General features: G+C 41.5%; 1 protein-coding gene across 4 annotated transcripts; it reads left to right on the top strand.

Annotated features, from left to right (window-relative positions):
• Nucleotides 1-49449: 49449 nt before the first annotated feature.
• On the top strand, nt 49450-135730 carry PTBP2 (polypyrimidine tract binding protein 2). 4 transcript variants are annotated; one of them, XM_060232219.1, is made up of 14 exons: nt 49450-49663; nt 53811-53841; nt 77528-77603; nt 98157-98329; nt 102659-102802; nt 106588-106752; nt 111489-111599; nt 118807-119002; nt 130055-130194; nt 131660-131693; nt 132102-132194; nt 133520-133736; nt 133844-133921; nt 134079-135730. In XM_060232219.1, the coding sequence occupies exons 1-14, from the start codon at nt 49656-49658 to the stop codon at nt 134206-134208; spliced, it is 1596 nt and encodes a 531-aa protein (XP_060088202.1). In that variant the 5' UTR covers nt 49450-49655; the 3' UTR covers nt 134209-135730. The 4 variants fall into 4 exon arrangements, with proteins under 4 accessions (XP_060088202.1, XP_060088201.1, XP_060088200.1 ...); XM_060232218.1 differs by having other exon boundaries at nt 134076-135730; XM_060232217.1 differs by having other exon boundaries at nt 130040-130194.
• Nucleotides 135731-144179: the final 8449 nt, after the last annotated feature.

Raw genomic sequence — 144179 nt, 5'->3', positions numbered from 1 at the left:
CCAGCAGTTCAGCTACCTGGGGTGCATCATCTCCTCAGATGCCAAGATTGACAAGGAGATTGACAACAGGCTGGCAAAGGCAAACCATGCATTTGGCCGACTGCACAAAAGAGTGTGGAGCAACAAGCATCTGAAAAAAGGCACAAAGATCAATGTTTACAAAGCGGTTGTGATGACAACCCTCATCTATGGCTCCGAATCGTGGGTTTTATACCGTCATCACCTGTGACTCCTTGAGTGCTTTCATCAGCGTTGCCTTCGCACCATCCTCAACATCCACTGGAGTGACTTTGTGACCAGCACTGAAGTCCTCAAGAGGGCGGAGGTTACAAGCATCGAGGCACTGCTGTTGAAGACGCAGCTGCACTGGGCAGGGCATATTTCTAGGCTGGAAAACCACCGCCTTCCCAAGATTGCTCTGTATGGCGAACTTTCCACCGGCCATCGAAATAGAGGGGCACCAAAGAAGAGGTACAAGGACTCCTTAAAGAAATCCCTTGGCACCTGTCGCATCAACCATCACCAGTGGTCTGACCTAGCCTCAGATCGCAAAGCATGGAGGCACACCATCCACCAGGCTGTCTCTTCCTTTGGGAATGCACGCATAGCTGGTCTTGAGGACAAAAGGAGATTGAGGAAGAATTGCACTGCTACAGCACCAACCCCAAATCAGACTTCTCCCTGCAGCCACTGTGGCCGGATCTGCTTGTCCCGCACCAGCTTGTCTCGCCACCAGCGAGCCTGCAGCAGACGTGGACTACTGCACCCTTCTTAAATCTTCGTTCGCGAAGTCAAGCCAAGAGACATCCATTAGGAACATGGATTTATACCAAAAGCTCCAAACTACAGAAAAGTGGGTGGGTGGGTAGGGGCAGAGGAGATGCCAAAAGATAGTCAAAGAGTGGATTGATCACTTTCCTTCTTGGCATTTTGTCTAAAACCAAAATGATCTGAATATGACCCTAATAAAATTTATGTCCCCAGCCCTGTTTGGGATTGCTGTGCCAGGGCACTGTGGATAGGAATACTAAATGGAGGAAGGGAGAAGGAAGTGCACTATTCTGATCACCTTGGAGAAAGAATGGGATAAGAATCAGATAGACTAATACCTGCTGCAACTGATTATGCTCATAATAGCTGGGCTAACAGCCTAAGATGTAATGCCAAATGAATGTATGGTTCAGTTTCTGCCATTGATGCATTCACCATTACAGCAGGTGGTCTGATACTTCAGTTGTGGCCTTAGAGTATTGTTATTGTTATCCTGTGGATAATATCAGATGTGTTATCAGTTCTGAGGGCCTTGATCTTGGTGGCAAATTGCTGCTGCACTTCAGTGCAAAGTATTGGAGGATTTTATTACATGCTGAGAAAGGTCAAAGCAAGCCCACATCTGTCTCCCAACCTGAACATTCTGAACTCTTTGCTACTCATTAGGAAAAAGAAAAGAAAAGCTCTGGTTTGATGGACTGCTCGAGGCAGATGAAAGTTATTGTTCCTCATTTGTGCAGAAAGTGGAAGCCTCTCAAAGGAAGTGCAAGATGTGGGGTTGTGAATGTCCTTCCTAAAGCAAGAAAGACAGCAGTGACAATCTTCTCTCTCAGAAATCCCCAAACTGTAAGTCTCATGAGGAGTAAAGCCATTAACAATTTACAGCTCAAGAAGTCACTGTCTGTGTCTCTGAATGATTCACTGCTCTGGCTTTTCCGATCAGCCTCTGTTGTGGGTTGGCAGTTCTCAGGGCTTTTTTGGTAGAAAAAGACCAGCAGAAACTCATTTGCATATTAGGCCACATCCCCTGACATCACCATTGTTTCACACAGGGCTTTTTGTAGAAAAAGCCCAGCAGAAACTCATTTGCATATTAGGCCACACCCTCAGGTGCCAAGCCAGCTGGAACTGCTGTGCGTTTCTGCTAAAAAAAAAAAAAGTTGCGGCAGTTCTGTTCATTTTAGCCTTGGGTGTAGGTGACTCATGCAATTACTTCCACTACAGAGACATCAGAATTATTCACACACATCATAATCAAACTAGATGGGATGGAGGTCAAGGATCTCCAAGCATCTTTAAAGGCCAGTTTTCCTTCATGCAGAGCACCAGTTTTGTTTTTTTTTAAGAAAAAGCCTAGCAGGAACTCATTTGCATAATAGGCCACACTGTCTGGCCTATGAGCACATGGTTGCCACATGGTGGGTGAGGCCAGTCGGAGCCTTGGCCAGTCCTGGCAGAGCTCTGCTCCAGTGGGCTCCGGCAGAAAAAAATCCCTGCAGAGCACCAATTTGGATTGTGGCTATGTGAGAGAAAACAGTGTGGTAATGAGTATATACAGTTAATAATGAGTCCATCTTCTGGTAGGGTCGGGGAGGACAAACCAGGAGTAAATGTTATAGAATGGCCCCTACAGGTAGTTTCGTAGGGTATGGTTGCCAATTCCTTGTTTGTAAATTCCTGGAGATCCGAGGCTGGAATCTTTGGAGGGCAGGGTCTGAGGAGTGAATGGCCCTTAAGGGGATATAATGCCACAGAGTCCACCCTTCAGTGGAAATGAACTCTGTAGTTTGGAGATCAGATGTAATTCTGGGAGGTCTCCAGGCTCCATCTGAAGGCTAGGAATCCTACTCCAGGCGCAAGATGTAAAATATGTAAATAAACAAATTGGGTAACCTGGTGGAACTTACTTAAGCTTCCATTATGACAAACCAAAGATTCAGTCCTTTCACCCCTACATGATTTCATGTATCAAAACTGCTCTTTCTGCATTCTTTTTAGCCGTGAAAGAGAAAAATGGTTGTACATTCGTATTTGCACATTTCCCCCCCCCATACTATGTCAAATAAGATGAGGGAAGAGGGCAGTTGTGAGCAGCTAAATGGTACAAGGTTGGAAGGGTTAACCTTCTTTTTCTACATGACCCAATCCAAATTAGGGGCCAAGTTGCCTGAAATTTTTAGAGAAGCAGTGAAGAGCTGATCACAGATCTAGAGTCTCATTTGTTATATACCTCAGAGGAGCCTGCATGTTGCATCTCTGCATGGATGACTGTTGTGCTGGCTTCCTATCCAATCTGGAGGCATGGCCAGATCAGTGTCAAAACACAGGGGGGAGGCTTCTCTTAGGAGGACTATTATAATTATATGTCTAATAGTGAAGAATTATCTCATTGTACTAATTTAAAAAAAAATCAAGTAGGCAGAATGCAGAGCTAGTGTGCCTGCTTCTTTAAAGCCAGGATAATCTCCAGAAGTCAAAGAATGTTTTAAACAGTTGAACATTACTTGAATGTGGAGGGAGGGGGGTTAGGAGGAAGGGGAATGACCTTAGCTGTGTCCCTAATGTTTGATAGAAGAGATTAGGATTGGTGATGCATACAGTGTGGGGGATGGACCTTCTTTTTTTTCTCTTTATAGTTTTATTGAATTTTAAAAATATAAACAAGTTAATATCAATATTTATATTCATATATGATTAATTAAACTTATGGAATCAGGTTGTAAACAAGCATAAATACCTACATGCATACAATAAAATATCGAGTAAGGATTTTAAGTTATAAAGATGTATCTAGATATGTAGACCACTTTCTATCCAAGGAGAGAGGTCAAGATGAAAACAAAAGATTAAGACAGCTATTTCTATATCAAAACACAGTTAATCTAATTGAATCCATATTATCATTAAACTATTAATTATACATTGCTATGAATTCTTAACTGCCTAAATATTTTCTATGCAAACTATTACAGATTATTTCAAAATTTACTATCTGGTAATTATAATTAGGTATGATCCACGACTAGCACAGTAAAAGAAAAGGAAGGTAGAAAAAGAGAGAAATAAAAGTGTTAGTAAATAGAAAAGAAACAAAAAAAACACAACTGAAAAATATTAAAAACTTTTTAAGTAGAGAAGATCAAGATATTCTGGTTTGTGTGGTTGAATGTCATTTGCTGTAATGAACTCAATAAAAGGAAACCATTTCTCTGTGAATTTCAAGTTATCATTGTCTGAGTTTGAATGTTGGATATGATCTGTAATTTTTTCTAGTATGAGAATGTCCCAAACCTTGGATAACCAGCTGGAGATTGATGGAACTTGAGGTGATTTCCATTTTGAAGCAATTAGGGTTTTTGCTGCTATCAGCATGTTAGTTATCAGTGCTCGCCTAAATTGTGGTACTGTTGGATCTTGCCAGATGTCCAGGAAGATCAGTTGAGGAAGTAATCGAATTTCATATCCCGTTATAATTTTGATTTGTTGTAAAATCTCATGCCAGAATGAAGTAATACGAGGACATTTCCGTTAGCAGTGGGCAAAATCACCAACTTCACCACAGTTTTCCCAGCCTAATGGAGAGTTGTTAGATGATATTAAGGATAGTCTTTTCAGTGTAAGGTACCACTGTGTTATAATTTTGTAAGATATTAATTTTTAACTGATCAGCACATGAATATTTTTTCTTTATTCATAAAAAATTGCATAACATATCTCAAGTATAATCAAATACTTTATCAGTCTTTAACTAAAACATTTCTCCTACAAACATGTTAAAACAAATCTACCAGACTGATCTCTCTAAATAGGCAGACTGTCAATATTTACCTATTCACCAGGAAAAAAAGAAAGAGAAAGAGAACCAAACATAAAAAGACCCACATTCCAAAATCCTTCTTCCCCAGAATTAAAAACTTTTAAGTTTCTTTAGTTTCTACATCCAAGTTATATCCAAGGCAGCCCATTTGTCCATAACTTATCTTCTAGTGGCATCATACATTTCTTAATCAAAGTTCCTTATTCAGTCGTTCACCAAAACAGAAGAAAAGATCCAAAATCTTTTTTACGGATTGTTTTCCAACACCAGATTAGACAATTGAAGTACAATTTGCCTCTTCTCAACCACTCAAAAAAAAGTTCTTCACCATCTCCCCTTCTCCAGTTGATCTTGTTGACAGTCAGCATTCGATGAAGAATTAAAACTGTGTCAGAGGGGGCCATTTTCTTTTCTCTTCGTTTGTTTCGCATAATCACCATTTTCCCTTCTGTTTTCACTGCCACTGATTCACTCTTTGTAATGCAAGGCTCCTGTGGATTTGCCCTTTCATTAGCTGTTAGATCCTCTTCGCTCAAATAGTTAGCTGTAAATCTGAAGTAATCTTTAAGATGCTGCTTAAGTTAAATAAAATCCTCCTTTAAAGATCTGAAAATTGCACTGGTATCTTTTCCATGTGCCATTTCATTAAATGATGCCATTTTAAAATTCAACTTGTGGATAAGTTCAGTCTCTCAAATCAGGTTATTTTTCACTTCTCTCTTGTAAATTCTTGTTCTGCAGCAACTTTAACAGAGCTTGTTAAGAGACATTCTTTCAGTTACAAACAGATAAAGGAGACAGAACTTTCTGTGTTTCCCTTTTATAGTCAGATCATTTTGCAGATTCTTGATAATCTTTGTACTATATGTCCAATTAAAGTCTGGGTCAATTTTATTGTTTATATTCAAGCCAGTTTGAGTAATTAAGACTGCTCATCATGTTGCCGGACCTTTTGAAATAATCCATGAGCTAGTCTATTGACGGTATGTTAAGTGGCCCATCAAGGGGTAGAGTTGGAGAAGATAAAACACCTACTGGTTAGGCAGAGCTGTCACTTTTGATGTGGAGGAATGTTGCTTTAAAGAGCGTACTGTAAAAAAAGAAAGCCAAAGCATTCGGGAGTCTTTCTTTTTTTGCTGATTTCAGCGTTCAAAGCCGCGGAGCTTTGGAAAGCACAGGTCTTGGGGGCTGTTGCATTTGGTCCCCTCCACCCACCCGTGGAACTCCCATGCCAAAGAGAAGGCTCAACAAGCCCCAGAACGACCAGAATCAGAATTGCTGTGGAGAGCGTCTGCAAGCAACCTGAAACCAAGATGACGGATCCCGGAAGTCCCCAAGTAAAGGTTTTAAAAAGCTGCTATTCCTTACAGAGGGAGGACGTGATGTTGCTGTTGACCAAATGATTTCTTTAATATATGCTAGAGCTGTATACATTGACAATGAGGTAGTCCAATCTTCCTGTTCTGATTTCTGAAGAAGTTTAATTATCATTGCTATTATTGTAGCTTTGTAGTTTGTAGCCAAATCTGGAAAGTTTAAGACTCCATGAGAAGTCTGCCTTTTAAGAAATTTAAAACTAGTTCTTGGTTTTTTGTGTTGCCATGAAAATTCATTTAGGTTTTTTTGCCATAATTTAAGTAGATTCGCTGGTAAATGTACTGGAAGTGTATGAAATAAGAAGAGCCATTTAGGAAAGAGGAATAATTTAACAAGCTGCAGTCTGTCATGAAAAGATGTATTAAGTTTGTTCCATTTGTTCTTAGTTTGTTGGATTTCTTGAGAGATGCGTAGATGGATGAATTTTAAAATATTGTTGAGATTACAAGGAATCTGAACTTTTAGATAAGTGATTTTGATGACCATTGGTATCTATAGTGTTGATGAATATATAGTTCCATAGCTGAGGTAAGTTGTAGAGGTAGAATAGAAGATTTGGATTGCTAAAACATTTGAGAGTAGTTTCCAGATTCTTCAGTGATGTTTTAGGATTTGTTAAATATAACAGCATATCGTCTGCAAATAAACTAATTTTGGATGTGCGGGAGCCAAGTTCTACTCCATGAATCTCAGAGTCATTACGTATTGCCGATGCCAACGGTTCCAAAGCCAGAGCGAAAAGTACTGGAGATAGTGGGCAGCCTTGTCTGGTTCCCTGACGCAGCTTAAATTTTTCTGATGTTAGGCCATTTATGTGAATTTGTGCTGAAGGTGCGGAATAAATAGTTTTGATAATTCTCAAGAAATTCTCTCCAAAATTCATGTGATGGAGAAGCTCCAAAAGGTACGATATTTCAAGAGAATCAAAGGTCTTCTCTATATCTAAGGACAGCAGAAGTGCCTCCAAATGTTTGTGATTAGTATTAGAAATAATATTTATGGTTTTGTGTATATTGGTTGTTCAGTCTCTTCCAGGCATAAAACCTGCTTGGTCGGAATGAATATATATATACAAAAGAATTTAGCCACTTGGTAATTACTGCTGTGAAAATCTTGTAGTCTTGATTTAAAAGGGAGGTTGGTCTGTAGGAGGATGGGTTAGTTAAATCTTTGCCTTATTTAGGTAGAACAATTATCAAGGCTGAGTTCCAGGATGATGGTAGTTTGCCATCAAAGAGTATTTCGTTGCAAGCTTTGGAGAGTAGTGGAGCTAGTAGATGTGCAATTTTTTTACAAAACTCTGATGCAAAACCATCTGGTCCAGCAGATTTGTTGTTTTTTAGATTTTTAATAGCAGCAATGACTTCTTGAGGTTCAATTGTTGTTCCATAATTGAGTGATGTTGCTCCTCAATTTTTTTGATGTCAGGGTGTGAGTTGAGATAATCAATGATATCATCTGTCGAAGAATTTTTAGAGGAATAGAGATTACAATAGTATTGAGTAAAAATGTCATTGATTTTTCTGGATTTGTGACAAAGAGTTCCCATTTGGTCTCAAGCAGTTGTAACATATCTTGAAAATTTCCTTTCATTAACTTTCCAGGAGTGAAGTTTTTGGAGACTTTACCCAATATTTCTGTTTGACAAAAATGAGATTCTTTTTAATATGAGAACTTTCAATGGTTTCTAGTAGCTTCTGTTCAGAAACGAGTTCTTTGTATTTGAGCAGGCATCCAGAGTCTTTGTGCGATTTTTCAAGAGAGGAGATTCTCTTCTTCAACTCTAGGCAAAAGGCTTCTTTTTTACGTTTGAGTTGTGTTGTCTGAGATATGATTTGTCCATGAAAGACTGCTTTGAGAGCATCCCAGATATTTGAAGCTGAAACATCTTCAATACAAGTTGTCTCCAAATATTGTTTAATGTTTGTTTCAATTTGTGTAATACAATCATCATTGTACAGGATTGATTTATTTAGAGTCCAGTGAAATTGTGCACGACAGTCAGAAGAAGATGCTAAAGTGCAACTCACCCAGGAGTGGTCAGACCACAAGGCAGGGCCAATATCAGCAGAAGTCATCGAAGATAGCAAGGACTTGGATAAAAGAATAAAGTCAATTCTTGTATGAATGTTATGTTTTGGAGAAAAATATGTGTAATCTCTTTCCTCAGTATGAGTAGCTCTCCAGACATCAATAAGTTGTGAGTCTTCGAATATTGAGGACAATCTAGTAGAGCCCTATTTTTTCTTAGAAGGTTTGGAAGGATTGTAGGATCGATCAAGGTCAGAGTTAGCAATGTGATTTAGGTCGCCTCCTAGAATGACCTTGCCTTCTTGGAAGTTTCTCAAAGTGTGTAGTGTCTTCTCCAGAAATGACAGTTGGTTTTCATTGGGTGAGTATATAGAACCAATTGTAACTAGCTCTTCATCAAGTAGGCCTTTAATGAAGATATAACGGCCTTTGGGGTCAATTTTTGATGAATGATGTTGGAATCTGAAGTTTTTAGATATTAATATCGAGACCCCTCGTGACTTGGAATTTCCATTTGCGTGATACTGATGTTGGATTCAAGAGATTTGAGAGCTGGTTGTGCAGGAGAGTGTAGGTGGGTTTCTTGCAATAGAGCTATGTCTGAAGTTTTTTTAGGTTTGATAAGATGCATTTCCTCTTAACAACATTGTTAAAGCCTCGGACATTCAGAGAAATAATTTTCAAAATAGGAGGCATTGTAGCAGAGTGTGCACTGATGCAGAATAAAGTTATATAAATAAATGAATATAAAGAGAGAGAAAGAGAAAAATAGAAGTGGAAAAAATGAATAAGAAAAGCACTGTGCTAGCCTTGGTCTTACCTTTCTTGTAGTTGCTGTTACTTTGTATTAGTACTAGAATGGCAGTGATAGTTGAGCAGCAACTTAAGAGAAGTGTTACTTTTAAAAAATAAAATGTTATTGCGTAGTGAAAACTGTAATATAATATTATAGTTGAAGGTAAAGCTATCGGTATCACAAAAGCTGATGTATTTAATATTACCAATAAATATGGAGCCAATAAATAAATTAATTTGTTGAATTTAGGCTGCATTAAAATACACACAATGAATAGAAGTAATTAATTCCAATAATGAATGCTAAAAGACAGTTAATCAGTGAATAAAAAATTGATTGACACTTTAAAATAGTTAAAACTCCTTATATTATGATATATAATTTAATTTATAAATATTTATAAATATTATATTTAATTTATAAGTTAAACTAAATTATTGAATTTCCCTCCCTCCCACCCAAGCCCTCTGTTTTTAACCAGTAATCAGTAATATTGTGATTTAGTGATCAGAAAGAATGAAATTAAATAATAATATTAATTGATTCACTAAACAAGCAGTTATAAGAAGATACAGGAATCTATTATGTTAAGAATAAAATGAAATTGAGCTTAATTAATGCAGAATATATAATGAGTGGTTAGCAACTGATTATAATGTCCACTCCCCCCCGCCCTTTAACACTTAAAACAGGTAAAATGGCTTAATCTAGTATATAAATAGTTTAACAGTCTCACTTAACTGCAACCTGGGAAACTGGATACAGTTAATGGAGAATTCTCCAATACTAAAATATTGTAAACAAAAAAACAAGGCTAAGAGAGATCTCCTTCCCCCCTCCCCACAACTCATCAACCAAGCTTAAACAAAACATGCATTATTAGGCACAAACCAGCCTATATGAAATGTTATCTTTAAAATTTGAAACATATATGTCTATTGTAAAGTATCAGTCATAAGTATTAGATTAATGCATTTATTTAATGTTCATTTTGGCATCTTTCATTGGTGATGCTGGCATTTTCCATTTGTGTGAAGGCTTGGAGGAATCCATTGTTACTGGAACATGAATAGAGTTAAGTAGTGCATAACCAGCATCTAAACTCTCAGCATAGTACAGTCTGTCGTTAAAGGTGACTTGCATCTTGTTGTGAAGCCATTTATAGCGAATTTTAGCTGCACGTAGGGCTTCTGTGATGGGTTTCATCTCCAGTTCAATACGTCCTATGGTAAGTCTGGGTATACATGAGTTGAAAGGAAGGCCACCCCAACTCCTTGCTAACTCAAGTATTTTTTGTCTGACCCTCTGATCTGGAATGGTTGCTAATATATCTCTTCGGCCTCTGATTGCTGCTCGTGAGGGGGAACCAAGGTGGTAGGCAGCAGAAATATAAGGAGCGATATCGTCTTCCAGATCTAATACATTCGCTAGCCATTCTGCAATAAAGCTTAGGAGATCTTGATTATTATTTAAGTCCCCTAAATTTCAAATTGGAACAGCGTGAAGAGGATTCTAATAAGAGTACTTTATCTTTTAAGAGTAATATTTTCAGCCTTCAGTGTTTTTACATCTTCCTGTAAAGCCAACCCGATTTCCCTTGCACTACCTGCAGCTTTACTTACATTTTCGAGCGTGATTTGAAATGAGGCAAACTGATCTGTCAGAGGTTTGATTATTGCTGACACGTTATCTGTTATTTTCTTTTCAAAATTGCTAAACATCATTTCTAGGGTTGTCTCATTAGGAACGGAGGTGGGCAAGAAAGCAGTTGTTTCCTCAGCTGCCATTTCATCTTCGCTCCTCAGGTCCATGTTCTGAGTTGTCGCTGGAGTTTTTATTGTAAAGAAGTCCTTGATCCCCTTATTATTTGCAGGAGTTGTTGTGGACTTTCCAGTTGATGTTTTACTCATGTTTATTAGAGGTGATATACTGGTTTGTGTGAGTTAGATGAGTTGAGGTAAAAGGGGGAAGCAGAGCAAGTACTCTAGGCATCCATCTTAGAAGGCTCTGACGCCCCCCCCCCCCCGGGGATGGACCTTCTGACATTCATCTAACACCTGTTCAGTTGCTACAAGGTTTTGAGGGTTCTGACCACTCTGTTCCAGTAGAAGGATTAGTCAGGATGAGAGGGAATGAGTGGACATCTAGTTTTAACTAGTATCATATACATTTATTTTGTTTAAATTTTTATTTACTTAATTTATACTCCACCTTTCTTCCCACTGGGAACTTTTAGCTGCTTACAGCATTCTCCTCACCTCCATTTTATCATCACAACAACCCTAGCCCAATGTCACTAGGCAAGGTTTCATGGCAGAGTGGGGGTTCAAACCTGGCTCTCCCAGATCCTAGTCCAAAACTCTTACCACTATACTGTGTTGGCTAATCAGAATCATACACGGACGTACACTGGACTTTGTAACATGCTGAAAGGACACTGTTCATAATATCTTTTAATACCCTATCTGAGATGGAACATAACTGTGGAGAAGTAAAAATGCTGCTGAACTACCAGGGTCCAGTGCCAGTCAGGCAGGAAGATGGCTAGATGGCCATCTGGTAGCAATGCTGATTCTGTGAACTTGTCTGATCATGAGAAGGAGGGCAGGAAGGGTTGCATCAGTGCTTAGTTCTCATGAGCCTTTCTTACATGCCCAGGGAAATGCTGTTTACCACTTTAGGGTCGATCAGCAATTTTTCTCCAGGCCAGTTGTGCCAGAGATTCTGGAGAGGGATCCCCCCCCCCAATCTTCTGGGCATGGAGGCAGAGCAGGTGTCACTGAGGATGTGGGGGGAGGTATTTGTGAGTTTCCTGCATAATGCAGGAGGTTGGACTAGATGACCCTTGAGGTCCATTGCAATTCTATGATTCTGTGATTCTTCTAGCTCAGTGGTTCCCAACCCTTTTGACCCCAGGGACCAGCCCCAGGGCCAGCCTGCCCACCACGACCCCAGGGCTGGCAGGGGTGGGTACCAAATTCAGCCTCCACCTGTGATGCCTCCTCCTCCCTGCCCCCTCCATAGTGCCTCCTCTTCCTCCTCCCTCTGTTTCTCTGTTTCCCCACGATGTCTCCTCCCCGCCTGCCCCTGTGGTGCCTCCTTCTCCCTCCATTTCCCCACGATGCCTCCTCCTCCCCATGATACCTCTTCCTCCCTGCCTGCCCCTGCGGTGCTTTCTCCTCCTCACTCACCCCCACGGCACCTTCTCCTCCCTCCATTTCTCCGTTTCCCCATGATGCTTCCTCCTCCCTGCCTGCCCCTGCAGCGCCTCCTCCTCCCTCCATTTCTTCAAGTTTAAGGCCAGGGAAGGTGGTGGCGAAGCGCTTCCCCTGCTTTTTAAAGGCCGACCCCTCAACAGGGAAACCTCGGCAACAGCGCAAGCAACTGGCTGAAAAAGCTGCACTGCCCTTGCCTCCTGGAGGACAAATGGAGGGAGGAGGAGGCGCCACAGGGCAGGCAGGGCAGCAAGGCTGCGCATCGCTGAGGGGGGACGGGGCATGGGGGCTGTGCAGCCCAGTCACCAACACTCCACGGACTGGTACCAGTCCCCGGTCCGGGGGTTGCAGACCACTGTTCTAGCTCATAGCAATGTCTCACTGTTGAAGGCTCTAAATCTTCTCCCCTCTTCCCCACAATTCCTATAGACCTCCAACTTGTATACCCTGAAAGTAAATCTTTTTAGATAGTGTACATGCAACCAATTTTTAGTGAAGAAAAAAAATCTCATGTTACAGCTGTCAACATTTTTTAAACTGCTGGTCTACAGCTTTTCCATTTGATTCTGTTGATTATATAAACCAGCTCTCAGTTGCTTCGAACCATCTGCTCCCTGCTGCATAGATACCTCTGGAGAGGCACACCTTGCTCCCTTGAACTCTGCTTCTGACAGCCTGTGGTGCAGATTATGTGAGGAATCTGTTGGAGACAGATGTGTGAACGATTCCACCATTGCATGGGGTCAGGGGACTCGAATTGATGACCCCACTCGTTGCCTACAATCCTATAATTCTAGATTAAGTAATTAACCATAAGGCTAGACATGGATAATTAATACAGAATGTTCATCAGGCTAGTGGGTCTGAGAAGTAATAATTTACATCTGTAAGTTAATCAGTTAATTAATTGGTTAAAAGGAAGGGGAATAATGGATTAGAAATCTTTAATCAGCTGACAGCTCTACTTACAAGGTGAGTCGCAAGGCTAGCACCCCTATCCTAAGCACATCTCCTTGAAACTAATCCCCATTGATTTCAGCAGAATTATGCTTTAGCTAAGGGTGTTTAGGATCAAATTCTAAACGTACAATCTTTTGGTGGAAATGAGCTCATGACTTATAGGACCATTATAGCGATCCATGATTGTTATTTGGGCTGCCATTTTAAAAATCACATTGTCGACTCAGGCGCACTTCACTTATCTCTGTAACATAATCTGTAAACTAAACACTTGCTTTAGTTTGCTATCCCACTAAACTGTTTCCAATACATTAATGCCATTATCTTGTTAACTCTGGCAAATCCTATCCTTGTTATAAATGTGTCATTTGATGAAGAATTATTGTAGAGAAAACAAACATAATGAGAGGAGAGCAAAATAAAAAGTGCAGGATTGTGTGAAAATCATTCCTGAAATTGTTGCTGTGCTTTGTACTTTTGCAGTTCATTAACATTATTAGGGCCTTAAGTGTGGCTTTGATAGATCTGCACACAGCAAGTTGTACTTATATCCATAAGTAAAATTGATCCACGGTAGAAAATATATACAGCAATAATGGAGCAAATCCAACAGAGTGAGCTTAGCTTTGTTCTAATTGATCTCTTCTTATCCCTGACTTTCTAACTACAAAGAACACAAATACTGGCACAACCTTTTGGCAAGACAGTCTTTGTAGGTCTCATTAGCTGTTAATGGTTTGGTTAATAGTTTGGCTGATATTTTCCTGATGCTTATAAAGCTTTTGCTGTGATAAAGCTTTTGCTGCTGGTGTACTTATGACTTGAATTGTACCAAGGCCACAGGTTGCTTATCACATTTTCCTTTCTGGATGGTTTATACCTTTTAATGAGAGATGCAAGAAAAAGAGAGGGGAAATGTCAGTCGGTCTATCTATTATTTCTCAGAGATAAAGTAGTGCTTTGAGGCCATGGTCAGGTGGCTGACACAGAATAAACTGAACCTGAATCCAGACAAGGTAGAAGTAATGCTGGCCAGGATGGCCGATACCTGTAAAGGGGTGTCAAACTCATTTGTTAGGAGGGCTGGATCTGACACAAATGGGACTTTGTGGGGCCGGGCCATGAGTGTCATAAAATATAATGCCAGGTAGTGGAGATATAAATTTTATAATAGACACAAACACAATTAAAAAAAAATTAGACTTAAAAATACAAACATGCTTAAAACTCTTCCAATAGTTTAAATTGGAAAGGTGGGGGATTAGTGGAATTTGGCAATGCAATTTTTAAAATAAAAGATCAAGAAAACGCAAAAGGCTCTGACTGTGGAAACAATGAAATGGCATTGTAAGCTTCTCTCCCCCAGTCTACTCAGATTGACAAAGCCTTTCCAGTATAATATCCTCCTTTGGGTGTGGGTTCCCACATTAGAGTATTCACTAGATTAGATCCATTCAGGAGAGATAAACTGGCTGAAAGCATCAACCTTTGTTTGCAAGGACACAACTCCAGGAAGCATGCGTTTCAGCTAGCTATAGCAGGGGTGCCAATGGTAGCTCTCCTGATGTTTTTTGCCTACAACTCCCTTCAGCCCCAGCTGGCTGGGGCTGATGGGGGTTGTAGGCAAAAACATCTGGAGAGCTGCCGTTGGCCACCCTTGAGCTATAGAAAAGCTGAAAATGTAATCGTATCCACTCCATTTGAAACCACTAAAGAATACAGACAAAGCTGCAAGGAAAATGTGGAATGGATCTTAAAATCCACCCCACATTTTCCTTGCAGCAGCCAGCAAAGAAGGCAAGAACACAGACTCAGCTTGCAAGCTTCAAAGGGTGCTTCAAAGAGCCTTTGAAGCTCCCAGGCTGAAACTGAAAGAGGCTCAGTCTGGGAGCTTCAAAGAACCTGGGAACTGTAAGAGTCTGGGAGCTTCAAAGGGTAAGGAGAGGAGGAGGGAAAAAAGAGCCCTGTGGGCCTGATCAAAGCCTTGGGCCAACCGGTTCTGGCCCGTGGGCTGGGTGTTTGACACCTCTGCTTTACAGGGACTGGCTCCATTTATCCTGGATGGAGTAGAGTTGGCATTTGTAGAGTAGCATAAGAGCCTGGGATGCTCATGGGGACCCAGCCTTGCTGTTTGAAAAGCAGGTTTGTGGAGTGGTAGAATTCCTTTTAGAACATCAGACTAGTATCTGGGGAGACCCAAGTTCGAATCCTCATTCATGCCATGGAGCTCGATGGGTGACCATAAGTCAGTCATGTCGTCACAGCCTAACCAACCTCACAGGGTTATTGCAAGGACAAAATGGAGAAGGGAGAATGGCATAAGCTACTTTGGATCCCCATTGAAGAGAAAGGTGGGATATAAATGAATTCAATGAATAAAATAAATAAAAATCATCTGGTTCTCCAACACTCCTAGCTTAAATTCTGTCTTTCCCTTTAGAACCTTGGAGGAAAACTACATATTGCAGGACACTTGGCATCTGAACAGTCCTCTCCAGAGCAATGCCAGGTTCCCTCTTTGGGCAGGAGACCTCTCACCCCAGATGATCCTTCCTGCCACTGCTGAGCTGGCCAACAGGAGAAAAATGGGGGGGGGGGATGGGGAGGGTAGTTGCTAGTGTCCTGACATGTCCTTACATTGCCAACGACATTAATACATCATCAGAGAGAGGCCCCTCATAGGTCAATCTCCCACCAGTTACTAGCCTTGTGCTGGTGACCCTAGCCTTCTGTTCCAATAATTAATACTGAGAGGAGAAGGAAGGAGAAAAGAAAGTGAGACAGACTTCATGTCATCCCTGACATCAAAGGAACAAAAGAAACAGCCTTCAGGTAAATGACTGAGAGTGAGATAATTTTAACCTTCTTGTGCTCAGATTTTAAACTGAGAATTCAGGAGAAAATATTCTTATGCAGATTACAGGTATGGATTACAAGCTCATATTTCTAATAAACAATGAAGTTCTGCAGCATCATTAGTAAAGATTTGTATATAAAGTGGAAGATAGAGATGGGCATGAACCGGCTCAAGAACTAAAGTTTGTGATGAAGCTCATGGTAGGTCACCCAGCATAAACTTTCCATGAACTTTCAAACTGTTCATGGAGGTTTGTGCTAGTTTATGAGCAGAGACATCCCAGAAAACAACTTGTAGAGCATGTAGAGGAGCATTCCTGGGAGGTCCTTGAAATGTTGTCTCTAGCTTGCACAGGATCCATTCTATACATGCCTTGTCAATTTGACAGGCGCAGGTTCAGGAGGTCCAGAAGTGTACAGAATGGATCCTGTGCAAGCTAGGGTGGATGATTTTCATCTACCTGCCCTCGACAATTGGTGAGGATTGGATTTACAGGGTCTACATTATGGCCCCCTAATGAATGTGCCCTCAGGAAACTGCTTTCTGGGGAAATGACACATTTTCCCAGAAAGCACTTTTCTGGGGCACCTTGTTTGGGGAGCCATAACTCAGACCCTATAAATCCAATCCTCACCAAACTTGGCAGGCAGGGAGAGTCAGCTGGATACATCCTGTGTGAGTTTCATGTCTCTAGCATGCTGTGGGGTGGGGGGCATTCTACCATCTCTTGAACCTCATTAACCAAGCCTTTAAATCTGTAGGAGCCAGGCTGAATGGAGGAGGGGCGAGCTGGTAGAACAACGGTGATGATCAAAACAACTGGGACCAATGTAATCAATGGAAATAACAGAAAAACCACTGGAAGCAATGAAATTTACACAGAAATGTGTATAAATAGTTTTAGTGCAAGCTTAAATGAAACTTAAACAAAACTAAGGAACACAACTGAGTCTACTCGAAGGAAGCCAATTTATAGGGCTGCTGAAAGACTGTGCGGGAAAATTCATATGTTGAAAGCTCAGTGTTCCTTAGTTTTGTTTTGTTTAAGTTTCATTTAAGCTTTCATTAAAACTATTTATACACATTTCTGTGTAAATTTCATTGCTTCTGGCTGAACCCAGTGAGCTGTGAAGCTGTGAGTAAGAAAGCGAAACTAGCCCAGTCCCTCCATTTGTTTTATTTTCCTTTCAGAAGTTGTTTGCACAGTAAAATAAAGAGTAAATAGTAAACTAGAACCTTTGGTTTCCCTTTGTTAGTCTGAAGAACTTGATTGAATATAAAGCAGACAGTTACATTGAACAACTCAGTGAGTAAACTGCCCCAGTAAGATTACAAAAGTGTGTGTTTGCAAACTGTTTGTTTTGGCTGCTTTGTGTGTGTGTGTGTGAGAGAGAGAGAGAGAGAGAGAGAGAAAGGGGGGGATGTGTAGCTGCTAGGGATGAGAAAATGAAGACTGTTTTCAGGGAAACTGCACTGCTGTATTTTTATTTATTTTAGGGAATGTGAAAGTCTCCTGGCTCCACCCCCAAAGTCCCCAGATACTTTCTGAGTTAGACTTGGCAACCCTATGCTTATCCCTAGTGGAAGACCATGTTAATGTTCATCAAGTGTTTTGTACAACCTAGAGTGATTTGAGATGTAAAGATGTATGTTGGAGTTTTAGTTAAGCACCTGCCAAAAACAGATAATTCCAAACAGTTGATTTATTGGGGGTGGGTCCACTGGAAGAGTTCATGGAAGGAGGTTTCCAAAGTTTGTATCAGGGGAAAAAGGAAAAGAGGCACTTTGACTTGATTCCCCCTTGATTGTGCTGTTAAGCAGTTTGCTTAAGAGTCTGTCCCATTCCTTACGATTTTCTGAACGTGAGGCTGCTTGAGCTGAGGAAAGGTCAGCTCTGCCAGCATCTTCTCTATACGCTTCTGGTGAATCCAACCTGCTTTGAATGGTAGTTTTAATAGGATTTCAACCCATTGTTTCAGTCTGAGCAAAAAAAAAATTTTTTTTTTGCATTTCAACTCTTGGTTTCAACTCTTGGTAAGTTTAGTCACTGGCAATGCATTTGATGAGGCAAAGTGGTTCGGGCTTGGAATTATTTCCCAAACATCTAGAATTAATTGTCAAGCTGTTGTCACTTGTTCCTATCAGAATTTGTGATGGTTTTTCTAAAAATATATCCATTTACATTTGGCAGTCTAAGTGGAAAAATAAAGTCAATCCTGCCCAACTTTATATGATGTGAAACAGAATGTAAGGAAGTAAACAGCAAATGATTCTCAAATTGATTATCAGGATTTGTTATTCAGCAGATGTTGGTTTTGAAGGTAATAATATTACCTTCTAGAAATGCAGGTATTTTCTTAACTAATATTTTCTTTATGCTATCTAATAGATGACTTAAGGTTTTGAAGCATGTTTTCTTGGAACATTCTTTTCACCCAACAGTGCTTTCTATAGGTATTTATGCTGCTATAAGGAGACAAATACACTTATTCTAACAGTTCATCAAACAACACTTTTCAGGAGTAGACTTGCCATGCTACAATATACCTATGTCTCCTGATATATTCAATGTATTACAGATTCATTGGTGTACTATTGCTCTATCTGTTTACTTAAAAGCTTTTTTATGAAGAAAAATGGATGAACTGTTCTGCCCAAAAGAGGAGAACTCTTTGGATCTGGTAAGTTGTAAGAAAAAGCCCCCTACTTTTCATACACATGGACATCGTGATCACCAGTATGGTTGCCAGGGTGCCTGGAGTTTTGACTCGCACACATCTGCTCTAAGAAGTGGACTTTGCCCACGGTTTCTAAGGCTTATGTGAATATTATAAGCCTTAGCTTTGCAGCAGCATTCTACATCTCTGGATGGGTGTTAGCCAGAACTACAGACGAGCTTCCAGCTGCTCCTTGCATGCCCAGTCTTGGCCGCTGCAGTAGAAGAAGCCACACCGCCATGAACTGTACAGGCAAACAGTTTCCAGCCTGTTTCCATGAACTGAAGGCTAACACCACCAGAATCCATCTTGTTTTCCTGACTCCATTACAGCAAAGCAAGAGACTCAAGTATCCAACAGCTACTTCAACTTCTGCATAAGGCAATCAAGCTTATCTTAGGCCTGGATCCTGCCGGACCACCTAAGCCTTTGTCTAACGGAACTCAAGACAAAGACTGGTGCCAAAAAGAAGACTGAAGAAGAGGAAGACCATCTTTCGCCGGAGCCAAGTTCCTTGTGTAAACCGGGTGTTACCTACGTAGCAATTTGGCCATCTATTGTCACGTTTTTAGATAAGTTTGGTAAACTCAAGCACACCTCCACCCAGTAATATCCCCATTCTTTTACCCAACAGTCATCCTGGAGCCTCCCCCTTGGCCCATTGCGACCTGGACAGCCAATCAGGTAACTAAGGTCAAGTCCACTCATTGGCTAGCTATGAGCGTCCAATCAGGGGTTGCCAATTAACTGGCTATTGGCTACTGCACTAGTCCAGCCCTTATGGTCACTGCAGAGCCTCCCCTTTTCTGAGGTCATGTACCAGCTGACCACTTGTCATCCACCCCTGTACCTCCCATCCTCTCAGGGTCCAAGGTAGTCTATTTAACCTCTGACCCAGCTCCACTCCTGTGTGCATCTAGCAGTACCTCAGTTCCGCTGTCTAGATCCGTCCCCGATTCTGGCCACAGTTGAGGGTCCCATTTCCCCCGTCCTCTTTCATCGCCATTGGAGCCTTCCTTGAAGACTACGATCAGTAATTATCACCCTGTTTGTCTACCCATGTGTTGTCTCTATATCGCTATTTTTCTTAGGACTGTATGTGTGTTTTGTGAATTATTTGTCTTGTATGTAAGCCTATATTTTTCTAGAATAAATTTTAATTGTTTTACTTAGAGTCCTTGATAAATTTAAGCATTAATCCTGATTAAGCCAGGTGACCACCTGACAATTCCCCATCCTTGTTTTGAGGGCATTTTGGCTTACATAAGTGTAATGTTTATGGAAAATAAAATCTTCACTCTTTTCTCAAAGTACAGTGGAAGGGCCATTTCTCAATTAATCCTGAGTTATTTTAAGGACTAAATTGTCAATGGAAGAATTTAGTGTCTTGCTGCCACTGACTGTGAAAACAAATAGGTAATGTAAAGAGGAACCCCTTTACAAGCATTGAGCATATAACAGGAATTTTATTTGGGAGGGCACTGGATCTCAATTTAATCTGAATCCCCAGTCTTTAAAGGTAAGTCCTTGTGTGTACATACCCAGCTGCCTGGAGCACAGAACTGGCAGACAGCAGAAAAGTAAGAAGAGATGACAGAAAAACCTTGTGCCTATCATCCCTGACAGACCCATACTGCTGCCCCTCCCCTCCAGTCAAACAGGGATTACAGAGGCACTACTTCTTTACCCTGTCCTGGACCCCGTGGAAGTCACATGTACCCCTTGTGCCATAGCTGCCTGGTTCCAAGGCCAGTTTGGTATAGTGGTAAAGTGTGCAGACTCTTATCCGGGAGAACCGGGTTTGATTCCCCACTCCTCCACTTGCACCTGCTAGCATGGCCTTGGGTCAGCCATAGCTCTGACAGAGGTTGTCCTTGAAAGGGCAGCTGCTGTGAGAGCCCTCTCCAGCCCCAGCCACCTCACAGGGTGTCTGTTGTGGGGGAGGAAGGTAAAGGAGATTGTGAGCCGCTCTGAGACCCTTTGAAGTGGAGGGCAGGATATAAATCCAATATCTTCTTCATCTTCTTCTTCTTTTTACCATTTGATCTCCACAAAAATCATATGATCACATTTTTTTCTATTCATCACATTTTTATCTATCCCATTCTTCCTCCAAGGAGCTCAGGATGAAAACATAATCTTATTTTTTTTCCATTTAGTCCTTGCCCTGTGAAATAAAGCTAGGCTAACAGATACTGACAGGGTAATCCAAAGAAGAGTTACATCCTTCTAAAGTCCATTGAAATCAAAGGGCTGACAGGAGTGTAACTCTCATGTGTCAGCCAAGGTTCAGTGAGAGCAAAGACTCTCAGGAGAAGAGGAGCCCCATGTAGTCGACTCTGAGTCAGCAGAAGCCAGCAAGCTGGAAGATGAGCTGCAGGCTTGTCAGGATTCACAGCCAACAGCTAGTACAGAGCCAAAGACACCCTCCAGCCCTGATTCAAAAGGTGAAACTCAGCTGATTGTGTCAAGACGTGGAACTTCAAACAGAGACGGATCATATTGTTGCAAAATTAATCAATTTATTTGAGAACAAACAGTCTAGTAAGAAGGCAAATTGAGTTTGATACCTTTCAAGGCTGAAGGAAGGAAACAATGCAGCATTTTCACACTCCCAGAGACGGTCGGCGCTTCCCATACCCCTTATCTCCTTCCCAGGAAGCGATTCACCAGTCATCTTGAATATGCTAACTTCAAAGGCCCCAGATGGTTTCTAGGCCGGGTGTGAAATTCTTCTCCTTGCGGTTACAGATTGCTTTGGGGGAAGATGCATGTTAATGTTCTCACGGTTAGTAAAGCAGGGGTCACAGCAGAATACAATATGGCGTTAGTCATGTCAAGCTATTCTAATCTACAGTTCATTTCACCATAAGCAAGTTTCACGTCTGACATACTGCCCCCCCTAAGCTCTTGCTCGGGGTTTGTCTGGGTGCAGTAGGTAAAATTTCTTCAGCAGTTGTGGGACTTGCAGTTCCTCTGACTTTACCCACTCATCACAGCTCGGGGGGAAATATTTCCAGCGGACTAGGTAGTATAGAATCCCCCTCTGGACCCGGGAGTCCAAAACTTCTTGCACCTCATGGTGGCTCTGACCCTTCACTTTGATAGGAGGTGGCTCTGGAGGGCGGGGGTGCCAAGATGTGGCTCCAGGGTCCTTCCGAAGAAGACTGCAATGAAAAACAGGGTGGATCTTACTAAACATTTTTGGCAGTTCCAATTCCACGGTGACCTGGTTAATAACTCTCTTTATTTTAAAAGGCCCCAGGAACTTGTAAGCTAATTTCTTGCACATCTGAGGTAGTGGGAGGTTTTTAGTAGACAGGAACACTGTTTCACCCACCTTGAATTCCCATTGGGGGGAGTGCTTTTTGTCAAAGTAATCTTTGTAGGTCTTTTTTGCGGCTTCCAAGTTTTCTTGAATTACCCCCCACCCTTTCCTGATCCCTTCCCACCACTGTTGACATGAGCTAGGGTTTGCTGGGGTACTAGGGACCGGCAGGGAAGGGAATGGTCGTCCCTCATACCCATTGACTATTTGAAACGGAGAGGCTTTGGTGGAACTATGAATGCTGTTGTTGTATCCGTATTCGGCAAAGGGCAGTAGCTCCACCCAGTTAGATTGTTGGTAGTTGATATAGCACCTTAGGTACTGTTCCAGAAGCCCGTTCACCCTCTCCGTCTGTCCGTCAGTCTGGGGGTGGTAAGCGGAGCTCAGCCCCTGCTCTATCCCCTCCATCTTGCAAAACTCCCGCCAGAAGTTGGCAATGAACTGCAGCCCGCGGTCGCTAATGACCTTCTCCGGAAATGAGTGGAGCCGGACCACGTGATGGAAGAATAAGTGGGCCAGTTTCTTGGCAGTAGGGAGTTGTTTGCACGGGATGAAGTGGGCTTGCTTGGAAAACGTGTCCACCATGACTAATATCACCATTTCCCTTGGGATGGTGGGAGTTCCACTATAAAGTCTAGTGAGACCACCGCCCAGGGTCGAGAGGCGGTGGGGATGGGTTGAAGGAGTCCCGGGGTTTTACCCCCCTTCTTTTTGGCCATGATACAAATGGGGCAGAAGCCCACGTACTCTGAGATGTCTTTTTTCATTTGGGGCCACCAAAATTGCCTGCTCACCAAGTGTAGTGTTTTTACATAGCCAAAGTGGCCCGCCAGCTTGCTGCAGTGGCAGTGCTGTAATATCTCGGGTCGGAGGCTCTGGGGTACATAGAGTTTCCCTTGGTAGTACCAGTAACCTCCTTCCCCCTTTTCCACTCCATCGGGCAACCCTCCCCCTTCTTTTTCCGCCTCCTTTTTCAGCTTTTCCCCTCCCCAGGGTCCCTCTGGGTCGGTTTTCCTCCCCAATCGTGTCGTTACCCCCCTGCTACTGCTGAGGGGGGAATGAGGGAATCCACCACATCCTCCCTCTGGCTCTCATGCTGTGGCAGCCACGAGAGCGCGTCAGCTAGGAAATTTCTCGACCCCGGGATGTGTTTCAGTACAAAGTCGAACTTGGCGAAAAATCCGCCCACCTGATTTGTTTGGCGGTTAGTTTTCTCCGTCCCGTTAGTGCCTCTATGTTTTTGTGATCGGTCCAGATTTCGAATGGCACTCTAGCCCCCTCTAACCAAGAACGCCAAGTCTTTAGTGCGTATGTTACTGCAAACGCTTCTTTGTCCCACACCGACCAATTTCGTTGCTAGTTGGAGAATTTTTTAGATACAAATGCGCATGGCCTGAGCCTTCCCTCCTCGTCCTTTTGCATTAATATTGCCCCTACGGCGACGTCGGAAGCGTCGCATTGCACCACGAAGGGCTTTAATTCGTTGGGGTGAGCCAGCACCCATTCACTGGTGAAAAGGCTCTTTAGCTTTTCAAATGCAGCCTGACACTCTAGCGTCCAGTGCAAGTTCGCCCCGGGCCGCTTCGCGTCACTCCCTTTCCCCTTAGTCTTTAGCAGTTCGGTCAGTGGTAGCATCACCTGGGCGAACCCCTTAATGAACCCCTTATAGAAATTTGCGAACCCGAGGAAAGATTGTAGCTGCCGCCGAGTTCGGGGGGCCTCCCAGTCAAGCACCGCTTGGATTTTAGCTGGGTCCATTGCTAAACCCTCCCCCGATACCCAGAACCCCAGGTAATCCAGTTCCGTTTGGTGGAACTCACACTTCAACAACTTAGCATACAATTTGTGTTGATACAGCGTGGTTAGTACTTTCCTGACCAGGGGTACATGTGATTTCAGGTCTTTTGAATAAATAATGATGTCATCCAGGTACACCACCACCCCCTTGTACAAAAATTCCCTCAGTACTTTGTTTATAAAGTTTATGAACACTCCCGGTGCCCCCTGCAGCCCAAACGGCATTACTAAGTATTCGAACTGTCCCATGGGCGTGTTGAAAGCCATCTTCCACTCGTCCCTTCCTTGATTCTAACTTGGAAGTAAGCGTCCCGGAGATCGAGTTTCGTGAAAATTTTCCCCTCTGATACAGTGCTCAGAAGGTCCTTGATTAGGGGGATGGGGTAGGCATTGGACATGGAAATCCCATTAATCCCCCTAAATTGGTGCAAAGTCTCAGACTCCCGTCCTTCTTCTTTCGGAACAGGACCGGGGCGGCGTGCGGCGCCATGGCCGGCCTGATGAATCCCCATTTTAGGTTCTTGTCAATGAACTTCCTGAGCTCTTCCTTCTCCGCCCACCCCATGGAGTATAGCTTTGCCCGGGGGAGTTCCTGCCCCGGGATCAGCTCGATGGCACAGTCTGTGGCTCTATGGGGTGGTAACTCATTGGCCTCCTCCTCACTGAACGCTTGCTTCAAGTCCCGGTATTCCCCGGGGATCGATCCCACCTCCTCCACTGTCACGCAGATCTTTTCGTTCTGCGGCGGCGGATTCGGGCCCCATTCCTCTCTCCAGTGGTGGTGGGTGCATCGCCAGTCCGTGAAGTCTATGGTGTGGGCTCCCCACTGGATGTCAGGTTGGTGCCTCGCTAGCCAACCCACTCCCACCACCACATTGAAAGAAGAGGAGGGAGCTATTACAAAAATCTCGATCCCCTAGTGGTCACACGTCCCCATGGGCACTGCTTGGGTCTCTTCTGTGCACGGCTCGCCCCTCATGGTCGTCCCATCCATCTGTTCAAACTGGATGGGTTGTGGGAGGGGTGTCCTAGCTAGCCTTAGGGCCTCTACCAAGCGGGGGGTAATTATTTCCCTCGTGCACCTTGAATCTACTAGGGCCCGGGTGTGCATGAACCTTTTCAGGTTGGGGTTTAGTAAAGTCACTGGTATAAACATCAGTTCCCCCGTTACTCTCACCGTAATTGGTGCCGGTGGTTTCACGACCTGCGTCTTGGCACCCATCAGTGCAGGTCGCTGTCGTTTCCCGTCGGCTTGGGGTCCCACGACTCTTCGCTGGAGTCCTCAATGGTCATAATATCCTCATCAATCACCACCGACGTGGCAGCGTTGCCCAACTGGGCTCTTTGGGCCTCCCTCCCGTCTTCTTTGGGGTGTTCGCGGGCGCCTTTGTGGCTGATTGCGGGGCATGCGGCTTCTCCGGGCAGCTCACGGCCAAGTGCCCCGGGTCCCCGCACCTGAAGCACCTCCACCCCGCACCCGGCTATGGGAACGGAGGCCTTCTTCACCTCTGGTTTAGTGGAGGTCTTGGAGGCCCGGGCTCCTTTTCCTGCCATCTGCTGCTGGCGGCAAAGTATTACGTGCTGTAGGTTCGTTTCTACTTCGCCCGCCAGTTGGATCCACTCCACTAGGGTCTCTGGCCTGCCTTGGGTGTACAGAAGAGACAAACAGTCTAGTAAGAAGCCCTTTCAGTATCACCCACAGTATCACCTTTCCAGCCCTTCAGTATCACCCACACTCTTAGGGCACCACAGATGGAGGTTACAAAACTACAGAAGAGACAACAAAGTGCATGACCCCTGGCCTGATGCCAGCTGCTTGAGTAGTTGCAGGATTACTCCCAAGCAGCTGGCTATAAGCATACAGCTATAAAAACCAGCCAAGAGAGGCTGTTAGGTGTGGAATCAACAAGCTGAAATTCCTCTGACTGTGTGACTACTGCTTTGGAGCCTGCCTCAACCCTGTGGCTCCTTGGACCATTTCCTGACTCTGTCTTGCTCCTGAACCTGCTCATGAGGAATACCCTGACCTCTATTCAACACTGTCTCCACCTATCTTGTGAGAAAGATTAGGCTGAGAGTGACAGGCCCAAAGTTTCCCATGTCAAAATGAGACTCTCATTCATTGCATCATAAAGGCTCCAATGCAAACATCAAAAAGAAGGTTGTTATGGCCACCGTGGGGCATCTTTCTTCGTTGAAAGAACTGAACCAGCCTATATTTCTACAGATTGTATAAAGTGGAGCCACATAATAACAGAGCTATATTGAACACATGAACACACAAATCCGCCTTATGCTGAATCAGACCTTTAGTCCATCAAGATCAGTATTGTCTACTCAGACAGCAGTTCACCAGGGTCTTAGGCAGAGGTCTTTTATGTCACCTGCTATCTGATTCCTTTAACAGGAGAGGATGGGGGTCGATCTTGTGACCTTCTGCATACCAAGCACATGGTGTACTCCTGATCCACAGCCCCTCCCCTAAATATAGTTGTACAAAATTACTAAAACAACATATGCAAAGTGCTTTGAGCATTTAAAGTAAGATAAACAGAATTGCTAAAATATTTCACTAGGACTTTATTGATTCAATCAAGCTCTTTTTATAGTGTCTCTCCACCTAAGGGCCTGAGGCAGTGCATGAAATAAAAGTAATCACACCTCAAAAAGATTTTTACAGCAATAAAAGCAGACAAGAAGAATCCAAACAGCCATGATTAACAAAATCCAGAAAATGGAACCACATGTCAAACACTCAGTTAAAAGCAAACTGAAATAGAAATGTCTTTGTCTGATGCTGAAAGATGCATCATGATTGTACTGCAGGCAGAGAGACAGGGTTGATAATCCCAAGCCAAAGGGGCAGCCACTTAAAAGGCCCATCTCCTGTGATCCTTTGCCTTAGAAGATGGGGACACAAGGGTGTGAAATGAAGATCATAGTGACTGGGCAGATCTATGTATGTTTAGAGCAATACATTCATCCCTCCACTTCATTCCATTCCTATTCTGGAAATCATTCTACTAGCAGGAATTTATTGTTCAGTTTAGTGGAGCTCAGCTGGTACAAATGCATTTGGGATGGCAGCCAATGTTTTCTAGCTTAAACATGTTGCTTATGTAGTGGGTAATGATGTGGCTCTGTTGATTAAAAACCCTTTAAATCTTGATCCTGTACTGCAAGGTGAAACACAGGGAAAGGCTACATTTTCTGAGCTGACAATACCGTTTCACAGTTCTCCTTCTGAAGAATGCAGAATATTAAGAATAGTTCCTTCAAACTTTTGAGATTCCTTTTTTCTGCTTTGAAAGTTTGTTCATCACTAAAGAGATTTCACCTTCAAAGATCCTTGTTCCGGAGGGATTCCCCTTTGAGACTTTTCACTGCAGAGGAAATGTCTCCTCTCCTTTGATTATTTTCCTCTTCAGAAACAGTCACATTGCTTGGGTATCCTCTTTGAAGTTGAGTTTCTGTCTTTCTTTTTTTACAACTTAAAGGATTTCCCCTTTGAATACATTCACATCACTGAGAGGTGACCATTCCTCCTCTGACATTGATTCTCTTTGATGAGTTACAGAATTTGTGAAAAAGTCCACAAAATTAATCCCATAATGATTACTCTGTGGCTAAATCTAAGTGCTATGGGTATATCTGGTATTCATGTTGGATGGATGTAAGCAACATTAAAAACACAGCCCACTCTAGTGACATGACACTTCAGCAACAAATTCTGTGTAAAAATTATAACTTTAGAAAGCAATACAGACTCTGTTACTGCTTTAGGATTAACCTAAAATCACCTTTGTGGGTAGGCAAAAGATTGCTGATCACTTTTTGCCAGCTAGCCTCCAGCCTGCCTGTCTACTGTTTCATAAATTAAGGACTGACAGAGTGTTGTGTCATGTGTCTTTGAAATAAATGAAATACTGTATTATATTAAAAACTTTCTCTGGAGGTTCCATTTTTGTATTTACTGCATTTACATCCTGTCTTTATGCTCAGTGGAGACCCAAAGTGGCATACATAATTCTCCTCTCCTGCATTGTGAAGTAGATTTGGTGAAAAGTGTGTGACTGGCCCAAGGTCACCTAGCAAGCTTCCTTGGCAGAGTGGAGATTTGAACTTGCATCTGCCAGATCCTAGTACGAAACTCTAACCACTACACCTCACTGCCTTTCACTAACAGTTTCAAGGAGAACCATGGGCTAGCTAGCTTCCACTCTTTCAGATGGTTTGGAACCAGACTTCAATAGTAAAAGGTATCAAAAGCCTTACAAGGAAATGTCTGATTGCCATGACATAAAATGAACAGTGAGACCCAGGGGGAGCAATTGTAAGCTGGTCTACTTAGAAATAAGCCCTATGTTATTCAGTGGGGCTTAGTCCCAAGAAAGCATTGCAGCCACTGTAGTGTCCTGGTCCGAGTGCCAGACTCAGATCCACCTTTTCACTGGTACTGAGAAAGTATTTTTGCATGTAACACCAGTTTTTCAACAGTTGCCCTTACTTCCTATTTGTTTCCAGGTACAAATCAAGATGCTGGTTTGAATGTCTAAAGCCCTTTGTGACTGGGGTTTACATACTTGAAGGCCAACCTCTCCTTGCATAAATTTGCTCACCAAATGAGGTCAGTCCAGCACCTCCTTTCAAGGTCTCTTGGGACGTCCACTTGGCTTCTGTCTAATGTTCAACTTTCCTCACCCCAGCACTTTGTGGAATAATCTTCTAGAGCAGGTATGAAGAGCTCCCTGCTTGGAGAAGTTTGGTAAGTTGGTCTACTTCAAAAAAACACTTTCTGATTGAGCCTTTGGGATTCAATATCTGCTGCTATTGTGCTAGGACTGGAGAGTTTATTAGCAACCTGTTGCTACAGTATTTTATTATGGTTTTCTGGAATTGACTAGAAATATTAAAAGAAAATGGGATATACATTTAGATAGAGAGACAGACAGAGATGAGTAACGATGAGGCTTAAAAGTTGAACATGAATATTTACAAAGAGAAGCTGTTGTGCCTACTCTCCGTGTTTGATTTGCAAAAACATTCTTTGCTATTTTCTTTTTTGCATTTCTATTGCAAATGTATTTGTGCTTGTGTTGTCTGCTGCCTATTAATTACTTTTTAAAAGGATGCTGTAAACACTTTCTTGGCTAATTTGTTGCCATTACTTTTACTAATTGTCACCCACAGTGTCTGTGTAAATAAGCAACCACTTGATAGCTGGGACTCCTCTTGTACAGAATAACCATTTAATTACAAGGGTAATAACTTCCTGATTTTGATTTTTAAATAGTTTCCCCATATTTGCATTATTACTTCTTTTAGAATAAGAATCTTAAGTCTTGTGCATGCTTTTTGCCCTCTAGCGTGTATTGATTTTAATAAGTTCAAATGAAACGAATGAACTATTTGATGTAGAACAATTGTACTGTTATCATCCATATAAACATATCCTTCTAGTGATTATTGCATTTCCAGGAAATGCAGATACATTCCCCAATAGTACTACAATTGAATTAGAATTTGTACATGGCTTTAAACAGAATGACTTCTATTACTTACGTTAAGAAAGTTGAGATGTCCCACTTACTGGCTTGATTTCAAGCAGGGTTTTTTTTTTGTTGAAAAAGCCAGTAGGAACTCATGTGCATATTAGGCCACACCCTTTGATGTCACCATTGTCCCACACAGGGCTTTTTTATAGAAAAAGCCCAGCAAGAACTTATTTGCATATTAGGCCACACCCCCTGATGCCAAGCCAGCTGGAACTGCATTCCTGTGTGTTTCTGCTCAAAAAAAGGCCCTGATTTTAAGAGGTATTTTTGTTCCCAGTGCCAATCTGTCCAGCCAGCTGCTATTCCCAGTGCACTTCTGAGAATTCTGTTGCTGATTGAAAATTACTTTGACATCTAGACTGTCACCAAAATGTACTTAATTAAGCAACATTATGGATTGCCCAATCCGTGCTACTGCAGGGCTCTGGCTGATGTACATCATTTCATAAAAATATTGAGGCCATAAAATAAAACCCAAAACAATACTAATACATAATTCTTTAAAACAGATGAGAAAATTTTGACTTTTTATTTCAGACTGTGGCCAATTTTGGGGGTGGGGGGAGGAACAGAGCAGCCTGGAGGGGAAGAGAAGATGCCAGCCAGAATGGAAACCATCGCTGTCCTCAGCCAAAAGACTGGCAGAACATCTCCACCTTACAGGCCCTGCAGAAAAGTTTTTATATCTCTGGCAAAGAAAAATTAAGCTACTGGACAGAGAGATGAGTACCTGAATTTAAGGATCTGTGTTGGAAAGAATGAGGAAAATGTCTCTTTGGGATGTTTTAAAAACTGCAGAGAATTGAATTGATACATATCTACAGCTGTCCACTGCTGGGTATTTAAAGCCAATGGTAAATGCATAACCTTGATATCAAGGCCTACAACAAGCCTGGTAGAGTGAAGCATGAAGGGTTAAATCTTGTGCTTTTACTTCTAGATAGAAGAGACCAGAAGTGCATACTGGGGGGAATAACACTTTTTGTTGAGAGGAAGTAAAACATAACCAACTTAGAAATAAAATGCCAGAGGATAGCCCATAGGACTTTGCTCTGACATTCACTTGCACTAGCAAGAGTCCTTCTGATCTGAACATTTAAAGAAGAAGACCTGTATGTATGCTTTCGCCTGTAAAGCTACTTGGAGCAGCTGCACAATTTGGTTCAAAGGAGCAAGACAGAGTACTGATAACAGAAGACATTCACAGGGTGACAAAGAGCATCAGCTAATGGAGCGAATGGTCTCACTTGCCAATTCTGCACATTGTCTAAGGAAGGGAAAATGTATACAATCTTAGATGGCCCAAAAAGATGAGCGAGCACTAAGCAATCAGGCACTTCCCACAGAGACCAATAAGCTAATTAAAGAGATGAGGCTGGACATTACAAAATTCTTTACTCCATGCATGTTGTTTACTGAAAAAGTGTGCTTGCACACAAAAGCTTATACTATGAGCAGAACTTCGTTGATCTTAAAGGTGCCACAGGACTCATACTTTGTTTTCCATGCAAGCTGTTGTTGTTGTTCCTTACTGATTGTTCATATTTAGCTATAATGTTCATTCGTTCTCAGCCCAAATCTATGATCATAGCTAATTTTTCACATCTATTTTAATAACTTTCCTTGGAAAATATATTTTGCTACGGTGATCAAACCACCAAGGAGCAGTGAAATGAAAGATCATACAGTTTTAAATACACCCAGGCCTCAGATTCAGTAGGAGCTCACAAGAGCGCCGCTCCTGAATCTTTCTGAGGGTTCCCCCTCCTCCTTCCCACCTTGCCCATTGAGTAGTAGGTGCAGCTACATAACAATCCTTAGATGAGCTCCATCACCTATTTTTCTACAAAACGACCCCTGAATACACCTTTTATATTAATCATGTTGATTACTCTGCACATTTCCTTAATTATGACAAATGTTTGTACGTTATAATTAACAAGATTGGGGATCTTTATAACTGAGGGGACCATTTGTAGCCACCACCCTTTGGTGTTACTTTCCTTATGATAATTCATTGCCATCAATTTTATTATGCCTTTAAGGTTATCCATTGATTTGCTATTATATTTTTATCCTGTTCTCAAGAAAAACTGGCTACCAAAATGATTAACAAAGATTTAAAAAGTACAAATGATATTAATTTTTAGTACAAATCTTCCTTGGAGAGGGAATTCTTACCTGAGTTCATCTAGGCTTAATGGAAGGGCACTTCATGATGACTGCTTCAGTGAGAATAAGTACATGTAACAGAATGGATGGCTGTATTAGCATATGAAATCTGCTCCGAATCCAATTCTGAACACATTAGTTCAAAGTATGACCCTTTGAAATTGAGGGGATATGTGTTCACATGATATATATTTAGCTACAAAATGTTAGGCTAGTAGTCAGTCTTGTTCTTTAAGGGCAAGTCATCCAAAGCAAATAGTAGTATGCAGGGCTTTTTTTTTCCTAAGAAAAAGTCCAGCAGGAACTCAGTTGCATATTAGGTTACACCCCTTGACACCAAGCCAGCTGGAACTGCATTCCTGTGTGTTTCTACTTTTTAAAAAAGCCCTGTTGGTATGCAAATTCCTAGGGTGTCTTAGCTATTTGTTAGACAAGAATGCTATTTGAGAATCAGAGGATAGCAGTGGAGTGGTCTGCATTAGAAGCAAAAAGTGAAGATGGAGTCAACTATGAGTTTGGAAGCTGAGGCTGATGCAGCTAACCTATCTGCTCCAAGCAGGGGACGGAGGGGCCAGCTGAATGTAACCAGTAGAGATGGGCATGAACTAAACCACAAACTGTGGTTTGAGAACAAACCAGGCCAGTTTGTGTTTCCCAAACCAGGGGTTTGGGAGGACATACCTCCCACAAACCCATCCTGAATCTTCCCAGAAGTTCCTGAGGTTTGAGGAGGGTTTGGGTGGCTCTGAAGGAGTTCAATGGAGGTTTGTCCAATGGAGGACTTCATTGGAGGTTTGTGGTTCAGGGTTAGGGTTGCCAAGTCCAATTCAAGAAATATCTGGGGACTTTGGGGGTGGACCAAGAAGACTTTGGGGGTGGAACCAGGAGACATTGGGGGTGGAGCCAGGAGCAAGGGTGTGTCAAGCATAAATAAACTCCAAAGGGAGTTCTGGCCATCACATTTAAAGGGACTGCATGCCTTTTTAAATGCCTTCCTTCCATAGGAAATAATGAAAGATAAGGGCACCTTCTTTGGGGACTCATAGAATTGGACTCCCTAGTCCAATCTTTTTGAAACTTGGGGGTATTTTGGGGAGAGGCACCGGATGCAATGCTGCAAATTTGGTGCTTCTACTTCAAAAAATAGTGTCTCCCTCCCAAGCCCCAGATACCTGCGAATCAATTCTCCATTATTTCCTATGGGAATAAGTCCCCATAGGGAATAATAGAGTTCCCAGCAGACAGTTCCCTCCCCTCCCCTCGCTTTCTGATAACTCGGAAGCGGAGGAAGGGTCTCCAAACTGGGGGATCCCCTGTCTCCACCTGAGGATTGGCAACCCTATTCAGGGTTCATCAAAACCATGAACCTTCAACAAACCTCTATTTTCCCAGTTTGTGTTCATCCCTAGTTGCTAGCACATGTATGCTGCCACTCACCATTCAAACTATTGAATACATGGTAGATGCCATCATAATCATTATTGGACTCATGCTTGCATGTATACATACACAAACATATTTACAACCTTTAAAAATAATTAAAGACACTTGAAAATTAAATGACTGAAGATTTAAATATATGGTCCTTTCTCTTCTCTGGCAATTGTTCAGAAAGTGGGGGTGGGGGAGGAACTTCTCAGATCTTTTTTTCCTATATGGCTGATTTAGAACATTTCTGTCCCACCTTAACTTCTTGGACTTGGTTATCTTCAGCAATGCATACTTGCCATGAATTTGGAGTCCGGAAGGGGTGAGCTCATATGTCAAATCCATGCCCCAAACACTCAGAAGCTGGAAATGATCAGTTGCACCTAAGTGCTCTGCTAGAGCCAGGCCTTTATAAATTGGCATTGGAGAATGACATAATTGGCCCCATTTCATGATCTATACCAGGCAGAGGACAGGGAGAAGAGGACCTACCAGGCTTCAATGATGATAAAAGTCCTTACTTGTATCTAAGATAGAGACAGCATATTATAGACTGAAGCTCCATACTCAGAAATATGCTGTGGCACACTGTGGATATTGTAGTCACTGTCATGCTGCCTTTCTAAAGACACACGACAGCACAGGCTAGGCTTCCCAACCCTCCTGCCCTGGCGGGGGACCCCAGGATTTCCACCCTCTTCCCCCGCTCCCCAAAAAAACGGAAGCGGGGGGAGGGGGGAAACAGCGCCAGGAAGCATGGTGAACTGCCCCATCCCAGAGAGGGCAAGGCTGCCGCGCCGCCACCACCCCCTCCCCATCCCCACCCACCGCAGCTGCTCCTCCGAGATGGGCCCAGGCTGAGCCCAACTCGGAGGAGCAGCCAAGAGGCGGCAGCAGTGCAGGCAAAACCAGGTGAGGGCGGAGGCAGGCCAGGAGCATGGCGAGCCACGAATCCAGGCCCTTCTAGGACCCGGACTCGCGGCTCGCCACCCCCCCGGCCCGCCTCCACCCCCCTCCGATTCCATCCCAGAGGCGGAGAGGAGCCGGCGAGGCCGCCGCGCCACCCCCCCACCCCACCGCAGCTGCTCCTTCAAGATGGGCTCAGCCTGAGCCCATCTCGGAGGAGCAGCCACGGTGAGTGGAGAAGAGGCGGCAGCTGCGTAGCGGCGTCGCCCGCTCCGAGACGGGGTGGCTCGCCACACTCCCCGGCGCCATTTCCACCCTCCCCCTAGCTCCACCCCAGTGTCTCCTGGCTCCACCCCACAGTCTCCTGGCTCCACCCCCAAAGTCCCCAGATATTTCTGGCATTGGACTTGGCAACCCTAGCACAGGCATATGTCAGAACATCTGGGTTCTCAGTTGAGAATGAGTTGTCTTTGGCTTAGCCACAGTTTGTACCTGCTTTCTCCCCTGGAGCCCTTCTGCCTTTTCTTATGGGCCTGGGAGACCTCACTGCTGAGAACTGATATCTGTTGATATATGCTAGATCGGGGCAAAATTCCACTGGAGTGAAGTACAAAGAGAGGTAAACAGCTGCTCAGGCTTGGGTTGATCCAGAGATGTATATAGCTAGCAAGAATAATGCAGAAGAAATTGCTGTTGCACAATCAGGCCAAGATACAATGCTAAAGGAAGACACTTTCTGCTGGTCCTTTTGACAAGCTAGGAAAGAGGCTTCTTTATGAGGTTCCACAGTCTTGAGTTTAAGCTTACCTAGCCCTGATTGAAAAAGAACTGGAAATATTTTTTTCTTTCACATAATTTAGAGATAAATTTAATTCTACAGAAGTTGAAAGGACAAAAGGAAATACATTTAACTTTAGGAACATGTTTTTAAACGTTGCAAGCAAGGCACTGCTACAGTATGCTTAAAATTAGCATCATGGGGATGATAGAAATGTGCTTCTACTTGCATCCAATTGTGTCAGTATTTAAAAATGTGAATTAAATTTGTTCTTTCATGTCTACTTGAGACTGAATCCCTCTTGGGATGACTTAAATATATCCATGGGATCTGCCAGCTCATTGAAGTTGGTTTCCTCTTGGGTGTGAAAAAGTAATAGATGCTCTGTTAAACATTTTGGCTGTTTTTACAAGTGATGCTTAAATCATTTCCGGCCTCTGTAATTTGAGAATAAAATAAACGTTGGCTGGAATGTTCTTTCCACTTAGATTGGTTCTGTCCCATTTTCTCTGTTGCACTAGTAAGATTCACAAGCAATGCTTTCCAGATTAAAATGCATCCTACTTTCCAGCCCTAGGTTCTAAACTGGCAAGGAAAGTATTGAGAGTACCATATACCACAGCTTGATGTTATGAGTGTACTACTATTGTCCACAACCAACCTATGGTATATGGCACTATGATACTTTCCCTGCCAATGACTAAATGGGGGTTACTGAAAGTCCTTCCCCCATAACTATATGTGGGTGTGCATGCATTTGTGTGTGTGAATAGTGTATCCTTAACCCAGCTCAAAATAAATAGAATGAAACTATCTAGTCAACCAGATATTTTTCTTTATCATGTTAAAGGCAGTCAAGCACTTGTTTGTCCAGCTTTGATTAAGAGAAACAGATTTGTTTTATACTATTTTATGACATGGGAATTGCTTTAGGCTTTTCTTATACATAGAGGTGTATGGGTTGTCTCACCTCACTGCATTTTCAATTGTGGTGTAGTATAGTGGTTGGGAGCATCGGACTGGTATCTGAAAGACCTCCTCCTCCCCTACCCCCAGTTTGAATCTCCACATATGCCACAGAAGCTTGCTGGGTGACTTTAGACCAGTCACACTCTCTTAGCCTAATCCACCTCAAAAGGCTGTTGTGAGGTTAGATGCAAGAGAGGAGAATATTGTAAGCCATTTTGGGTTCCTATTGGGGAGAAAGGCAGGGTATAAAATAAATAAATAAATATGAATTGGCAATGTGCTGAGAATTCAGTGACTGGAGGAATAACAACTGGAGAGGTATATATACCCCTTTTTCAGTTCTAGCAGCTTAGGACTGAGGCTAATTGAGTAAATTCCAGGTCTCCCATAGCAGAACCTGCAGAGCCTATTTTGCCACAGTTCTCAGGCATCTTTGACCCACTGATGATTGGAGAAGATGAATTAATTGCAAAGTTTGCCCCTGTTTGGCACATATCCACAAGATGGGAACAAGGATGAGCTGCAAGAAGAACTCTGCCTGATTTACAAATCAGGAAATACATGTGTTTGTTCAAACTTTGAAGGAATCATAGGCACTCCACTGAAATCAATGAGCTTAGAAGAGTGTGAATTTGATTAGGGCTGTACTGCAAGACTTGTGAAGAGTCAACCTCCCCTACTTTTTTCTGGGGTCCCAGGATTCTCTGAAAAAGATACATTCCTTTCCTTTAAATGACGTTTTAAGCATTGATCTTGTGGAATTCTCAGGAAAATTATTTACAGAAATCATTTATAATAGCAGCAGCAATTTACATAACTGCTTGACCTCATTTGTGTGCCAACATATGAACAGAACTGAAAAGTTCATCATAGAAACAAATGACAGTACTTTGTTGCAGGCTTTTAGATAACTGTCACTTCCGGAGACATTATTTTTGGGGTTCTCCTGAAAGTGATGGGATGTCATCACCTGCCCCCCATGTTCCCCTAGTCTTCCACTGGTGGCCAGGCCAGGCCAGGCCAAGCCAATAGGCCCTAGATCACCTGGAAGAGTTCTACAAACCTGCACTGTGCAGACACAATGGTGGCAGTGAGACAGCCAGCATAAGGCTGTCAGTCAGCAAGAGACTTATCATGGGGAGAGTTATCACCAGTGATGCAATGACATTGCTGGCAATGGGCTGACATCACTTCAAAGGGTATGGGGAGTGACATTAGCATGTTGGGGTGCTGCTGCCCATTGCCCTTGATTTTCCTGCTCTTCCTCCCCCCTCCCACTGCCCAAGTGAACAGCAGTGGGAAGCGACTGCTGGCTATGCAGGATCCTCTGCCAACAGCAGGAACCTGGCAAGCTTAGAAGGCAGTGAAGTTTTGAAGGGGGGGGGGGGGGGGTTGCTGCCATCATCATGACGTAGTAAGTTTTAAAATGAGCTGTATCACATGTCTTGTTGGATTTATCCCGAGTCTTTCTGTTGTTGCTCTAGCAAGAAGGAAAAGCAAGAAAACCGCCTGCAGCTGTGATGGCTGATTAAAATAGGCTTCATCCTCCACACTGGAAAAGTAATACTTGTGCTTTCATAAATTAAAGAGCTTTCTCCAGTCCAATAGAGGGCAAGTCAAGCTCAGTCAGATGGCTCTTCTACATAAACATAAACAGATCTCTTGAGAGTTGGATCTTAATATTATAGCTAATGAGTTCTTAAAGAGCACATTAATTAGAATAAATTGATTCAGTGTAGAAGAATTCTGGCAATGTGTATATAGACACTAACTGATGTTATCTAGCTAGCTGTCATAAACCTGTAATTTATGTGATATTTTTTAACTGCTGGGCAGAACAATCCTGAGCCGCGCCTATGTAGCAGCAGCTGGCCTCTGCACACCTGTGGCACTGCCAGTCACCACCCTAAGGGAATACACAGTGGATGAAGGTGAAAAAAGCTGCCCCAACAGTGCTGATGTCCACTGCCATGGCAGTGTCTGTGGCAATTCTGCTGCAGCATTCCATTCCAGCATTGTTGCTAGATGGGGGCAGCATGGTAGACAAGGCAGGCAGGGCCAATGAGATCCATGAGTCAAGGAGGCAGAGCCAAGCATTCATCGCTGGAAGGGGGTGGAGGGGCAAGCCAGAGGAGTGGTGCTCCTCTTCTGCTGGACACCCCCCAAATAGTCCTCATAATCCCTTAGAAGGAGCTGCAGGTCTACCATAATCACCATACTTCTACAGCCTGAATGTTCGGGCCTCCTGTGACCACCAGTGCATCTTCACAGATGTCATGGCTAAGTTCCCAGGCAGTGTTCATGACACCCAGATCTTTGCAGCATCTGACCTCAATCACCTCTTGGCTATCTTAGAAAAGGATAGCTCCTGGGTTAGTATGATTGGCATGGCTGGCTGGGCATTCAACAGAAATCAGTATCCTTGACAGCTCCTATGCCATTCCCTACCAAGGGTATCCCCTGCTGTTGTGTTTATTGACATCGTATCCTGAAGATGACCCCACCCCCCTGCCGGGACTGCACCGCCTACAGCCATGCCCACTGACCAATACACATGGCTATCAAGTGGGCATTTGGGCAGCTGAAGATGTGATTCCAATGCCTCTACCATACTGGGGGCTGCAAAGCTATGCAGCCTCTGGCAGTGGTGAAGTTGTTCACAGTTCGTGCCATGCTCCACAACATGGCAATGTTCTTTTTGTGTATATTGTAGAAGATAGCTTTTCTTCTTTGCATTATTCATTCATTTACAAACCCATCCTGAATCTTCCCAGAGGTTCCTGAGGTTTGGGGAGGGTTTGGGTGGCTCTGAAGGAGTTCAATGGAGGTTTGTCCAATGGAGGAGTTCAATGGAGGTTTGTCCAATGGAGGAGTTCATTGGAGGTTTGTGGTTCAGGGTTAGGGTTGCCAAGTCCAATTCAAGAAATATCTGGGGACTTTGGGGGTGGAGCCAGGAGACTTTGGGGGTGGAGCCAGGAGACATTGAGGGCGGAGCCAGGAGACATTGAGGGTGGAGCCAGGAGCAAGGGCATGATAACTCCCAAGGGAGTTCTGGCCATCACATTTAAAGGGACAGCACACCTTTTAAAATGCCTTCGTTCCATAGGAAATAATGCAGGATAGGGGCACCTTCTTTTGGGGCTCATAGAATTGGACCCCCTGGTCCAATCGTTTTGAAATTTGGGGGGTATTTTGGGGACAGGCACTAGATGCTATACTGAAAAGTTGGTGCCTCTATCTCAAAAAACAGCCCCCCAGAGCCCCCAATACCTCCAGATCAATTCCCCATTATACCCTAAGAGAATCGATCTCCACATAGGAAATAATAAAGTGCCCAGCAGACATTTTCTCCCCCCCCCCTTTCTGGCGACTCTGAAGCGAGGGATTGGCATCTCTACTCATGAGTTGCTGCCAACTTCTTCAAAGTAACACAGACACGCCATCCTAAGAGGAAGCCTTTCAATCGGAGACTGAAGCCTCCAGAGGTGGAAAGTCACATGGTGGCTGTGGGGGAGGGGCTTCCCCTGCAAGCCAGCTGACTGGGGGCGGGAAGGAGACTGGGAGAGTGGAAGAACCCCCGCTGGGACCTGGGGATTGGCAAGCCTATGCTTGGCACACCAGAGTGAACACAGTGGTGCTCCTGGGCTCAACCAGCCAGGATCAGGGCTTGATGAGGTCTGTATTCACATGCCTGTGGCCCAACTGCTGGAGCCATGGTGGCCTCTGGCATCCAGATGGGTAAACAAGGTCACTGCCATGGGGGCTTTGCACACCTGAGGCCACTGTGCCTTCATAGTTGCGGCCAGAAGGTTGGCTGCCCCCCTCAGCCATTCTGTCTTTCACATTGTTTTGGATGCCCTGAACAGGAGAAGGGATGACAGTGACTACAGAACTAGGAATTTCCACCAGGTAGGACCACTGAGATATGAGAGTTTTGCAAGCACAACAGAGGTGTGGGTTCATCGTAATCTCCACAGATGACCAATCCCTCCACAGTGTGGGCCCTGACATCCATGCAACAATGAGCGGATGCTCCTAATTCTGTGGGCACTGGGATGATAGAGGTTGTGTGAAACCTGCTTCCCAACGAGCATCAATGCCATTTAACCTCATGGTTGGCATCTAGATGAGGGGCAAACTGCATTGGCGATGGGCATATTGTTGACGGCACCCAATGGCTGCTGCTGTTTGCAGTTCTCATTTGCATGCCCAAATTATCACTGGCTGGCTGGGATGCAGGTGGCTAGGGTGGCCAGACCGTCCCGGGCTCCCGGGACATTCCCGGTTCTGGCCACCCAATCCCGGCTCCCGGGCTGCCTATACCGGGACCATTAAAGGTCCCGGTTTAGGCAGCCCCGGAGCCGGTGGGCCGCGGGCGCCGGCGGGGAAGGCGGCGAGTGAGGGAGGGAGCGTCCCTGCGCCTGCGCAGGGCCCCTGCGCAGGCGCAGGGACGCTCCCTCCCTCACTCGCCGCCTTCCCCGCCCGCGCGCGGGGCCCGGCGGCAGTGGTGGAGGCCTCTCCGTGGCCTCCGCTGGTCGCTGGAAGCCCTCCAGAGACTCTGGAGGGCCTCCAGGGACCAGCGGAGGCCGCGGGGAGGCCGCGGGGCACCCGGCGCTGGTCCCGGAAGGCCTTCCAGAGCCTCTGGAAGGCCTTCGGGGACCAGCGCCGGCCAGCGAAGGCTTCCCCGCGGCCTCCGCTGGTCCCTGGACCAGCGCGCACCCCTACCTCCCCCCCCCACGTGTCCCTGGCTGGCCTTCAGACATTATGGTCACCCTACAGGTGGCCCTCACAAAGCTCTGAACTCTGAAACTGACCAGCTCCACTCTGAAGAATGGGGTTGGTGAGATGGACTGTGCCAGATGAGTGCCCCATGCCTGAGGACCTGGCAAGTGGCTAGAGTCCCTCCCTCCTTGGTGGCACAAGCAGCAGCATGCCCTGGTGACAGGTGGCCAGGTTCAGGATTCACCTGGGACTGTGGTTGCATTCTTGTGACCCATATGCAACAGCCTTTGAAGCCTCCGGTCTCCAAAGAGAGTGTTGATGCCACAGGGATGCTTCTGCACCACAATGTGCCCCAAGGTCCTCCTTGTCATCCAATCTGTTTTTTACATTGATTTGATCCCCTGAATAGGGAAGGAATGACAGTACCTACAGAGCTGGGAATTTCTGCTAGTTGAGGCAATAGAACCAGGTCAGAGAACAAGATGTAATTTCTGTAGGCACAATGGAGAAAGTGGTGAGGGGTGTTAATGGAAGAGACTGCACATCTATGGAGATGACCAATCCTCCATGGTGCAGGCCCTTGGCATCCATCCACCCAACAATAGGTGGATGCTCCTAACTGGACCCTGGAGTGGCTTTGGGTGGCTGGGACCTTACTTAGCATACATAGTAATTGCATTTATCCTTTTGGTGTCTGTCAGACAGCGAAGCTATCAATGCTCCCTCTAAGCTGTAGAGTCTTGTGAGCAAAAATTCTACTTCATGAACTACTGGCATTAAAGTGGGGAGCGAGAAATTTGGTTACTGCATAGATTAATTTGCTCTGGGGCCATCCTTCCTGAGCTAAGACAAAAATGTGTGAACTGGAGGCTAAAAAACTGTGAGCTAGCTCACACTAACTCAGCTTAGAGGGAACACTGATATTGACCATGGCACCCTCCAGTTTTGTTGGCAGCAGTCAAGGCTGCCCGGTAGTAGCTGCTATGTGCCATCTGAACCACTCGTTTGCATAGGCAAATATCCCTAGGGTACCTGGGATCCAAATGGGCCTCCACAGGAGGCTGCCCTCTGAGATCTCCACTCTGTAGCATGGAATGCTATCTGCCAAGCCTCAGTGAGGTGGTGGCCCCTTAAGCCAGCAGCACTGTTTGCACAACAGATTCTGCATGGATCATTAACCCACACTGGCCAATGGATTCCAGGGACCACCACCATGACTGATCTATTATGGTGCACCCATGGCATTTGCATTTGTGCTCACTGCCATGGCAGTACATCTCCCCCTGGGGCACCCCCTGAGTGATTCAAGATGGTTCAGGGGGCAGCTCTGCATCTTTTGGGTCTGCGCTTTTGGATGTGGAGATTTGTCATGTAGCCTTTCCCTCCCATCAATCTTTGTTTGCTGCTGTGGCAGCTTTATTGTCAGGATGAGCCTCCCACCATAGTTTTGCCAGCCAGGAGCATGTGTGGATCCCGCACTCAGTCCTTTGGTGCTAGGGGTGCCTCCTCAATTGGTGTGGGTAGGATGGGACAGGAGGCTGGTTGCCACCATCAGTCTCCTTCCCCAGCAGCTTCCCCGGATGGTGCCTGATGCATCAAACCACCTGGTGTGTGGGGTCCATGCCCATCTGGGGGAACACTCCTGACCCCATGGCTGCTAGGTTTGGGAGTAGAAGACACCATGTTCAGTGCTGCTTGATGCCATCGCTCTTGGCTGCCGTTGGCTGGGGGCTGGAGAAAGGGATTTTTGCTTGCCTATTTGTCTGTGGCTGCATACCTATTTGTGCATGGAATCCTGGCAGACATGCACCCTACCTCTTGAGTTGTGGGGATACCTCCTGGAACCATTTGTAAGGTGGGGAGGGCTGTCATTGGGTGCCAGACAGGGGCCAGCATGGTGGGTATGCTGATTGGGTGCACACTTGGTTGGTATCCTGAGCTGCTTGGGTTCCTCAGGGCGTGGCTACAGCTGAGTGGGGGGGGATGAAATGGGAGTTACCATGGCCACCAATGGGCTGTGCTGACATTTTTGACAGCACAATTTTGTGCCTATTCTGGGGGGTGTTCCCATGCTGAAAACGCTTTGGGTATATAACTTTTGAACACTCTCTGAGAGTTTTAACTAATACATATATAGAAAAGTTTTAATTAAACCCCTCATGGAGTGTTCAAAAGTCATACACCTTACACATACCCGCAAGCTCTTCAGTTTGAAAATGCTTTGAGAGCTGACTGGCATGTCCACATTTGGCCCATCACTCTACTGGCATGAAGCCACACAGCACCACTTGCACCTTATGCCAGTGTAAATTCCTCTTACACTGGAATAAATCCAAGTTACAGTGGCATTGGGGACAGTAGGCTCCCTATTCCAACCCCCCCCCCCCTTCACCTCAGAATTGCTCTGTCCGTTGACTTTTGGCATGTGGTTCAGGGATAGGAAATACTGCAGTTACTGGACCTTCCCCTCTCCCAGATTTGGTCTGCTCTTTTTTCCCTAGTTTTGCCCTAGGCTCTTGCTCATGCTGGAAATGTAAAAGTTTACATTGCGGTTTGCATCTGCTGGAGAATAAATATGTAAATTTCTATGCCTAATTTTAAAAAAGATCAATGGTTATTTTTGTTTAAATTAGGTTTATTACAATTTATTCTAGAACAAAGCAATTTGATTAGTTGGCATTTTTTGTCATGTAATACAAGGACCGTAGAGATGAACAAATGCAGTTTAAACCAGCAGGACAGATTTTGCTAAGGTTATATAAAATGGGGTGTAATTCACAACACTTGTTGTGAGTGCAAAAATATCTAGTCATGCCACTTCTTCTCTGTTATTCCCTTGCAGGAGACTTTTCTCTGGGCGTTTTCGCACTCACCTTCAAGTGGTGCGACCACCCTCCTCACGCCGGCGGATCTGCAGGGATTTCGCACCAGAAGCGCCGGCGCACCCAAAAGAGCCGGCGACTTCCGTCGCGAAACCAGCTCAAACGTTTTCCTGCTTCTTGGCGGTTTCCGTTTGAGCTGGTTTCGCGACGGAAGTCGCCGGCTCTTTTGGGTGCGCTGGCGCTTCTGGTGCGAAATCCCTGCAGATCCGCCGGCGTGAGGAGGGTGGTCGCACCACGTGAAGGTCAGTGCGGAAACGCCCTCTGTGTTACTCCCTTTGACAAAACCATTTGCTTTGTACAAGAGTTCTTGTATTTCTGTTTCTGAGCTTAAAAGTACATATGTTAAAAAGCTTTAAAGGAGTTTGTGGAGAAATATGTGGGAATAGAGTGTAACAACCACAAAGTATAGAAGAACTGTGTTAGGTGTTAAATGGAATGTTCATCAACCCATCAGTATTTCATTTGAATTCTAGCTTTAAAATCTTTTCTTGTCCTTTTTGAACTGGAGCATCCTTTCCTCCCTTACAGCATACAATGATAATTTGATGTGGAGTTTGAGAGTATGCAGAACTTTTATATTGCTTTTAATTGTAAATAGTGGACTTCAGTTGGTTCCTGTTGGATGGAAAAAAGGAAGAGGGTCTCATAAAATCAAATATTTCTTGCTAGTGACATCCATTTTCTAATTATTAACATGAAAGATCTCACTAGACCTCAGCTAATCTGAAAATGTTTAAACCAGCAGATTTAACTTAACTTTGCTAATGACTCTGTCATTAATGTGTTTCCCTGAACCTGAACAAATTACATTATATGCTTACAATGCAAATATATTCACTTAAGAATTAGGCTATGATCCACTAATCATTGTCTAGTAGACTCTTTGCATTCATAGGAATTACTGTAGAGTAAGTGACTTGAAGCTAAACTTTGTGGATTCTGTGGTCATGCCTATTTACTCAGAAGTAAGGATCATTGGAGACAATGATCCTTACTCACAAGTATATTTGCATAGGAGCATGCTGCTAATGTGTGTATGTGTGTGTATAACATGTTTGATAAATATCTAAACAACTTTTTAAATCCTTTCAGATCCTACAAGTTATTTACTGACATATTTTTCAACAGACTTTATTATATTTTGTAAATACTAATTAAAATATATCTATTCTGATGTTTGTGGAAACACAGGGTATAATATTCACAATTTTTACTGTTTCAGGCAATATTTTATTGCACATTCTGGCTGTTAATTCCTAAATGGATTGTGCTCCACAAATCAGCTAAACCAGAGCATTTGAGTATAAACCAGTTTATATCCAGATTCCAATTTCAGCTTCCAAAATATGTGAATGTACTATGTCTTTTGCAGATTGGTCTAGGGCTTGAAAAGCTGTAATTATACTGTGCTTAATGGCATGACTACTTTGAGTGTATGACTCAGTAAGGCATCATGTGATCATACCTTTATGACAGGAAAAAAATTACTTTTCACATTCATCATTACACAGCCACGTATATTATGGGAAGACATCTTCAGATGCATTCTTCTCTAAGGGATTTTCGTTTCACATTTTATATATGGGATGTTGATATCAGGTATGAAATTCATGTACCACATGTCAACTGAGAATGCTTTTTTTTGTTTGTTTACAGCAGTTTTACAGAAATACTGACTAAAATATCATGGTCTTGTGTATGTGTGTTTTGCTAAGCAAAGCAATGGTTTAAATGCACATGCCAGATTCTCAATTAATGTGAGATGCATGTACTCAAATGATATACAAGGTTATATGCTAATGCAGCAGGTTTTAGGATAGAGTCTACATAGTGGTAGGAACACTGGACTGGAACTAGGGTTGCCAGGCCTTACCTGGCTGCTGATGAGGAGACTGTTCTCACACATTCACAATGTGCCTGGTGCAATGATGTTGTGATGTAATCATGCTGGGCACATCGTGTGGGAATGCTGTAGCATTTTGGCAAAAAACTCTATGGTGCCATAGAGGTTTTTTTACCCAAATGCTAGAGTGTCCCTGCATGACATGCCTAGTGCAATCACATTTGGGTGGTGTCATGTGCCGACGGAGCTCTTCAGGGGTGGAGCTACCCTGCTGACCAATCCTGTGCCGGTGGGTTGGAGGATGCAATATCGGGGGAAACCATGTCCCCAGCGAGAGGATGAGAACCCTAACCAGAACTGGAAACAGCCGAGTTCAAATCCCTGTTCAGTCATGAAACTAGGGAATCATACACTTTTGCCTCTTCTAGACTCCTTTGGTACTGACAAGGTTAAAAAGGACAAAGTTTGAGTCCAGTGGCACCTTTAAGACCAACAAAGTTTCATTCAAGGTATAAGCTTTCATGTGCACACACATTTCTTCAGATATAGTGAAATAAGATGTCCCCTACCATTAGATATTGGTAGAGGGGTTCGTTGCCAGCAAGGGCTAGTTAGAGTCAAGATGAATAAGTAACTGGGCAATTATTGCTTAGATTGAATTAAAGCAGTTGATAAGATCTGTGAATAGCAGTAAATCAGCATACAAACGCAAGATGCCCCCATTTAATAAAATAGTACTTTGCTTTGCAGACTTATTTAGGATTATTCTCTAAATGTGACCCAATGCAATATGGTGGTGGTAGAAAGTGGTATCAAGTTGCAGAGGACTTATGGTGGCTCTGGATGGTTTGCAAGATGCAAACAGATGCAAGAACTGACTTTGAGTCCTGTGGCACCTCTAAGAGGATTTTGGACTGTGTTTCCTGCAGTGTAGCTAGCTAGTATGGCAAAAGTGGGAAGAGAACAGTGTCACAGTTGGTGAGAAGGTGGCTGTGACTTTGGGAAGAAGGATGGTAGCTAGGATAGAGGGGCTGTTGGATATGCATGTGTCGATTTTTACCTGTAGCCAGCTCTTCCCTGCCCCCCCCCCCCCGAACAAAAGGGCCCTTACTTTTCAGTAAGCATGCCCCTTTGTTTTGGGGACAAGCCCCCCCTGAAATCAAGTGGATTGCTTCTGAGCAAACATGCAAAGGATTAGGCTATAGAAATGTATGCCTTTTGTCCACAACTAATTCTGTTGGAGGTCGGCTTTGAGAAGTCAGTGTGGAATCATAAACATTGAACCTTCATCACCTCAAGTGGTTTGTCAGCGAGTTCTGGTACTACCACAGTTAGCATTTATTTATATTTCAATTTATATCCCGCCCTTCCCACCGAAGCGGTTCAGGGCGGCTTCACACTTCACACTTTACTTCACACTTTAAAAATCTTTGAACTGGCAGTGGACTAGTCAGAAGGCTGGATTTGGCCAAGTGGCTTCTAATTTTTCCAGTGAGTACAATGAATACATGGGGTGTGTTCAGGATCCTGGAGATCAGCTCCATATCTGATTTGAATGAGTTCACTGGAGTGTATGCATAGAGAATCTAGGCACATGCCTATATATGTACATATAGCAACTGGAATGGACAGAGCCTATGTACAATCATTGGTAGATGCATAGGTTCATATCCATGTGTTCCAATTAACTACGCAGACTGAGGACAGAACTTGCTTGCACAATCTGATCTATTTCTCATGCACATTTAACACACCTACTGGGAACATGAGAAAATGACTGCCTACACAAGTACACTTTCTTGGGAGTAAGCCCCATTTAATAAAATAGTACTTTGCTTTGCAGACCTACTTAGGATTATTCTCTAGATGTGACCAAATGCAATATGGTGGTGGTAGAAAGTGGTATCAAGTTGCAGAGGACTTATGGTGGCTCTGGATGGTTTGCAAGACAAGAGACATTCAAAGGTGGTTTGCCATTGACTGCCTCTGTTTAGCGATCCTGGGATTACTTGGTATTTTTCCAGCCAAATACTGACCAGGGCTGATCCTTAGTTTCCAAGATCCAACAAGCTTGGGCTAGCCAGACTGAAATATATTATATATATGTGAAGGAACTATGGATCAATGGTACATAGAACTGGATCGACTGTATATAGAAAATATACATAGAGACTGTATATAGAGAAGGTAGAGAAAGAAGCACTTTTCTGTCTTTCTCACAATACATGGACTTGTGGACACTCAATGAAATTGCTGAGCAGTCAGATTAGAACTGATAAAAGGAAGTACTTTTTCACCCAAAGGGTGATTAACACATAGAATTCACTGCTACAGAAGCTGGTGGCAGCTACAAGCTTAGACAGCTTCAAGAGGGGGATAAACATATGGAGCAGAGGTCCATCAGCGGCTATTAGCCACAGGGTATTGATGGAACTCTCTATCTGGGGCAGTGATGCTTTGTAGTCTTGGTGCTTGGGGGGGCAGTGAGAGAGCTTCTAGTGTCCTAGCCCCACTGATGGACCTCCTGATGACACCTGGTGTTTGTTTGTTTTTGGCCACTTTGTGACAGAGTGTTGGACTGGATGGACCATTGGCCTGATCCAACATAGCTTCTCTTATGTTCTTATATACAATTGTTTTGAATGGGACAGGGACATCATATGTACACTCTTAACTTGTGAAAAAAAACTTAGCCACCCAGTCCTCTTGAAATGGAGCCTTATGGTTGTGAAGGAGCAGCTACTTGTAGCAGCTAGGGTACAAGTGAAATTTTCCAATTCCAATTGTGTTGGAAAATTCCTAGAGATTTTTTTTGGAGGGGGAGCTTGGGAAGTAGGGTTGCCAATCCCCAGGTGGGGGCAGGGGATCCTCCAGTTTGGAGGCCCTCCCCTCACTTCAGGGTCATCAGAAAGCAGGGGGGGGGAATGTCTGCTAAATGCTCCATTATTCCCTATGGGACTGATTCCCATAGGGTACAATGGTGAATTGATTTGTTGGCATCTGGGGGGCAGGGCTGTTTTTAGAGGTAGAGGCACCACATTTTCAGGATAGCATCCAGTGCCTTTCTTCAAAACACCCTCCACGTTTCAAAAGGATCGGACCAAGGGGTCCAATTCTATGAGCCCCTTTTAAATGCCCCCTTCATTATTTCCAATGCAGGGGGCATTTAAAAGGTGTGCAGTGGTCCCTTTAAATGTGATGGCTACAGATCTCCCTTCAGAGTTCAATTATGCTTGTCACATCTTTGGTCCTGGCTCCACCCCCAAAGTCTCCTGGCTCCACCCTCAAAGTCCCAGATATTTATTGGACTTGACAACCCTACTGGAAAGAGTGGATTTGAGGGAAGAGAGGGAACTCAGCAGGGTAATCATTGGAAGTATTATATAGTGTTTGTGGAACAGCCAAGAGATCCCGGGGGGGGGGGGGGGGAGGAAAATAGTTTGGCTGCCAAAGCTGTAGCTCTTTTTTGGCACCATTAAAGCAGATTAGAGTTTGCTACTCTTAACCACTGTACCAAACTGACTAAAGCAGGGTGTAATGCTATAAAGTGTGCTCTCCAAAGCAGCCATTTTTCTCCTTGGGAAGTAATATGTTGTCTAGGAATCAGTTGTAATTCTGGGAGATCTCCAGGCTCCACCTGGAGTTGGTAACCTTGCCTAGGACCAAAGCAAGAAGTGCAACGTCTCTGTTCCTAAATCATCATTGTTTTGGCCTTATAGAAATGCAGTTCTAAATGTTTCGACACACTTCCATCATGGGTCTGTTTCAGTTATGTCAACCAGTCACGTCAGTCTGTCTCTTTCTAGATGAGGGGACATGCTTCTTTCCTCAGGAGAGAAAAAAAGCCCAATGTGTACTGGGCTTTGTACTCAAATGCAATGTGGGACTCAGAGTTGCCAACTCCGGATAGAGAAATTCTTGTGGATTTGGGGGTTCAGCCTAGCATCACCAACCTCCAGATGGCACCTAGAGATCTCCCGCTATTGCAATTGATCTCCACATTAGCAAAATCAGTTCCCCTGGAGAAAATGGTAGCTTGGGAGGGTGGACTCCATGGATTATACCCTGCTGAGGTCCCTCTCATTTTCAGGCTCCTGGTATTTCCCAACCTAGAGCTGGCAACCTTAGTTGAGCCAGATGAGGGCGCATTTGGGGCAAGACCTCGGCTGAGATGCGATGCCATAGAACCCACCCTCCAAAGCAGCCGTTTTCTCCAGGGAAACTATCTCTGTAGTCCGGAGATCCACTGTAACTATAGATCTCCATGCCAGGCCCTACCTGGAGGTTAGCAAATCTAAGAGAACCATCAGTATATTAAAATGTTTCAAAAGCCGGGAGAATTCTTATGTAATTTCTCTCTCGTAGTGTGCCTGAGGATAGGTAAAAAAAAAAAAAAATCTTGCAGTTCCAAGGCACAAGCAAGGATTATCCCGCGCTTTGGGGGGGGGGGGAGGGGGAGTGGAAGCGTGTTTTTTTCTTGCCCTTACTATCTCTCTTTCGGCCTTCCGAGGGCAAAGAAACTTCAGCTGCCTCATCTGAGCATGCGCACACTCTGTGCGCATGCTCACTGAGAACAAAGAAGTCTCCTAGTCGGATGGGGAGCGGAATCAACTAGCGCTCGGCAACCTTCGGCGGTTTCCGTTGGGGCCCGGCCGCCATTTTCTCGCTCCCTCTCTTTGCTCGCTACCTGCGCGGCTCCCTGCCCTGGTCGCCAGTGCTTTGTCCTGTTCGGCGATGGACGGGTGAGTGAGGGAGTGGATGCGGGACGAATGTTGCCGCCGCTGTCGCCTTCGGGAGGATGAAAGGGAGGAGGGAGCTGTGGCCGCCGCCGCCCCAGACTCCCTCCTGCCCGTTGGGTATCTGATAGGGGAAGGCAGCGCATCCCTTGTCCCTTGGGGCTCTTTCACCCTCCCTTCCCGTCTGCCTCTTCTAGGTGCGAGCCAGCAAGTGAGGCCGGAAAAGAGACGACGAAGAGGGGCGTGTGCGCGCGCCTTGTGTTTGGAGGTGGGGGGGCGATGGTTGTAGTGTGCTGGGCTGTTCCCCCCTCCAAGGGGGGATTAAGGGCCTCCTTCTGTAAGAGGCTTCCCCCCCTCCCCCGCAGTATGCATGGAGGTGCTGGACCGAAGCATCCTTCATGATGTGGGTTGAGATGCTTTGTATTGCAGCAGTCGAAGAGGGTGGAAACTATGGCAAGGCCTTCCCTTCAGTTGCCTGTAGCTTTGTTCATACTGTTACATTCCTTAACCAACGTTTATTTATACATTCTTTATTCCTTGCCTTCTCCTCCTTAGGATTAAAGGAGGATCTCTAAACAAGCCTCCTCTTCCCTGCCCTGTTTTAAGCTACCCAGATGAGGGACAAGACGGCAGCAGGAGGCAGATGTCTAGTTCTTTTGTTTCTCTTGGCTTCTTTAATGGCCTTCTTTCCTCCAAGGTAGAAAGATGCCTTTGTGTATGTGTGAGAGATAGGCAGTCAAAGCCGAGGGAAGGAAAAGGATTGCTGGCGTCAGCCATATGGGAACAACATTTAGGGCCTTCATTGGAGGTAGGGAACTCGAGTGGGTAGCCTGCAGACAAGGCCCTCTGTCATTGAAAGCTGGGAAGTCTGACTCCTGGCTGTAAACTGTGTCTGCATAAAGAACACTGAATTTTATTTTCGCTTCCCATCATACCCAAGCCTGATTGTGAAATTACCCTACCTATCTCTAGTACACATCAGAAATAGTAATGTGGACTTCTCTAAGCTGTTATATGACAATTAGTAATGGTAACATTAGCATGATGAGCCCTACTAAATTGTGATAGTTAACTTCATGGCTTAGTTGTGCGTTAAACTAGACTAGTTGAAGAGGGGGAAGAGAATACACAAGTTGTATTCTCCTTGAACCAGCATGGGCAGCTATTGTTTCTAAACAAAGAAGTATTAAAGTGGCATGTACTCATTTTAACATGACCATTATTCCCCAGCTGGGCTAAAATCCAGTGCTTGGTTTGATTACATTAGGCCACACATATATGTGAGTGTGAGCAGGGTTACCTGATTCCTTTTATCAGAACATGTGGAGATGACAACATGATGATGATAGCAGTTTAGTGATGATGGTTCATTGAGTGGGCTTCCTTAATGGAATTTCCTCCCCTTTATTCAAAACCATTTGAAGCTCATATTTTGGGCTGCTTTAGATAACTTGGTTCCACTGGAACTGTGCTGTGAGGTGACTTAAAACCATGCCTCAGAATAAACTGGTCATATAAAATTGTACATGTTGTTTGCCAAATCTAATCTTAGAAAATGGAATATACAGTAAACTTGTTGGCATTCTGTTGCTTTTTGATGAGGAGTTGGCCTTCTGTGTGAATATAAGAGATTTTGATTGACTTTTAAAACTCAAAATTCTAGTACCTATTTATATTCTGCTCTTTGGAATGCAGTTTTATGGTTATGCTATTGGTAACTTTCTGCATTCCTTCACTATCTTTGCCTTTTACTAGTTAGTTATTAAAGTACTTATAACCTGCCTTTCCCCTTTGCTTTAAGTGGTTTACAAGTAATAATTAAAATGTTACAGATTATAACCAGTGCTCCCTCTTGTGAGCACTTAAATGAAGACAAATCAATGTTGTCTAGGCCCAAAGATGCCTGCTCTTCATGTCCATCAAACCTGGTAAACAGACAAGTCTTGTAGTACCTCCTAGAAGATCTCCGATGAGAAGGCTTTCCTCACCACTTTAAGGAGCTCATTCTACATAATAGAGGCTGCAAGGGAAAAGGCGGGCCAAGCTGAGTAGGAGAATAGTCTGCAGGTAGCAGTCTGAAGATCTTAGTTGGGGTATGGGAATATATGGGAGAAGACTGCCCTTCAGATATGTGGGCCCCAGACTGGGAAGGGTCTTAAAAGTTGTAAGTCGTATCTTGAATTGAACTCAGAAACATTCTGGCAGCCATGCAACTGTTTCAGAACAAGTGTTATATGTTCCTGTTAGCTAGCCCCTTGCAATAATCAAGTCGCCTCACTCTGAACCAGCTATAGTTTCCTGGTTGTCTCCAAGGGCAGCCCAATTTAAGAGTGTGTTACAGTAATCCAACCTTAACGTTCCATTAGTATGGATCAGCATAGTCAGCTGAGTGGAAGGAAGGAGAGAGTTGGTGAACCAGATGCAGCAGTAAAAGGCCCTTTACCAAGCTGCTAAGTGGAGCCATAATAGAGTATTATAAAATAATGCATTGGTTGGAAATTATTCTGTCTCCCCCATAATAAATTATAGCTTCAGAGCAGACAAAAGGTAGTACTTCTTTACTCAACAAGAAATTAAACTGGAGTTCATTGCCAAGGGAGGTAGTAATGGCCACAAGCAGAGAGAGATTTACAAGTGGGTTGCATAGATTCATGGAGGAAAGGTCTATTGATGGCTACTAGCCATGGTGTCTGAAAGAGCCTCCATATCCAAAGACCACAGACCTCTGACTCCCAAAATTCCAGTGCTGAGAAGTAGCAGCATAGATGGGCCTCTGTGCCCTTTTTGCCCTCTAGGGCAACTTGTTGGGTGCTGTCTGAAGTGGGATACTGGACTGGATGGACCACTTGTTGGATCCAGCAAGCTCTTAATTTGTTGTGCGAATGCCAGTTCCACTCCATCCCAGGATATGTGGGCCTGATCCCTTTAAAACATCAGGTTTAGAAACAGCATTACCTCTCTCTTGTTTGGATTTAGCTGCCGCTTTTTCTGCCATAGCCGACTGACCACAGCCTCAAAGTACTGACTCAAAACCCAGACAGATGAGTCTCAAGGCACGCATACTGAAATATAAAGCTGGGTGTCATCTGCATATTAGTCTCTCTTAACCTTAAGCCTCTTGACTATCTCATTCAGCAGCCTTATATATGAACGAGCATGGATGAAAGAATAGAACCCACAGAACATATCCCTCCCAGATGATTCTGCTCCTCTGGTAGAAACTCTTTCTGTCCAGTCAGATAGAAAGAAACATGGAGGGCTGCTCCATTCATGCAAACACCATGTTCCATCCAGTAGAAAAGACTGAGTCAAAGACTGTTGAAGGATGTAACAGTATCAACAGAGGTGACTGTCCCTTGTCCATTTTTGAATGAAGATCTTCCATCAATGCAGTTAGAGCTGTCCTGGTTCCAAACTCAGACCTGAAAGAATTGAAATGGATCAAGGGCAGATGTATAATATAGGAGCCTTTGGAGCATCACTGCACACTACTTTTATTTTTCCTAGATAAGCTGATAGGAGATTGTCCTGTAATTAGTCATCTAATTCCTAGCCTATGATGTTTTTGAAGCAAAGGTCTAATATTTCCTGCTTGAAAGGTATAGGAAGACCCCATCATTCAACAAGTGATTTTAACCAATAGCTCCAATACCTTTCCCGAGCATGATTTTAAAAGATTTTCACCAGTAGAACTCGTTTTTGTTCCTGGCATCTAAGGTGTTCTTTCCCCCATTCTTCTTAAGTATGCTATGAATAAGTCTCAACACTTCCACATCAGCACTGAGTGCTGTTGGAATGGACTAGATATGTATTACCTTGGGGAAATGGAAGTCTATAACATGCCATTCAGTGGCTTCAGTGATACCCAAGAGGATTAGAGCATCCTCTTTTCACTGTACCAACTTAGCTGTGTACTATAACTTAGCTTAGTTGTATGTTTTGCTTTGCTTTTGGTCACCAATCCTTGTGAAGATAATGTGCTTTTAAAACCGCTAATTTTTTTAAGAGCAGTGGATACATAAATTATCCTACATCTTGAAAGTTTCTGAAGATACTTAAAATGTACTGAAATCTGATTTCAAGGAAAGTGCTTTCACTTCTGGAAGGAAAAAAAGTACAGTTTTCCCTCTAAAAACTTGTTTTTCTCTTTCAGCATTGTTACTGATGTTGCAGTTGGTGTGAAGGTAGGCTATGAATTTGACTGATAAATGATGGGGCTAATGAATATGCAATCTTCATAAATTTATTAAATATTTCCTCTGGTTACTATTGGGTATAAAATGGATACTAACCAGAAAAAAGGTCTTTCAGTATAGTTAACTATAAATAAGTAGGTTAGTGGTAGTCAGTTTGTATATCCAATTGACTTGTTTCTTCAAAAGAGAAATATGTAACTTAGTATGTGATTAAAATCTTAACATCTGAAGAGTGTATAGATGACATTTTCATGACCTGTGAATAATATTTGGGTAACACAAGTTAATTATTTGCTATTTACAGTGCAATCCTAAAGAGGGTTACACATTTTTAATGTCTTAACTGGAATGCTGTACAGTACAAGAAAAGATGGCCCTTATTATAAAGATCTGGTGTCCTTATTCTTTGAGGCCTTATATCAACTACAGTTTGCAATGTTACCATGGTTAGAAGCCTGTGAATAAAGTAGGGTTGTGTACTTCTGCCCCCCCTTTCTCATAGTTTTTTAACCATGGTTCTGTTGGCATCACAAGTAATTAATATATTTGTTTATTTGATTTATGGATCACCTATTCACTACAATGTAAGACTCTAGGCAGTGTACAACTGTTAAAAATAGGATGGAGGCAGATTTTAATGATTGCATATTTTTGTAAGGAGACCCACAAGTTCCCATTTCAGAACTCTTGGATGTATGCCATCTGGGCCTGGTGATTTGTCAGTTTTTAATTTGTCCCATCAGCTGTAGAACTTTCTCTCTCGTTACCTCAGTCTCTTTCAACACCCCTCCCAAACTTGGAGTTTCTGGAGCAGGCAATCACCTCCCATCTTCAACAGTGAAGACACAGTCAAAAAATGCATTCAGCTTCTCTGCCATTTCCATATCATCCTTTAGTAATCCTTTTACCCCATGGTCATTCAAGGGCCCCACTGCCTCTGTAGCTGATTTTCTGCTGCTAATATATTTGAAGAATTTTTTGGTGTTGGTCTTTATATATGTTGAACTCAACTGTGCGACTGAACAACAATAAAACATTCTTTTTTGCAATATGTTCCTCATATTCCCTTTTTGCCTGATCATCAGCATGCATTTTATTAGCCACAGCCTGTGCTCCATTTTATTTACCTCACTTGGACTAGCAAAAAATTGAAAAGCAGCTGCACCAAAAAACAGAGAATGCTAATCAGGATTGCCCTTGTAAAAGGAATTTGGAAACTAGGGCTTGAAGTAGATTTGAAATCCAGGTTTTGAAGGCTTCTGTTTAGTGCTGCTAATCTTAATAAATTGACATGTGGCTAAATTAATGGATATTTAAATCCAGAGATTTGAACTGTGAACAGGCAAGACAGCTTTTTTCTACATAGCTGTGAAAAGCCCAACATTACGGGAGAAAAGATCTAAAAATCTAATCAAAAATACGTTATAGATCTGCCCACCTCCTTAGAAGTAAATGCCTGCAGATTTAAGAAATTCAGTGGCCATTGAGGAGTTTGCTTTGCAACCATAATAGGGCTGCTAGCTTTCACTTTGTTTCTGTCAGAAAAAAATGTGACTGTTTTGGCCTTTGAGGGAAGGACTCATCTGAGCCAGACCTAACAGCAACCACTAGGCAACTTGAACCACTAGGCAGCCACCCCACAAAAATCTATGTGGTATAGTGGTTAGTGTTTCAGACTGGGCTCTGGGAGACTCATGTTCAAATAACCATTGCTGTAGAAGCTCACTTTGTGACTTCGTGGCAGTTACACATTCTCAGCCTAACCTATTTTACAGTGTTGTGAGAAGAAGAGAATAATGTAAACTGCATTGGGTCCCCATTATGGAGGAAGGCAGGTGTAAATTAATTAAATAATACATGTTTATTATTTTTTATTTATGTTATTTATAGTCTGTCTTTCTCATGGATTTAAAGCAGATTACACAGACTGAGTCAATACAATGGACAAGATGGAATAGTCAGTGAACAATGCAATAGGAATTAAGGTTATAGAACCAACCAGAAGTCTAAAAACAGAACTGAAGCAAAGCATAAGAATTAACACTACACATTAAATGATGCAAAAATTACATGGTAGGATCCTAGTATCAGGAAGCCATACAGAGTAGTATAGACCATAGTCCCTAATAATTTATCCAAGTAATTTTGTGGAACATTTAGTACAGTGCAACTCTGTTGCTTGTAGAAAAATTCTCTTGAATAATTCAGTTTTGGATAGTTTACAGAAAGCCAAGAGAGTTGGAGCCTTCCTGATCTCAGGCAAGCAGTTCCATAATGTGGGGGCCACAGTGGATATGGCAGGTGTACAGGCAATTGATTTTGCTCATTTGTAAGACCTTGTTCCATGGTGGAGCATAAGAGAGCCGGTCTTGCAGATTTGAGGTTCCAAGGCCTTGAAGGGCTTTGTAATAAGCTAATACCTTAAATTGCTCCCAGTAACTGATGGGCAGCCAGTGAAGTACCTGCAGGATGGGGGTGATGCACATGACCCATCCAGCTCCCGGTAAGAGCTGAGTCACAAAATTTTGTACCAACTGGAGTTCCTGAATTGATTTTTATGGGAAGTCAGTGTTTACAGCACATCACAGTAGTCTAGTCTCAGTGTTACTGTGGCATGGATCTAGGTGGCCAGATCAGCCAAATCTAGATAAGGAGCCATCTTTTGGGCTAAGCTGGCTTGGAAAACCTTTTTGTGGATTCATTAACTTGAATCTCCAGTAATAATGTTGAATCCAGTCTAATTCCAAGGTTATAGCTGAAGAAGGGAGGTAGATGAAAGATAGGTTGGTTGGTGAGTGAGAGGAAGCAGGGAAAGGGGAGGAGATATGGAGGTTGCCAAGGAAAGAGGAGAAAATGAGGTCTCCCCAGTACCGTATTTTTCGGACCATAAGACGCACTCCCCCCCCAAAAAAAAGTGTTGGGGGGAAAGTGTGCGTCTTATGGAGCGAAGGGACGATAGGACGTACCTTCCTCCGGGGGGGGGGGGTGATCCGCTGCCTCTGCCTCCGATCCCGGTGCTTCCCCCACGCCTGCCTGCCTGGCTCCAGCTCTGCTTCCAGCAAGCACTGGGATTACTCCACGCTGCCCCCACCGCAAACCCAGAACTTCGCGAGCGCCGGCTGCGGTGGGGGCAGTGTGCTTCCTCCGTGCCTGTCTGCCTTGCTCCAGCTCTGATGCTTACAGCAAGCGCCAGGATCGCTCCCTTCACCCTCCCATCCCGGCGCTTGCTTTAAGCATCAGAGCTGGAGCCAGGCAGACAGGCGTGGAGGAAACACCCGCCCCCTCCGCAAGCCCAGCGCTTCGCGAGTGCCGGCTGCGGAGGGGGCGGCGTGCTTCCTCCGTGCCTGTCTGCCTGGCTCCAACTCTGATGCTTAAAGCAAGCGCCGGGATCGGAGGGCGGAGGGAGCGATCCTGGCGCTTGCTGTAAGCGTCAGAGCTGGAGCCAGGCAGACAGGCATGGAGGAAGCATGCTGCCCCCCCCCCCCCGCAGCTGGCACTCGTGAAGCGCTGGGTTTGGGGTGGGGGCAGCGTGGAGCGATCCCAATGCTTGCTGGAAGCACAGCTGAAGGCAGGCAGGTGCGGGGGAAGTGCCGGGATCGGAGGCGGAGGCAGCGGATCGCCCCCCCAGGAGGAAGGTGCGTCCTATGGTCCGAAGCGTCTTATGGACTGAAAAATACGGTAAGTCTTTGCAGTTTCCCCACTGTGCATCTGGGCCCAATAGCCAGCATTGCTCAGCTGGGCCAAGCCTTGTGGCCAGCACTACAAAACTGGGCTATGGTTTTCCTGTGTAGAGGCTGCCAGTGAGAGGGAAAGCTGATGACTTGGGGGCAAGTAAAGGTTGGTTGGCTGCTGGGTGGGAAAGAGAGAAGGAAGCAGGAAAAGAGGAGAGGCTGTGAGGGCTTTCAGGAAAGCAAAAGAGAAAATAGTTCGGGTAGAAGGAAATTAGATCTCCTTGCAAGTCCTTGAGGGTCCTCTGCTTGTTTTACTTATTTACCATAGGTTGTAAGGTGAACTTCAGGATGACTTTATCTGTGAGGTATTTGAATACAATGATGTGATATTCCACCAGGTCTGTGAGGTATTTGAATACAATGATGTGATATTCCACCAGGTCATAAAACTTCTTGTTTTTTCTATATTAGCAGCTGAAAAAGTAAGAGAAGCAGTTATACTTCCCACAAATGAGAACTGAATCCTTGGCTTAGTTATGATTTATTATAGAGATGTTTGGTTTTAAAATTGTAATTCTCTGTACAATAAGCAGTACAATTTGCAATCTAAAGATCCTGAGTTTTTTTGCTTGGAGAAGGCAGTGCCTGATGCCCCCTTGAAGGCTTCCTTTTTGGTTTCGTTCTAGAGTAGTCTGAAGAGTTGCTTGCAGGTCAGAAGGTTATGAGTTGTCACCTTGTTAGAGAAGGGTGGGGAGTGTGGCATGGCTCATGGTAGAGCACGTACTTTGCCTGGAGAAAGACCCAGGTTCAACCCTAGTCTTCTCCAGAGATATTCCCCACAGATATTTCTAATGCAACTTTTTGCATTTTTGCATTTTTAGTTAATACTTAGGAACAATGTTCCCTCTAAGCTGTGGAGTCCTCTGAGCAAAAATTCTACTTTGTGAGCTACTGGCATTAAAGTTGTGAGCTATGGTATAAAATAGTTTGCTCTAAGGCCATCCTTCCTGAGCTAAAACAAAAATGTGTGAGCTGGAGGCTAAAAAATCGTGAGCTAGTTCACACTAACTCAGCTTAGAGGGAACACTGCTTAGAAAGTGTGCTCAATTAACTAATATCTTAATTCAACTAGACAGACAGCAACAAAGAGAGTTGGAAGGGTTTTTTTGCTTCCCATCACCTGTGTACTATTAGACACTACAAGTTAGCATGCATTTTGAGTTATTCCCTTCTAAAAGTTACATTAATGGCATCCTGCTGCTTAGGAGAAAGGCACCAAAGTCAGCCAGTTATTTGATCATAATTGTGGTGATATAACCAATAATGCTTCTAACAAATTAATCCATCGCTACCCTTTGAAGGAGGCAAAGTGCCATCCTGATTATTGAGATGATTTATATGCTGCTTAAAAATGGTTATATTGAAAAGTGAAAAAAAGTAACCACACAACTCTACTCTGTTCAAAGCTTACATGGTTAGCAATGAGAAATTCCATTTTTGTTTCTGGAATATGCTGGCATGCTCCCAAAAGAAAGCCAGATTTATAAACACAGTACTGCACAAACACAAGCTTCATCTAAATTGGTGATGCTTATGTCACAGAGGAGTTTGAATTCTAGAGTCATACTTTTCTTTATCCCTAACTAGAAATGTACACTAAAGAAAGTCACACCGTGCTACTCTAAGCCGGGGTGTCAAAATGTGCTGCCCAGGGGCTGTGTCAGGCCCCCAGGGGACTCCTATCAGGCCCGTGAGCAAGTCTGCTTCCTTCTCCCTCTCTCTTGCTTCCTTCTGCATCACAGCTTGCTTTGCTAGGCTTGCTCAATCACACAGGAGCTACAGAGCAAAGCCTTTATTTTCTTCATTGGCTAAGGCTTCTTCCTTGGGGAGGAAGGGAGAGCTTGCTTTGTCAGGCGCTCTCAGTTGCACAGCAGAGCCACTGAGCCAAGCCTCTCTTCCTTCTTTTGACTGAGCCTCTTCCCCCTCTTTATCCCCTTGGGGGATGAGCTTCCTTTGCTCAGTTCCCTCGATCACATAGTAGAGATACAAAACACCTTTAAGGCCAACAAAGTTTTATTCAAGGTATGAGCTTTTTTGCCTTGCTACACATAGAGTTTTCTTGGCTTATTATGCTGGGGCTCTCCTGGGTGCAGCTGGGTTTGCTTCCTCCTTTTCACTGTTCTCATGCCTTCTTGATCCAGTCTTTCTCAGGAGGAAAGCAATGTGAATTATTTAGATGAGGAATAATAACAAGCCAGTGAAGAAGATTAGGCTGAGAGGTATGTCCAGACCAAATTCACCTAGCACATTTCCTTTGTAGACTGGGGATATTAGCCTAGGCTTCCCATATAAGTAGGCTTATACTGAACACTATACATTGCTGTCTCTGTATTCTTGCACTGCCTCATAGGAGCTGTAGTTATTTCTCTGGGGAAGACTGTAGTTTTATAGACAAACACATAGCCCTCAGTCTGTGTCATGGTGGCTTCACATGTTCTTAACCAGCACATGAAACAACTTTGTACATAAACTCACAATGCCCAGCCATTTCATATTTTCCTCTGGGTCTTAGACTCAGAAGTATTGGCCATGAGATTTCTGTAATGAGTCAATAAATCAAAAGTAGGTTTGCAACTTACAGATACACACCTGAACAACGTTCACAAGATTGCTGCAGCACAGACATGTTGATGCAATAATTCAGAGCAAGAGGTGTCAGTTATCAGACTGTTAAATAAACAAATATTGCTAGAGTGCTAATATTCTAAGCACGTTTTAGTTTAAGTTTTAAAACATCTTTGTGTTTGTCTGTGTCCTTTATAAAGTTTATATATGTGCTACCTGGCATTACATTTTATGCTAAACATGGCCTGGCCCAACAAGGTCTCATTTATGTCAGATCCAGCCCTCATAACAAATGAATTCGACACCTCTTGCTCTAAGCTAATGCATACAGTCAAAGAAAACGAATAAAAGCACATCACTAGGCAGGCACAACTTAAAAACATTTGGAGCAGAATGTGCACAGAGAAATGTCCTGCTGAAATTGCTCTCCATAGATGCATCTGTGGACATCTAAGTGGGATCCAAGCTTGTAGCTCCCAAATATGTAGATATATCAAAGATTTTATGGCCCCGCTATTAGAGATTTGGCAGAATCTAGTTTTACTCAATCTGCAGTGCATTGCCTTGCACGCTGTGGCAGAACATACTGCTAAAGTGAAGAACATGGCTACATGTGCCAAGTTTTGACTAAATAATTCCCAACATACCACACCAGACACTTCAAATATATCTTGGAACATGTAGAGTTGTATTATTAATCTAACCTAGTACCGTCTGACTGACAGTGGCTCTCCAGTTGTTTCAGGCCAGAGTTGCAGAGGATTCTGGTATGCACTCCCCCCTCCCCGCCATGCACTGAGATGGTTAGGGAAAGTAGTAATCCCAGTAACGATCCTACTGATCCATTAATCTTCCTGCCATTTCTTCTTGGACCATATCCAAAGCTAGGAGTTTGTGTCAGCAAAGTTGGGAAGGAGGGGTGCTTCAGTGGAGAGACTGGCAGCTGTGCGTTAGATTGGATTTGCCCCAGTTGCTAGGTGCCAGTCTGTAGACCATGATGATTGTTCCTTTTTTTGTTTATCTCCCCCCCCCCCCAAAAAAAACCCCATCCAGTTCCAAAACTACTGATTTACAGTTCAGCTTTGGAAATGTGTTTAACCTCTCTTGTTACCTAGGATCAGTGCTTAAATATATGTGTGTGGGTCCTTAGTATAATGGGACAGGCGCTTGAACAAACATCATATTGTTTCATCACTGTAATTATAAACATTTATTTGAGAAGCCTGGTAGTTTTCTTTTTCATAGACCTGCATAGATCTGTTGAGCTATGTTTGGAACACTTCTTGCCACTGTAGACCTTTTCCCTGAAAAACTTTACTGCAAAATTGAAAGTTTTTATCAGATGTGCTTTCAAGAAATTCTGTAAAGTATACTGGGAGAAAAAAAAAGACTTTAAAAATCACTGCAGTTCCTGGAAAGCTATGATCATGCTGGTTTTCATGTTAAGATGATGTAATATTGTGTATAGTCTGTGGAAAGCATTAGGACAGCCCTAATAGATAAGAACATTCTCATGTAAGTAGATTTAAGCTATTTATAACTGATTTCCTCATATATAAATTATCACTGTATGGTTAGTGGCAGCAGAAAGTCACTTTCCCATAAGAAGTATTTACTACTTTATGGTTCTTTAAATGACTAATAGATACAGAACATATCTTCCTTAATGTTGTGGTGTTTATTATTAAGAACTTTTTAAAATTACCCTTCAAAGATACAGATGTCAAACTACTACACCTTAGTTTCTCCAGTCTTCCTTAGTACCAGAGTGGTGACCTACTAACATGTTGGCCTGTGAACATGTTACTATTCTTATTGCAAAACTAATGATTTAAAGATGGTATATGGTTTGCATCAGGGGGTGTGCATTCAGCATTTAAACATGCCTGGGCTTTCTGCCTTGCTTTCTCCAGCCTCCCCACCAGCTGGAGACAGGACAGCTGGAGAAGGGAAGGCAGGGAGGGAGGAGGCTTTGCTTCCACTGGTCAGCTTCACTCCCATTGCTTCTCATCTGTTAAATTTAAATGGCCTAAACATAACAGGTGACTGGCTGGGAGTGAAACTGACTAGTGGAAGCCATGGGGGAGGGAAGGAAGGCATTTTAACATGCCCCCTCTTCCTTCTGATGGGTATAATAGATCTGGATATATTTGGCAGTACTGGATATTTCCCCAGTCCAAATACTTTATCAGTATTGGACTGGGAAAATTCGGTATTTACTGATATTTATCAGGTCTGAAATACCTGAAGCCTAAAAACACCAACATTTTTTCCTTGCACACACATAGTTTGCTCCAACATAGTTTTATTCAGGATGTGAGCTTTCATGTGCATGCACACTTTGTCAAACAGGATGGAATCGGAGTGTGTGTGTATAGCAAATCAGCATACAAGCATACACTGTGCTGAAATGTTTTAACAGATGCAAACAGAAATAATGAGTTAAGTTCTTAAGGTCATAGTTTAGATTCATTTTGGGGAGAAAACAGGCAAATAAATGTCTCAGTGTTAAGAATGTTAAGAGTGATTATATGACCCTGTTGTCATGTCTCCTCTCAATTGTGAAAGTAACTGATTTCTTAGCTGTGATGTTGGTGTTGTCTCTTCTGTTGATAAACCAGAGAAGTGCATTCCAAAATACCATTCTGATTAATTGCTTTACTTTTACAATCACTCTTCTAAATACACTAAAATTAAGAGGATGTATAACCCTTTTTGGTGAGAATACAGATGTAAGGACTGAATTAGTTTAGCATATGTAGTGAGATTTAAAAAACCAATATTCCTTTTGAGTCCTGGAGAGGTGTGTGTTCTAACAGTTGTACTAATTTGTACTAATCAGCAATTTCTCTTTCCATTCTGTTTTTGAAGTTTCTTTGCAGTATATTGTATGCTGATATGCTCTACAACCTCTGCCTTATATATATCTATGGATGGGCAAGTCTGATACTCTGATTCTCCCTCAGAGGTTGTCGGACATCTCTGTGGGTTATTCCTACTGTTCCTTCAGGGAGGCAGGAAACACTTTTTTCACCTTCCTGTTGGCGCCTTCGGAATAACCCTGCCCTCAGTTTTGTTCCTGCCTCTACAGGGAGCAGTAGCACAAGTCTAGGCAAAGCCTTTTTTCTTCTTTATTTCCCTTCCATAGCTTTTCCTATTTCTCTTCCTCCTCTCCTTTCTCCCTCACTGGGCAAAAGCAGCAGGGAGGATCAACTTGGGCCGTTTCTAAATGGCTTGCAACAGAGACGACTTCCTCTCTGACGAGGAGGGAGAGACGCATGCCGCGCCTCTCATGGCAGCGAACTTCATCGAAGGTGCCGACTTGCCTTCACGGCTTGTTCGCACCCTTCCCAACACGGCTGTAGACGAAACGACTGCTGGCGCCAAGAAACGGTGCATAATGGAAGCCCCTGCTACGTGCCTCGGGGCGGCAGAGAACAGTGGCGGCCATTTTGGAAGTGTGGGGCTCAGCTCTCAGACCTTCCGACCCCTAAGGGCAGGCACTACAGAGACTCAGACTAACCTGCAGCCACAATTGGAAGGCTTCCAAGACGGGGATAACGTACCAACGAGCAACCCTCTGAATCCAGACGCTGTGCTCTTTATTAGGCGAGCGATGCAGGAGGAGATGGGATCCTTTTGTGCCCGAATGGGGCTTTTCCCACAGGGACCGTCCTTTCCCTTAGATCCTCCCTGCTCTTTCCCCACTTTCACCTGGCCTACCAAGACAGCACGAAAGGCCCCCTTACATCCTTCTCAGCCTCTACCTGCTGAGCCTGAATCTATAGCATCTGGCTCTGATCAGGAGGATAGGGAAGAGTTTCTCAGAGGAGGAACAGGAAAAAGTTAAAATACCTGAGCAGGCTAGTCATTTCTTCCACCAGGAAGATTACCAGTTTTTGCTAGCCAAAACTCTTTCAGCATTAGAAATTGAGGAGGGGCCCATTGATGAGGAAGCCAAGGTAGCTAACTCAAAGAAGATTAAGTCCAGAACCAGTGGAAATACTGAGTTCTTGCCCCAGGGGGAAAGTTATGAGCAAGTATTCCCATTCCCAGAATATTTTGAAAAACAAGTTAGAGTTGAATGGGAAAAGCCAGCTTCTCTTAAGCAGTTCCCTCACTTAGTCAAAAAGTTGTACGCATTTCCTGCTTACACTAATGAGTTATTACAGGCCCAACAGTGGACAGTCCAGTAGCAGCTCTACAGGTCTCGGGCCTGGTATCTGAGGATGGCCAGGGTTCTCTTAGAGATCCCCTGGACAAAAAAGCTGAAGCAACTTTGAAAAAACTATATGAATCTGTTGCCATGATGATGACGGCATCCTCTGCAGCCTCCCTGGTTTCCAGGGCGTCCATTGTTTGGGTACGTAAGTTAATCCAGATGTTACCAGAGGACAATAGGCGTCTGTTAGAGGGCGCCTCATGCATCTTTAAGGCAGCATCATTTACTGCCGACACGACCTTAGACATTCTGACATTTGCTTCTAAGACTATGGCGCCCACTACGGTGGCTAGATGCCTTTTATGGCTTTGGGCTTGGCAAGCTGATTTTCTCTCTAAGTCTACAGTTGGCAGCATATCCTTTCCAAGGGGATCGTCTCTTCAGGGATACTTTGGATAAGATTCTCATAGAGACTCGCGACAAAAAGAAGGCCATGCCCAAATCCATTCGGAGAAATGATAGAAGGGGTCCTCAGTCCTTTTGGACTCAGCATTCCCTGGCCAGATATCGCACCGATTCAAAAAAGTTCAATTGGGAGACATCAAAGAACTCCTTCAAGAGAAGTTCATTCGGCTCTAAATTCAATCGAAACAACTTCTCCAAAATGGACAAATCCGACCAAGAGTCCAAGTCCCAAGTAGGCATGACTATGATGAGACACCGGTGGGAGCTCTACTCCATTTTGCAGCATCCTGGAATGCCTCTCAGGCAGATCAGTGGTTTTCAGAAATTGTACAAGAGTTCAATAGAGTTGCACTGCATTCCACCAGACAGATGTCAGATCACCTACCCCCACGCAAAGCCACAAACGTCTCATTACCACAAGAGCAATTCAGCATCTCCTTGACATTTCAGCAGTCGAATCGGTCCCGGGGTCGGAGAGGGAGAAAGGGGTGTACTCCCTCCTTCACCGTCCCCAAGAAGAATGATGACTGGAGCACCGTCTTGGACCTCAGGTTTCTGAACTGCTACATCAAATTACATCATTTCAGAATGGAAACCTTGAGATTCATTATGGACTCACTTTTGACAGGGGAGTATCACCTCCATAGACTTGACCGAAGCTTATCTTCACATACCTATCCATTCTTCCCATTGTCGTTTCCTGAGGTTTGTGGTACTGAATCAACATTATCAGTGTAGAGTATTGCCCTTTAGTCTATCAGCAGCTTCCAGAGTCTTCTCCAAGATCTTAATAAATCCAGTAGTCCAGCTGAGAAAACGGGGGGGGGGTCCATGTCCATCCTTACCTGGACGACCTTTTAGTCAGATCCAACAGCAAAGAGAAGTCTCTTTGTGACACAGATCTGACCATTCAATGCCTTCAGTCGCACGGGTTCATTGTAAACATAGCAAAGAGTCTGCTGCAGCCAAGCCAGAGGTTGCAGCATCTAGGAGCGGTGATAGACTCCACGTGCAACTCTCTATTTCTGCCTCTGTCCAAGGCCAGAGCCATCAGGGATCTGGCTACCAGGGTCATCCAGAGCCAAACATCACAGCTGATGTTGCTTGCCAAACTAATGGGACTATTGATTTTGACCACAGACATGATCCAGTGGGCCAGATTCCACTCCAGACCTCTTCAAATGTTCCTACAGCAATTTCAGCTCCAAATCATAGAGAGAAAGGACATGAACTTGACAATTCCGTTACCAGTCAAGAAGAGCTTACAGTGGTGGACAGACTTGACTCATCTTTGCCAGGGCAAGATGTTTCATCCTCCCCCACCCCTAGAGCTGTTCACAAATGCCAGCCCTAGGGGGGTGGGGGGCCATACTTCAGGACAAACCAGTCCAGGGCAGGTGGTCACAATCCGAGGGTTGGCTTCCCATCAATCTCCCAGAAGTCAGAGCCATACGTCTAGCTCTGGTTGCCTTCAGGACACAATTGTTTCAGAAACACGTTCTTGTCAGAACAGACAACATAACGGCCAAGGCATACCTGAACAATCAAGGGGGCTCCAGATCCTCACAGCTACACAAGGAAGCATCAAAGATTCTAGCATGGGCAGAAAAGAATCTGACCTCTCTACAGGTGGAACACATCAGAGGCTAGGACAACACACAAGCAGACTGACTGAGCAGACAGGTAATCTGTGAAGGCAAGTGGGCTCCCAGCCCAAGTCTGTTGGACCTCATCTGTCAACGTTGGGGTCAACCAGACGTGGATCTATTCGCTTCCGACACAAACACAAAGCTACCAAGGTATTTCACCAGGTTTTTTCATCCAAATGCCTAACAGACAGACGCTCTGACAGCTCCATGGCCTCCAGGTCTACTGTATGCATTTCCTCTGGTTCCTCGAGTTCTTTGAAGGGTGAGAGATCTACAGGCAGAAATCATTATGGTAGCACCCTATTGGCCACGGCGACCATGGTTCTCGATGTTGACAGAACTATCAATAGACCTGCCTCTGTCACTGCCAGTGCTTCCCAACATGCTCCATCGGGGTACAATGTGGCACCCCGACCCAGAGTGGCTTCACCTGACCATGTGGAGATTGAGCGGGAAATCTTCAGAGGCTTAGGGTACTCACCTGAGGTGACAAACACTATGCTAGTGTCAAGAAGATCTTCCACTGTTCGTATGTACAATACAACTTGGAAGGCCTTTGTCCGCTGGTGTCATAGGAAAAAGGTTCCCTCGCTTACCCCTTCCATTTCGAAGGTACTAGCGTTTCTATAGGAGGGCTTAGAGTCCAGGTTAAAACGAGCTACCTTACGAAGCTGCCCTGTCCACGGTCTTACCTGTCATAGGAGGGTACAGGCTATCTTAATATCCGTATATCCAGTTGCTTTTGCAGGGGGGTAACTTAAAGTCACCTCCAACAGTCCATCGCTTTCCAACTTGGCGACTCCATACTGTTTTGTCAGCCCTTACAAAGAAGCCATTTGAACCTCTTTGACTTAAAATGGGTTTGAATGAAGACTCTTTTTGGTAGCCATAACGTCTGCACGTCGAGTTTTGGAATTGGGGGCTCTGTCAGTCAAAGCTGGGCTTTGCGTGTTCCATAAAGAAAAGGTGGTTCTGTGCACAGATCCTTCCTTCCTGCCTAAGGCAGTTTCTAAGTTCCATCGTATACAGGAAATCTACCTACCTACCTTTTGTCCTCAACCCAAACAGCCAAAGGAAGTTGTGTGGCATACCTTAGATGTACGCAGAGCCTTAAAAATTTTCATCCTGAGATCTGAATCTATTAGAAAAACAGACTATATGTTCATTAACATTTCTCCTCCCAAAGCTGGAGGTAAGATGTCCACCTTGTCAATCAGTGCAGTTCTAAAGGCCTGTATCAGTGAAGCATATAGGGCTTCAGGGTTGCAAATCCCTAGGGGAATTACGGCACATTCCCTTAGAAGTGCCTCCACAAACGCGACTCTGCTGAATCGCGCTTCAGTGGAAGAGGTGTGTAGAGCCACTACCTGGTCTTCTCCATCTACATTCGTAAAGCACTATAAGATTCATTCCATGGTTTCAGTAGATGCAGCCTTTGGGGAAAAGGTATAACAGCACGTTCTGGGGGAGGCCAGCGATGAAGACCCACCCAACTAGGGGATTGCTCTGGGAGGTCCCACAGAGATGTCCAACAACCTTTGAGGGAGAATGGCCCATTGGACTTACCATGAGAAGTTCGGAGGACTTCTCTCCACTCCCAGGTTTATCTTCATCGCCTATATTCTATTCGGTTCTATTTACTACAGCCTTTTCTCCCTTGTACTGTTCTAATTTCAGTACTATTGGAGTTTGCTGTTCCAGTTGATGTTGTAGTCGCATGTTGTTAGTTTGTGTTTATAGTCCTTCTAGTTAGAAGGAGGACAACACTGCTTTTGGAGTCCCACAACTGAGGGCGGGGTTATTCCAAAGGCGCCAACAGGAAGGTGAAAAAAGTGTTTCCTGCCTCCCTGAAGGAACAGTAGGAATAACCCACAGAGATGTCCTCCGAACCTCTGAGGAGAAGGACCCCTCACGGTAAGTCCAATGGGCCGTTCCATCCTGTTTGACAGAGTGTGCATGCACACGAAAGTTCACATGCTGAATAAAACTTTGTTGGTCTTAAAGGCGCTGTTGGACTCTAGCTTTGTGACACTGCTTCAGACCAACCCAGCTACCCACCTGGATCTAACCTAGTTTGCCTGTTTGGGAATTTCAAACTTTATTTCATTGTAAGGCCATTTTTGTCTTTTCATAGTAATTGAGTTTAAATGTTGAGTGAGTTATTATTTGACCTACTGTAGTAGGCAGTGAGAGTTGAATAAATACGTACTTTGTGGTCCTGTTTTCAGCTGTCTGGAAGGATGGCATAATGTTTTCAGTGTTTTGTTTCAAGTATTTGAAATAATTTTTTCTGCAAGCTGAGAAGATCAAAATAAAAAAGTTTGCCAAGATACTACAATTTTGTAAATGTAAAGATTATCGAAATTTCATCACCATCAGTCTGTTTAATACTGTCAGAGACCCATCAAGTAGCATAACATAGCATAGCATAACAAAATATGCGGTATAACCAAATAACAAGACATACAATTCAAAGCAGACACAATTTAAAACCTAGACATACAAATTCTCATATTCCAGTTCTAAAATTTTAGACTTGAAATTGATAAAATATTTAAATGTTTTTGCCTAACAACTTTTCCCAGTGTCTTTTAGCTTGAATATTGAAATTTTCACAGATTGGAAACATGACTGCCTGTACCTACTGGCGTTAAAACATTATTTGCGATCTTCCTGTTAAAAAAAAAAAAATTATATATATATATAAATATATATATATATATATATTTCATTCATTAATTTGGATTTATATCCTGCCCTCCCCGCTGAAGCAGGCTCAGGGCGGCTCACAACATGTATGCATTATTGCTCTTTAAAATGGAAAACAAAATAAACAACATGCAGTTGCATTTTCACACACACACACAAAAAAAAAACCCCTCTCTGCTCCTTCAGAAGCTTCAAAGAGAAGACTGAGAAACAATATTTTGCTTCTGGTGGAAATCCTGAACTAGGATTTAGATGATTTGTGTAGTTTTAAATGTTGGGGGGTGGAAACAAATAGTATTTTTTGGATTGGAGAATTGCATCTACAGATGCCTAAATTTATAAAATTATAGTTATTGTAATTATAGTATATTAGAATTATAAAATTATAAAATAAAAATAAATGTTTTATGTATAGTCTTATGAGTGAAAAGATAAGAATTGCTGTTACTGAATAAATTGCTTTGACCAAGCCTGCACGTGTTGGTTATTCTGATCATCTGACGAGGTATCATATCTAGAGGTTACACTGGTTTAATGTTAGGATACCCTGGCTTTGCATGTTTACTTCCCACTTATGCTTACTGGTGAATTCCTGACCCCAGTTATTTGAATATGGGATTTTTTTAGACTGTGGATGCTGAACTCACTAACATAGTGGGTACAGTTTCTAGTGCAAAGTGAGATCAGTTTGATCACTTTGGGGTGGGTGGGGTGCATGATCCTGTCAGTGTTTATAAAGGTGAGAAAAATGACATACTTCTTATTCTCTATTGTGATATATACAATGTTATTAGTATATTGTGTTATTATTTTGAAGTTACTTTTAAATTGGCATTGTTAAACTAACTAAAGGACAGACATGATAATAAACTCACTGGTATTAGGATGGTGCTGATCTATACATGGAATCTTCCTAGAATGTATTGCTCTGTGAGCAGTATCTGTGTAAATGGTTTGATGCAGCAAGCATATCTTAAACCTACAGTACGTCAAATGATGTTGAAAAGTCAGTAGTCATCTGTCCTCTTTTAACTGGAACCAGAAAATTTCTAGGAAGTTGCTTGTTTACCTACTACTTTTTATCCTGCCATGACTCAAAATGGTTTGCAATACTGAATAAAAGCCATAAAACCATAACTTTTTATAATAAATACATAAGTAGATAACGAAAAACACCAAGAAACAAACCTTCAAGTTTTCACTATGGGAAATATTCATTATAAGGAAGTCTATCAAAGCAATCTGGTTCATGCAGTTTGTTTTTTAAACAACTTGCAGAGTGGGGCCTTTTCTGACAGGTACAGGAGGGCCATTCCAAGAGTTGCAACACAAATGTTTTGAAATGGGTAATAGCTGTCCTCATCTGCTATCAATGTAACACTGGTCGAGGCTTGAGAGAGGCAGTTAGGTATATGAAAACTACTTAAAGACAGGTGTAATTTGCTGAGTTGCTACATTTTCATCAGCTGAAGTTTCTGGAGAGTCGTCAAGGACAGTTCAAAGCAGAGTGCTTTATAATTGTCCAGTCTTATCATTACTTTGTCTTGGAACAGTGTGGTCAGATTGGCTGAGTTCAAAAAGGGGGCCAGTATCCATACAATATGGAAAGGAAAAAAGCCACTCAATTAACTTGCTTCTAAAACAGTAGTGCATAGTCCAGGATAATTGCAGACTTCTGAGTCAACCAGAGACAACTGAACCACATGAAATGTGGGGAGCACAACAGTTTGGGGGACCTCAGCCTTGTCAGCTAGCATTCAACTGCAGCTTGTTCTCTCTCAACTTCTTGACCACAGCTGACAGAGACGCTGATGACATATGAAAAGAAATACAGAACTATTTGTCATAGAATCATAAAGGGACCTCCAGGGTTATCTTGTCCACCCCCTGCACAATGCAGGAAATTGACAAGTCCCTTCCCCCTACACACGCACCCAGTAACCCCAGCTTCAACTGCAGAAGATGGCAAAAGAAGACAAATGCAGATTTATACCCTGCCCTTCTCTCTGAATCAGAGTCTCAGAGTGGCTTACAATCTCATTTATCTTCTTCCCTCACAACAGACACCCTGTGAGGTGGGTGGGGCTGAGACAGCTCTCACAGCAACTGCCCTTTCAAGGACAACCTTTACAAGAGCTATGGCTGACCCAAGGCCATTCCAGCAGCTGCAAATGGAGGAGTGGGGAATCAAACCTGGTTTTCCCAGATAAGAGTCCGTACACTTAACCACTACACCAGTCTGAAGGGGAAAAAAATAACTCCAGGATCCCTGGCAAAACTGGCCTGCAGAAAAATTGCTGCCTGACCCCTAAGTGGTGAACAACATTTCCCTGGGTGTGTAAGAAGGGGTCGCAAGAACTAGGCACTGATGCAACCCTTCCTGCCCTCCTCATGATCTGCCTAAGTTCACAGAATTGGCATTGCTTTCAGATGGCTATCTATCCTCTGTTTTAAAACCTTCAAAGGAGAGCCCACCACCTCCTGAGGAAGCCTGTTCCACTGAAGAACCGCTCTAACTGTCCTGATGTTTAGTCAAAAACTCTTTTGATTTAATTTCAACCTGTTGGTTCTGGTCCAACATTCTGTGGCAAGAGAAAACAATTCTGTACCATCCTCTGTATGACAGCCCTTCAAGTACTTGAAGATAGTGATCATATCACTTCTCAGTTGCCTCCTCTCCAGGCTAAACATACCCAGTTCCTTCAACCTTTCCTCATAGGACTTGGTCTCCAGAGCCCTCACCATCTTTGTTGCCCTCCTCTGGACATCTTCCAGTTTGTCTATATCCATCTTAAATTGTGGTGCCCAAAACTGCACACAATAACCAGATCATAAGTATTGGATGATCTCCCTTAAACATTGCTCACAGATTGAAAAGTGTAAGGGTTAACACAACCCGGCGGCATTCCACAGACTGAGTCCATGTTGATGATTATGAACAGCAGCTTTTCAGATACTATCAGCTCATTTCAGGTTTGCTTTTTAAAAGGTTTCAAGGAAAAATATCACAGATTTGATATAGCATCTTTGTCATTGTACCCAAAACAAAAATGAAAGGTCATTTGCATTCCCAAACATTTCACCCTTTGTTTCAGAGAGTTATGGTAATCTTTGATCTGTTTAGGATAGTGCCAGTGTTAATATTGGTGTGGGTGAATAACATTGGAAAATGGTCAGAGAGTTTAAAGGATCTTAGAAATATTTCTAATTCTTTGCAATCTGTTTCTGAGCATTTACTAAGTTCCCATTGCATCTTGCCTGCTTTTGGAAGACAGTGGGACAGTTTATCTTGTAAATACTAAACCCCCATGGCCTTCTCTTTGTAGGGTAGGCTTAACCTTTTCTGAGGTCTGCCCTCTGAGTTTGATTTTCTTTTGTAGAGAAAATGTAAATAGAGCAGAGAGATCATATGACGCATGAGGATTTTTTGCTAAGGCTTTTCTTATGCTCTTTTAACCTCAACATACTCCTGTCTTTGGAAACCAAATCAGAGCACCTCAACTATTTCTAATGAAGATCTGAGGGGTTAAGTAATGAGGGCTGGGGCAAGAGGTCTGTTGCCACCTACTTCCTGAAGTCTTGAAGATTCCTAGTTTCTTGAATGGATCAGCACTCAATTTTGCCATCTAGCTCACACATCTCTCTGATTGTCTAAGGAACCAAAATATAATCATTTTTCAGATGGTGCCACAGTTTATTGGTGGCTTGTGGCTAATTCTGATGTGTGTGTGTTTAAGGCATTTTAATCTTAATGAATACCTGGAAGGGCTTTTCAGAACATGACATTGCTGCCAAGCCAATTTCAGACTAAGCCAGTTTCACAACTAATTTGTTATGAGGGATGGATCTGACATAAATGTCACTTTGTTCGGCTGGGCCATGTGTGCTATAAAATGTAATTCCATGTAAAGGACATATAAACTTTATAAAGGAGACAGGCAAACCCATGTAATGATATTTTTTTTTTTACTCAAAATACAAACATACTTAAAACATTAACATCCCTGCAGTATTTCCTTAATGTATCTCAGTGATGCCCTCCCTTCTGCTTCCAACACCTGTTGTTACTCATTAGCACTGTGACGGTATAAGGGACATAATGCACAGCATTTGTCATCTGGCAGTAAATGTATGACCAATTGGTTGTGAACTGGATAAGAACTCTAGACGGGCCAGTTCTGTCCCACAGGCTGTTACGTTTGACACCCCTTAATTAGATCTACTATCTCACTCAGTAGATCAGTGTTTTACAAACCAAACAAGTAGTTTTTGGACATAATTTGACATTAAATACAGTAGATGACAAGAACTATGGCAGTCCAAGCAACATGGGTTAATAGCTTCATTAGGGCCTGCTGATCTATATAGGCTGTAACTGTTAAGATGCAGCAAAAGAGGTGTTATACGTAGTTAATTATGTATTAGGCTATTCTAGGTTAAAAAAAATCTCAGATTTCTTCAAAGCGTATTGGCGCAAATACATAATGACCATTCTTTTCAGAATGCAGAATTAATAGTTTTCTGTTTTGTGTCTGTTCATTTAGAAGGAATGTAAGCAAGATAACTTTCTTGAAGACAAGGACCATGGTCCAGATTATGTGCTAGATTAGATAGAATTTTTCAGACAATTCTGATAATTACTAGCTAAAACAATGTTTCCTCATGACAAGGGAACATCCATGTTATTTGCTTATTAGTAATAAATATTCATAATTAGCTGCTATAGTAAACACAACATACTACCGTATTTGCCGGCGTACAAGACGACTTTTTTGCCCAGAAAAACATGCCTCTAAGTGGGGGAGTCGTCTTATACGCCAGGTGCAGCGGCAGCCAGGTCTAGGATCCGTGGTGAGACGCCATCAGATGAACAGCCGTAGCGAGGCAGGGGCAGGTGTTGCCGGGCTTCTTCAGCGCGGCCCCTTTCCCAGCAAACGGAATGGGGTCAGGCAGGGCGGAGACTGAGGGAGGGAGGGAATGAAGAAGGGGAATCCGAAGGTCCGAAGAACGGCTCTAACTCGGAGACGTGGAAACCCGCCCACGCGTTAGAGCAGATCCCGGGCTGCGAGGCGAGAAGCCGCTGACCTGTGCCTCTCCGTGGCGGTCAAGACGGGGGTGCTCGGGCTGGCTGAACGCCTGGTGCATGGAGGGAAGAGGTCGGGAAAGCAACCCGGTGCCTCTGTGGAACAGACCCTTGCGCCTTGGTTACAGCGAGAGAAGAGCAAAAGAAAGCAGTCATTGACTTTGCGTGAGGCGCTGTCGCTAGGAAGGCAGCTCGGCAAGGCGGCTTCCGCTGGAGCTCTTCTCCAGCGGAAGCCGCCTCGCCGAGCTGCCTCCCTAGCGACAGCGCCTCACGCAAAGCCAATGGCTGCTTTCTTTTGCCCGCGCGGCCAGGCGGGGGAGCTGCTGCTCTCGTCGCCCTGTTTGGATCCTGCCGGCAAGGAATTCAAAAAGATACTCTATATTTTGAATGGAAATGTTGGAGGGTCGTCTTATACGCCCAGTCGACTTATACGCCGGCAAATACGGTACTTTATAGTGCTTGACCTTAGATTTCTGTGAGCTGTCTCTAAGGGAAATGCATAAACTTCATTTAGTGCTGAATGCAGCAGCCCATTGGTTAACTTTGAACAACCAGCAGCCTTGAGACATTGTGCCCATTTACTCCTAGGTTTGATTCTTAGCATTAAAGTTTTGTGATCTTGAACCTTAGACCACATCTTCCTTTATATGAACTCATGTGTCAACTATATTCCCCTAATCAGCTTCTGTTCATGGTGACCTCTCTGAGGTGTTCTTCCTCTATTCAAGCAAGGATTTTTTTAAAAAAAATTAATAGTCTTGTTTAGCATTTCTAGAAATTTCAAAGCCACAGAAAAAATGATTTTTTTTTGCGGGAGGGGGAAATTGAAATAATTTATATCAAACCTAACTTTATCTTGCTGTTTTAACAGTCTACAATGTATCATTTAAGTTAATATATAACTAATTGGCATGTTATGGAATTTAAAAGCATAAATTCCTCAGTTTATTATGTACAATTTATTATGACTTATTTTCAGTGTAAGATATTTGCAATTAAGATATGCTTATGTTACCCCATGCTAACCTAAGCATATATTAATTTTCCCATTTAAGAGGTGAGATCAAATAAAAGCAAAAATTAGAAGAGTTTTGTAGTAAAAATGTTATTTAGACAGAAGCAGTGTCATAAAATCACAGGCAGTAGGACTAAAAGTTTGTTGGATATAACCTGGATATAAAGTTAAACTTCATAGCACTGGAAACACTAAACTCTAATAATTTATTATTAGATACTTCGTCACATATTGTTACTTGAGTTAATCACATTTATACAATAAACTTGGGGATTACTTTTGTCTAACATTGTTGATTGTCTTGCATGAAATTTTTCATGTTGCATGTTTTGAATAGTACAAACTTCATACAAAGTATTTGGCAGAGAGTCATGAAAAGTTTTAATAAACGTATTGTTACATGTTTTTTTCTATTTCATTTTAAACCAGGTGTTCTTAATGATTATTTTTCAAAGAACTTGATGCAAGTGAGAAGCCCTATCAATTAAAAACAAACATTAACGTTGATTTTTATCCAACATGCTCATGTAATAAAGCAATAAAGGAATTTCTTTTTGGCAGGTTTTTTCATGTACTTTCCAAGGAAATTTCTAGCTAAATCATTTATAAGGACCCTCCCTTTGAAATACCTTCAGAATTTTTCATGTAGTCTTTCTAGTATGCCTAAAATGTACAGTTTGAAACTGGTAGGAGGGAGGCAGAATAAAGAAAAACTACTCCTAAATATTTTAGAACTCATAGGATAGGCCATACTTCAGGCTCCTTTTTAAATGTCGCCATTGTTGTATACCAGGGTGGGAAACCTTTTTTCTGCCAAGGGCCATGTGGATATTTATAACATCATTCGTGGGCCATAAAAAATTATCAACTTAAAAAACAGTGCTCCGCTGTGGAAGAATGATTTAGGCCAGCAAAATTAATGCAAATAATTGTTTTTCTATTTGAAATCATATGGGGAGAGCCTAATTGGCACACACACACACCCAGCCCTCCGCCCTAGGCAAATGCATAGATCCAGGGCTTTTTTGTAGAAAAAGTCCAGCAGGAATTCAGTAACATATTAAACCACATCCCCTAATTTTAGCATATTAGGTCACACACTCATTAGCATATTAGGCCGCACCATCTGGGATAATCAAGTGCAAACTGAACTGTGACAGTAACTTTTCCAGGCCTTGCAGCAATTTTGGCCGACCAGCCAGACCCCAGGGAGGCTGCCGCACAGTACATCTGGGCCCTGTGATCCCTGCCTGGCCCTGGAGAGGCTGCTGCACAGCACATCTGGGCCCCTACAATCCTTGCTGGCCAGCCAGGCCCCAGGGAGGCTGCCACATGGTTTGATTGGGTCCAGCAATCCCCGAGGGCCACATCAAGTGACCTCAAGGGCCTTATACAGCCCTCGGGATGGAGGTTCCCCACCCCTGTTGTATGTAGATAACATTTGTTCCGTAGAGATTCAAGTGGGTAGCTGTGCTGGTCCGAAGCAGCAGAACAAAGTTTGGGTCCATGGCACTTGTAAGACCAACAAAGTTTTATTCAAGGTATGAGCTTCCTTAGTATCTGAGGAAGTGTGTATGCTCAGAAAAGCTCATACCTTGAATAAGACCTTGTTGGGCTTAAAGGTGTTACTGGACTCAATCTTTGTTTTATTTGTTTCTTCCGCAAAACTAGGAATGCTAACTGTAGTTGATGTCTAACTGATACTGTTAATTTGCTTTGTTGTAATCATTTCTTAGAGCCCTGTAGTGCAGAGTGGTAAAGCTGCAGTACTGCAGTCGAAGCCCTCTGCTCAAGACTTGAGTTCTATCCCAGCGAAAGTTGGTTCAGGTAGCTGGCTTCAGGTTGACTCAACCTTCCATCCTTCCGAGGTCGGTAAAATGAGTACCCAGCTTGCTGGGGGGGGGGGGGGGAGTTCAGATGCCTGGGGAAGGCAATGGCAAACCACCCCGTAAAAAGTCTGCCATGAAAACGTTGTGAAAGCTATGTCACCCCAGAGTCGAAAATGACTGGTGCTTGCACAGGGGATTTATTTCATAAACTGTTGATTAACTTTTGCTGCCTTCATGAGTTATGTGTTCCTGTGCTTCATAGGAAAATTGCCTTGATTTGAATGTTAGTTTCTACTGAATGGCTACCTGATAAAGAAGGCAGGAGAATTATGTCTCTAAATAAGTATCCTACTCAAGAATTTCATTTTTAAGAAAATATGTCCTGTCAATCTGTCATTTTTAATATCAGTGTTGTAAAATGACAGTGAAGAGTTTATTGTTTGCTTGTGTTTTTTTTCCTTTTTAGAGAGGATCTGACGAACTTCTTTCAGGCAGTGTACTCAATAGCCCAAACTCTAACATGAGCAGCATGGTAGTTACTGGTAAGTGATGTATTTTTAAAGGAGTCATTCATTATTCGAATATCAACAGATGTATTTGGGAGAATAAAATAAGCAGACATGAACCATATGTGTTATGGTTTCACTTTATCTGTATAGTGAACTTTGTTTTTTTTTTAAAAAAAATACCAGCTGCCTGATCAAATAGAGTTGTGTAGATGTAATTAATGTTAATCTTTAAGCAGTATGGTAGATTTAAATTTAGTATTCTCATGTTTACGGTTAACATTTAAAAAAAGATGTGCCTCAACTTGGTTTCTACACCCCAGTGCAACTCTCTGGGCAGTATCTGCTCTTATCAACAATACCATCCATTTTCAAAGAGCCTTTCTGTTTCAACATAGTGATGACACAGGAAAGCTGGAAAGCATATCTCAGTCCTTCATCCCCCCCTCTTCCATCTCTTGTGTTCCTCTTGGGAAGCCCCTGCCCCTTTAGTGGAACTGTGTTTCAGAAATAAAGTGTAATCAGATCTACTCTTTTAAAGTTTCAGTGTCCTGGGGATTAGTGTGACTTTTAAAAGCAGTGATGTACTTTTAAATAGAAAGGTGCAGTAGACTTTCTGCAGCCAATCCACCAAGTTGCCTTGGAAATCCACTGCAATTTTGGTGCCTGCCTTTCCAGTGTGATGGATCAAAGGATATGCATCCTTAGAGACAGTGCATATGAGTGCCAACCAATGGAACGGCAAATGAGTGACAACTAATAGAACTCTCACTGATTGCGGAACTGCAGCTAACTATCAAGAAAGAGGGTCAGTTAGGCAGTTGGAAAAAGCAGTTGGAGAGAAAAGAGAGTGGGGGATTGGATGGAGAAAGGAGTGGTTGCTTTAGATATTCTCTCATATGAGAAAAGCCTAATAAAGCCAAGTCTGTCAGAGTTTGTGTGGAGTGGCTTGGAATATATGAAAGACTCTGGTGGGAGACTTCCCAAAAGTACAAAGTCTCTCTGTGTAGAAAACAAAGAATCACACCTTGAGAGGGAATTTTAGTTCTCCATTATTAAGCTTGGTGTCCAGTGGTAGAAGACTGTCAGTCTGGAAGATCAGAATTTGGCAAAGGGTGTGCTGTGGCACTGAAAGGTCCGCAAATGCCAAAGTTCCAGGTTATCTTAAAGAGGAGATAACTGTCTTGCCAGAGAATAGGGGGTGTAGAGGGAAGATCTTAGTCTTAACAAATGGACAACACCTGAGTACAATCTCAAGACTGCATTTATAAAGTGTAAAGTTTAAAAAGGACATCTATGCCAACCAACCCTCAAGGCTAAGCATTATAATATCGGCTAAAGCTTCAGTGAAAGGCAAACAACTTTAAGTGTAAAACCTTCTCTTGTGAAGTCAGCAATCTCAGAAGCAGTTCTATGTTTAGTTTTAACTGTCAACCTACATATTCCTAATCCCAAACTCTAGGTACATATCAATTCCCCTCCCTGCCATTCTGTTCAAATAAGCCAACTTGTTTAAATCTTTTAACTGTGCCTCTTGTGCCAATTTTCTGAAGGGAAATCTTGACAACTGAAAGCAATGACTGGATGATCATTTTAGTGGGGTGAATAGTAACACCTGCCTGTCCGTAGTTACAACCTATGTAATAGTTGGTACTAAGTTGTTTTTCTTCTTTACTTTCCATCATATGAACTTAATTCTAGCGGGGGTTTAATTCTAGCAGGAGCTCTTCTGCATATTAGGCCACACACCCCTGATGGAGCCAATCCTCCAAGAGCTTACAAGGCTCTTTTTTGTAAGCTACATTACATTAAATGACAAATTGTAGTTACTTGGTTTCTCCTGTACAGCCTTACTGCATCTTGGGTACCCAGGAGTCAGAGCACTAATCAAACTGTGGGACACCACTAGGGGTGTACGCTAGGTATAGACCAAGCTGAAAAAATACCCAATAAATACCTTATTGGTATTTATTGGGTATTTTCTCAACCTATCACTGAAGGGGCTGGTGATTTGGGTGTCTGAAAAAGACATCTGGGATTATTTGGAGATACTGGATAGTCGCAGTTATGGGCATTTAAAGGGCTTTTAGTCCATTTAAATGTCTTCCTCTCCCTCCACTGGAAACAGTGGAGTATTGGGGCACGTTCTTCTGGGGGCCATAGAATTTTGGACCCTTTGGTCTAGTCTTTTTAAAACTTGGGGGGGGGGCGGGGTTGAAGAGAGGCACCAGCAGCTATGCTGCAAATTTAGTGCCTCTACTTCAAAAAATAGCTTCACCTCAGATACCCCTGGATTGACTATAATGGTTCCCATTGCATGTAATGGAGCCAAAAAATTCAACATTCCCAAATATTTCCCAAATCCCAATACCATACCAATATTGGGATTTGAGAATATCAAGAAATACTGATATTTTGGGGGTTCAGTATACCCAAATCTGAAAAGTACTGGTTTGTGTGTGTGTGTGTGCGCGCGCATACACTAGACACTGCCTTTCAAGTCGACAGATCATGGGCCCATTCTTCTCTGGCAATGGAGAACTGTAACAGAATTTTTGTTCCATCAAGTTACCTTTATACATTAGAATTCCCCAAACACTGTATGTTTTTCACTCTGGTCCAGTTTAATGCCCTCTCATCTGCCCTTCTTGAAGGGGGAGATGCACATAATCCATATGTACATTGTCTCTGCCCATGTCAGTTTGGAACAGCAGAAACAATCAGACATGTCCTCTTACATTGCCAAGTTTACCAGGACATTTGGAATACATACATTACCCCAATTCTGTCCAAATATCCAGGTAGATCAAATTATTTTTATACTTCTCTTCTTCTTGCTGACTGTTTCAATGAAACTACTATTAATATAGCAAGATTCTTCACTCTAGCATGTTTAACAAGGCAGAAGAACACTGTCTATTATTTTAATAATTTTATTTCTATTTCTGTATTTTTTTGTACAGATATCTATTTCATGCATCCAATGTGTATTATGTATTGTTGATAGGGATGGGCACGAACCAATCCACAAATTGGGCCAATTCATGGTTTGTTTCAAACCAGTTTGTTTGCTCATGCCAACAACAGAAGCACCCATAGCAGTTGTCCACAGCTTGATTGGCAGCTCTGGGAGCCAGTCACGGAGATCCCATTCTACTCTATGGGAGCAGACACCCTGACGCTGCTGCTTTCACTTTGTAGCACAAAGAGAGAAGAGTTAGTTGTTGTGAGAGCTAAAGCTAAGGATTGTCGTGAGAGTTAAAGCTGAGCTTTTTTGGGGGCACCTGCTTTGGGGCGCTATAACTAAGCAATTCCAAATTCATTCTTTGCCAAACTTGGAGGGTGGGTGCAGGAGAGTCTGCTGGTGACTCCTGGTGAGTTTTACACCTCCTGAACCAAACAAACCACGAACTGGTTCAGGAAACCATACAAATTACAAAATGAAACATTGGTTTGGGCATTCAAATGAACCACAAACCAATACGAACTGCTATTTTCCCATGCCCTGCCCATCTCTGATTGTTGATATTCTTGACTGCTGATCTAGAATAATAATAATAAACTAAAGATTACCAAATTTGCTGTGGGGGTTAGTGGCTTTACTTCCTGTTATTTTACTTGAACGTCTTACCCTTTTCCCCACCAAAGGTGCAGTGACAAGCGGGAGAGGCTCATGCTCATCTTGTGTAGTGCAGATCTTTGTCACTGTTTATGGTATAGGAGTTCTATGCTGCATTTTTTGTGTGTTCTGTTATTTTAAGAGGGCCAGTAGCTTCCTTAAGCTATAAGGAAAAATGAGAGAGCGTATATATATATGTATTCTTCTAGCAGCAATAATTCACCCAGTAGCCTAGAAGCAATTTTTAAGTGCCAGAAATGTTGCTAATTATAAACTTAAAAAAATGTAAATGTTAATTACGGAGCACTGTAAACATTTTTCTTGTTTACAAGACCTCAAGCAGGGATTACATTAAGATGTAGCAGTAACAGTCATATATTAATTTCAGCACTTAAATAATTTACTAAATCAAAAGAGGGGAGCAATTCTGTGAAACTTTAAATGTGTTCCTGAAAAAAGACCAGTGATGTAGAGGCCTGAAGGCCCCCTCAGAAATGCAGGGAAGGAAGTATTTCTGCTGCATAGCAAAACATAAAATGTCTTTTTTGCCAAGACAGCATGGTTAGTTAGTGTTCTAACTAGTGTTCTATTTATTTTCTATAAATGACATTTTTCCAAAGCCAAGTCTGGCTACATGGCACCATGAGGACATCTCCTTTGTGATCCTTGTTTTGTCTTGAATCACATAATGAATAAAAAGAAGACTTGAGGTCTCTACAGAGGCATATGCATTTTCTAAATAAACAAGAATCTTTATAATAGTTCTCAAACAGCAGGTTACAGAGAAAATGTTCAGAAGGCACTAGTGGTGGTGGGGAGGCTCTTCTGGATCCCATGCAAAAGCTGTTCAATATTTAAGATAGTTCATATTAGGCTACCTTTTGTTATATTTCCTGATGTGGTTCTAGTAGACTTTTATGGTTAAAAAACAAAAGAGAATTCCAATTTTAGGTTACAACCTTGATTGTTTCAAGGGATTGGAAATACAATTGCATCATAAAAAATAGGTCCTGAATCTAGAAATTGAAAAACATATCAGTAGTATAGATGACACAGTCTGTATTTTCCTATTGACTGTTTGGAAGCTGTGAATATTAATTGAGCAGGGATTGAAAGATATTTTCAGTTCTAAAATTATAGCAGAAGAGTTTAGAATGGCAAACTTGTATATACATGTGATTGTTCTAACATTCTGTTAAGGATATGCCTTGCATAGTTTTTCAGTTGAAAGCTAGTTTTTCAGTTGATCACCAGTATTACAATTGTGATTGACAGTCGCAGTGATTTATTTTAGTTTACCTAATACATCAGTAGATGTACACAATGTTCTCTCTAAGCTCTGAAGTTGTACGAAAAATTTTTTCTTCATGAGCCAGACCATAAAAGTTGTGAGCCAGCTTACATTTAATTTTTTCTAAAAAAAAATCAGTTTATGAATATACAAAACTTTAGAAACCATCTGGGGCACACAAACCCTCTCCCATCACAATCGTAAAGTCAAACCACAAATCCACTGCCTGTCTTAAAATCGGGGTAGCTGAGGATGAGAAGGGGGGGTTTCTACCCTTGAATTCTTAGACCTCAATAATTCTGTGGATCTCTGAGGTGCTACTGGACTTGAATCTAGTTTTTCTACTGCAGAACAACACACACCCCCTCTGAAAATATTCGTATAGTCACTTTTGTTAATTTGATATTGTAAATTAAAGCTTAGCCTTTATGAAGCTCATTTAATAAATTAGATTTGATTTATTGGCCACTCTTCCCTGCAAACAGGACTTAGAGTGGGTCACAACATTATATGTACAAGTCCTTCACTTACATTTTCACAGTGATCCTTCCACAGTAACCCTGTGAGGAAAATGAGATGATAATCAGACATACCCATAAGTGTGTCAAATTTGCTGTTGGCTGTTTAGATATCCAATGTCTATCCAGGTCTACAAGGTTCCAATAACTGCAGATAATAATCTTTCTTGTATTAGTTGTAATCTAAGGTCTAAATGATATGGTATTTCTTGCCATATTGTTTTCTGCATTTGAATATTGAGTTGCATGTTCCATATCTGCCATAATTTTTTGATTACAGGTTTCAAACAGGCAAATAAAGGTGTGTGTATGTTTAGTGATGATTCTGTAGATGTAAAAATGGCATTATGTCAGAAAGGTCCAAAGCTGCAGGTACATCTGGAACAAATTTGGTACCAAAGCAATTAGTTAATTGCAGATGCTTCAGTGACTTCCTTTGGGAAGATCATATTCCAGTAGTTATAAAAGGTTTAATAACGACATCACTACTGTAATGCTGGTTTTTGCCCATATGCCATATGTCAACCATATGAAAGATATGCCTGAAATTTTTAATATTCAGTTTGCCACATAGTATCAGTTATATGTGTATGAATGGGTCAGATTTCTGGGCTAGCCCATTTTTGGCCATATTCTGCAACCCTAGCACTTTGTAGTAAGAAGCAGCCGTTGTTTCCTAAAACTTTCTTATTACATTTTGTTGCTTACAAAAGAATCATACATTTTGCCTTAGCCTCCAAGCCAACCATTTTCTCTTCTGAGTCATCTATTCCAGAGAACCAGAGGTCTAATTGTCACTGAAGTGACATGCAAAGCTCGTTGGTTCTCAGGAAAGGGGTGTTTCTCATATGTCTCTGAATATGAGCCTTTGTGGAGGTCTGTTGCTTGTGTTAGATGCATGAATAAATCCCATGCCTGAAAATTTGTTTTAAGACCTAGGAATCTGAAATATTAATCCAGCTCTGGTTAATACTGACTTTTCACTAATAAACATCATTATTTCAGACACATATGCTTAAAGTGTCTACTTAAATCAGATTGTTCTATCAGGTTGTTTATGATCCCAGGTAATTATTAGAAATCAGGCATTACAATCTGTTAATTCATTTACAGAATGGTCTTGGTGAATGAAACTTATATTCCTGGAGATATTATGCCCTGATCTGGATAACCCAAGCTAGCCTGCTCTCATCCGTTCTTGGAAACTAAGCAGGGTCAGCCTTGGTTAGTATTTGAAAAGGGACATTCACAGTCGTGATGCAGAGGCAGGCAATGTCAAACCGCCTCTGAACGTCTCTTGCCTTGAAAACCCTATGGGGCCTCTGTAAGTTGGCTGTGACTTGATGGCATTTTCTGCCATCAAAGAAATGATTGTAGGTTCATAAAATTACTACACAACCTGCTCTACCACCACCAATGTGTATTCTAAACATTTGAACCACCCTGAAGTCTGGCACGCATTTTTGATAGCCTGTATTATTTCTCTTAAGGAATCAAATTTATTGATTCTTCATGTTTTGGCACTAATTGTTGTTAGATATTGTTGTTAGATATACAGTTTAATTCTGCTTTTCTACTAAAAAAGCATTTATTGTATAATTACCCCTAAAGAAGGCAGTATGTAGCCTCCACACACTAACATGGGTACAGCAGGGTCCCAAACTTTTTTGAGCCTTCAGGCACCTTTGGAATTTTGCAAGGAGGTGGTGAGCACTGCTCCAAAATGGCTGCCACACAATACCTTCCTCATCACTTTGCAAAAGAATTCCACAAGGCAGAAAGGGAGAAAAGGAAGGGGAATATAAAGAACAAAAACCTAAAGGGAAATGGATTCTCACTCTGACTGAGGAAAGTCTGGGAATTTACCTGTCCTCCTGATCCTTTAGTGGCTGCAACTGCTATTGCAGTGGTAGAAAACACTTCCTTTTGTTTGAATGAAGGTTGATAATAACGAGCCATGCCTTACAGTGACTTCTCCTGCTTTCTGAAAAGCTCACTGGAAGTCAGAGAACATACTGGTGGACAGCATAGCATTCATGGGCACTACACTGAGGAATCTTGGCCTACAGACTCTGACTTCTATAAATTCCAGATTTCTTCTCATTTCATCAAGCTCTGGTTCTTTGCCTTCACTGCTACAGTGAAAGGTCTGATCACAGAAATTGTTACTATTAGGAATTCTTATAAATGGAAAAGATCAGGTATAATGATCTGATCCCATGCAGTGCTGTGTCAGAAAAGCAAAGGGTGCATTGCTTCTACAAATGAGTAATTTGGGGTGCTAAAACAATAAGGAATGCAATAATTCCAGCAGCTGTACTTCATGAGGGCACCACTATCATTTGCCCATGGCAGAAATAGCATAGTTCCTTTGCATACAGCTCAGTTATTCTGCTGAAGAAGGTATGACCCCTGATCTTGCCTGGACTGATGACATTTTAGGGGTAATGTAAAGGTACAAACAAAATACTTTTTTTTAATAGAAAAGATTGTATTATTGCTGTTTTTTAAAACATCAGCTGCAAAGACTCTTAGAAATTAAAAACCAACCATGGACAGATGGCATAGCACATACTGAAAGCTACTGCATGTTTATAAAACAAGCATCTCTTTTAATATACTGAAACATCAGCTATTATTACAGCTAGCAGTTGATATTCTTTGTAGAGTTAGTCTAATAATGTGATAAAATGAGTAATACTAACCAGTTTCCATATGAGATCACTATTTTTAATCGTTGCAGTTGCAAGCTATGGTTTTTATTTCAAGCAAACTGAGATAAAATGGATGAGAGGTCAGCAAGTAAACTCAGTGTGGTATACATTCACTTAGAGTGTATAATGACTTTAATTTTTAGACCAGAGGTATCACGCTCTTTGTGAAGGCTGGATCTGACACAAATGTCACGTTGTTGGGCTGGGCCATGCATGCCATAAAGTGTAACACGAGTTACTGGAAATGTCAACTTTATAAAGGTGGTTTCAGATGTTGAATGGCAATAGCTGATGAATGAGAATAGCTGCATTGATTAGATTAGGTGTGATATGCAGAGGGGTAGTAGGCATGGAGATACCAGCGTTGGTAACAAGACAGGAAACCTAGGTTTCAATTCCGTTCAGGAGGATTTAGTCCAGGAGGATGCAAAGAATAACTGGACTTAAGTCTGACATTAGAAGCAACAACATTCAGTTGCTGACCTAAGTGTAGTAGTGCTCTTACCAAGGAATTTCAAAGGGAGATTAGAAAGAGTGAATGCTGAATTGCAATTGATAATGAAGCTCAAGACAGTGCATCCTGCTGGACAGAATTGAGAGCTAGTTTCCCTGTCTCATTACCAATGTGTGTTATCATTTGGCATCTGAAATCCCTGTGCTCTTGAAGGTACAAGGACCAATCCAAATGTTCTGATTCTTAATCAGGGTCTTTTTGGATGAAAAGAATCAAGACAGGAACAGAGAAATCAATTTTAGAAAAACACTAACTTTTCAGAACAAGCCAAAAACATTTTCTCAGTGTACATTGCACTTGTCAGAAGAATCCATCCTTCCACTCATCCACCCTGCCCCCTCCCTGCAAAGGAGAAGTGTGCTTACACAAAAAAGCTTATAGCTGGAATAGATCATTGTTGGTCTTAAATCTGCCATGGGAGTGCAACATTGTTCTCTCTTTCCTCTCCCTTTGTCCCAAAGAGCCATGGAGAGAGCTGGGAAAAAAGCAAGCTATAGTGCAGTTTTTGCAGCAGCCCTGGCAAGGAAGCAGGAGAAGGTTGCTTTGGGGGCCAGATTTGAGCCCTGCAGGGGATGGATGCAGCCCACGTTTGACACGCCTGCTTTAGACTTTAATCATTTTGTATTAATTGTTATTGCAGTTATTGAAACCTGGTCATTTCCTGAAATTGAGATGATTAGTATTTTTTGTCATATTGTTTTCTGAATTTGGATATTGGGTTGCATATTCCAGTTCTTCCAGTTGTGCGGAAGACACTTCACAGTGGCTAAAATGTTCTGGCACAAATATCTTTTCTATAACCAAACATGTAAAATTATCCAGTCTGGCTTCCGCCCTGGTCTTGGGACGGAGACTGCTCTAGTCACCCTTACAGATGACCTTAGAAGGCATCTGGATTGAGGCAGGTCAGCGCTGCTATTGTTGTTAGATCTCTCAGCAGCGTTTGACATGGTTGATTATGATCTTATGACCCACCGCCTTGCTGATGTTGGAGTTCAAGAGGTGGCCTTACAGTGGCTTTCCTCCTTTCTCCACAGTCCAGGGACAAAGGGTGGTGATTGGTGAGCAGACCTCTCGGCGGCATCCACTTGAATGTGGTGTGCTGCAGGGAGCTATTCTCTCACCTGTGATGTTTAACATCTACATGGGCCCCCTTGCCCAGATTGCCCGAGTTTTTGGGCTGGGTTGTCACCAATATGCAGATGACACCCAACTCTGTCTGCTGATGGACAGCCATTCGGACGCCACCCCAGACCACCTAACCAGGGCGTTAGAAGCCGTGGCAGGTTGGTTGCAGTTAAGCCAGCTGACGTTAAATTCAACTAAGACGGAGGTCCTGTACCTGGGTAGGGGGGGACCAGGATCGGGCATCTGACTATCTACCCTAGATGGCACCCCTTTGGCCATCCTTGGCCCTAAGGACGTCTGACTTGCCTCGACTAGAGTTCGGCCCTGGCCCTAACCTGGTGGAATCAGCTCCCGGTGCAGGTGTGGGCCCTGCCAGATTTTTTACCCTTCCGCAGGGCCTGTAAGATGGAGCCGTTCCACCAGGTGTTTAGTTGAGGCTGGTGGGCGCCCTTTACTCTGTTGTCTATACCATTGACTCCCCCCTCCACAGTGATCTTCTACAGCGATCTATCATCTGAAACTTTATATTCAGTCCACTGAAAGATTACACCTAAAGTTGCACTATGTGCCGCCCGCCTCTGCTATTTAATGTTGTTTTAAACTGTATTTATTAGTTTATTGATTTTATTGTATGTGACTGGTTTTTTATCTGAATGTGATCCGCCCTGAGCCCGTCTGGGAAAGGGCGGAATACAAGTGAACTTAATAGAATAAATAAATATCTGAGTAGATTTCCATTTAGTACAGGGGTGTCAAACATGTGGCCCGCTTCAATCAGGCCCACAGGGCTCTCTTCTCCCCCCCCCTTCCTGTCCTCACCCTGCAAAGCTCCAAAGGCTGCGACAAAGTTTCCAGCTCCTTTTGCCTTCTCTTTGCAGAGGCTACAGCTGAATGCAAAGCTGCAAAGAAAATGCGGAATGAATTTCCCACTCTGGCTTCTGGACAGAGCAGAGGTGAACAGAAAATCCACTCCCATGTTTTCTTTGCAACTTTGTCTATATGTTTCAATGGAGAGGAACTTCCCAGCTTTCCTATGGCCAGCTGAAACGTCTTGGAGTTGTGTCGTTGCAAACCAAGCATTGATGCCTTGAGCCAGCTTTGTCTCTCCTCAGTGGAGTAAAAACTAGTGCCTGGTGAGCACTCTAACTTGGGAACCCACAGCCAAAGGGGGATATGACAATGGAGAGCCATTGCTAACCTGAGTAGACCCGGGCGGTGGGGGGGAGAGAAGCTTGCAATGCCTTGCCATTTCATGTTTTCCCTAGCCGAGAGCATTTTATTTTTTTAAAGTTTCTGCTGTGATCTTTTTGCTTTTTCTTGATGTTTTATTTTTAAAATTGCACTGTAAAATCCCACTATCCCCGCATTCCATTTTAAACAAGATATTGCAAAAGTTTTAAACATTTTTGTATTTTAAGTTAAACATTGATATAGTTAATTGTGTTGGCCTGTGTTCTCTATAAAGCCTATATCTCTGCTATCTGGCATGACATTTTAAGGACCTGCATGCCTCGGCCCCACAAAGTCCAATTTATGTCAGATCCGGCCCTCCTAACAAATGAGTTTGACACCCCTGATTTAGTAGTTTATATTTATTTATTTCATTTATAGCTCACCTTCATCCTTCTTAAGCAAGGCAGATTACAGAAATGGAAGTGCAATAAAAATAATCTAATACATTTAACAAACAATGCAAGAGTAAAAAAAACCCTAAATTTTTCACAGACATTAGTTAGAATTCACTCCATTTTATAAAAATATCCTCCTGAACAACTGGGGTTTTTGTTCTTTTCGTAATATAACCACCATCAAATCATTACACCAGGTTTTCAAGGCATTTTGCCTGATTTTTATGATCACTTTCTGGCTTGCCAGCCAAAATTGTACCTAATTTTACCTCTACAACGTTTTACTAATTTTAGGTGTTGTGTTAAATATAAAACGCTTTCATCCGCATCATGGCTTCCTCATGTAATAGAAAACTAAATAATTGTATCATTGTGACCTTTGGTGGGCAGCTCTTAAACTACATTAAGAAATTCAGCTTTACATCTGAATAATTGTCTGAATGTATTCAATGAAGATTTATAATAGAGTCATCTATGTTGGGTTCAGTAGGTTATACTTCCAGATTTTAGCTCTTGCTTAAGGGGAGGTAGTTTATAATAATAATCTTAACAGTTGATAACTCACTCCAGTAGTGAGTATAGAGTTCACTTGAAGGTCAAAGCTTTATCAGTGATTTTGGGTATTTGACAACATTTTACACACTCAGGCTGCATCAAATGCTGTTTTTGTGAATAATCGAGTTCATCCAGTTCCCACATCTGTTCCCACATGATAGTCAACTGTGAACAGTTAGTATAACTCAGTTTTTAAAAGATGAAGCCTTGCTACCTTTTTATAAATCAATATAACAATGAAGCAGGCAGAGTGCTTCTTCATATTGGTCAGTTTTGTGCTTATAAGATGGTAGAAGTAAATTAGGTGCCCAGAGTGGTACATAATATAGTCTCCAGTGCAGCCAGCTACTTCTCTTGCAAGAGGTAGATGCTAGCAGCAATTCAGGATTTTTCAGACAAGCTGTGCTGGCCTGGAAGCAACCCTATCTATATTGGCTTGTTAGATTGCATTATGGATCAAGGATGGTTGTAACTGCTGAAAAGAGGATCATTATTAAAAAAGTGAAAGTGCATCTGCTGTGGAAACCTTACAACTGAAGGCAAGCTAGCTTTTCCCATTGTCTTGCTATTAAGGACAAAAAGACTATGTCCATCTTTTCTACTTATGATTACTGTTGTTGGTGATAAAGTTAGTACTTACTGTCAAGCATTGTATACCCCTTCTATATTACAGAAGTCAGACCTTAGAATTGTTATTTTATATTAGAGAATTCAGATTGTAGAAATGTTACTAGCCCAAAGTTAAAATGTGAGCACATCAAAGTAGCAACCTCCACCCTTCTTCTTTCGCTTTTACTAACAGATGCAGGAATGTCCTCTTTGAAGACCTCCTGGGACTTGTTCCAGGGCCTAGCAAGGCCTGAACCCAGGATGTGCTAGCCGCAATATAGATAAGGAATCCAGAGTGTGAATTTCACATGTGAATGTAGAATTTATAGAACCTTTGATGTGACATTTTAAAGCTTGTATTCTAGTGTTACAAAGTATCAGTCCCAATATTCAGCTCGAATGAGCCACATGGATTATCAATAAACCTAACTTTGTTTCAAAATCCAAGGACTGGTTATTTTGAAATCTCATGCTTGACACTTAACTGCTAATGAGGTTAACAATGCACAGTGGGTTTTATTTAGTAGCTGACTTTTTTGCTTTTCTCATTTGTTGGTATTAAAATGAATAGTTTAGATTTATACCATAAGCAATAAACAGTTAAAATATATAATAAATAATAAGACTGTAGGATGTAATGGTTGTACTGAGTTAAAATTTAAGACTTACAGGTAGAAAAAAATATATATTAGGTTTGAAAGGTAGAAATTTAATAGATCAGAGGAGTTACATTATCTTAGGATGCCCTCATCCGCTAAGGAAAAAGTCTGTTGTCAGTTCTACAACAAATATTTACACTGAAATACTTGTACCATATCTCAAATACATGTAACATATACACAAACTTTTAACGATCCATAATAAAAAGTGTGCTATAAATATTTATGAAAGCCAGTAAGATGCCTAAAAATGCACTGAATTTTTAGTCTGTCATGCAAATCATGGCTCCAGTGGCGAGCCGGAATCACTACCCTGGGGAGAGGCATCCTTCAAGGAGGGCAATCTTTGAGTCAGATCAATCTCCGGATCCGAGCAGGAGCGAGAGATAGGCTAAGTATCAACCGGGCCCAAGGGGCTCTTAGACTGTGCCGGAGAAGCTAGCAGCTTCTTTGGTGGGAGAACCGGGAGAAGGAGTGCGCTGTTCCTGGTGTCTGCACTTCTCCTTCTTGCGCTTCTTCGACTCCTGTGAGGAGCGTTTGCCCTCCCTTCTAGGCTTTTTGGCCGGCGAAGAGAGTTCCGATGTTGACACCGAGCCCGCGCGCTTGGGGGGTCAGTGTTAAACAGCTGAGTCAATTGATTCGTTGCTGCTGATGATGTTGGTGTTGGTGGCGAGGTCATCGAAGCCTGAATTGCTGTCGAAGTCAATGCCACCATTTGTGGGGTTAAAACCAATTTGAGCAGTCCTCCTGAAAGTCTCATAGCTCTGTTCTTCTTAGTCTGCTTAGAAAAATTTGAACAATGATGGGAAGAGTCCACTCTGTTATCCTTCAAGCCATCAAGGACCCTTTGTCCAGGCCCGCTTCTACTCCCATCTCTTCCAGGAGGATGGACCACATGTATAGGATCCAGGAGCCGGGAGTAGAATTTTTGTTTAACCACCCTCACCCTAACTCGGTGGTTGTCTCCTCTTCTTCAAAGGCCAATAAAACTCACTCCTTACCCCCCCCCCGACAAAAAGGGCAAACGAGTTGACAATTTTGGTAGGAGGTTCTACTCTGCGGGTGCCCTTGGCATCAAGATCTCCAACTACACAGCATGCATGGCCAGATACCAGTACTCCCTCTGGGAGCAACTCTCTCCACTTCTGGCAGCACTTCCAGATGAGAAATGAGCCTTGGCAAAAAAGGTACAGAAGAAAAGGTTCTTGCTAGCAAAGCAGCAATTGGCAGCTTCTAAACACATGGTGGACACTGCAGCTAAAACCCTAATGTCTGCGGTCACTCTAAGGCGCCACTCCTCGTTATGGGCCACTGCGTTGCATGCTGACAATAGATCTTGGGTCGAGGACCTCCCTTTTGAGGGAGAGGGACTCTTTTTTTCTGTATTCAATTTTTTTATTAGATTTCAGTATAAAGGGGAAGGGGATAATGCAGGGATACAGAAACCAAAAAAAGGTAATTAGGGAGAGCATAAGACAAAGAAACATTAACCGAAAAAGAGAAGTAGTAAATATAACTATTAAATTTATACCTTTCAAACCTAATATATATTTTTTCTACCTGTAAGTCTTAAATTTTAACTCAATACAACCATTACATCCTACAGTCTTATTATTTTATTATATATTTTAACTGTTTATTGCTTATGGTATAAATACAAACTTTATTTTAATACCAACAAATGAGAAAAGCAAAAAATCAGCTACTAAATAAAACCCACTGTGTATTGTTAACCTCATTAGAAGTAGTAACTTTATCACCAACATCATTAATCATAAGCAGAGAAGATGGACATAGTCTTTTTGTCTCTAATACTTCCTTAATTCAATAATAAGAGAGGAAAGTTAAGAGTAACAAAAAAACCACAATAAAACCTAGCATAGAGTGCTTTATCTGTTTCAATGTCAGCAGAATCTGTTATTAAAAGAAAGAAAAAACATAAGAGAATAACCAGGAGCAGATCTTCCAAATTTTCAAATACCTGTGTCATCTACCTTTATAATTTGACCCAGGTTAATTGCTTATCCAAATTAAGTATTTGAGTATTTAACTTCATTAAGTTTTGGAGACTGTATCTCCCAATTCCATATTATTTTAAAAACTAGAGAGAAAAAAGGATCACCAATTTATTATGCTATGGCAGCCTCATTTCCCATACTTATTATTGCATATATAGTTTCTAAATAAGAAGTCATATACTCTCTATAATTCATGTTAGATTGCTCTATTTGCCTTTGTAAGATAAAAGGGAGAAAGTCCCTAAATAAAAATGGTCTCCTCTCTCACCCTTATTTATTTTTACCCCTAGCAAAAATCATACACCTCTATAACTCTCTGTTAATTACTCTATTTAGTTTTGAAATCATGCGATCTAAAACACCAAAAACAGAGAGAACACATTTAAATTCTAAAAATCTCATTGCCATTTCATAGCCATATCACAATAGATCTCAGTTGTCCCTTCCAAGCCGTTTAAGGTCGCACATCAAGTCCCTTTTATTAATTCCATGTTAACCGGCAGAGCAACACTTTATAATCTTTTTGAAAGCTTTCCAAAATTTAGATTTCTTGAAGTAGTCTGCCTTTTCTCCCTTTGATGCATATGTCCATTTTATTAAAAATGATGAAGTCTCTGTGCCGTCACTTCCTCCTGCAAAGATTTTAATCATGCTTGATTTCTGACTCTTTTTTGTAGTTACGCACGATCTCACCATTTTGATTTCTTTCAGCTTCTTTCCCTCCGGATCTTTTCCCACTTCTGTCATCTTCCTAGACAGCATTGGAATCCTGTCCTTGCTCCACTCATATATATATTTAGTTTTGCTGTGTTTTAAAATACAAATTTCAACCTTATCCTGTATTACAGTAACTCTGCCAGCCAACAAATTTCCTGCTTTAAGGAAGATATAGCAACCATAATATCACATGTTTCAAATTTAAACTCCATCTTCTTTGCAGTTTAGCTCAGTCTGATAAACAAGATTAAAAACCCAACTCCAAATCCTAAGTAATCTATCTTTCTAAATCACCTCCAGCCTGTGCTTTCCTCTTACAGTCCAATTGTAATCAATTCAATACAAATCAGATATCAAAAGTATTCTAACTGAAAATATGTCAGACTTTTATTCAGACCGTATGAAGATAAAATAATGTTCTCATTGTAGCTTATTGAATTATATGGCGAATCCGTTTGAATTTCTTACTCAGTCCAATTTGTGTTCTTAATGGTTCCTGGATTTGTTCATTGTCTTTTGGAAGCCGCCCTCGGGGGAAAAAAGGGGGGGAGGATATCCTCCCTTTCTCCTTTTTCTTTTGAACAGTCGCAGTTGGCGTTATAAAAGATTCATTAGTTGGTCATAGTAAAGAGAAAGACTTACTTGCAGAATAGCATTTCAGTGGTTAAGGTAGAAGTACGCTGTAGTAAAAGCTTGTTAGAAGAAAAAAGCAGTTGAGTATTCATATCTTGTTGCCCTCATGTTGACCGACAATCGTGAAGCATCAGGACATACAGAAGGAACAGAGATCAACTGTCGCTGTTTCCCTGACCCCTGTAGAGCCCTTTGCTGTCAGAAGACTCCTCCAAAGTCTTCCTCGGGACACCACAGCTGTGGCATCCCTCCAACTGCTCGGTTTGGGGGGGCTGTCAAGAGCGAGCTCCATAGACCCCCACCGATCTTGAGATGCCAAACCCCAGAAGTCGAGGGAGAGGGACTCTTTAGCTCAACCACTGACTCTGCTCTTCAAGAAATGGACATGAGCATTAAAACATCTAGGAACCTGGGGGTTCCCTCCTCCTCCCGCTCCGACAGGCTTCGTCCTTGGTCCAAGCAGTGGCCTAAGAAGCCTTACCAGACCAAATCGCCGGACAGAGCTTGGAAACCACGTCCGCAGCATGATAGCAAAACCTCTTACTCTTCAGGTGGCAAGACCAAGTTTTCGCCTCAGGGTACTTCTGCAGCCAAAACCAAAGGCTCCCAGAATCCTAAGCAGGGTCTTTGACTTTGGCTTTGCTCCTATCCAACCCCTCCCCCCCTCCTCTGGCCCTACTTGTCTCTACAGTTTCTTACCAGCATGGAGAGGAAAAGTGGATCTTATCCATAATAGAGGAGGGTTATGCGATAGAATTTGTTCGGACTCCTGCACATTCCAATGTTATGATTACCCGTCCAACTCAAGTTCTGCTGGAAGAAGTTCAGAATCTTTTAGAAAACCAGGCGATAGAGCCTGTTCCATCTCACCTAAGAGGACGAGGGTTCTACTCAAAGTATTTTGCAGTTCCCAACCAGGACTGGGGACTCTGCCCAATTATGAACCTGAGGAACCTCAGCGCCTTTATAGCTTACCAAAAGTCCAGGATGCTCACGCTCCAGAGCATTCTTCCTTTAATCAACAAAGGTGATTGGATGGCCAAACTGGACTTATTTTCACATAAGTATCCTTCCAAGCCACAGGAAATACCTCAGGTTTGCTATCGGTCAGAACCATTTCCAGTACAAGGCCCTACCCTTTGGACTTTCTACTGCCCCCAAAGTTTTCACAAAAACTGTGTTGGCGGCTTACCAACACCTTCACGGTATCGTCTTCTTCCCGTATATCGACGAATGGTTGGTAGTTGCCAGCTCAATAGCAGCCCTCTCGATCATCTGAATATAATTCTACACCTGTTGAACAACCGCGGCCTGCAAGTGAACAAAAAGAAATCTTATCTCCACCCAACCAGGAGGCTCCAATTCATCAGGGTGATTCTGGACACCTCACTTAGCCCTACTTCCAGACAACAGGACTACAGACATCATCTCCCTGATCTGCCAGCTACAGACTAAGGGCAACGTATGATGGTGCAAGTCCAGCACCTCTTGGGACTGATGGCCACAATGGGCGTCCTTCAGCTTGCAAAATTATGCATGCGGACCCTGCAATTATGGTTTCTCAAACATTTTGACCCACTGAGAGATTCTCCCCAGAAGTCACTGGACATTCCCTCCCAGGTGCTGGACTCCCTGGACTGGTGGAAGTCGAGAACCAACCTCTGTCAGGGAGTCCCCTTCCAACTTCCAGCCCCCTCCGTTACTGTCACCACGGATGCATCCCTTTGGGAATGGGGTGCCCATCTGGAGGAGTTCACTGTTGGAGGACCCTGGCCCCCATCGTTTCCTCAACACCATATCAACTTTCTGGAGCTGACTGCAATCCAGCTGGCCCTCCGATCATTCAGACCCATGCTGGAAAACCGCACGGTTGCCATTCTGACGGACAATACGACTGCCATGAGCTATGTCAATCGCCAGGGAGGGACAGTGTCGAGAAAGCTGTGTATTCTAGCAATGAGTCTGTGGGAAGACTGTTTACAGGCATGGATCTTTGTGGTAGCCGCTCACTTACTGGGAGAGCTCAATGCCTGAGCAGATTTCTTGAGCAGGGGGGGCAGCATCAGCCCACAAGTGGGAGCTGAACTGGACTTACCTATCTTCCATTTTCAGTCATTGCGGTCACCCCATCATAGACCCATTTGCGACAGCAGAGAATGGCAAATTCAACCAATTTTGTTCCAGAGGAGGCAAAGGGTTCGGCTCCCTACAGGACGACGTCCTGTTTCCGTGGTCAAGTTTCTCTACCTCTTCCCCCCTCTACCTCTCCTCACCAGATTGGTTCACAAGTTGACAAAGGAAAAGCCAGAATGCATCCTGATCTCCCCCTGATGGCCTTGCCAGAACTGGTTTCCTATCCTACTGACACTAGGGTGAGGTAGTTATCACATGTTCCCTCCAGAACCATACCTCCTCCAGGCACAGGGGGGCTCCCTGTTCCACCACAACATACCCCATCTTCATTGCCCACCAATGATTCCAAAACTGTAGTTATTAAAACCTGATGAAAACAGCACAGATACCATGGTCACTCTCAGTTTGAGAAGTTCTCTTGAAATCAAGGTTATTTTTTCCCATCTATATCTGGTCTGGTGGGTGGGATTCTCACTCATGTATATTAGGGCTGATTCTGTTCTAGTATCCTCAGGGATTTTCTGTATATAATTCTGGGAGCTTTATGAAAGGAGTTCAGCGGTTCCATTTGGACTGAGATAGTGGGTGGAGCTTAAGCCTTTCACCCACTTTTCCTATTCTTCTGTGTGTGCGCACATGTGTAAATAGTAAAGTTTAAAGCAAAGTAGTAGTTTATCCTTTAGGGTTTGTAGGACAGGAAAAAAGCATCCTTCTTCAACTTTACATCTGAAAATGTATAATCTTTAGTCAGCAATGTGGTAAATCTGTTTTCCATACTTTGGCGACCATTTTCTATCTCACAGGTATATTCTGTGATGATTCTAATCTAAATGCCTGCTTATTAAAAATGCTGTGTTTTTTTTTTTAATAAATGACTTCACTTTCCATTAGCTGTGATCATCTGCTTTTTTCCTGCACTAATTGTGACCATTGCATTCCTTTCTCACAATGAATCATTCATCTATGTCTCATGTTGTGAGGTATGATACCTGTCCATGTTTGAATGAGTATTTTGGAAGATTGTGTTTTTAAAAAAATATTAAAGCTTTGTCATATTACACAATCAAATTGAAACATGGGTGTTTGAAAGTAAATTGAATTCTTTCAATGTTAGATCAGAACAGATGGCTACCTGGGTTGGTGTAATGCAGTGTTTTCAAAGTCACATTTCATTAAAAGGTTTGATTTTTAATGTGCAATAAAACTACTTGTCCTCTGAGGAGGCAACCTGTGTCATCTGGGCGTGCTTTCTGCCTGATAAGTAGTAACTTGTCCGGTTAATCAGATGTAGTGGCATTTGACAGACAGCTTCTTCTAAAGATAGATAATATCCTCCATTTTTGCATTCACATCCAATGTAGAAATGGAGCAGAATTACCTGCCCCAGCAGATTGAAAAAGAGGTAAGACCAGAACAGCAAATCATGCAGAAATACAGTGGGCAACCTCCTGTGTGTATGAACGTTTCTGGGCTCTAATTTTTAAGTTTTCCGTTTAAGACTTGCAAGCAGTTTTCTGATGATGCAATACTGTGGTCCAGCCCATAGTTTGGGTACCACTAAATCAATCATATTATTAACTTGATAATAAGGGTTATCACCCTTGATAACATGATTATATAAAAGTGTTATCAGTTATAATAAGATGGGTCAGGAAGTTAATTTTGTAATGGGTGCAGAAAAATATTGGCAAATTAACCGTTCAAATATTATAGATACCCAGGTGAACAGTTTTTCTTGATTTATTCCATATATATATATTGTTTCATATATGTATTTGAAAATTGTACACATGCACAAACTGTTTTGGTGTTAATCAATGAAAAATAAATGAACTATTAAAAATGTCTTTCAGCTAATGGTAACGACAACAAGAAATTCAAAGGTGAAGATAAAATGGATGGGGCTCCTTCTCGCGTTCTTCATATCAGGAAATTACCAGGTGAAGTGACAGAAACAGAAGTTATTGCGTTAGGCTTACCTTTTGGCAAGGTGACCAACATTCTCATGCTCAAAGGAAAGAACCAGGTACTTTCTAATTTTGTTCTTTTATTCTGTATAGGAAACAGCCCCTTCCTCAAAACCTATTTATTCTGTCTGCCATTAGTGGGCCCATATCCTAGCATCTGAGCCAGGAGATGAGTTATCTTTCAGTGCCCCTGCCAGACCTGAAAGTATTTAATTTCCCAAGATGCAAAAATTAGTCATGAGCCAATATAATTTTATTGATGTTCTTTTGCAAGTAAGATGAAAAATGTTAAGTACAATTAAGATTACTGTAGGCATCTGCTTTTGATCTTTTCTAGTCCTTGCTTGATCCTATTTTTTGATGTTGTGCAGTGAAACTTAATATTAGATTCTAAGTAAGGGTACAACCTGACCACCACATTTAGGCATTTTAGGCCTTGTTGTTGCCAACAGACAAAAACAACCACTGAATACAGTGATAATGCTGAATATCTAAATAGAGAGGGTTAAGAAGAATGAACTCAGGAATCCATGTGTACATACAAAGCAAAGGGTCCTTCAGAATGGACTCTAGACCTCCAGTGTTCAGGCCTCATTCAGTGCCATTGAACACTTCAACAGTCAATCTCTCTCTCTCTCTCCCTCCCCCTTTTCTTTGTCATACTTAGCTTTGCATAGAGCAACTGTTGACATGGAGATATCCCAGCTGAAGAGAGAAATCTTGAGTTTAAAGATTGCATGCCATTTTAATACTGGGAGCAACAATTTCAATTTCCCAGCATCCATGGATAATACTTTATATATTTCCAAACTGACCAGGGGAAATCCATGCTTACCACATAGAAGGCTGGTGGGATGGCCCAGTGACAGGAAAATAGCAGTCTCCCCCCAGGGCTCATTCTCAGCCTACAAGAGAAACCTTCATACTTCTCAATAAACAGAACAGGAATATCTTATAGAGGAAGTGTAAGATTAGCCAGGCTTCTGATGATCAAGATAGTTGACCTGGGGCTGGGCTGCTTTCCTGCTTTCCTTTTTGTACCCTGCCCTTTTTCCATTGGGGACCCAAAGGGATTGTCATTGTCCTCTCCTCCTCACTGTCAGACCCAGAGGTAAGGAAAAACAAGTAAAGTTCATGATCTTTATTCCAGCATCATAGGCAGATACAGGCGTTGTCGGAACTGGCTCTCCCGCCAGTTCCCAGGTCTTATAACCCCTTGCCCTGACCATTACAATTCAAGCAAAGCGCCCCAAGCTATAGGGGGGATTTTGCGCAAGTTTCCTCCTATTCCGTCATCACCCCAGGTGTCTGTTATCTACCCCTTCAGCTTCTTCTCCACCAGCTCCCTTGACCTTGGTTGCATAGTAACAAACGAGTTCCCAGACATGCCACCCTCCCTCTAGATAAGCAGTGGGGATGCTTCAAAGCAATAGACAGCATAGCAAGCACAGCAATAGCATTGTATAATTGTTAGCTAATTTGATACATATGGCAAGAGGAACAAAGATGGAGTGACTCTTGACACTCACTAGGGATGGGCATGAACTGGTTCACGAGCCAAAATTCCACACAAATTTGACTTAGTTTGGAGCTCTCGAACTGATGTTTGAGGAAGGCACCTTCCCTGGACTTTTACCAGACTTTAGTTCAATTCAGTTTCTCAAGCAATTTAAACCGCTTTCAAGCTGGTAGAAGCAAAATAGACCTGTGAAATGGTAGCAAAACTAGCATTGCCTTTACTAATACATATCTAAGTTGAAAAAAATTTAAGGAATTTTTCCGTAAAATCACATTGATAGCCTGATCCTAAGCATGTTTACTAAGAATTAAGTCCCACAAAATTCCATTAAGCTTAGTACTAAATAAGTATGCACAGGAGTGCAGCCTTTATTTTTGTCTACCTAAAATGTAACATAAATAGAGATTCACAGGCTTTAAATTGAAATAGTACGTGTTTGAAAATATAGCATTTCTCAGTCCAAATTCTTCAAGTAACTCAGGCAGTCAAAGGCTTTTCTCTTTATAAAAGGCAGATATAGAGAAGCATACAGTTAGACTGTTCAGATCACAAAGATAAACATATTTAGTTTTTTCAAAAGGTTTTATCTAAGAATGGCTGACTCAAGTATTAGCTTTTTTCAGCCTTGTATGATTCCATGGTATCGCAAAATCACACACATCCATTTTTCATATTGCATATTATAATATTTCAGGCATGGGTTTGCAGGATGAAATCAACTTAGAGAAGGATTAGCAGATACTTTTGATTAGCCTGCTCTTGAGCAAGCAGCCTGAACTTCTGCCTGCCAGCATATTTACATATTAACTTGAGGAAACAGCAAAAGATTTCTCAATTCTTTAAGGAGCTGAAAGACTTGTTTTAGGGGAATAGTTCTGTTTCATATTTTATCCCCCCTTCCCCCGGATACTTTTACTCAGTGAATCACCTATGGAAAGTTGGGTTTTTAAAAATCAACATAGATCCTACAAAGCAGCCAGAATAATCTTTGTTTAGTAAGCAGTATTTCTAGCTGAAGTAAACTTTGATTACACAAATGATAAAACCCTGTGTGGTGATGCAAAATCCAGTCCCACCGTCCTCTGAACCTTTTTGATAGGCTAGTTTGGCTGTAGCTCAGGCTAAGGACAATCATGTTATCTCACAGGCCTCTGACATCAAATATGTATCTATGGCAGAGGATATAAATCTGGATTCACACTGAGGGCTGCTATTTTGTAAAAAAACATGTATAGCTTTGTCCTAATTCTATTGGAGGGCATTTGGGAGAACCAGCAATAAACATCTTGATTATTATCTTTAATAAAGGGCTTGAATTGTGCTTTCCCAAGTTGAAAGCTGTGAAAAGGCAGGTGAGAAGTCTAAAGAAGCATTTTCTGTCATATGACCTTCCCCGTACACTAAAGAGCTGCCAGGGAAACCTGTTCAGGCTACTGCTTTAGACCTAGAATCATAAAATTAAAAAGGTGGAAGAGGCATACAGGCCATCTACTTCAGCCTTTTGCACAATGTAGAATATCCTAAAACAAACCTGACAGATGGTCATCCATACTCCATTTAAAAACCACCAAGGAGGGAGAACCCACCAGATCCCAGGCTAACTTATTACACCACTGCACTACCCTTATTGTTAAGAGCATTTCCTAGACCTATGCAGATATCTCTCCAGCATAATTTACACCAGTTATGAGACTTACTTTAGGTACTATGTTTTGAGGGGGCAAGATTGGCATCTTCTAGAAATCAGAACAGATTCTGCTGGTACCATGAAATATCTCAGGTCAATCAAAGGAGCCTTGCTGCAGACTGAGGATTTGAATGTAGGTCTTAACAAGCCTAGTCCTACATACTGATTTTAAAATTGTTATTATTATATCCTGCCAAGGGTGGGTTACAAGCATAATACAATACAATTTGTCAAAGTAAAAACAAAACCTCCATCAAAACAATGTGTAGCATACAAGTTAGAGATCAAACAGATGGCAAAATCTCCACAGCTGCTCATTGACACCCAGTTTCCAGTTCAAGACATAGTAAGATGAATCATATGAGCAGATGAGAACAGGTCTGGGCCGATTTACAACAGGTTTACAGCATGAGGGCCAATCATATCATATGCCCACGGCTTCAATTAAAAGCCTGCTAAAAGAGCTACATCTTACAGGCCCTGTGGAATTGTAGTAGGTCCCACGGGGCCCTGATTTCCATGGGGAGCTCATTCCACTAGGTCGGGACCAGAGCTGAGAAGGCCCTGGGCCTAGTCAAAGTCAGTCAGACCTCTTTTGATCACTGCACTACAGTGGCTGGTGATAGGTGTGATTTGTTACCCCTTTTTAGTTTGCTGGGAATTGGAATGCTAGTGGTTGGTCATGTCTTTATGCTTGTTCTTTTATCTAGACTAGGACTGGTTGCTATCAGTCCTGACTACCTTTTGTTATGCCAGCATCTTATTCCTACTTCTCCAGTTGTGGGAATGAGAGTTCATATAAAAAGTCCTTTTCTCTCTTAAAACAGCTGGTAGGAGTCTCTTCTCACCCCCTGCTCTTTGAAATTTCCTCAGATTTTGTTATCAAACATAGCTGGGAGTGAGCTGGCAGCCTTAACTGTCAGGGTTCTAACTCATTCTTTTTTCAGTCTGCTTTGCCCTCTGTGGGAATGCTGAGAACAGAGCCATGCCTATTTCTGTAAACTTTCCAAAGTAGAGAGGCAGTTATTGTCTTTTTGGCATTCTGTGCACCATTGTGCCGATTCCTGAGGCTTTCATGTACATGTATAGTTCTCTATAATTTAAGCTCTGAATTCTTAGTGACCAGCAGATTCAGAAATAGAATATAAATTCTTTATTGTTCTTTTAAACTTTTCATTATAGGCTTTTTTGGAACTAGCAACTGAAGAAGCTGCTATCACTATGGTTAATTATTATTCTGCTGTGACACCTCACCTTCGTAATCAACCCATTTATATCCAGTATTCAAATCATAAAGAATTAAAGACTGATAATACACTGAACCAGGTAATATGTGCATTTCATAAGGATTACAGTTAATTGTGTAGTGATTACTAATGTATATACAAATCCCAGTGAGCTTGTGCTATGTAAGCATTCTGTAAGAGGTTTGGGTTTTGTTGTAAAATTGCATATTGAAGACTTATTTATGGTGAAAAAATCTAATAATGTTTGATTTCTTTTTTCAAATTAAAGGCTATAGTCATGTTTTGGTTTAAAAACCTAGGTTCACCCATAAAAGGAACTTTCTGCCTCCTTGTATGTAACATGAACCCTTATTTCTAGTATGTTAAATAATCTATTTAAATTGCATAGGACTTGTAACCTCAGTTTATTTGATCTACTCTTCCCATAAATGCAGTTACTGAAAAAATATATTCATATTCACCCCAGGAAATAACTGAAAATATAGTTATTTGATCTCAGACTTTTAGAACCTATTCTTTCAGATCAAGACAGTATTCTTACTTGAACAGGAAAACTACTGCTCCTACAGGTTCTAACTTGAAAGATCTTTTTAAGCATTTGATGTTCCTGTTTCCTATGAAGAATGTTAAAGCACTGACCCATCATATGTCAAATGATGATATCTTCATGTGCATTTCTTGGTTCTTTCCTTGATCATACTTACAGTGGTATAATGAGAAATAGTTTTTAGGACTCTTCTTCTCTTGCTAAGCTTTGACTAGTATACTATTTGAAATTTTCACTTCACTTTTTTGGGCTAGTTTACAGCAGATATTTTTTAAAAAAATGTAATGATATTAAATTTTCTTTGCCAGTAGCTGCTACCAGTTAAATGTGATGATGTTTGGGGAAGGTGTTTGTTTTGTGGTAATCAGAAAAACAGAGCTCTCTCAGAGATTCTGGTTGAATGACACTGATTCTGAAATTTGAATAACTCAGTTATTCCATGTAGGTAGATCCAAGTGGGCAGTCGTGTTGGTCTGAAGCAATAGAACAAAGCAGTAGACAAGTCCACCTTTAAGACCAACTAAGTTTTATTCAGAATCAAATTTAGTTGGTCTTAAAGGTGCAACTTGTCTGTTGCTTTGTGCAATTATTCCATTGTTTTCATCTAAAAGGATAAATATAGTAAGGCCTCTGGCTCTTCAATCACCATCCTAATGCGTCAGAGTATGTCAGCTTCCTTGGATGTGCTTTTCCTATTGTTACTACTCATTTGAAATTAAGAAACTGTGCTATTTGAAATATACTTATTGCCCTCTTCGTTGAGCACTCCATTAGTAATTAATAGCAGTTGTTTTACTGATGGATAAAACATCAGTTTGGGATGCATAAAGACAGGCTTTGAGCTAGCATAAAACTTGCATAGCAGCAGATGAAAATTCCTACAATTGTTGCAGTATTAGGCCTCATAGTCACAAAAGACGTAATGAGGGTAAGTGTGTGAGAAAATAGATCAAGAAAGGCTCCGATGACTATGCTTAAGGAGAGTGGGAAATAACTTTAATCCTTAAACACGTTAGTTGGGAGCAAGTCCTTTTGAAATCAGTTCAACTAAATGTGGGCTGAGTATAGCCTTTTCATTATGCCTTCGCAATATTAAAAAATTAAAATACTTAGATTATTTTAAATACTCATGTGGATACATCTATTACCATATTGCTTATGCTGTTTTTGATGAAATAATGTTTTAATTGAAAGTTATTGGATATAACTTGGGGAAAGCAGAGGATCTCTCAGTCCCACTGAAAGCAACAATATGCTGGAGCGTCTAGTGTTTACTTTTCTTCCACTGATTTTTTTTCAATGAGGGTTGTTGGACATCAGTTTCATGAGATTGTGCCCAGTCTATCTTGAAAAATTAGATAAAATTAGATAAATGTTTGGTTTTATAGTTACAAGGAATGTTGCAATAAATAGACCTAGTTAGGAGGAATTTAAAAACAGTCATTGCTCAGTAATGAAATTTAACTAAAACCATGATTATACATGTTGGAATGATTGTGCTGCGGCTAGGGTGACCAAATTTGCTTAACATAAGAGCCACAAACGTCAGATGTTTGAGAGCTGCAAGACTTAAATGTCAGATGTTTGAGAGCCACAAGACAGGAAGTCAGGAAGGCAAATAGATGGGGGAGGGAGAGGTGGAAAGAAAGCAATTTTAACTTGAAATGCATTCTCCAAGCTTCCAGTTGGCTTGGCTTGGGAAAGTGATTTAAAGAGACATATTCTCCAAGCCATCCAATGGGATGGTGGAGGCTTTGAGATCCACACAATATGTAGAAAAGAGCGACATGTGACTCCAGAGCCACAGTTTGGCCACCCCTGAGCTAGGGGATTCTACTGGATACACTCAGAAATAAAGATCACTTCACTAAACAAAACTGCAAAAAAGTCATAAGGTTTATAAATATCATCTCACAATCTTTACATATACAATTGTAGCACAAAACCACACATAATTAATACACAATTCACTGGGTTTGGAGATTTTGTGAAGACATACAGGAGGATTCTACATACTGTACCCTTAAAAGGCAAATATATTCATGTAACAAAAATGAATTATACATGCCTGTCAGAAAAAATTATAAAAGATTACTAATATACATTGTAAAATTATTACCCAAACTATAGTACAAGTGTGAAGATCACACAATCTGCATGACACTCACATGGAAATTAATAATGAGAGAGCAAAAGATCTGGTAAATATCATTCACATAAAAATTAATTTAACATTAAGTATTAAGTTATTCCAACAACACTTTGAAGCTAAAATACTGATTTTCCCATTAAAACAAATTTTAGAAAAAAAACTTAAAACCTAACAACAGCTAAGGGGCCTGAATGCAGAAAGCATCCCCAAATGTAATGAAAGATGCATCTGGCCAGTTTAATGAAGTGTGGTGCAGCTATTTTTGCAGTTATGTTTCTAAGACTTGAAGTGATCTTTATTTCCGAGTGTCTCCAGTAGACTTTACAGTGCAAAATAGATTTATTGGCTTATGAATTGTCAAGTTTTTCAAAACTCTTGTGGAAAAGTGGAGCGAAGAAACATTTTTGAAATGTACTTCTGTAGTGGTGGTAGGTGGATTCAATCTAAAGGTATTTTGTGAGTGGAAAGCACTTCTGCTTACAGAAAGCAGGATCCTTGATTTCTTTGGATGGCAGCCCTCTGGGCCACATCCCATTAGTTTCTAAGTTTTCCCCTTGCCTCTTCAGTCCCCACCATGGGCTTTTCAAGAGGGCTTGGGGCTGCAATGGGAATGAGGTGGTAGAAAAACACACTTTGCAAGTAATGTCTTGTGCTTTGATTATCCTATTATCCATAAGTGCTTAATAAAAATAACTTGTTTTAGAGTGCTCTTGTTGCCAACTGCTGCTCATATTCAAAACACAATGCCAAGCACAGGGTGGTTGTTCTTATTTTAGTACTAAGAAAGCAATACCAGTGTTGAACGTTGACTATTTCTCTTTTGCTGATTTTAGTGCTTCAGCTTATTGGGCAGATGAGACTTCCAGACATATGGAGATTTCTCATCATCTATATTGTTTTTATTCCCCATATTATTAATCTTTTACATGACAACAAATGTTAGATTACTACTGTGCTTTGGTATCTAGATCGAATAAAATGAGCAAGTAATATGAAGGTCTGAATAGAATCCTGTCATATAAGGATGGGAAAACATTGGAATATTTATAGCAATTCTATTCTGCCTCCCATTGTTTCAAAGGTAGTTTGGAGAGGCTGTTAAATATATAGTCATCTTCCTCTTGACCTCTTGTTTTGAATATTTCTCCTCTTTTTCAACATTTAGCGAGCTCAAGCTGTTCTACAGGCAGTGACTGCAGTGCAGACAACAAATACTCCCATAAGTGGAACCACTGTTAGTGAGAGTGCAGTAACTCCAGCTCAGAGTCCAGTCCTTAGAATAATTATCGACAATATGTACTACCCTGTAACCCTTGATGTTCTCCACCAAGTAAGTCTTTCTGTGTTCCCCCCTTTACTATTTGAACAAAGGCCAGTCAAAATGTAATGCTTCAAATGTAACTTTTGCTAAAAATGTCTCTGTTTCTGTCTTAACCTCCATAACATCTGATAGGCTTGCCTCATGTGCCAATGTCAGAATGCCTTGCATTTTCATACTGTCTATCATCAGCCACTGGGGGTAGAGAAATGTAGGATGTCATGCCATTAGCTAAATTCTACTAGTTGCTCACAGTGAATTGAGGGAACTAGACATATTACTGTTCTTAGCATTAGGAGCCTGCTTGCCACTGTTCACTCTGCTCCAGGTTGAAGGGATGCTTACAGAACTAGGATATGAGGAAAATCTCAATATCTGCTTTGATGTATTCTGCTCACTTTAACTACACATATAGTATTTTCATGTTGCTATCTTTGATGTCTTATTACCACCATCAAAATGGTACAACTGTGAAGTAGTCATATAACAATACGGGAAGGAAGAGGATTTTTTTTAAAGATAAGGGTTATTGCTGTATTGAAGGAAGAAAAAGTGATGTCCTGTTCAAAGGTGCTAAATATGAACATCTTGAGGTAACTATGACTGCAAATGGGTATTAAAAAGTAGAAGACTTGCTGTGTGTACTCATACCCACTTAAAACTTTTGTTTTTAAAATATGTTACGGCTAAATTCAATGTGGGTCCCATGGTGCAGAGTGGTAAGCTACAGTACTGCAGTCCAAGCTCTGCTCATGACCTGATTTCAATCCCAGCGGAAGCTGGGTTCAGGTAGCCGACTCAAGGTTGACTCAGTCTTCTGAGGTCAGTAAAATGAGTACCCAACTTGCGGGGGGTAAAGTGTAAATGACTGGGGAAGGCAATGGCAAACCACCCTGTAAAAATTCTGCCATGAAAGTGACGTCACCCCAGATTCGAAAATGACTGGTGCTTGCACAGGGGACTACCTTTACCTTTAAATTCAGTGCTGGTTTGCATGTAATGGCTGGAATGAACAAGTTTGAAGCATTTTGCTTTTTACTCCTACACACATGAGGGTCCTGAAGTGCCCTATTCTGACATTTATCTCTGTTAGATGGAACATTGGTAGTAGAAAATCCATACTGAGGAATCATTGCCATTGAATATTGTCTCACTTAGGCACCACAATTCTCATGGAACATTTTATATAGTATCTCTATATCACATTGTTCATCTTCCATCTTGCTGTGCAGCCCCACATTGCAACTGTGCTTGTGCAGGCCAGCCATGGAAATTTTCTTTTTAGCCTTAAAATGCTGAAATTAGGGTGGACTGCCCATTTGAGAAATGGCACATTTCTCACCAGATTTTCCCACCAAATGTGTCATGAGCTCCTGTGGTGGTCTGCCATCTTCCCTCAGTTCCTTTTTTGCCACAGTGAGAAGTGGACACTTTCTAGCACTGCCCTGTTTTTCGACATATGTCACCTGTTTCTAGAACTTTCTTATCCTCCAAGGACAATCCGGACAGTTGCTGTCCCTTCTGCTGACTGGGAAGAGACTCCCTTCCTGCCTTTTTGGGGGGGAAGGTTGCATGTCTCTGGTCCCTCCAAAAATGGCATTATTCAAAAAGTGTTCCCAGTGTACTACAAAAATGACCCACTCAGGCAAACACAAGCTTCGTCTCCTATGCTCGAGCGAGAGCCAAAACGTTAGTGCCTACCAAGTTTGTCAATGATATATGCCCAAAGCTCATGCTGATAGAGCCTCCTGCCTAAAGGCAACTTTATGGGCGAAGGTGTTGTCCTCCTTGATTTCAGCAAAACCAAACCCTAGTCAGGATTCCTGGGTCTCGGTTCTACTTCTGGCTGCTCCATCTCCCCAACGTGCTTCTTGTCATGTATCATTTTCCCAACCAAGTGAGAATCAATCTGATATCCTAGTCAGCCAGCTCTTGCATATGGAATCAAGGGCTCCTCTGACTTGGCAGCCTGCTACACTCCAAAAACCAACGACTACATGTTATCAGCTTATTTAAGTCGGTGAGACCGGGACCACCCTGATTTTCCCAAGGAAGCAGATCTCTCAATTATTTATATACAGAACCTCCTGACTGAGCACCCATTTCATTCTCAGTACTGAGAAGTTGAGAAAGCTTCTATTGCCTCCCAGTACAGCCCTAAGAGTGCATTGGACCCCTCCCCGGATGATACCATTGGTAACCCAAATCTGATTTCCCTGAGTGAGGATCTGTGCCTATACAGTGAGTAGATGCTGCAAATGGCCAGGGCACTGAAAATCAACATGGTGACATCTGACAACTGGCCTAAAGACAAAAATTCTTTGTTGTCTTTACTTTAGAGACCCCCAACCCTGTGGTCTTTCTCATCTTAGAAGGCTTTTATGACCTAACAGTCATAATACTCCTTGTAAGCTGTGGAGTCTTGTGAGCAAAAATTCAGTTTTTCTCTGTTCCTAGACTGCTGCCCAGATTCCTTCACTGGTGGCTTTGGGATGATAATCTGTATACAGAGGGTATAGTTTGGTTTCTGGATATCCCAAGAGACTGTAACCACTGATGCCTCCCTACAGGGCTGGGGTACTCATTGTTAAGGGTCCTCAGTTCAGGGCAAATGTTCTTTGTCACACGCCAACCTCCATATTAATGTTTTAATGTTATGTGCTGTTAGATTTGTCCTGATCTCTTTCTCAGATATCCTGGTAGGCAAGAATGTGTTGGTTCAGATGGACAACATGGCAACTATGTACTACCTCAACAAGAGGATAGTATGGGTTCCCTGAGTCTCTGTCAGGAAGCACACACAGTATGGGGCATGGCTATCAAGACTCGGGCCATTCCAAGAGCCATTCACATAGCAGGGTCTAGGAACTGGAAAGCAGACAGGTTAAGCAGGTCCATTCAGGATACAAGTCCAACATTTGAGGCCTGGAGTTCTCCCATTTCTGTTCACCATGGCAGAGGCCAGCAGGGTCCCAGACTTCTCTCTAGCAAGGAATGACCAAACTTCTCTACGGGAAGCATTCCAGATCCCCTGGTCCAGGGTTCTCTTTTACGCCTTTCCCCTTTTCCTCTAGTCAGTAGGGTCCATGGGAAGATGAGGGCAGACCATGCTCAGGCCATCCTGATTGCCCCCTTTTTTGCCATTGCAGATCTGATTCCCAGAGCTGCTATGTTTGGTGAAGGGGAATTAAATAACACTTCCTTCAGCTCCAGACATATTGATCCAAGGTCTCCTGTTTCACCATGATGTACCAAGAATCCATTTAACAGCATGGAGAGTCAGACCCTAGATCATTTTTTTTCCATGAGATGTCCTCAGAATCCTGTTACAGGCTCGAAAACCTTCAGTGAGATGCTCCTATCACAGGAAATGGGTCTTTTTTGAGTCATGGGCTTTGGCCAGAAGAGAATCCCTTTCACTTATCCTTTGCCAGTGGTTTTTGAATATCTGTTGTCCTTAGTTCAGTCAGGTCTGCTAGGTTCATCAGTTAAAACACATTTAGTAGCCGTTGCTGCATTTCACAAAGAGGTTCAGGGATCAACTGTCTTTGGACATAAATTGGCCCAGCAATTCCTGAAAGGACAGTCTATTGTTTTCCCACCATTGCCTGACATTGTTCCTTAGTGGTCTCTGTCCTGGGTTTTGGCTTCTCTGACGAAACCACCATTCAAACTTGTGGCCACTTGTCCTTTAGCTTTTCTCCTGGAAAGTGGCCATCACTTCTGCTAGGAATGTCAGTGAACTTGCAGCTGTTAAAGTTGACCCCACTTTCCTCAAGTTTTTCAGCAAATGTGTGGTATAGCATTCCACTTTTGAATTTATTTTCTGCTCCTAGTTATCCCTCAGAAAAGACTCTACTCACTTTGGATCTCAGAAGAGCTCTTCTTTATTATTTAGACAGGGCCAAATCCTTTCATAGGTACAAAAGGTTGCTTATTTGATATTGGGGACCAAAAAAGGAGAGGACAGAATCATCCCAGTGTTTAGCCAGGTAAGTCGTGTCTGCAATACTCTCCTGTTATAGAGCAGCAGGTTAGTCCCGCCCTCTCAATATCAAGGCTTATACCACACAAGCACAAAGCTCGTCAGTGGCCATCCATCGTAATCTGTAAAACAGCCACCTGGTCTTCAGGAGACACCTTTGTGTGCCGCTGTGCTGGGCTGTGGATCTGCAAGCAAGGAAAGAGTGAGATATTGGAAAAGCTGTGCTGCATGCTGTTTCAGTGAGAGACTCACCCTTCCTCCTCAGGAGAGCAGCTCGCTAACAGTCCTAATGTGGGGCTGCACACCAAGATAGAAGATGAAAACAGTTGCACTTACCTGTAACTGCTGTTTATCAATGTCTTCGGTGCAGACACACATTCATTCCCTCTTAGCCTGCTGTGAAGTCTCACAAAAAAAGTTTAAAAGGGATATTTTCTTTCAGAGGTTGGGAGAGCTCATTGCAGCATAGCAGGAACTGAGGGAAGGGGGCGGTCCGCCTCAAGAGCATGTGATGCATTCGGTGGGAAAATTCACGCATGCATCATCTTCCAAACGGGCAGGCCACCCCAATTTTGACATTTTAAAGCTATAAAGAAAATATCCATGGCCAGCCTGCACAAGTGCAGACCCAGTGTGTTTGTGCACAGAAGACATTAAACAACAATTACAAGTAAGTACAACACTGTTATGTTTTATTAAACAGTGTTGTTTTACAATTTGTAGGGCTCTGTATTAATTTCTGTTTTGTTTATTTCAAACCTAGATCTTTTCTAAATTTGGTACAGTTTTGAAAATAATCACATTCACAAAGAATAACCAGTTTCAAGCACTGCTACAGTATGGAGATCCAGTAAATGCTCAGCAAGCAAAATTAGTAAGTACAGATCTCATTTGTTTTTCTTAACCAATACTGGTGCTTTCCTAGTTAGTACATGTAAAATTGCCAGATTGTGATAAACTGAAGTACTTACCGTTTGTTGGAAAGAATGAACAGCCTTAAGGATCATAAATAAATAACCTCCTGTGTATGAGTAAATGCTTTTTCATAAATCAACACATTAATCTATGATTTGTTTAACCAAATAAATACTTGAGACCAAAATGGATACTATGGTTTCCAGAGTCATTCTGTTGAACAGGGATCTCTGCTTTTGATCTCTGTGTAAATGACTAAACTGTACAATGCTAGAGTTATTGCAGTATAAACACATTGCTTTCAGTGGGTTTAGACGAATAACTGTGCATGGAGTAACAGTATAACTCTCTGGTGTATGGCTTTGAGAATGAGAGACTAACGGAAATGATTGAAACAAGTTCTTTTTAAGAGAATGGTATGAGATATGATCAGCATATCATATGTACCTGTTTTAAGGTGACTGGAAGGTATGTTTGGTTATGCATTTGAGTGGTATTTGTGCTGTATATAGAATATTAAAATGACGTGAATGAGGGCTCTCTTGATTCATACAGATTCTACATCATTGTGAAATCCTGATAGTAATTAGAGATCTCAATAATAGTTTAACAAGATTTTTTTATCAGTTCAAGTGAAAATTGTTAATCAACTGTTAATCTCTGAGTTGAATTAAAGGGTTTTAAAGGCTTGCCCAATCTTGGAAGCTAAACAGAGTCAGTCCTGGTTAGTATTTGAATGGAAGACCCCCAAGGTCACTACGCAGAGGCACACAATGACAAACCACCTCTGAACACATCTTACCTTGAAAATCTTACGGGATCACTATAAGTTAGCTTGACAGCTAGCTTATTTAATTCATCTACCACCAAATTTGAATTCAAAACTTTAAAGGAAATTAAAGAGAGTCAGCATGGTGTACTGATTAGAGCAGTTGTGGACACCACACTGGGTCAGAACTTCAAAGGTTCCTGCAAGCTCAAAAAAGTTGGGGACCCCCTCATTTAGAACATGGGTGGCCAAACTGTGGCTCTCAAAGCCCCCACCCTACCGGCCAGCTTGGAGAAGGCATTTATCTCTTTAAATCACATCACCAAGCCAGCCAGCAGCTTGGAGAATACATTAAAAATTAAAATTGCTTTCTCACCACCTCCCCCATCTGTTTGCTTTTTTCTCTCTCTCTCTCTCTCCCTCCCTCCCTCCCTGTCTTGTAGCTCACAAACATCTAATGTGTATTCTTTGTTGCTCTTATGTTAAGGAAGTTTGGCCACCCCTGATTTAGAGTATCTAGCTATGCTATGGCTCTACCATGGAAGTTTGCTGGAACCTAGGGCCAATTAGCATACTCTCACCATAAGTAGTGGTTGTGAGGATAAAAGGGATGAATCACTATGAAAGCCTTTTTGAGTCTACATTGGGGAGAAAGGTGGGATGGAAATGAAGCAAAAAAGTGAAGTAAATTACGTTGGGTAGCATCCGTTTTTTTGATAGAGCAGAGCATTTGGAGAATACCTTTCTAGGTATCCCATCCAGAAATTTTAAGTAAGTATTCTAAAGGACAAAATTTTAAACCAAGAAATAAGTATGCCTTATTGTGTAAGTTGCAACTGAAGTAATATAAAAATAAAAAAACTCCAAGGTCATTGTTCAAAGAAATGTATTTTACCTACCTAGAAAAGTATTAAGAAAAAATGTATATCCATGACTTCCAAATAATGTATTTTAAAACCGCCCATTTGAAAGCCTAAGTGTTAACTAAACAATACAGATTTGTCAGCTAATTGGGAAAGTTATAAAGGAAAACAAGAAGTACTATCTTACAGCTATGTAAAAAGAATAATAACAACTGGAAGGCTGAATATAGAATAAAATAGCCATGAATTTGAGGGTCAGCAAAGCGGCAGAGAAGTTAAATGAGTTTGTAACCATTTTCTAGTGTAAAAGTTAAGGTGAATATACTTATCAGTTGGTATTCTTTATAGGGAATCAGAATGTGGCCTTCACAGAAATTGAAGACTCAATAAGGAAGTTTAAAGAGCAATTTAGAAAATCAAGCACCTAGGAGAGCATTTTTCTAAAGTGTCTGATGAAAATAGTGTTGTTGACAAGGCTATCTGCTATGAAGTGCCTGTGATTCTGAGACTTATTCAAGTTGCAAAAGTGGATTCTGCCTTACAATTTCCGTTAGTCTCGGTTTGATTCTGATCTTTCATTTAAGTAACTGTTCTAAACTGATTTGTTGATATACCTTAAAATAAAGGTAACATATTCCTGCCTTCCATGCTAAGGTAACCCTTCTGAGCGTTAAATAATAATTTTTAAATTCTTTTTTTTACTGTTATAACTCTCAAGTCATCAAATTTTAACATGCACATTCTTTGTGGGACTTTTTATAAGGTACTTTTAAGGTTTTTCTAGATGACTCAAATGTTCTGGTCAATGACTGTAATAATAAACTGAACTGGTAAAGCTTCTGTGTAAAGAAAAACATTTGCTATCCATACTGTTAGGGTGGATATAAATTCATTGCTTTAATTTTTCTATTGTAAACGATTTCAATTTTAAAATCCCTGTTTAAATTTCAGTTCAAATTCCTTACTTTTAAAAGGTACTAAACCTGAAAGTCATATAATTAAGCACGGTAACGTTTCCTCTCATCATTTCTTATTGTGATCATTTCTTGATCCAATTGTTAATTCAGATGGTCTTCTAAACCATTCTTTGAAGGATCAGGAACTTTCTGGGCTCCTGTGATCCCTCCATTTCCTCCTCCATTTCCTGGCTTCATAATTTTAAAGTGGAAAGGGTGTTATTTTGTTCATGATTCACTTCTGTTCATAGGCAACGGTTAGCCTTAAGTACATGAATCAACATATGCTTCCAGGCAGTTCAGTATATAGGTTAATATCTGAAACAGCATGTGGAATGCTGCTTTCTGTGAATTTCTCATATTAAACTGGGACATTTTTATTTAACAACAAATATATAGAAACAGCATTTCCACCAAGACAAGACCCTGAGATTTTGTCTTTGAAGGGTACTTCTGCTCATCCTTGACTGCCACAGTTAGGAAGAGTGGCAGGAATACTGTGTACAATTCTGGTCACCACACCTCAAAAAGATATTATAGCATTGGAAAAAGTGCAGAAAAGGGCAACTAGAATGGTTAAAGGGTTGGAACACTTTCTCTATGAAGAAAGGTTAAAACGCTTGGTGCTCTTTAGCTTGGAGAAAGGTTGACTGAGGGCTGACATGATAGAGGTTTACAAGATTATGAATGGATATAAAAGGTAGAGAAAGAAGTACTTTTCTCCCTTTCTCACAATATGAGAACTCGTGGACATTCAATAAAATTGCTGAGCAGTCGGGTTAGAACTGATCCAAGGTTGTACTTCTTCATTCAAAGGGTGATTAACACATGGAATTCACTGCCACAGGAGGTGGTGGCAGCTGCAAGCATAGACAGCTTCAAGAGGGGATTGGATAAGCATATGGAGCAGAGGTCCATCAGTGACTATTAGCCACAGCTTATTTTTGGAACTTTCTGTCTGGGCAGTGATGCTCTGTATTCTTGGTGCTTGGGGGGCACAGTGGGAGGGCTTCTAGTGTCCTGGCCCCACTGGTGGACCTCCTGATGGCACTTGGTTATTTTGGGCCATTAAGACACAGAGTGTTGGACTGGATGGGCCATTGGCCTGATCCAATATGGCTTCTCTTATGTTCTTTAAGCTCATGGAAGGGAAATGGTGCTATCAGGTGAGCTTGGATTAAGTCAGATTTTAGGTCTCTAGGGTCTAGAGAAGATAGGATTGTTTCTTGAGGTAATGAAGATGAAACAAGGAGAACCCAAGTTCTGCACCCCTTACATAGTGCTAGCAGATGACAGAACTGTGTTGGAACTTTTTGGAGAGAAAGGAAGAGAGAGGATCCCTCTTTTAAAATAATATCTTGCTACATAGCTTGTTGTGAGTACTAGTAATTTTTTAATTTAAAATTAAATTTGGGATCCTCCTTAAGTCAGAAAGCTAGTAATAGCTATATTAATCTGACTGAATATTGCATCCTTATTTATTGACCATTCTGTCTGAAGTGGAAGAGCTTAATTAGCAGTCTTTAGATGTACAATGTCAAAATAATAGCTGTACCAATATTTTTTGCTGGTTTTTTAGTCTGAACAGTCAACATTACTTCACCATTAAAGCTCTCATTTCTAGTTTAATTTGTTGTGAGGGCAGTGATTTTTAACTTAGTGTACCTGCTGTCTGCATAGTCTGACATCACTTGCTGGTTCTTAGAATGTGGTAATAATAAAATAAAATACTGCTGAAGAGAAGGAAGAGATGAAAAGGAAATCTGAGAAGAGGTGTGAAATGGGAGAAGCATTATCACCAAAGCTATTCATAGTGTCAACACAGGCTGTGTTCCATAGGCTGGATTGGTTTCCTTGAGGTCTCAAAACAGATGGCAAATGTTTGCATCATCTAAGAGATGCTAATTATGTGCATGCATGCTGTGAGATGTTTTAGTGAATGCTCATTTAGAGCGACTTTTGAGTCTCATTTTTTTTAAAAAAAATTACAGTTGTAGTATCCACAAATTAAGTACTTTTTTGCCTTTATGCCACCTCTTTAAGGCTTCCTAGGCATGTGTTCTGTGTTTCATGTATTACATGTACCTAAAATTTAGGCCCTTCATGAATTTGGCAGGACAAGATTATTCAGTTTCTATCATTGAAAGTACTGTCAGCCATTCATTGTCACCTGTGTATTTGTGGTTGCACGTGACCCAGAATACTTGTATTAAATCCTGTTTCACGCCATTGAAAGAGGGAATGTGGCTGTTTGTAATGAGCCATGTTTATAAGACTCAGTGGAAAATGTTATTGCTGAAAGTTAGCCATGAGAAAGAGATGCCTGTTTTGACCTTCACAACGTTTAACGCTGCTGCCATTGTTGGCTATTTGTTGTTATTAGTGTGTGACTGGACATAATGAATTTCTAAAGAAACAGTTCATCATTGTGGTACCTATACAGTCCCACAAGGGATGCTTAAGGAGGACTCACCCACACTCATAGAGGCAACACACACAACTGGGAAGCACAAGGGAAGGGGCCAGGAGACACGAGGTTTAAAGGGACAGCCTACACAGCCAGTAGGAGACAGGGAGAATGGCAAGCACCTGGAGGTGGGAGGGTTAAAAGGAGACAGCATGCTGAGGCCAGGAAGGAATCAAGATCAGAGTGCTGGCACAGAGGGTCATGACGACCAGGAAGAGGCTGACAGGGTAAAACAGCCCCAGCCCTTCCCTTTCTGAGACCTCAGCATCCCCTAGTAAGACAGTGGAGGGTGGATGTGCCCCAGGGGAGCCAGAGGAGCTCTGCAGGCTAACGAGACTGAAATGAAGAAAGACAAATTTACAGCCAACTTTAGACCTCATCCCCACTACTCAAAACCAATAAAAGCATAGGTCATGCTTTATGCTTTATAATAGCTGCTACAGGGGCAGAGGGCAACACCTTCCACAAGTTAATCCCTCATATAGGCCTCCTAGGCAACCTTACACCCTCCCTACCCTTCACTCCAAAAGAAAATTCTCAGCGTAGAAGGGAAAATCCAGATCCCAATCCCAAAACCATCTTGCCCTCCCAGAGTTTTTGAGATTCACAGAACACACCTAGAATAAAATCAGAAACAGAAAATATCAATGGAATATTATTAAAATATACAGAAAGAAAAAAGAAGAGACATACTTGGGGTAGCAATCCACTGTATGTCAGAAAAATCAGAAAACTTGAGCAGAACAAATTTCTTCATAGGATCACTGAGTATAAAAATGCCTGTTGTACCACTAATTAGAATGACCAGGACTCTTTGTGGCAGGAACTCCTTTGCATATTAGGCCACACCCCTCTTATGTAGCCAGTCCTCCAAGAGTTTACAGGGCTCTACTTACAGGGCCTATTGTTAGCTCTTGGAGGATTGGCTACATCAGGGGTGTGTGGCCTAATATGCAAAGGAACTCCTGCTACAAAAAGAGCCCTGAGAATGACCATGAAATGGAGAGAGGCAGCCGAAGGAGAAATTGTGATAATGGGTGACTTCAACTGCGCTCACATTGATTGGGTGAATGCACATTTGAGTCACTGTATTCAGTGACTGTATTCAGCACACACATGACTAGAAATGAGACAGTCCTGGATTTAATGTGGACAGGTTCTGATGTGAGATGCAATTAATATTGAAATGATAAGAACTACTGAGATTCAGCATACATGCAAGTTTCCGAAAAAGTCTATCAGGACCCCATTTAATTTAAAAAAGAATAAATATTTTCAAAAGTGAAAGGATTTGTTAAAAGGAAGTGGAAAGGGATAAGCAAGAGGGTCCAAACTTAACAAAACTCTTAGAAATAAACCATATAATAGAACTGTAATGTATACCACAGACTTGAAAGGGACAGAGTCCAAGAGGATGCCAGCATGGTTCAAGAGCAGGGTCAAGAAATACTCAGAAGATCAGGCTTTCTTTAAACAAACTCTGGAGGAAAATTACTAGGCCCTGGGAAGCAGCCAGATCAAGATGACTGATCCCTAAATAAGTCTAAGGGCTTCAGGTCATCAAAATGGACATAGATAGAACCTGAACAAACATTCATTAACAAAATGATAGCCAGTGCCATCAGACTGCTATTATCTGACTGTTGTTTAATGTGGTAACTGAAAACATTTAATTCCATACTAGGGTCTTGGTGAAATTTGCCAGTCTTAATGTTTTGATTCTCATTTAGTGCATTGCTTTAGTACAGTGTTAAATTAAACTGACAATATCTCCAGTGAACCCATTAGGAAAGTATATCAGGTAGCAAAGTTCTTGAGAAGGTCTTTTTCTCAGCACTGGAGGGGAAAACACTTTGCTTTTTTGAGAGTAGCAGTTGGAAACAGGCATCTAATATGTTCCAACACTGTTGGGATATGCTGAGTGTGTCATAGTATATGGGGAGAATCCTTAGCTCTATCTCATGAGAGTTTGAGTGAAGGGCAGAGGTAAATAATAGGTATTGCTACTGAAACCATTTATAAATTCTAATTAACTTCAAGGGACATTACAAAGGTGCTGGATCTTCTAATCTTTCAGTTACATGCATCTTAATATTTTCCTTTTGTTCCAGGCATTAGATGGTCAGAATATTTATAATGCCTGTTGTACTTTACGGATTGACTTTTCCAAATTGGTCAACTTGAATGTAAAGTACAATAATGACAAAAGTAGAGATTACACTCGTCCTGACCTTCCCTCTGGTGATGGCCAACCAGCTCTGGACCCAGCTATTGCAGCTGCATTTGCAAAGGAGACCTCACTTCTAGGTATGCTTGGTTTCTCTCTCTCTTTCTCTCTCTCCTCTCCCCCTCCTCTCATTTTGTCTATTTGCTGTGCCTTCTAATCTGTTGTCAGCTGTAGATTGTAGTCATACAGTTCTGTTTTCATCCACATGACAATACTGAATAAATTAGGCCTCAAGAGGCATTTTGTTAGTTTCCACTTTTCATTTTGTAAGCTTGGTTTTTCCATAAATGCTTCTCCTATGCTGCTAATTCCTTACCCATGTTACTTGTATTGCTGCTAGTTGTTTTAACTTGGAGTAAGTGCTAGTGAAGTTAAACTAACAGATCTGCTATTACTTGAGTTTTTATTTCCTTGAATATTTTATTTCTTGAATATAGGTGTTTTAGATTCATTGGATAGTCATCCAGAGTAAAGTGCTTTTTAAAAATGAATGTTAATGCATTTACTGCTTCATGTGTCATCTCTTTAAATATTCTCGGGTAGAGATGATCTGACTCCACATAGTTTAGAGCAAGAGCCTCAATTTTTGCCTCAGGTTTTGCTTCAGTCTCCAAAGTATTATGTCCTGTATCCATTAAGTTCCCCTTTACTGCTTTGTTCCGTCTAGTGTTCTCTTGAAAATTTACTAAAAGTGGTTTTTTAAAAACTATGCTTTGTTTTGAGGCAGGTAAAAAATCAGCAGTGCCTAGACCAGGGGTAGCCAAACTTGCTCAACGCAAATGCCGCACAGAATAAAAGTCAGATGTTAGAGAGCTGCAAGACATGAACATAAAATGTTTGAGAGCAGGATGGAAGGAAGGAAGATTAGGGAGGGAGAGGTGAAAAGAAAGCAACTCTAAACTTCTCCAACTTGGCCAACGAGGTGGTGGGGGCTTTTAGAGCCACGCAATATGTGTGAAAGAGCCACGTGTGGCTCCCGAGCCACAGTTTGGCCACCCCTAGCCTAGACTAAAGAAAATCAAACTGCATTCAGAGTTGCATCTATTCTGTAGCTGACATCTCTAGTATATTCTTTGTCCCTTATACACGTTTAAACTTTCTCCATTTCTACCCTATCTGTTTCCCCAGTTGGGACCCAGCATGGCTGACATATTTCTACTCTCCTCCATTTTATCCTCAAATTAACCCTGTGAGGTAGATTAGTCTGAGCATGTGTGAGTGGCCCCAGGTCATCCAGCAAGTTTCTGCGTCAGAGTGGGGATTCTCACAGATTCTAGTCTAACATTCTGATTTACTGCACCACACTGCCTTAATTAGTGCATTAAGTTCCTCAAGACATTAAGTGGTAACTACTCCACTGCTCATGGAGACCCACATTCACAGTTGCCATCAACCAAAAGAACTGTATTATATCTTTAATCATAATTGTAGTTGCAACTGGCCTATCTGTTCAGACTGGACTGAGTTAATACCAGTTTATTTTCAGCAAGCATATTTTACATGCTACTTATATATAAATAAATAATACTTGCACCAAATCCAGCGTCATATTTTCCATGGGACTTGAGTAACAGCATGGCAAAGAAATATAGTGCTGGCACATTGAAGAGTAAATTCCTTAAAGACTTTATTTTCCTGTCTTTTTCCTGTCTCTTTCAGGGAGGTTTTGAGTAAATTATACACTTTCCATTAATTTTAATTTCTCCAGTAGCAGTAAAGGCATCTACGCCACAGATGGCAACTGCTCATACTGATTTGTTTTATCTCCATCATTTTAATTCTGTCCCACTAATTCATCTTGTTACACATACATTTTGAAATAGTAGGAAGATGTTTGTTGTAATTAAGGCACTGTCCTGAGGACATATAAAGATTTATAACAGTCCAGTGTAGATTTTTTAAAGCTTTTCTTGAACTGCGTGGGCACATAGGAAACTGCTTCCTGAGACTTCCTCAAAAATAGTTTACCATGTGGTTTCAGTTCAAGAAACATAAGTCCAAAGCTCCCTTAAGAACAAGGACTAGTTCTTTAAATTCTCATTATTATATTTGCTTCCTTCTGCTGTTGCCTAAGGCTCCCATTTTACTTTATAATGATATCAGTCCCTTATTTAGACATAGGTTGCATTTTTCTATTCTGTTGTCTTTATCTGCAGTCTCATTCAATCAATAGAATGGCAAGTCAATACACTTCCTAGAAAGAACTGTAAAAATTTCAGACATTTTAAAGTGGGGGAAGGGGGGTGTTTCCTGGAATATTTTGAAAAAATAGAAATTTGGGTAGGTGTTTGAAATATACACAATAGTTACTTTCCTGTTACCTCTAAATCTGTTTTGCTGCTCTTAACAATATAAAATGCATAGTTTATAACTAAGCATATAAAATTGTAAGAGTTTGCATATTTATGGAATATAAAAGTATTGAATGTCTTAATTTTCTTGTGCAAATACACCCAATGCTAAAGTGAAAGAGGAAGATGCACACTGATGTGTCCTTGCTATCTTAGCACATTTTACTTATTCGGGTGCATGTGTATATTCAGTATTCCTTCAAATTAAAAAAAAATTCAGCTGGAAAAACTGAACAAAAAGTAGGGGGAAAGTTCTTTCTGTCTCTCCCCACCCCCCACCCCCGGCCTTCACATATCTGGTTCAGTTTATTGTAGTTTATCTTGTTCATCCTGTTGGAACTCTTTTCCTGTGATATACAAGATTAGGGTTTACTCTACAATATACTAGCTCCTTTTGCTTATCAATTGCACATAGACTGAATGGAAGGAAAAGCAGGACTTCACCAGCTGGCCTGTTCCTAATCTTCACACAGTCTTCCAAGTGTTGAATCCAAGTCCACAACTGGGGAACTTCTACATGTGAATGGGATTTTTAATTTTGCAGAGATTCTGTGAAGTGTTCCCTGTATGCACTGTCTTTTGAGGATTGGAAGCAGAGCCAGTTGGTACAATCACATTTTTCTCTCTCATTCACAGGCTTATTCTACACATTTGGCACAAGAATATGTAATAGAGACAGGGAGTTTTAAAAAGCTAGAGCCAAGGAGAAAAAATTGAGCAAAATCTCACATAGCACTTGAGGAGCTGTTGATGGAAATAAATAATAATAGTTGAATAGGAGGAAAACTATGTTTTCTATTTAACATAACCACTCTGAGAAAGCCAGTGAGGGCCAGAAGGGAGAGTATATGTGTGAATAGGACAGATCTTTGGCTATTGGGTTTTGGTTACTTTTTATGTGCGTCTTTGCAGTGTTGCATGATCATGAGTCATATGAAAAGTTTTGCAAATCTAATCCCTGAATAATTCTCTCCTGTTTCTGCACGTTCCTTTGTTACCTCTGAGTGAAATTTGGGGAATCTGGGGGTCCGTTGTGTGTGTGTCTGAAATCATGCAACTCTTGCAGTTTTCTTAATGAGAGGCAACAGCATGATTGATCAAAATACAATTAAATGTACCTTTTGCTTTGTGCTGATGAATATTGCTTCAAGGGGAAATACAATAAACTGTGAGTATGTCTATAGGTCATTATGCATGAAATTGAATTTTATTTATTACATTTGTCAGAAGTGAGAATATGCAATGAGAAGGTTTACAGAAGCCCTGTACAGTGATCCCATTGACTGTGCCAAAGTATAGATCCACACCTGCATAAAATTTTTTGTGTATATACTCACCCCTGCCTTTTCCTAATGTAAAATAAACCATTCTAATACAGCAGTACATATGCATAGCCTTTCTTGCCAAGTCTTTAATACATCCAAGGTATGTATAGACTAATGCTATTTCTGGATCCTTCTGGGTGTCCAGGATTAGAAAATGAAATTTTAACAGATTATCTTCACCCAAACATACTCATATATGCTGTTCTCCATCTCATTAATTTGTAGCCATCAATCATTGAGATTGTAGATTAAGCATCGTTTTTAATGAGCACTTTTCATAGAAGAAGAGTTCTTCAACAAACAGAATGGTTTGCTTTCATTCTGTTGTCAGCAATAGCTCTTGATTCCTTCTAGTGATGTACATTTTGTACTTGTGAAAGCAAAATTACATGAGGAAAATCTCTCCATGTGGAAGTTTAGTAGGTCTTTCTTTCATCTGAAGCACAATAGCAGTATGCAGGTGACATAATTTATGCCGGGGGGAATTTACATGTTTGCAAATTCAGTAGTGAATGTAAACTGAAGTCAGTCCAAGGTACACTTGGATACTTTGATCACAGCAAATCCCTTCTGTGTTTTATGTAAGTACACCAGTCCTCCTCAGTCTGCTGTGTAAATTCTTATCACAAGTAATTCCTTAATATAAGGAAGTGTTGAATTTTGCTTAGAAAAATTGTTGAGGGGGCACAAACACTGTTAGAGGTTACCAGAAGGTCATTATCAAAGACATTTTATCTTCCAGAATAGAAAAAAAACATGTTTATGTTGTAGGAGTCTCTCTGAAGTAGGAAGAAAGAAACTGTAAGGTTTGCCATGTGATCCAGTGACAGAACATGGAAGGAGGTTATCCTTGAGGTGAAGAGACTAGGATCCGAGTGTTTTACCACAAGTAGCTATGCAAACAGGAAAGACAACAAATTGGCTTGTGTATCTATGTAGATCTTGTGATGTGAGATTATGGAAGAGGAAGAACATGAAGAAAGAAGAAATGTATCTGGGAAGGAAAAGACACTGGGAGAACAAACACATATTTTATCTGGTACCTGAAAGTCAACAAATCTGGTGCCAGATGAGTGTCCAAGGGGGAGGGCATTGTAGAGCTAGGGCACCATGATAATTGAGAAAGTACTGCTCCTTTTCAGTCAGTTTCCTGGAAGGTTGAGTATATAGAGTGTATACAAAGTGTATAGAGAGGAATATTTCTGCACTGGACATCTTGTGCTGCTCCACAGTGCAGTTTTATGTATCTGTAGATCTTGCCTAACTTTAATACAGAAACTGGCTAGGTGTGGTTTTTCAGTCAGCTGGTTTGCAGAAAGCTCAGATGACCCACACTATTGAGACTTCTCACAGAGCAATATCAGCTGCCCTGAGATTCTTTTTCACAAAAGGGGCCTAGCATATTCCTTATGTGCTCTAAGTCTTCCAAGGTAAAGTATGGTCACAGCTCTATATACAGTATACACAAGGATTTCTGTTCCCTAGAGGCAATACACTCTAAATTTCTCAGATGCATATTTTGTGTTCCACACTGCATTGCCAGTGCCCTTAGATTAGAGCCAGGGATGGTGCCTCATGAAGAACAAGGCTGGCATGAAGTGATATCATTCTGGCTTAAATTAAATGTTAACCCTCCTATATTAATTTAATTAATTCAAATAATTTCTGCTCGTGCTGGGTGAGAGCTGTTGAGGATAAACTATATTCCCCCTGGTCCTGTGACATTTTGGATTTATGGGAGCTAAAGATAAAATTAAATAGTGAAGTTGGGGTACAGCCCTTCAGGTAACCAGAGCGCAAGCACAGTCTTATCCAGGTGTAGGGATTCATAATGAAAACTTTGCTCTTGCAGACTATCTCTTATGATTTAGAATTCCCTAAATATTGAAGAGTCTTCATCTTGGCCCAGTTTAATGCGTTAGCATCAGCTCTTTTGGAAGAGATGTGCACACATATCCCTTACTCTCAGTGTGTTTGGCCCATGTTGAAACAATCATGTGTTGTTTAATTTTTCTCTGGATAGGGACATTCAGTCTCTCTAACTTCATTCATACCAGGCAAACCTGGTGAATTTTATATTTCTCTCCTCCTCTCTAATAAAATTCCCTTTAAGATGGTCAGCTTTACACCTTGGTATGCTCAACAAAGAAGCAACTGGCTAAGGCTTTTTATTATGTTTGTGCTATTTGAATCAGCATTGGATGGCTGAAATTTTATTGTATCTGTGCTGATGACACTTTGTGTTTTAAACTTGACTGATCTGTGATCCTAACAAATCAGACTGATAGACTTTTTTAATTTTAAGGAAGGTGTTAAAAGTTCCTTGCTTTATTTGCAGTAAAGCATTGAATATATTCACTGGGATTGGATGATTTCAGTTTCTGTAGCTAGGTAAAGACTTTTTTGAACAAATAACAAAATTTGATGACCCACTGAATACCTTAATCACATGCCCTGCCTCTTTGCATTAATGAATTAATTTTGGTTGATATCAGGGCTTTCTCTGATGGCTCCATGGTGGGAACTGTCTTTGACTTGTGGGATAGGACCTTGTACAGAACTGATTCCAAGAAAGGGGGATTTGGCCAGTGATGTCTTTCTTGGCTTCCATGATAGTTTTCCTCTCCCAAGAGGTAGAAATCATCACCTCCAAGGGGCACCAGGACATCCAGCTAACTGGGTAAGACCCTAGGCCAGCATCCTCCCTCTCTGTGATGAGGAAGAATTCAGTGCTTCAGGTATACATCGACAAGAGTCCAACAAGAGCATGGTGGAGATGACTAGTCATGTAGATGGAGGAGAAAGGATGTATGTGTTACAGTACCGAGTCACCCAGGCAAGTGTTGTGTTGCTGCATTCAGTCTTGGTGCAGTGTCAAAGCCAACACAGCTGTTTCACTTCCCCTTGTCTTCTGAAGAACATGTATCAGGTCTCTATTCCTGTCTCCTTCTTTCATCATTTTCTGTCTCATTTCCCCAGTGATGGAGGAAAAATAGAGAACTTATACTCAAGAATAGGTGATTGTGGCCACCAGGAGCCTTTCCACTCCATAATCTCAGTGGGAGAACTTTTTAATCTTTCAGGACATAATATTGCTTACCTAAGAATGGCAGTCCTTAAGCAGAGAAGCTTCAGTTAAAAAGTGAGATTGCTCAACTTCAGTTTACTTACAAATGCAAAACAGTGGAGCCTCCAGAGCTAAATATGGGTATAGGATACTTATCTCACTACAGATGCTGATTTTCTGCCCCCGAGCATTTCTTGCCTGCACTAATCAAACTTTGCAAGGGTAAAATACAAAAAAAAATTGTATTTTACCTTTGCATCCTGACTCCACTCCCCCCTTTTTTTTCTTCAATTCCTTCTCCCACCTACTGTCTGGGATAAAAAGGTTCAGGGACATCCATACCTATTTGTATCTGATGAAAGTAGCTTTGACTCTCAGAAGCTTATACCCTGAAAATTGTGTTGGTCACTAAGGTGCTACTGGACTTGAATCTAGCTGGACCCATGATGCTGTGTGGCAGTTCTTCACATCCTGGTACTACTTCAGAAATGTAAAACCTGCAGATTTAGTTGTATGCATGATCCTTTAGCTTCTCAAGGACAATGTCAAAAAGGCCCTGAGCCCACCATTCTCATGTGGCAAACCATGGTAATCTCCACTCTTTTCAGCAATTCCAAATCTTAGCCATTGATTGATCCTTGCATTAAAGAACTTCTACAGAGGGGTGGTCTTACTATTGGGCCACTATACTTCTGAGTCAGTTTATGTATAATTTGTGAAATGTCCAGTGTTGGAGCCATTTCCAGGTTCTTGATTTGTCCTGGGAGCTAACTCTTCTGTGGTGAATGCGCATGTGGCCGTGTCTGCTGACCTACAAGAGGAGCTATCTCATCAGTCAAAGACTGCCCTATCCCAGAACCACCAAGAAAGTTTGCTTTAGAGCCTAGTTCACTAATACAAATTGTTATTTTCACTGAACTTTCTTTTTCCTTTGTTAAGTCTCATCTCAGTTAACACAAGGACATACAAATTGTTGCATTAAAGTTCTGTACTCTTAAGATACAAAGCCCTTCATGTTGCTGTTATATCTCCTTGAAGATAATTAAATGTTGGATAAAATTTAATTGATAGGTTTAAAAATTCAAGTAACTGCAACAATAACGTGGCCTGTAATAGCTAATTGAGCTGGATATATATGGGAGCTCCTTTGCAGAGGTGTTTTAAGATAATGTGTAAGAGCTACACCTCTGATTTGGTTTTTTTAAGAGCTGCATGTATTTCTGTAGTCATAATTCATTGGGGTTTCATTTGGATGAAAGTTGAGCCAGTTTACCCTACTCAGCACTACAGAAGATAATATAAGTATGTGCATGTTGAATACTTTGGAGACAAACACAAGTACAGTTTACAGCAAGATCCCTAGGTTGTCTCTCCTAAGTTTTCAAGAAAGAGATTTCAAAAAAATGGTGGTGCAGTAGCTTACCTATATCATGTGCTTTGAGTATAGAATTCTTTTGAATTAAAAAAAAACCCCAGTGGCTGCTAGGGATGGGCATGAAATGGAAAAATGGTTTGTGTTGATTCGCGGTTCATTTGATTGCCCAAACTTGTGCTTTGTTTTGCGATTTGTATGGTTGTTTGAACAGGTTTGTGGTTCATTGGTTCCTTTGGTTCAGGAGGTGTAAAACTCACAGGGAGTCTCCAGCAGGCTCTCCTCCACCTGCCTTCTAAGTTTGGCAAAGTTTGGTTTTGGAATGTCTGAGTTATATCCTCCAGAAACTCCCAACCGGTGCAGAACGCTGCTGCATGGATGTTGACATCGTCGCCTGTACGGGCACAGATCCATGCTGAATGAACTGCACTGGCTACCTATTGAGTACTGGATCCGGTTCAAGGTGTTGATACTTACCTTCTAAGCCCTATACAGCCAGGGGCCAGCATACCTTTGGGACCACCTCTCCCTGTATGAGCCCCAGAGGTCTTTACGATCAGTGACCCAACAACTTTTGGGAGTACCCGGCCCCAGAGAGATCCATCTGGCCTCGACGAGGGCCAGGGCCTGCCTGGTGGAATGAGCTCCCACTGGAGATCTGGGCCCTGCAGGATCTGCTCCAGTTCTGCAGGGCTTGTAAAACAGAGTTCTTTCACCAGGCTTTCAGCTAAGGCAGTGGACGTCTATTGTCATTCTGTAGTTTTAGATGTTATATTTTTAATTGGTTTTTATTTTTATTGTTGATTGTTTTTATAATGTAACCCACCCTGAGCCTGTTCTACGGGAAGGGCGGGCTAAAAATAGAATAAAATAAATAAATAAATATTTCCCCAAAACAGATGCCCCAAGGAAAGCTCAGCTTTAGTTGTCACAACAACTAACTCTTCTCTCTTCATGCCGCAAAGTGTAAGCAGCAGAGTCCAGGTGTCTGCTCCCATAGAGCAGCATGGGATTTCCATGATTGGCTCCCAGAGCTGCCAATCAAGCTATGGACAACTGCTATGGGTGTTTATAGGGCTCCCATAAGTCCACCCCCAGCGTTGCCTAGGAATTCATTAAATAAGTGCCAGGCTGTCTGGGAAATTGAACTGCAAAAATGAACCAAACCACCAAGGGAAAAAAGACAGTTCAGGCATGCCACAAGCAAACAAACCAGTTTGAAACTAACCATGAATCGATCTGATTTGTGCACAAATTGCAATCTGTGGACTGGTTCATGCCCATCCTTAGTGGCTGCTTTTTCACACAAGAGCGCCCAATGTGACCTACATGTTCAGCTTGCCATTATACTTACACATACATGCTGGGGTCAGAGATCAATTATGGGCTTAAATAAAGTGTACAAACCACAATTTAACAACTATAGGTATGAGCATGGCAGGTTGCTTCAGATATAGGACTATTTTACTTTCTGTTACACCTAATCCCCTGTTAAATACCTTGCTAAATTCACAGTGAATAACTAAAAGGTTTCCCCCCACACTAACAACTTTTGTAAGTTCTTCTCACAGTGATGGGTATTCTGTGGTTCATGAATCTTTCCTGTTTCTGGTCTTGTTTTCCTTGCCCTGAAGTTTGCAACAGCAACAAAAAAGTGTACTCTAAATGCATTTAATTTTAAAAAGTCATTCGAGATGCAGAAAACTATCTCTTTTGCATAAAGCCTTGCCACTATTATGAACCAGTACTCCATCTCATGTAGAGGTGTAAATAATTAAGTAGCATACTGATAACATGCTGATGTAATCAGATTGGAGAAGGGAGTAATAACAATCCAATGCATACATTTTGCAATGAAAGATTTGTACCATGAAACTCCTGGCTCACTTAGTTCTTTGGATTCTACAGTATCACTTGATATTCATGTTTAGGAATAGGCTGAGGTCTTGCCCACACACATCTCCCCCCTCCAAGTGTTGGAATAGATTATCATTTTGGATGACTGGTAGTAGAAACATGTTTTGAATATTTTCTGCATAAGTACAGAGAAAGAAGTAGGCTAAGCTTACAATGTCTCTTGCTATTAATTGTTGTTTTGCCATTGGAGGCTTTTGAAAACTTAGTTGTACTTGCATACCATATCATAATGGATATTGTTGAGGCAGCTAATCCTTAAAGCGCAGTTCTAAAAATTCCTTCCTGGAAGTAAGTTCCATTGAGCAGACCTGAGTAGCATTTTGAGTATATATGTTTAGGATTGTATTGTTACTTGCTCATCAGTATTTAGGAAAATGAAATAAACTAGCAAAAAAATTACTGCTAAGGTAGCTTTATTTAAAAATAAAACTTAAGCAATCTTTTTAATTGTAAAAAATCTTAAATCCTAACACATTTTAAGACATTCTCATACCAAGAAGTGGAACTAGAAATAGCCATAATTTAATTCAGGTGTGTAAAGTATTCTAGTTGTTGAGATAAACAGAAGGAAATCCAAGAAGTAAACAGTAGTATTAGTACTTGTACACATATTGCAGTGATCTATAAGTATTTTTTCCTAAGAACTTTTCACATAAAAACTAAGCAAAGCAGGAAGAAGAAATATAGACTGCGCTTCAGAATTAAGGCAGAAATGTTTTTGGAGGAAGAATTGGAAGCAAGTAGCGATATTGCTTGTATTATCTTGTGGGAGGAACTTTGCACACAATAACAACGAGGCTGAAAGAATCCAGAGATGAGGAGATGGTACTTTAGAGAACAAAGGTCACAGATGAGGATGCAATAAAATATGAAAGCTGAAGGATGAGGTCAGTTGAGTTTGTCAGAACAATCGTAGCAAATATAAAACGGTCAAGTCTGCTTTGAAGTTTAAGGTTTTCATTCAGGGAAAGCAAGCAAACTGGATTCCATGAACAGCGGAACAAAATCAACATAGCTCTTCTAAATTAGATTACATTGGAACGACTTGTGTGTGTTTCGTAAAATATGCTTTATTTTAAAATTAGGGCTTCCTGTTGCAGCTGTTCCAGGAGCGCTGAGTCCATTGGGTATTCCAAATGCTGCTGCAGCAGCAGCAGCAGCAGCCGCTGGCCGTGTGGGTATGCCTGGAGTTTCAGCTGGTGGCAATACAGTCCTCCTGGTTAGCAACTTAAATGAAGAGGTCAGTGAACCTACTTGTTTCATTCTTCTTCCCCACCTTTCTTCTCCTTCATTTGTGAACTTTAAAAATGCTGCTTTGTTTTCAGCTTGCTTCCACTTCATTCTTTATTTATTGATATCACTTTACAATTTTATTTTATTTTTGCTTCTCCAGGTTGTTTTACAAGTAGATTCTAGTTAATGGTTTCTATTATAGTTGAATACTTTTGTTTTCCTAGGTAGCCAGCACCTTTTAAAATACCTTTGCTATTCGGCTACCTATTTTTCCTAAGAAAAATATGGTAAATATTGCATGTTTTGGATGTCTTTTAGTTTATTTTTTATAAGTACCAATGTGCTCCATGTTGTAAATTAGATTTACGCAAACTGCTGCTTTGTTCTTTGTCTCTGCTAATTATTTGCTTGTTCATTTCATGCTTACATGTCATTGCATTTTGTAGTATTAATGTATGTGAACAACTCTAACACATTTTTCTTTGAAGGTTCTCCCAAAGATCTTGACACGGCACTCTTCAGTCTCTCTTAGTAATTTTTTTCCTTTGCAGTTACTATTCATTTTGTCTCCCCCAAATTCTCCACTTTAATACTTCCTTAACTCTGAAATCTAAGAGATTTTGTTTAGTTTTGCATTTTATTGTCTTGTACTTTTACTTTGACTTGCTGTGAAAGCTGGTATGAAATGTTGGATAGTTTGTATCAGTCTGTCTACTTCGAATATATGTTTCATTTTTATTGGCCTCTGTTTTTAATATCAACCATTATACTTCTATCATTTGATACTATTTTTATCATTCATACAGTCTTGCATGTTAAAATGCTTGGATCAGAGTGCCATTTTTTTAAGACTTTTGCCTGCATTTCATAACCAGCCATGCTTATGCAGTTAAAGTTCAGATTTTTTCAAAGTTTCTATTGCATGCCTTTTTTTTTTTCTTTTCATGTACAAATGAAATGTAATGTACTGTTTGATATGGATGTACTTTACCCATATTTTGTCTTGGGTGACTACATTTTACTCAGTTTTTCTTGTACAGTACATAAACCAACCATTTTCTGATCAAATTCCTGCATTTCCTATGTACTGACCTATATTTTATTTTTTTTGTTCCCCCACTTCCTTATTTTTCTTCTGCATTGCTGTTTTCCCTTCCCCATTTCATCCTTCTCCCTTTGTGCTCACCCACCCCTTTCCCTGTCTCTTCCCAAATTCCCACACCCCTCCCTGTCCTATCCTTTGCATACCTTGTCTACATCCCCTGTCTCCATTCCCTATGTTCATGCTTCTGTGCTTGAACAAATGTTCCTCGGACCAACTTGCCCCAATTAACCGCCTTGAACCATGATCCATGACCACCTCACCATTCTGCGGGAACCACCCTTCGTTATGGATGATCTGTTCATCTCCGCTCTTCCTCGACTCTTCTCTCTTCTTGTCTTATGCTGCTTGCTCTTCTCTCCTTCTAAAGATGGTTACGCCCCAAAGTCTGTTTACCCTCTTCGGTATGTTATCGTTAGCACTATACTTTTATTATTGATTTAATTATTTGTTTCACTTTAATTCTTATTTGTAGCTAGCACTTTGGCTTAAAGTTGAATAGTAAATCTTTTGCTACTTTTCTTTTGCTGTTTAAAAACTTCCCATAGACACAAGATTTTCTTTTAATGCATGCCATTTATTTTTGCATGATCTTTAATTTAATATCATTCACATAGCTTTGAGGGTTTATCAAAAATGTCTTCCTTTTTTCAAAATTCACCTATTCAAAATCTTGTTCTTCTTTATTCATTTGTGTGAATGTTGGGAGAAGTGAGAGAAATGTCCGAATGTTTCATTGGTCTGTCAAAATGTGTTGTTTAGCTATCCTTAAAATGTTGTTTCTTTTGGATTGCTTCTCTGATTCTAAAAAGGTGTTTATGGGGATGTGCAGCGTGTGAAGATCTTATACAATAAGAAAGACAGTGCTCTTATTCAGATGGCCGATGGAAATCAGTCACAGCTAGGTGAGATTATTTTTTCTCTGCTACTTCACTGCTTATTGTCCATGTAGCTGGATTGTGTTTGCACTAAAGTGTTTCCTTTGCTTTTTTTCCTAAATGTGACTTTGGGGTGAGATTTCCAGGAAGGTACTTAGTTACTAATTAATTCACTTAATATTAATTACTTAATAATGAGAGCCAGTTTGGTGTAGTGGTTTAGTGCGTGGACTCTTATCTGGGAGAACCGGGTTTGATTCCCCACTCCTCCACTTGTTCCAGCTGGAATGGCCTTGGGTTAGCCATAGCTATCGCAGAAGGTTGTCCTTGAAAGGGGCAGCCGCTGTGAGAGCCCTGTCAGCCCCACCCACCTCACAGGGTGTTTGTTGTGGGGGAGGAAGGTAAAGGAGATTGTGAGCACTCTGACACTCTGAGTGGAGGGTGGGATATAAATCCAATATCATCATCTTCTTCTGAACTGAAAATTGTTCTGCTGGAAAACAATACCAAGATCCAGAGGTCTTTTAAGTGTGTGCAAACCTTGGCATGTGCGCTGCATTTATTCTTGCCTGTTTTGTTTTCCAAATTGAAGCTCCTTTCCAGGTTAGTCTGTTCCTGAAGTTTCCTCACTTTGTGGTGTCTATCTAAGTAGTGATAGGCAGGGGGAGAGGTTCTTACAGGGAGGTTTCAGAGGCTACATTGTACACACTTTGCTGTATAGTCCTTTTGAATACCAGTTCATGGCCAGAATCCAAAGTGCTTCCAAATTCATATGGGGAGATTGTGTATGTGCATGTGTGCAATTCTTCTCCCTTTCCTATCCCAGTCCCTCACGTTGCATCAAACACCATTGAAACAGCAGAAGCGGCTTTTAGAGAGTGGGGCATGAGGGATTTTAAAACTCTTGGTGTACTTGGACTACCATGCACAGACACTTTGAATCTTGATCCATCTTTTAAACTCAATATGTCTGAATCAAATAAAGCCCTATAGAAACCTTTCTCTGTATTACTATGTTATATTATTAACCAGACTTACTAGAAAACAGAGTTTTATGATTCACAGTATATGTCTGTACATATAATAAGTTACGCCTCTTGAAAAAATGCAGGGTAAAATACTGTTTGTTTGCCTTGCTGGATACATTATAATATGAACAGAGCTTTTAAAATATCTCTTGGCAAACTCTGTAATTAAAAGATTTCTAGTCTGCAGTATTAAATACAGTTGCTAATTTAGCAAAGAATTTGTATTTAAACTTTAAAAAAAAACACTGACAATATTGGAAATTTTAACACTGAATTTAATAGAAAATCTGAAAGGAATAATAGTATCTTTGTTTTGTTTTCCAGCCATGAGTCATCTTAACGGGCAGAAAATGTACGGAAAGATTATTCGTGTTACTCTTTCTAAGCATCAGACAGTACAGCTACCTCGAGAAGGACTTGATGACCAAGGGCTAACTAAAGATTTTGGCAATTCACCTCTTCATCGCTTCAAGAAACCTGGCTCAAAAAATTTTCAGAATATATTTCCCCCATCTGCAACTCTTCACTTATCTAATATTCCGTAAGTGATGGCTAAGAAATTACTTGAAGGGTTTGCATAAAATGTAAATGCTAGTTTCTAATCTGTGTGTGTCTCTCTCCCCCCCTCCCACCCATTCTTTTGTCTAGACCATCAGTATCAGAAGATGACCTGCGTACACTGTTTGCAAATACTGGGGGCACTGTGAAAGCATTTAAATTTTTTCAGTAAGCACATTTTCTTTTGAAAGTTAATTTAAAACATGAGAATAGTTTCATAAAATGCTTATACTTAAAATAAGGATAAATCTCTGGAAAGAAAGAGGCTTATGTTGCTATTTTCTAGTACTGTTTCGGTGTCTAATTTTATGCTTTGTTCTAGAAGAGATCACAAGATGGCTCTTCTTCAGATGTCAACAGTAGAAGAAGCTATCCAAGCTTTGATTGATCTGCATAATTACAATCTTGGAGAAAATCATCATCTGAGAGTTTCGTTTTCCAAATCAACCATTTGAAGCTAAAAAGATCAAAATAATAAGGTTGTATCACGTTGTTTAGTGTTGTCATCTATGACTGTTCAGGAAAGCGGGGACCAGAGATGGACATCTGTTTTTCATGCTGTTACCATTCCTTGATTGTTTATGTATAAAAAAGAAAACAAAAAAGGATTTATAAGGAAGAAGCAGTGGTATTACCTGCTGGTTTTGCATATGTTTATGAAACCATTTTGTTTGAAAGGGATTCCAAGGTAATCCCATAGTTTTTCAACTTAGTTAACATACGTGCCTTAAAAAAGGAAAACCTAGAGTTGCTAGAGTTGCATTTACTAGTTAAAAATTTGGTTGTCTGGGGCACATTGTTACATGGGAATTAGTGGGTACAATCCAGTTAGTGTTAGGTGTGCCTCCATCCCATTGAAATCAATTGCATTAAAGCATTAAGTTAACGCTTGATTTCAGAGGGACCTTGTTACGCCTAACTTTTGTGGGTTTATGCCGAATGTATATTAGGCAGGAGTGTGTAAAAAGGGTTAAGCTTTGTTTCTCCTGCTTGGAATTGATTTTTTGTGAATCATATTTTTTTATATGTTGCATCACTTCATGAAAAATGCAACACATTTGACTTGTGCTAATTTCCCCCTTCCTTCTTTTTTTAATAAATAAAAATGGCCTTGTATATTCCACGTGTAGTTCAGTTTAGAATATAAACATTAGTCAGAATTAACAAGGTGCAGAGAATTAATTTCATAAAATGGCAGGAAGCTGATTCTTCTTTTTGTTTTACTCATTTGTTCTTATGGCTTTGAGCCTTCTGTGGGAAAAGCATTGTAAAGTCTTAACCTTTTTGTACACACACTTTGGGGGCGTATCATATAAATGTTGGCACTAAGTAATGTCTTGTTTGTGGCTGAATATTTTTTGTAGATGTTTTTGAAGTTGACATGACTTATGTGCATTTAAATATATATTGCCATTTTTAGTTAGTAATTACAATTTGAAATATGGTTGTGGATTTCTGAGCATGTGCAGACTGGTCTAGCTAGTTCAGGAGTTGGTGCATGTATTTCAAGGATGAAGAAAGTGTATTGCAAACTTTTGCAGAAAGATAAATAATTTTTGTGACAGTTTTCTTTATATAAAAAACAAAAACAAAACTGACAACCAGGTGGGACCAAAGTTTATGTGCCTTTAGTCTTAATTTACCTTGCATTGTAATATTCAGTTTTAATAAATCTCTTCAAAATATTTTGTATCTAGAAATGGATCTGACTTTACTATAAACATGGCTCAGAATCTACAGGAACAAATTGATTTGAGAACAGTTCCTCTGTCAGTCCGAACTGTTGTCTTGATTCTGTTTGAATGACCAATACTTTTTGCAATTGATGTACTTAGTTTCAAAAGTCATAGATTCTGTTATCTATGTAGAAAAAAAGGTCATGTATATTTTCTATTAGTTAAGTTTTTACATCTTTAGAAATGTAAAATTTCAGTATAGTTTGAAAGCGGCACAATTAAAAATTAATTTTCTAACAAAGTTGGGAGGTTTGATGGTTGTTTAATTTCTTCGTATGTGTACACTGCTTGCCTCTGTAGCATGCTCAATAAACACTTCTGTAGCTCTGTATTCACCACTTCTGTCTTTCTCTGCTGCCTCTTCTCTCTTCTCTTCTTTGTTTTCCACTCCCACTGTGCTTCTGAATTCATGTTTATTCTCTTCAGGGTGGGAAAAGCATAATAATCTGATTTTATAATTGTCTGGCCTTTTCACCACGTGAAAATCAAATGCTGTGAAAAACATAGCAACTTTTATTGCCTGTGTACTTAACGCGTGCTCTGCTGAAGCACAAATATAAATCAATATTAAACATTTCCCACCCTGTTATAACCTATGGCTTTAAAGACATAACTTTTATCGTAACTTCTATCTTTTCTGTTTTTCGAATAGATTTATGCACTAATTGACTTTCAGGTTTGCCATGCTTTTGCTGCAGTTTCATCTTCCATTTTCTGTGTCTGCTAAAAATTTTCCACTAATCATAAGATACATTCATGGGTTGAAAAACTAAAATAGCCACCTCACTCAAACAGAAATGCTATATTCTGGATTGGGGAGAGGGAGGGAAAGGGAAGATGGTGGTGTTTCCTCTTCCTTAAATGCACCAAAGGGGCTGAAAACATTACTCAGATAGATTGTAGGTATTACAAACATTTTATACCATTTTTTAAAAAATAAATTAAGGCTGTTTTCTCTATGGTCCCAAACTGTAATTGGTTCTATGTGTTTCTCCAGTGAAAATAATTTTCCTGTACATTTTAAGGAATTTAACTTTGGCTGGAATAGTGTAACAATGCCAAATGACTTTGAATCTTGATATCTGTTCTTTAGTTTCACTGGGTTTCAGTCTTAACACACAATTATATACAATAGAGACTTATTGATCTCAAGAGGGCTTAACTGATTCTACAAACTGGATTGCAGCCAATATCCATATATTGATCATCTGTTTAAAAGTCACCACATAACTTGGCCCTTAACGTTTTAAATCCATATACACTGTTAATAGGCTGTACTTTGTGAACTTCCAACATGTGGTTGGGTTTATGGTCTTTTCTTAAAGACAGTATCCAATACTTGTAAACTTAGCTGTGTGACAACATGCCGTCATCTGTATAGGAGCATCTGTTCCTGTTTGCTAACTCAGTTTCTCTGCATACAGATCCAGAGAAACAAACTGGAAAACAGAGCGTGGAAAAATTATGGGTACTGAAGGCAGTTTCCATCTTACAGTTCTTCCACACTAGTAGACAAGCTTGCTTTTATAAGTATTTAACCATGCCATTAGAGGGGGAAAAGCAAAAATTCCCATGTGCATGGGTGAGCCATCCACCAGAAAAGGGAGCTCTTAATTTAGCAGCCAAGTTAGTAATTATTCTGCATCAATTCTTGTTGCATGATTGTCTCCCTCAAAAAATATGAAACTTGACAGACCTTGCCAAATTTTAAGGATAGACTTGTTAGAATTAAAAACAGAGAGTTTGGGAGTAATTTTAAGTGGCCTCTCTATTCCTGTCATTTTGAAATCTTATATTGGATTTTTTTTTACACTTATTTAGTTTTAAACTTTATTTTTAGGATTTTACAAAGCCTATTGTAGCCTATTTCAGTGGCTACACCTTGCTTGTTCCTTATTATAAAATTTACAGCCAATAGTACATTTGAAAAAAAAGTAATTGCTGACATCAAATGACTCATACCTTTGATTCATTATGGTCTGATAAAAGTTCAAGAAATTAATAAGCAATAGGTATGTTGTTTTATCAGGTGACATATTATGGAAATGACATGAATATCATTGCAAAGGCAGGTGATCTTTTTAAAAATGTAAATAACTTCAGATACCACAGGTTTAACTGATGAAGAGCAAATGTAATGCTGATTGATTTATTAGAATCATTTTTCCTGATTAGTAATTGCATCCATTTTTTTCATTTTTAAACTCTGTCTTATTCAGAGGGTGTTTTTTCAGCACAACATTTCTGAACATCTATCATAAGGACTTAAATATTAGATGTGCATTTTAGTTATCTACTAGAATACCACTTGGTAGGTCTCTTTTTGTGTTTGAACTGTACTCCCAGAAGTTCAAAGGCACATACGTAGGTCAGCACTTTAAGGTTTTCCTCGTTGACTTCCACAGTGGGAGTGTTTAGAGTTTAAGTTATTCTTCAGATTTTGAAGGCAAACTCTACTCATATTTAAGCCCCTTTGTATATTCTGAAGCCTCTATTTGAGATTATGAACATCTTCATACATAAAGGTTACGGTTAGTGTTTAAGGGGATCAATGGTGTGTATTGCGTTTTCAATGAAATCATCTAGGACTTAGAGAATTTTACTACCAGTTGGATTCTTTACAATTATTGGAAGCAATAGGCAAAGGGAATAATCATCCAGAGCAAAGTATTATATTATTTGGCCTAGATTCAGTTGCATCTCTTGTGCCTTAAGCACAATCCTCTGGTGTCATCTTATTTCTTTAATGAAATCTTGCAACTTTCATATACTGAGCAAATAAATAAACAACTTATTCTATCACAGAAATTTGATAGAAATTCAGGTATCAGACTTTGTAACACATAATCTGCTCAAGGGAAATGTCTCATTCAACCACATTTAAAGATATGTGTTTTGATATTAAGTGGAAACTGAAAACAAGTAGCAAGAATACGTGCTATAATAAGACTGTCTGCTTTTCACAGATTCTGTCTGCATAATTATGCTAAGTTTTACTGTGCACATTGGCATTTTGTCTCCTGAACATGGTTGGGAAGTTTAAATAAAATGTCGCACTTGGGTGAAGACAACTAGCAGATGTGCATGAACCTCCTCAAGACCCTAAATTTATCACAAGAATTGCCAGGTCATGGCTCACAAACTGAGGTTCATGCTCATCCCTATCCCCAACCTTCCAGTTGGGTTTTTGGAGGAGCTTGTGGGAAGTGGGGGGGGGGGAGTGAGAGGGATCACCAAATGGCTTGTATCCATTTCTGCCTAATGATGGGATTGGTGTGCCTGTCAGCTGTTAAGCTAAAATAGATGCAAGCCATTTCAGTGAGCCCTTTTGTCCCCCCTCCCTGCTTCCAAGGGACTGCTGAAATGACTTTCATTTCCTCACAGAATTGGCTTCTTTATGGCTTTTCTTTGGCAGTCCGGTTTGACATAGGCTGTCCTGCAGAGCTCCAACCCAGCCTGCAGGGAACAGCTTTTTTGTGGGCTCTGTTGGGCATTCTAGTTTGAACAATGCTGCCCAGCGGAGTCCCATCCAACCCTGTGGTGGCACATTGTGCAAAAGCCACTTGGACTTCACTTGTGTGCAGCACGCCTTGCATAAACCATGCTCCCTTTAAATGGCTTCTGCAGGGGTATGCTGCACAGGAGTGAAGTTCAAACGGCGAGTTCACCTGGAAGTGAGTGAACTCACAACTCAGAGTTGTCTTGTGTATCAAGATGCACTTACAAAAGCCGTTAAAGGGAACAGCCCTTTAAATGACTTTTGCAAGGCACAGCACACGTAAGTGAAGTCACCCAGTGGCAAATCTCACAAAATGAACTGGTTCAGTAACTTAAGAAGGCTCATGAAGGTTTGTACAACCCTATGAACCACAAATGGAAACAAACTTTTTCCCAGTTCCTAAAGACAGCTGTACAAACCTTCCGTAATGACAGCTGTACATTTTTTTTTCATTTTTCAGGTGTTACAAGGTTGACCTATTTTACTTTGGCAGGTTTTTTCCTTCCTAATGTCTATATTATAAGACAGAGCTATAGCAGGACTAAACTTTATTTAAATATATATATATACACACACGTTATTACACCAAGTCAGTTACATAAAATAAATAAAAATTATAACCCAAATTGTGGTCACCAGGCAGACTTTTTCCACTGTTGGTAGACCTGTGAATTAATACAAGTGTACAGGAAAGATATTGTTCAATAAATTAAGCAAATAACTAACTTTGACTAGCCTTTAATACCAGAACTTTTCCTTGATTTCTTAAAGGATAAAAGTAAAATGAAATTAATATCAATATTGTTAGCTATAGCCAGAATTACATTGGCAGCTATGTGGAAAAATAAGAAAATACCCACAATTGAGCAATGGCAAGCTTTACTTTGGGACTACTTTATTATGAGTAAAATTTCAGATAGAGTTAATTATGTTAAAGCAAATAATCCCACCACAAAATTTGTTGAAGCATTGTTTCATGTGGTTCAATATATAATTGAAAAAGGTATACTTCTCAATAATACACTGTATCAACATACATTATTTTTTTTAAAAAAAACATTTCTAGTATATTTGTAGATAACCAGCAGATATGAAAATGTCATTTTGGTGACTGCTCAGATGTATGTTATTTTGTACATTATTTAAAAATTAAATATATATAAACATTTTACTCCACTTTTCCTCACTCTGGGGACTCAAAGTGGCCTGCAACATATAGGAAAAATATGCAATTTAAATAAAAATATAAAACTCAACAGCCCCACTGACCCCAGTACAATCATCTCTATTTCATACATTTATTATAGTATCACCATTCTTTTATTCTAGACATGCAAAAAACTGTCAGTCTTTATCCAGAGGGGATCTTTCAGGAACAGGAACATATTTGCCAACCTCATACTATTCAAGATCTGTGTATGAGATATTTATACAGCTAGGTGATGCCAACTTCATCAGAGACTGAATGGTTATAAGGAGAATCAGGTTCTGGCTATGAAAGCATTGCCCTCTGGTACTATAGAAGTTGACTGTCCTTGTCTGAACAAGATAAAAATTTCATAGTTTCACCAAAGTTAACCATTTAAAAATACAGATCAGTTAAAAATACTGATATCACTTGAGAGGACTTTTTGCTATTTTATTAATAAACGTGACTCTAGAAACTAAGTTGATAGAGAGTTACTTGATAGTGTGTTGAAGGAGGGGGGGATCCAGCATCTAAAATAGATGGATTTATATTTTGCAAAAGGTGACAAGTGTACAATAAGATACCAGGAAAGTGCTTAGAGCTTTGGGATCTAGTGATTTCTTCAGGCAGTGTGATTAGTTTCTGCAAGCCAAGGAATAAAGAGAGCAACTTAAGGGTCAGGTAAGAAAGGAAGCAAAGATTAAAACAATGAAGTGAAGGTCCATGTGTTATGCAGGAATAAATGCATTCCACTTTGATTTTTGAGCAGCTCAAATGTTTTTTTCTCTTCATGGTAACTGAAAAGAATAGTGGCAGAGGCTGTCAGATTTTATCATGCCCTTCTACCCAGGGTCTCAGGCGTGGTTTGCCTTCCTCTATTTTATTTCCCAAAGACCCCTGTGAAGTAGATGTGGCTGAAAGAGAGCCTGACTTCAGGTCTCCCAGTGAGTTTGAGGACAGCGTGGTATGTAAACTTGGGTCTCCCTTGTCGTAAGTAGGCCTTAGTAGTTCTTAAAAGGTCAGCGTATTATAGTCACGTTGGTCTTACAAGAGCAGATACTTGGGAATGATACAAAACTATGTCAAAAAAACCTACTGGTGAAATCTGGTGGGATTTAAATGCTCTTCAAGCAGCAGGAAGAGGAGGAAGAGTGCCTCTGTATAAAATAAGGTAAGGAAATCTGGGCTCACTTGAGATTGATGAAGGACCAGTTTCTTCAAAGAAAGTTGTGAAATGGAAAACTTTATATGTAATTTGGCCTTGCTCTTTTGATTTGTATTATGAACCATGGGGGCTCAAGCCTGTCTGGAAATAAAGACCTTTGACCTGGAAACATAATCAGTATTCTAATTGCAGAGAGAAATGTGACCTCTGTTGTAAAACCATTTCAAGGTCTATTTTTGAGGAAGCATTCCTTTAGCATGCACATATACCTCTTGAATCAGACAAATGACCCATCCATCCCAGCACTGACTGTCTGTAACTTTCCATAGTCTTCAGGTTTCCCAGTTCCTTGAAATGTAAACTTTGAGAGTTGAATATGAGATCTTGTACATGTAAAGCATCTGCTCCTGCACTGAGCTGCAGCCTGCTCTTTTCTTGAATATTTGTATATTTCAAGGCTAAACTGTGACATTCACGGCTTGACTGTGGTGCAAAGCCGTGGCCTTCTGTTTCCTGTGTTAAATCTTGGCAAGCCCTGGAAAGTATTCAGTCATTGGCTGTTGTGTGGACACAACATTAACACACCTGCCAGTGCTTCAACTGTGCTATATGCTTTGTTTATCATGGGGCTTATATGTGAATTCAATTTTGCTGTCCTTGTTGAAGAAACAAGGTGTAAAATATTTCAAAGGAGAATGAATTAGTGGGGGAATTTAAACTCTGGATTTTTAAGTGTAGAGTAAATGTGGGAGGTGGGGGGGGAGTTAGTTTGAAATAGTTTATTGTTTCAAAGTCTAGTTTTATTATGCGGAAAACCCAGACAAATTCTGGTCATATATACTCCCTCAGTGATAATAAACACCAATCTTTGCTGTTTTGATTGGCTTCATGTATGACATAGAGGGAGAAGAACAACATGTGGCTCACATTTCCTGTTCATGATTCCACTTGAAAGTTTGCATCCCCCTTAATACAAATTATCTCCATATTGGAAGCGACCACATTTTGCACACACAGGAGACAAGAAAAATGTATTGTGGGCATAACATATATGAAAGAATAAGATTCTAGTATTTCCTGTGTATCTAAGCACAGTGAACAATACAGCTGTTAAGAGAATTCAGTGGCTTGTGTACTTGAAGCCTGTTACCACCTATTGAACATCTGAATTGGCCCTTACATTCTCTGTAAATGCCCTAAGCTGCCTTGAGCAATGGTTCAATTCTGGTTAAGATTTAGAGAAGATATCTCCCATTTTGATGTCATTATTGCATTTTTTAATAAGTGGAGTCCCACGATGCTTATGGTGGAGAGACTCCATCTCTCTCAAACACACTTTCTTGCTGGGCCGACCGCCTCCTCCCCCTCTCAGCAGCTCATCCATAGCTGCCTTTCCCTGTAAGTTGCTCAAGTGTGGGTCCACAATACTCATGAGGGAAATTCCCTCTCCCCCCCCCCCCATACCTTTGCACTGGGCCCAGCGCAATTCAGGAACATTTCAGGAGTGTGCTGCCATGTCCAGGCCAAGGACCAATCCTGGGGTGTGCTGCTACCAGCAGCATGCCCTGTGAGGCTCCCAGGCTGTATGGTTCCTTGGTCCAGCAGGGCTCCCAGGATTGCTGTCTTGGGCTCAACAGAGCTACAGGCTATGCTGCTGTTGGGCCCAGGGTGGCTTCCCTGTCCTGCTTGCGAACATTGGAGGTAAGTGCTTTAATTTGGGGTGTGGATTACCCTCTGGTTTTTCTTTTCCAAATGAAGATTTTCCTGCAAACCTAGGAGGTTCCCTAAGTTTCAGGGGGGGGGGGGGGGGAGGAATCTCCTTAGTGTCTATGTCAGGGGTGTCAAACATGTGGCCTGGGGGTCAAATCAGGCCCCCAAGCAACTGGCTGTCATCTGCTTCCTTCTCCCTATCTCTTGCTTCCTTCTGCATAACAACTTGTTTTGCAAGGCTTGCTCAATCTTACAGGAGCAACAGAGCAAAATCTTTATTTTCTCCATTGGCTGAGGCTTCTCTCTTGAGAAGGAAGGGGGGGAAGGCAGAGCTTGTTTTTCCAGGCTCTCTCAATCACACAGCCGAACTAATGAACCAAGCCTCTCCTTCCCTGGATTGCATGGAAGAGATACAAAGAAAGCACTTAATACCAGCAAGTCCTAATGTTTTAAGCAAAATATTGTGTTTGTGTCCTTTATAAAGTTCATATCTCTGTTACCCAGGGTTTTTCTTGTAGAAAAAGCCCAGCAGGAACTCATTTGCATATTAGGTCACCCTCTGATGCCAAGCCAGCTGGAACTGCGATCCTGCTCAAAAGAAAGCCCTGCTGTTACCTAATCTTAAATAGGTATACACATGGCATGGCCCAACCTGACATGGCCTGGCTCAACAAGGTCTCGTTTATATCAGATCCAGCCCTCATAACAAATAAGTTCAACACCCCTGGTCTGTGTGGCCCCAAGCTGCAGATTTTTATATCTGCAAATGGAAGCTACATACAGCTAACAGTCTATAAATGTTTATTCTTAAGTGTGCTGTGAAAAGAGGAAACAGTGAGCTCATGAACTAAAGCATGTCTAACAGAAATTCCAGTTTGTGATATCTGAAAGCCAAAGAAACAGATTGAGGTATAAATACATTTTAACATTAGGAAATGGGCATTCAAATACAGATGTGGCAAAAGATAGAATATGATTCACCAGTAGACTCCAACCTGGGTCTTAGTTGATATCCGAACACTTCTGATTCCTGAGCCCTCAGGGAATTATCCCAAAGCCCCCTGGTTTAAGTATAGTTCTCAGGATAATAAGATATTGGATTTATACCCTGCCCTTCGCTAACCAAA

This window comes from Heteronotia binoei, chromosome 2 (assembly GCF_032191835.1).
Source record: "Heteronotia binoei isolate CCM8104 ecotype False Entrance Well chromosome 2, APGP_CSIRO_Hbin_v1, whole genome shotgun sequence".
Lineage (NCBI taxonomy): Eukaryota > Metazoa > Chordata > Lepidosauria > Squamata > Gekkonidae > Heteronotia > Heteronotia binoei.
Note: the sequence above shows the minus strand (reverse complement) of the source record. Positions and strands in the feature narration are given on the sequence as shown.

Bases quoted from the DNA above. Each gene is read 5' to 3' on its own strand.
- PTBP2 (XM_060232216.1), top strand. The intron at 77,604-98,156 runs GTAAGTGATGTA...AATGTCTTTCAG, and splicing joins GAGCAGCATGGTAGTTACTG to CTAATGGTAACGACAACAAG. The intron at 132,195-133,519 runs GTGAGATTATTT...TTTGTTTTCCAG, and splicing joins TGGAAATCAGTCACAGCTAG to CCATGAGTCATCTTAACGGG.